This window comes from Pan troglodytes, chromosome 14 (assembly GCF_028858775.2).
Source record: "Pan troglodytes isolate AG18354 chromosome 14, NHGRI_mPanTro3-v2.0_pri, whole genome shotgun sequence".
NCBI classification, from domain to species: Eukaryota; Metazoa; Chordata; class Mammalia; order Primates; family Hominidae; genus Pan; species Pan troglodytes.
In genome coordinates, this window is record NC_072412.2 from 116,234,278 (window position 1) to 116,357,240 (window position 122,963).

The following is a 122,963-nucleotide window of genomic DNA, read 5'->3' on the forward strand; positions in this document are numbered from 1 at the left end:
GTGGCTTCAAATAGGGTGGCAGTGGAGGTAAGAGGCCATCAGCCACAGGAGGAGCGTGGGTGGGAGGGCAGGAGAGGTCAGAATGCCTTCCAGGGGTTTGGGCCTCAGCGTGGGAGTGATGGAGCTGCCCTGACCTGAGACGGTGGAAAGCGAAGGGGCCTCGCAGTGAGCTGGTTTGGGGTTCAGGGCAGAGGTTGCGCCTGGAGCAGAAAGGCACCTGACTGCTATACTGGGGGCACATAGTGGGCCTCGGCACTCCACCTGCCAGCAAAATCATTTTCTATAACGCCGCAAGCCTAAAAATGGGCCGATAAACACAAACCAGACCCTAAACCAGATCGTTGTTAACTCTTCAACCTGCCTTCCAGCCGAACCTCTTAGGCCAGAGCTGGGGCCAGGCCGGGTTGGGCGTCGCGCTTGTCAATCATCTAGAACCGGGTGTGATTGAGCGAGTTGGGATCCCACTGCCGACAGCCGCGCGGAGGCGGTCGGGAAACCGGAAAACGCTTCCAATGGCTGTGTTTCCGGCGGCGGCGCGGGGGCAGCTGGGAATCCGGAATGCTGCCCGATGGCCCTGGGTCCTCGCTGTGGGGCAATCCGGGCTTGCAGACGAGGTAAGGTCGATTCCATTTGGCCCGGGGATGGTCACACGCGCGGGGGCCGCAACTGCCGTCGCCGGCGCGGTCGTTGTCGCATTGCTCTCGGCCGCACTCGCGCTGTACGGGCCGCCACTGGACGCAGGTACCCGACCGCTGACCGCCTCTGCTGGCTCGCGAAGGGGAAGCGCCGCCGAGGGGCAGCCCGCGCGCGGGGCCAGGGCGCCGTGTGGCCTGCGGGGCGGAGTAGGGAGAGGACGGAGGCCTCCTGGAACGGCGCGGCGACGGCTGGGCGCGGCTTGGGTGATGGGAGCCTCCGTGCGGGGTGACAGAGGGGCAGAGGGTGGCGCCGGGCCGGAGCCAGTGCGCGTTCCAGGAGCGGCGGAGCCCGCGCGGTGGCCGGGGAACGGGGGGCCGAGGGCCGAGGATGGTAGGAGGGCCCTGGGGCGCCGTGGTGCGCTGGTCGGATCCGTCTGCTCTGCTCTGTCCCCGCTCCCGGTCTGGGAAAGATGCTCGCCAACTGCGGGCTTGCTGTTTGGTCGGAGCTGGAGACGGGGGCCCTCCTGGGGCCCAGGGACGCGGCGGGCGTGCAGGCGAGCTGGCCGGCTGAGCGGGCTTCGCGCACACCAGGAGCAGGGCCGTGTCTGCATCCCCAACTTGAAGCCCCAGTGCGACTGGGCAAGTACAGACCCTGCACGTCCTTGGACGAGAGGGACTGGATATTGCGACGCCTGGGCCGCAGAAAAGGACTCCACCAGCCAGGCCTCCTTCGCCCGCCCCCGGTTCGGGGGGTGTGTGTGCGTGTAGGAGGTCCCTTGGGGAGGGAGGCTCACCTGAGTCATCCCCAGAACCTGAAGTGCTGGCCAGATGTCCCCGAGGGCCCTGCCCTGGCCTTGGCTGGTCCTTGCACGCTGAGATGCCTTTTCAAATAGAACGGATAAGGTAGAAAGAATTTAAACAGGAGCTGAGCAAGTGCTTGGAGCCCCATCTCTTCATAGGGTTTTTTTGTCTTTGTGTTTGCCTTGTTGGTATTGGTGTATCTAACATATTTTATACAGGAAGTAGTTCGTGTATGTCTCATTTCTCATAAGGAGAGATTGCTGTTATCCACCTTGGTATAGAAGATAAATAGAAGCTCAGAGAAAGTGACTTAGCCAGGATTCTCCAGCCAGTGAGTGGCCGAAATGGTTAAATGCACCATTTGTTGCTGCAGTCATTAGACAGATTTTACCTTGTGTGTATGTTGGGCATCGTCAGAGAGTTTTGGCTTTTTGTTTTCATCAGCACACACTGAGAATGCATTGGGTGGCGCTGAGAGGGTACTCTACACTGCACCTCACTCACACCAGCAGGGAGGCTTCTTAACACTTTATTTAGAAATTTATTTGTAGCTCTTTACCTTAAATTCACACACCGTGATTAGTAGCAAGATTTTTCATTGCGCTTGGTTGAGGATTTATTATCAGACTGCCTAAACTTTTACGAAAAGCCAGGTAGAGTTGTATAATACTGAGGCTTTATTATCAGACTGCCTAAACTTTTACGAAAAGCCAGGTAGAGTTGTATATTACTGAGGCTTTAGGAAATATTTCAGTTAACTTAGGGATTGTTGTTAGATGCTCTAAATTAGTTATAACTCACATTAACTTAAAGTATTTTTGTTTTTTTAAGTAGAATTTTCCAGTACTAAAAGCAGTTTTAGCACAAAGCAGCAGTGATAGTCTTCCCCAGACACGCTTCCTTAAAACAAAAGCCAAACAAATTTAACCTGTTCTTCCAGACTCAGAATTGTCCTGAAGAGTTACTGAATGGGATACATCTTAAGTCACCTATTGTCAAGGCCTTTTTATCCTTCAGAACTTTGATCTTTATGTGTAAATGTTTCTGTGTTAACATTTGAAATGTTAAGTTCAAATGGTGACGTCAGTAAGCCAGCTGGAACTTGCTTCACTGCCAAGTGCTGGGAAGTTTAGTTGACCTGCTTTGGCCCTTTTGCTAACAGAAGCTGTTTATCTTAGGTGAATGCTGGTGAGCAGCCTGGATTTTACTTTGTGTTAATACAATTCTAGTTAAATGAAAATGCTATACTTCTTATTTTGCCTTAAAATGGCAGCATTTTACACCTACTGTGTGCCCACAAAAATAAAAACAAAAACATGGCAGCACTTTGGTAAAATAGTGTCTTGTGGCCTGGCTTGTCCATTACTAACCACAGCATCTGCACAGGTTTCTCTCTGGGCCCCAGTTTCCTTATCTGTAAAAGAAAGATAAAGTGTTAGTGAGGAGAGTGAATCATGATGTCTTGACTTCATCGAACATGTATCAAGTGTCTTGTTCTGTGCCAGGCTGTGTTCGAAGTGATTGAGTCCCACATGGAAGCAGTCAGTGCTGCAGCTTGCGGATGGTGCCACATTCCCTGTGGGCAGGCAGTAGTAGGGTGCTGATTCTCTGCCAGTCCAGACATAAGAACTTCCTTCTTATGTCCAGGTCAACCCCTACCATATAGGTTGTCTGTGTGCTTGAAAGGTTTCAGAACCCCACATGTAATAATAGTTACTTTTGGTATCACTTTGAATTTTTAAAATTATGTAGCAAAAAAGTTACTATTAATTATGTTATGAGTTTAAAATAATTTTAAGCTAGCTTCCATTTGAGAGCCATCGTTCTCATGTGTAAATCTTTAAATATTCAGTTTCTGGATGGTGCTTCTTGTTCTCCAGGGTTCTTAGACCCAGCCCTTACAGTAGCATCATGGCCAGGGAACTGGGAATCTGACAAAGTCTTAAGATTTCACAACGGAACAGGAGCAGGAGGAGGCGACTCCCGCTGGTGGGTTGATCAAGTTGCTATCAAGGTGATTTGCACATTTTGGGCTCCAAAACACTACCTTCTGTATAAGATAAAGGAACAGCTCAGAACAGGATTCTCCCCCGTGTTTTCTTCCTAGCTATGATAAAGATTGCCGTGTGAATGCAGTGGGTTTTACACACTCAGAATTGATATTTTTGGCTTGTGGTAAATGGGACTTTAATGCTTAACCTGCTGTAGAAAAATCCGCCTTAGAAAGTGGCCCTTATTCGTATATTGTATTCGATGTTTAAGCCCCCTGATATCTTATCATTTTAACAAAGCTTACCTTGAAGTGCAGGAAAAATTGTATGTGTTCTTGTCATTATTTGAATAACAACAAAAATCAGTATTAGCTTTAAAGCCTGTAGGTTTTAAGCGTATCCATGCCTGGACTAGCATATCTCCTCTTTCTCAACCAAAAAGATCAGAAAGGTGCTATCCCAGTACCAAAAGTACTAGGAGGACTTTCAGCAGAGTGTGATGCAGAAGGGAAGCTTTTCTGCTCTGAGGAGCAGATGCGGAGAGGACAAGCACTTGGAACAGAGCATCCCTGGGAGCTCTGGTGCTGCAGTGTGACTCCGAGGCGGCCCTGCTGTGCCCTCCTGGGAGTGCTGGGCGACACTGGTTGCAGAGGGGCATTGGTGCTCCCCTCCACCTGACAGGTGCTCCACCTGGACTCGTGGCTGCAGCTTAATTTTGTGTCAGATCCTTTCCGGTAATGTATAGGTTATTTCAACTATGAGGCAAAGTACAAATGGGTAGTTCAATGTGGGTTTATGATATTTGCCCTTTTTGATATAAACATTAAATATTTCATACCTCACCTATAGTACTTTTTTAAAGACTTAAATCTGAAATTTAAGATACAGATGTTTGTAAGATATGAATCTTGGATATTGGGAGAAAGAAGCCTCCTGGAAAATGTACAGTATTATCTGGTGGAACCATTTTATTCCTTTTCTTATTGTGAAAAATACACATTTATCAAGTATTACCATTTAGGAGTTGTTTTCATCAGGCAGGGTACATTGATATAAATGTTAATTTTTAACATCCGTAAGTTGAAGTCTGACTAAATTGTTTTTCTCTGTGATTTCATAAGTCACAATTTATATTTTATATGACCTTAAATATTTAATTTGAAGTACTGGTATATTTAAAGGTGCTAAAACTACACGCATGCATCTCTACTAGTGGTTCTTAACCCAGGCTCATTTTGCCCCATCCAGAAGACATTTGGGAGTGTTGAGATATTTCTGGTTGTCACCACTGGGTGCGTGTACATGCACTGCTGACTGGGTAGAAGCCAGGGATGCTGCTCAGCATCCTTCAGTGCATAGAACAGCTCCCCACGACAAAGACAGGATGCTGATCGATATCCATAAATGTCTTTTTTTTTTGAGACAAGAGTCTCGCTGTGTCACCCAGGCTGGAGTGCAGTGGCATAATCTTGGCTCACTGCAGCCTCCACCTTCTGGATTCAAACAGTTCTTCTGCCTCAGCCTCCCGAGTAGCTGGAATTACAGGCATGCACCACCATGCCCAACTAATTTTTGTATTTTTAGTAGAGATGGGGTTTCACTATGTTGGCCAGGCTGGTCTCGAACTCCTGACCTCAAGTGATCCACCCACCTTGGCCTCCCAAAGTGCTGAGATTACAGCGGGGAGCCACCGCGCCTGGCCCCATAAATGTCTCTTCTAGACAAGTGTATTGTTTTAAAACCATAATTTAGCCCGCCTGGAGGGATTTCAAGGATGGGTGCATCGGTCCCCTGCAGGTAGCTCAGCAAGCTTCATTGTGTCTCTCCTTGGCCCACAGTTTATAGTGATTCTGTGCCGGGTCTTGTGTGTTGGTCTGGAAGAAGGTGAAAAGGTTTGGGGTTGGGCTGAGCGCGGTGGCTCACGCCTGTAATCCTAGCACTTTGGGAGGCCGAGGTGGGCAGATCACAAGGTCGGGAGATCGAGACCACCCTGGCCAACATGGTGAAACCCCGTCTCTGCTAAAAATACAAAAATTAGCTGGGCGTGGTGGCATGCGCCTGTAGTCCCAGCTACTCAGGAGGCTGACGCAGGAGAATTGCTTGGACCAGGGAGTCGTAGGTTGCAGTGAGCCGAGATTGTGCCACTGCACTCCAGCCTGGCGACAGAGTGAGACTCTGTCTCAAAAAAAAAAAAAAGGATTTGGGTTGATGGGGATTCATAGGATCTTTTTATCTTGGGGAATCCCAGCATCTGCTCTATCAGCTAAGGCAGTTACATCTACTCATAAAGAAAATTCCTTCAAAAGTTTTGTTGAGTAAAAAGTAAAACTGTAAGAGTTAAAAGACAAAGCTCTTTTGCCGTGAAACGCTCAGTCAGCTTTGGGCTGCAGTCAGTGGAACTTGTGACACTGGTTTTTCTCTGCTGCTGAGATAATTGGAAGGATAAAAATATTGAGTGCCTTGTTTGAAAAAATACTGTTTATATTTGCAAAGATCCTTTCATTCTAGGGAGAATATATGCTTTATTCATTGAGCTCTATAGAACATACCAGCATTTCTCTCATAGCCGAGCTGTTTTAAATATTAAGGTAAAATATATAACACAGGAAGCTCTTCAAGAAAGGCCAGTTGAAGTGTAGCTGTTTAGAGACAACTCAAGATGATGAAATTACTTTAAATGCCACTTTGAACCCAATTTAAGAGGTGTGCCATATTTAGAATGCCATTTCTAGGTTATTTAATTAATACTCAGTTGAGTGTTGGAATACAGTTGGGAGTAATATGATGAATCTGTCAGACTTCTGAGCATCCCAGTGGATTACAGGTGGGAGCTTGCTTTCCAGTTTGTGAGGAGAGAAAAGACCTAATAATCCTAAAGGGAAATTGAAATGAAGTGATAGTTTATTAAGTAATAATGCATTTTTTTACTTGATAAAACTTTCTGGGAAATTAAATGGTCTTCCAAAATTTCAGATACATTTCAAAAATAAACCTGATAGAAATAGCATATGTTGTCCTGGTGGGGTGGCTCATGCCTGTAATCCCAGCACTTTGGGAGGCTGAGGCGGGCAGATCACTTGAGGTAAGGAGTTGGAGACCAGCCTGGCCAACATGGTGAAACCCTGTCTCTACTAAGAATACAAAAATTAGCAGGGCAGGGTGGCAGGTGCCTGTAATCCCAGATACTCCGGAGGCTGAGGCAGGAGAATCGCTTGAACCCAGGAGGTGGAGGTTGCAGTGAGCAGGATCGTGCCACTGCACTCCAGCTTGAGTGACAGAGCTAGACTCTGTCTCAAATAAATAAATAAATAGCATGTGTTACTATATGTGTTAATTACATGTGTTTAGGCTGGGCATGGTGGTTCACGCCTGTAATCCCAGCACTTTGAGAGGCTGCAGCTGGCAGATCACTTGAGGTCAGGAGTTCTAGACCAGCATGGCCAACATGATGAAACCCTGTCTCTACTGAAAATACAAAAATTAGCCAGGTGTGGTAGTAGACGCCTATAATCCCAGCTACTCAGGAGGCTGAGGCAGGAGAATTGCTTGAACCTGGGAGGCAGAGGTTGCAGTGAGCTGAGATCACGCCACTGCACTCCAGCCTGGGCGACAGAGTCAGAGTTCGTCTCAAAAAAGAAAAAAAAAATTGCATGTGTTAATGTAATTTTGAACATCATATTTGCTTACAGAAATCCATTGGGTAAAAATCTATAGCATTCATAATAACTTTGGAGAGGGTTTTGGCTAATGGGCTATTATGTGTACTAACAATATCTGTTTACCTTTCTGAATTATTCATTTTTCTTGTCTTTCAGTTTTAGAAAGAGCATTTTCGCTACGTAAAGCACATTCGATAAAGGATATGGAAAATACTTTGCAGCTGGTGAGAAATATTATACCTCCTCTGTCTTCCACAAAGCACAAAGGGCAAGATGGAAGAATAGGCGTAGTTGGAGGCTGTCAGGAGTAAGTAGCTGATGTGCAGTGTTGGTGTTTAAAAAGTCAGTTGCTGGCTGGCTGCTTACCTGACTGTCATTCACGCTGTCTAGTTTGACCTCAGTAATCATTTCCAAATGCAGCCTGATAGGACACTCAGTATTTTTCAGTGATCCACTTTTTGATTAACTAGGAAATAACTCTGAGGAGCCCTGACTGAATTACTCCCTCGTGTGTGTCAGTGTTAAGTTTTGTCGTAGTGGGGAAATGAGCCTGTTTTTTCCACTTTCTGCTTTTCTGTATTTAACTGGACTTCATACCACAAGCATGTTTTTTGTATTTAGGATAGAAACACTCAGCAACCTCTTGGTTTACTTTGTCAATTTAAAGATGTTACTGAAAGTCATTTATGAAATTTGACAAATCCCTAGCTTGCTTCTGTTCTGTTTTGCTGCTGTGTTTGGTACGTAGCTGTTTCTAAGTTGTCCTTGGGTGTGAAGGATACCTTCTGCCTCTGACGGAAAGCCTGCCGTGGCTCCTCTTTCTGTTTCTGCTTGCTTTCTGTTTGCATGGATGTGGTATCTCTCTTTGCCCATCCCTCCATTTGCAGCTGTTGATCGTGCCATAGGGTGTGTTAGAGTTGTTACTGGATCAGGTATGTGTGCATTTTACATGCTGGTGACGCTGCTGAATTGTCCCCCCATTGCGTTAGTGTGTGTTGCCTCCCAAGAGCACCTGTTCCCTGCAGCCCTTGGAGGACAACCTTTGCTAGTCAAGTCGACAAGCTTTCTTGTTGTTTTAATGCATTTCTCTTATTAGTGAGGCTTGTTTTCACATGATGGAAGAGTGTGTGCATGTATGTTGCCTGTTCTGTACTGTCTTTTGCATTTACAACGCTATTGACACCGCTTTGCAGGAGAAGGCCATGTAAGGTGATGTGTATCAGCATTTGCCCAGGTCTCTTTTTCTTGGGTTAGCAAAACATTTCACTGCTCGGAATGGACATAAAGGTTGCATTTGCCCATCTGACGGAGGGCAGGGCTCTTCCTTTCTGTGCCTGAAGTGCCCTTAGACCTGGAGAGCCAGGGATTCCAGAACAGCGAGGCGGAAGCAGCTGGGTGGTGGGTGCCGTTTCTTGTTTGTCCCAAGTGGCCCCCATCTGGCCTCTGCTGACTGTGACTCTTGGAGGACGGGGTCTGCCCACTCTGGGACCCTGTCCATGCCCGACTGCTCCGAACATGTGGTTGTCACTTTCTTCTCTCCAGGCAGAAGCCTGCGGTCAGCTCCTTACCTTGAACATTCACATTGCAGGGAGACTGCAGGCATTACTGCCAGAGATTCACTCTCCTGAAATGCATGAAGGTTTTATGTAAAAGATCGACATTTCTGGCTGGGTGCGGTGGCTCATGCCTGTCATCTTAGCATTTTGAGAGGCCGAGGCGGGCGGATCACCTGAGGTTGGGAGTTTGAGACCAGCCTGACCAACATGGAGAAACCCTGTCCCTACTAAAAATACAAAATTAGCCGGGTGTGGTGGCGCATGCCTGTAATCCCAGCTACTCAGGAGGCTGAGGCAGGAGAATCACTTGAACCCAGGAGGCGGAGGTTGCAATGAGCCAAGATCGTGCCATTGCACTCCAGCCTGGGCAACAAGAGTGAAACTCTGTCTCAAAAAAAAAAAAAAAATGACATTTCTAGTCAAACCTGGTTCATGTTCATTGAACATTTGCTGAGCATCTTTTAGGTGTTGGGTTTGTGCTGTGTGCTTCATGTCTCTGTTATTTATTGATAAACCATGTCTATATTGTTTATGTCTATTTTTTATTGATAACCTATTTATTGATCAAGGTATGCTTACCTTATTCTCAGAAGTTTTTGACTCTAAATACCTTCTTTTTAGGTACACTGGAGCCCCATATTTTGCAGCAATCTCAGCTCTCAAAGTGGTATGTTTACTTAAAATTCTTTATTGGGATTTTTCTGGTAGAGAGTTTGATTATTTAAATATGATTAAAGCAAATGTTTTCTGATAGAAATCTAAATAATATCTTAGGGTAATCATAGCTAATAGAAACACCTTTAAGTCTATCCTGACATCTGTGCATAAACAAGATCACTTCAGTTGAAGCTCATTTTTTTTTGAGACGGAGTTTCGCTCTTGTTGCCCAGGCTGGAGTGCAATGGCGGGATCTCGGCTCACAGCAACCTCCGCCGCCTGGGTTCAAGCGATTCTCCTGCCTCAGCCTCCCGAGTAGCTGGGATTACAGGCACCTGCCACCACGCCTGGCTAATTTTGTTTGTATTTTTAGTAGAGTCAGGTTTTCTCTCTGTTGGTCAGGCTGGTCTCGAACTCCTGACCTCACGTGATCCATGCGCCTCGGCCTCCCGAAGTGCTGGGATTACAGGCGTGAGCCACTGCACCTGGCCTCAATTGAAGCCCATTTTTAAAACCTAAAGCGTGATTTGTATTGTACTCCACCAAAGTGCACCTGGGATGCCTTTGTAGGTCCCAGCTGAAGCCGCTGATCCTGCAGTTTCCCATGAGCTGAGCAAGTGCTAATGGCCGGCCTCTTCCTGTGACCCTTCCTCCTGGAGGGTGACCAGACCGAGCTGGGCCGTGCTGGTGTGTGTGGCTCTGACCCTGCCTCTGCAGTGGCGGCAAAAGTCTTTTTTTTTAGGTATTGTGCTCTGCGCCCTGGCCCTTTGCTAAGCCACCTGGCTGGGTGTAATCCGAGCTAGTATGTTTCTCATGCACGTCACCAGGGCTGAGTAATGAGCGCTGGACGCCTGTGTCTGGTGGGTGGGCAGCGATGCCGGAGCGATCCCTGAGTCAGCCTCTTGTGCTCCTTCATCAGGGCGCAGATTTGTCCCACGTGTTCTGTGCCAGTGCGGCCGCACCTGTGATTAAGGCCTACAGCCCGGAGCTGATCGTCCACCCAGTTCTGTGAGTCGCTCTGCGCCGGCTTCTCGTAGGTTCTCTTTCCCTCCTGCATCATTTGGGGTTTTGGCACTGACACCGAAAGCGTCCTGATGGATTTTCCATCCTCAGAGTTTGTCAGCAGGTGCTGTAGAGGAAGTAGGGAAATGAGCCCATTCTTCTGGGGTCAGAATAAGACAGAGACAGAGGGGTGGAGAGGTGGGTGGGGGGAGCTTGGGCCTGTTGGAAATGGCCGGGGCCCAGCTCCAGAGGCAGGGAGGCCCTGTGGGCTGTGTGTGACAGGTTTGCAGAAGGTGGAAACGAAGGGCCTCTGAGCAATAACAAGACCCTTCCTGCACTCGGCACATATGTCTGGTGCCAGGCCCTAGCCTGCGTTCCATGGGTCAGCGTGGAACTGGGCAGGCAAAAACCTGCCCCCGTGGGGCTCCCCCAGACCGCCTATGCTATAGAGCTTGCTGTGTGGAGGTGTTCTCTCTGCCGTCCAGGATTGTGGCCACGAGGGCTTGAAATGTGGCTGGGAGGTGCGGGAGCAGAGCTTTTGCTCTTGTTTACTTTTCATTGTGTGTGTTTGCACCGACTGGATTGGGCTGTGCTGCTCTGGAGACAAGGGAGAGGAGGATGTCAGGTGGTGAAGGAACCGTAGAGAGCGGCAGCAGGGAGGGGGCTGTGACAGTGGGCAGAGGGGCGGTTGGGGCGGCAGCGCAGTGTGATGACGCCTGGGTCGAGCCCGGCCTCTCCACACCAGAGAGGAGCCGGCGCGGAGCTCCAGGTGGGGTGCTGTGATGTGTCGGGTGACCAAGAGGTGCAGGGCTGGGCCCCACAGGATGTGGGGCTGCTGTTAGGGCTGTGGCTCTGGCCCTGAGTAAGCAGGGCAGGGCCAGTGTGGGTCATAAAGGCTCCTAGGCGGCTGTGGGGCTGGGCCGGAGGCTGCGGTAAGGACCTGTGGGAGGGAAGGGTGCACTCAGATGGTGAGAGGGGCCGGATTCTGGGTATGTTTGGAAAGTTTGGGGGTGGAATTTGCCGACAGATTGGATTGGAAAAGGCAAGTGGCACAGACTCCACCAAGGGTTTTGGTCTGAGCGAGTGGTCACTCCCTGTGGTGGAAACGGGCTTGGGTGGGATGAAGATGAGGCGTTGGGTGTGGGGCGCAGTTTGGCTGCCAGTTAGACATCCAAGGGACGTGGCTAGAGGGCATTGGACAGTGGGGACACGGACTTGGGAGTCATGCACATGTGGACGGTGCTTAAAGCTGGAAGACGAGGGAGTAAGAGGCAGAGGGGGGCTGGGGTTGGGGGCAGGGGGGACTTGGCACTCAGATGCTGGGAGCACGGGCTGGGGAGGAGGCAGCAGGGGCCTCCAGGAGTCAGTGAAGCCGCTGTTTCCAGACAGCTCTAGAAGGGCCTGTGTGTGCGACTCTGGGTCAGTTGGAGATGAGGCCTGAGAACGGTTGGTGCATCTCACAGTGCGGGGTGACCCTGACAAGGGAGCTTGTCGGGGAGGAAAGGGGACAGAAGCCTTAACAGTGGGCTCTAGGAGAGGTCACACCGAACAGGAAGGAGTTCTGAAAAAGCAAACCCCTGCCTTGTTCTGAATGAGAAACTGCAGCAGGGTCAGTGCGTTGTGTGTGCGTTGTGTGGGGCCTGGTCTATAAGCACACAAAGTAGGCTTTACAGCCACACATGTATGTGATGGAAACAAACGGGCTAACTTTAGAGGGCAAAGATGATTTTGAAAATAGCCATCGCTCTTTTTCTAACTTGTCGTAACTGTTGAAAGCTAGGCATGTAAATCTGGGCATTAAAAGAGAGATCAGGGAGAGGCAATGGCCACATGCAGTGTGGGGCCTGGTTTGGGTCCTGACATGGGAAGAGGACATCAAGAGGAAATGGGAAATTTGGAAAATGCTGTGGTTTAATGAATAGTATTAACCAATGTGAACTTGGTCATGCTGATCCGGAATGTGGGTGTGTGAGGCGTTAACCTCGGGGAGGCTGGGCGAAGGGTACATGGGAGCCTTCTGTACTGATTAAATAATAAATCTAAATTACAGAAATTATTTAAAAGTCATTACTATTTATAAATTATTTTTTCAAAATAAAATGTAAACACATACATGACAGTAAGTAAATGAGGAATTGTGGGTAACCATCCTGGCCTTCCTTTCCTTGTTTAGCGACAGCCCCAATGCTGTTCGTGAGGTGGAGAAGTGGCTGCCCCGGCTGCATGCTCTCGTCGTAGGACCTGGCTTGGGTAGAGATGATGCGCTTCTCAGAAATGTCCAGGTAATGTGTATACTCACTCACTTCCCTCATGACAGGCTTAGCCCTTGGGCGTGAAGTTGGAACAGAGGCATTTCTCTTGCATTTTGTGTGGTGTTCCGTGTGCCTCTTCGTGGCATGATTGAGATAAGATTTGAGGGACGGAGGAGAAACTGAGTGCAAAGGTGGGGAGGAACTGTGCTGAGATCTGCTTCCCTCCGGGCCCGACTGTTTTCTCATGGAGCAGCTGCAGGAGGTGTGTGTGTGGAGTTGCTCAGATGTTTTATGTCTGATGTGAGGAGAGGGTGAGCAGGACTGAGGAGGTGACAGAGGTTTGGGGTCAGGCCTGGGTGTACCTCCCAGGCCACCCCCTTCTTGCTGGGGGATCCTGGGGTTCCCTCAGCCTCCCGCCCTGGCGCCATGCTCTGCTGACATCAGGCTGTGAGGTGACACGGGCCTGCTTGTCCGTGCCCACATGCATATGCGCATGGACTCTCATTTATGCTGGTATTTCTTTCTTAAAGTTCATCTTATGCCCACCTAAATCCAAAAGATGAAAGTTATTCTGATCACTTTGTGCCTGCTGTAAATAAATACCACCTGGGATCAGGGGTGATAAAAAGATGGGGATGGCTGCCAGCTCTGTGTTCCCTGCGTCCTCTGACGCTCCCTGGGCTGGTGTGTCTCTGCTGGGGGTTGTGCTCCTGTGGGGCTGCCCTCTGAGACCCTTTCTCAAGTTCCGGGGGACCCCTGTTAGAGCTCCTGGGGGAAGACACCGTGTGCCAGATGGCCTGGTGCCACAGGGTGCTCACATGTGCAAGGCGTGGTGACTGCATGGGGCTCAGAGGCCGGGCATTAGTGAGGGACTACGCTTGAAGCCCTTAGAAGGTGCCTGGCCATTTTGTGTTCCCCAGATCAGCAGTCACCCTGAAAATGCCAGCCATCTGCATGGCACTCTGTTGGGTGCTTAGTTAATGGAGGGGTCTCTGAGGCTGCGGGGCTTGAAGGCGGCGAGTGACGGAGCCAGCAGTGCAGGATGAGTCATCTGAGGGGCAGGCAGACGCAGGCTGACACTGCACAGACCAGGAAAAGCGGCGTGGAGTCAGCACGGGAGCCCGTCTTTGAGCTTTAAGGTCTTACCCGCTCACCGGGAAGGAGGAGGTGGCCATGTTTAGGAGCAGTAGAACCCTCTGTCATCCCCGGGGAGAGGCTCTCAGTGGGGAGTCCCATCTGCAGCCTGCTGGTCTGCGTGCACGGCTGCTGCTTCCTGTCCAGCTCTGCATCCTGGGGGTGCGGATGAATTAAAGATGAACAAGCCAGAGTGCTCTGCTTCAGGTTATTTTCTTTGTGAATTTAAGTTCATAATTTAAAAACTGGTATCTTAAAAAACCACTGTACTGCGTGGAAGTGTGAAAGGTGGGAAGTGAGGGTGTGCGTCGCTGCCCCTGCAGCCCAGACTCCGGACCTCGCATTCTGGTTCCTGTACACTGTTGCCGTGGTCTGGAGAGCCCCAGGTCATGTAGCGTGGGCTGCCGCCTCCTCGTCAGCTTCCAGCTCGTGTCTGGCGTGGAGCAGAGGCTTCCTACTTCGTCGACATTCCTGAATGAGGTCATCATCTGGTGTAGGCCTGAAAACAACCCGATTAGGTAGATTTCTATTCATAGCCCCATTCTTCTGATGACAGACTGAGTCCTGGCAAGGATTCAAGACGCCCGTGGGATCTTGTAGCAAAGAAACTGCAGAGATGGTTTTTTAGAAACGACTTTATTTAGATGATTTACCTACCATACCCTTCACCCATTTAAAGTGAACTATGCGGTGGCTTCAAGTATATTCACAGTTGTGCAACCATCACCATGATCAACCTTAGAATATGTTTATTGCCTCCAGAAGCAGCCCATCCCCGTTAGCATCTGCTCCCTGTTCCCCAGTCTCCCCAGTTCCTGGCAGCCACCCAGCTAGTATGCTTTCTGTCTCTCTGGATTCGCCTGTTCAGGACATTTCATATGAATGGAATTATGCAACGTGTGCTATTTAGTGACTAGTTATGTCACTCTGCATAATTTTATATTTAGAGTTACCTGTGTTGTAGCATGTATCAGTATTCCATTCCTTTTTATATCTAATATTTCACTGTATGCATACACCACCTTTGGTTTATCTGTTGATTAATTTATGGAAAATTGGTTTCCACTTTTTGTGTGGATGTGTTTTCACTCTCCTGGGTGTTAAGTGTTTCACATTTTGAGGCCCTGCCACTGTTTCCCATAGCGGCTGCACTATTTTCCATTCCCTCCAGCAGTGTGCGAGGGCTCTGATTCTCCACATCGTCCCCAGCACTTGTTACTGTTGTTGTCTACTTAGCAGCCACTCTAGTGGGCGTGGAGCGACCTCATTGTGGTTTGGTTTGCGTTTTCCTGGCAGCTGATGCTGTTGAGCATCTTTGCATGTGCTCATTGGCTGTTTGGGTATCTTTTTTTGTTTTTGTTTTTGTTTTGTTTTGTTTTTGAGACATATTCTCACTCTGTCACCCAGGCTGGAGTATAATGGCGTGATCTTGGCTCACTGCAATCTCCGCCTCCTGGGTTTAAGTGATTCCTTTGCCTTGGCCTCCAAGTAGCTTGGACTACAGGCGCCCACCATCACACCCAGCTAATTTTTGTATTTTTAGTAGAGATGGGGTTTCACCATGTTGGCCAGGCTGGTCTCGAACTCCTGACCTCAGGTGTCCGCCCGCCTCAGCCTCCCAAAGTGCTGGGGTTACAGGCGTGAGCTACCACGCCTGGCCTGTTTGGGTATCTTCTTTGGAGAAGTGTCTATTTATACCCTTTCCCCACTTTGAAAACGGTTTTTTGCCTTTTTATTATTGACTTTTAGGAGTTCTTCATATACGTTCTAGACACAGATTCCTTATCAGAGAGATGATTTGCCGATATCCTCTCATTCTGTAGGTTGTCTTTTCACCTCTTTGATGGTTTTGTTTACAGCACAGGTTTTTAATTTTGAAGTCCAATTTAGCTGTTTTTTCTTTTGTCCCTTGTGCTGTTGGTGTCTTATCTCAGAAGCTTCTGCCTAACCCAAGGTTTACTCCTACATGTTAAGAGCCTTATTGTTTTGGTTGTTACTTTAGCTCTGCGGTGCATGTCGAGCTGATGCTGGTGTGGTAGGAGGAGGCTCCAGCGTCAGTCTTTTGCTTGTGGGTGTCCAGCTGTTGCAGCACCATGTGCTGGAGAGACTCCTCTTTCCTCCCAACTTGTCATCCTCCCTGACAATCCGTTGACCCTAAATGTGAAGGCTTATTTCTGGACTCTTGTTTCTGTTTTGTTGATCTGTACAGGTGTCCTGCAACTGCCCAGTCTTGACTGCTGTGGCTGTGTAGGAAGCCTTGACGTCGGAAAGCCCGAGTCCTCCAAATTCGCTCTTTTTAAGGTTGTTTTGGCTCTCCTGGGTCCCATGCATTCCAGTTTTGGATCAGCTTGCTGATTTGTGGAATAGGCAGCTGCAACTTTGGTAGGGATGATGTTGAAACTGAAGATCAGTTGGGGGAATGTCTAACAACATTAAGTCTTCTGGTTCCTGGGCTGGCTTTGAACCCACGTTGTCTGAATCTGGAGCACAGGCTCTTGACCAGTGCACCTGTCCTCACACTGTGCTCTTTGCACACTCATTAACAGTGTGTCCTGGGGACTTTTTCATGGAAGGATATGTGGATACTCATTATTTTTAACAGCCACATCAGAATTTATGGATCTACTACAGTGTATTTAGTTCATTTACACTGTTTTCAGCTTTTTCTTCATGTTAACATCAGTGGTGTCCTGAATCTGTGTGTTTTGTGCACTCTTTTGGGTGAAGTTCCATTGCTGAATCAGAGTAAGGACGTTTAAATTTTTGAGAGATGCCCCCAGATTTCTCCCTAGTGTACCACAGTTTGCTTTCCCATGGGTGGGGACACCCTTCTGCGCTGGGTGCTCTGATGCTGCAAACCTTTCTTGGAGACCCATGTAACATTGCATTTTCCAGGGTTTGAATATTCACTTTTGAGTACTATTTGCAAATACATTAAAAGAAAACACAGAAACAGATGAAAATGTCAGATTGTTGCCAAATACTGCAACACGAAATCAGAAACTGATCTAAAATCTGAATTAGCAAAAGCCTGCCAGTTTTAACAGTAAAGCCAAACTCAGGGCAAGCAGACAAAGAATTTTTATTGTTAATAAAGGGAATAAACTTCCATGAAGTCTCAGGTACCTGCCTCCCTGGAAGGGGCTTCAGGACACACTGCTAATGCTCGGACCAGTGTCAGAGCCAAATACACACTTTCCTACGGCTGGAATGTGCATCATAAACAGGCTGAAATGAGCACTTTGTTAGGCGAGCAGCTAATGCTTTGTCAGCTTTCAAATTTCATTTAATATACACGGCTTTAGTTTTCAATACTTTAAATTATTCTTAGCATGTATTTTTGTGTCCGGAATTGGTGGGTTCTTGCTCTCACTGACTTCAAGAATGAAGCCGCGGACCCTCGCGGTGAGTGTTACAGCTCTTAAGGTGGCGCGTCTGGAGTTTGTTCCTTCTGATGTTCAGATGTGTTCGGAGTTTCTTCCTTCTGGTGGGTTTGTGGTCTCTCTGGCTCAGGAGTGAAGCTACAGACCTTCGCGGTGAGTGTTACAGCTCTTAAGGCAGCGCGTCTGGAGTTGTTCGTTCCTCCCGGTGGGCTCGTGGTCGCGCTGGCTTCAGGAGTGAAGCTGCAGATCTTCGCGGTGACTGTTACAGCTCATAAAAGCAGTGTGGACCCAAAGAGTGAGCAGTAGCAAGATTTATTGCAAAAAGCGAAAGAACAAAGCTTCCACAGCGTGGAAGGGGACCCGAGGGGGTTGCCAATGCTAGCTCGGGCAGCCTGCTTTTATTCTCTTATCTGGCCCCACCCACATCCTGCTGATTGGTAGAGCCGAGTGGCCTGTTTTGTCAGGGCGTTGATTGGTGCGTTTACAATCCCTGAGCTAGATACAAAGGTTCTCCACGTCCCCATCGGATTAGTTTCATACAGAGTTTAGACACACAGGTTCTCCAAGGCCCCACGAGAGCAGCTAGATACAGAGTGTTGACTGGTGCACTCACAAACCTTGAGCTAAAACACAGGGTGCTGATTGGTGTGTTTATAAACCTTGAGCTAGATACAGAGTGCCGATTGGTGTATTTACAATCCATGAGCTAGACATAAAGGTTCTCCAAGGCCCCACCAGAGCAGCTAGATACAGAGTGTCGATTGGTGCACTCACAAACCCTGAGCTAAACACAGGGTGCTGATTGGTGTGTTTACAATCCCTGAGCTAGATATAAAGACTCTCCATGTCCCCACCAGAGTCAGGAGCCCAGCTGGCTTCACCTAGTGGATCCCGCACCGGGGTTGCAGGTGGAGCTGCCTGCCAGTCCTGCGCTGTGCGCTCGCATTCCTCAGCCCTTGGGCGGTCGATGGGACTGGGCGCTGTGGAGCAGGGGGTGGTGCTTGTCGGGGAGGCTTGGGCCACACGGGAGCCCATGGAGTGGATGGGAGGCTCAGGCATGGCGGGCTGCAGGTCCCGAGCCCTGCCCCGCGGGAAGGCAGCTAAGGCCCAGTGAGAAATCGAGCGCAGCGCCGGTGGGCTGGCACTGCTGGGGGACCCAGTACACTCTCCGCAGCCGCTGGCCCGGGTGCTAAGTCCCTCATTGCCCCGGGCCAGCAGGGCTGGCCGGCTGCTCCGAGTGCGGGGCCCGCCAAGCCCATGCCCACCCGGAACTCCAGCTGGCCCGCAAGCGCCGCACACAGCCCCGGTTCCCGCTCGTGCCTCTCTCTCCACACCTCCCTGCAAGCTGAGGGAGTGGGCTCCAGCCTTGGCCAGCCCAGAAAGGGGCTCCCACAGTGCAGTGGTGGGCTGAAGTGCCGCCAAAGTGGGAGCCCAGGCAGAGGAGGTGCTGAGAGCAAGCGAGGGCTCTGAGGACTGCCAGCCTGCTGTCACCTCTCATTTTGTTTAATGTTTTCTATTTTAATGTTTTGTATTATCAGGTGTCTATCAAGTCAAGATCACTTTACATGCTACTGCAGTGTATAATCTTGTCACAATGTATTGGTTCATAATAATAAAAACCACCAAATATTGATTACATATATGTGTGTGTATCTATACATGTAGTTTTTTTTTTTTTTTAATAGAAAACCTTTGAAACCTTCACTGTAATCCTATCAGGGAAAAATGATTCCGTTTATTGTTGTTATTTTAAAACATGTAAGTAAAGTGATATGAAAAATACATAATGACTAATGATTTGGGGAATTCTCAGGAATTCAGATTTCCTGCCTCCGAATGCTGCGTGTTAGTATCTGTTGGAGAACTGGAAGCCGTCGCTGGGGCGGGGGCTGTCTTCATGGGTTAGCCTAGGAGCCCAGCTGTTGTTCATAGCGTTTCCAGTGGGCTTCGCCTTTCAGAGTTCCCAGTGTCCTGCCTTATTTAGGGGCTCTGCAAGTTCATTGGGTCTTTCTGCTTCTCTATTTTATTCATTTACTTGATTATTTTCCATTTATTGTTTGATGGCCTGATGTTGCATTTTATTAAGAGTCTGCTCAATTTTCTTTCACTCTTGGGAAAAGTGTCTTAGTCGGTTTTGCGCTGCTGTAGCGGTACCACAGACTGGGTAATTGATAATGAACAGGCGTTTACTGGCTCACGGTTCTGAAGGTGGATGTCCAACATCAAGGTGCCGGCATCTGGCGAGGGCAGAAGGGCAGGAGAGAGACCCTTATGCCCCTTTTAAAGGTCATTAAACCCACCCATGAGGACACTGCCACATCACCTTTTAAAGGCCCCGCCTCCCAGGACCCTCCCCTTGGCAGTTGTTTCACCATGAGTTTCGAGAAGACGCATACCCACACCATAGCAGCAGGCACGGTGCTCAGTCTGGGTTTCTCTTCTGGCAGGGCATTTTGGAAGCGTCAAAGGCCAGGGACATCCCTGTTGTCATCGACGCGGTGAGTTGACCTCTCTCCTCCTGGCTCGGACTCCCGGAAGGCCTGTGCAGTGAGCACGGCTCCTTGTTCTGTGCAGGATGGCCTGTGGCTGGTCGCTCAGCAGCCGGCCCTCATCCATGGCTACCGGAAGGCTGTGCTCACTCCCAACCACATGGAGTTCAGCAGACTGTATGACGCTGTGGTGAGTCAGTGGACCCCCTGGAGGGTAGACACAAGCCCTCTTCGTCCTGAAGAGGGTGAAGGACGAGCTCCATGCTTCTGCCCAGCCTGTCCCTGTGGACACACCTGCAAGTAATTGCTGTGCCTCTCCCAGCGGATGGCGCGTCTTCCCATTAATGTGCTTGGATTGGATGAACGATGGTGTAGTGGGCTTGGGACAGGCAGGGACTCGGGTCAGCCAGCCCCTCCTGCAGTGCACTCTGGACAGGTCACTTTGTCTGTGTCCTGAGTGCCTCATCTGTAATGTGATGATGGCATCTGCTTCACGGGGTTGTGACGATGAGATGAGGAAACCTATGTAAAGCCGTGAGTCCCCACATGGTAAGTGTTCCATCAACGTTAGTGCCCAATACGACTGGAATTTGTATTACTCCTGCAAAGCTCTCAGAACCCAGTCTTGGGTGGTCCTCCTTCAGCCTGCTCTGATGAGGTAGAGGATGGGCACTGGAGCAGGCACCGTGTCAGCACCTGCTCGGAGGACTCACTGCAGGTGATATCCTGGGCATCCTCCCACCTACACGGCCTTTAACAGGTGCCTGGGTGATCCCTTTAGACACGAGAGCATGAGTCTCATGGTGCATGGGACAGGGCTATCTGTCGTCGTGTGTCTGAGGAAGACTTTGCTTTTTCTGTGTCTTCCTGTGTTGTCATAGCTCAGAGGCCCTATGGACAGCGATGACAGCCATGGATCTGTGCTAAGACTCAGCCAAGCCCTGGGCAACGTGACGGTGGTCCAGAAAGGAGAGCGCGACATCCTCTCCAACGGCCAGCAGGGTGAGTGGCGGCTGCCCTCTGTGCATGGGCCGGTGCCAGGTCAGTCAGCATGGCCACACCGAGCATGAGCCCTGGAAGACCTCTCCCGTGCACACCCGTGTTCACACACATTCACACGGGGATTCCTGATGAGCTCGTCAACCACACTTTCTTCAGAGTCCATGTTTTGACTTTTCACTGTTTTGCCAGGGGAGGTGACAGTGGTGAGGGCAGGCTTTCGAGCCGTGGGCCTTACCCGTTGGTTAAATTCCCTTGCCTCAGTTATGAGAAGCAGTCTGGCGGGAGGGTGCCTGCAACAGCAGGGCACAGTGCAGGGTCCCGTGTCTCCAGCTGCCACCTTCATCTCACCTGTGGCATCCACCATCCATGCAGTTATTTGGGTATTTTATTGCATTTCATTCTCTTTTATCAAAATGACTGGGAAGTGCAGAAAGCCCTGAAGCTGATGCTGGTAGTGGAATCTCAGGCACTGAGTGTGGCGAGTCTCAGCTGGCCACTCCCACGGAGCCTGGGGAGGCTTCAGCAAGAGCCAAGTGAGAGCAGGGCAGAGGCTGGGCCCAGCGCCAGCGAGGCATCTGGGGAGCCGTGCCCTTGTCAGCGCTGAAAACGGAAGCCCCTCCATTCAGGCCTGAACAGATGATGGGCAGCGAATGTACTCACCTGCTGAGCTGCGGGGCTGGACTAGGTACCAAAATCAGGGTAGAACACCGAGGCGTCTGTGGGCGGGTGTGTGCACATCCACACTTGTACACTCACGTTCACATGCACAGTTGTGCTCACAGCCTCGCACACGCCCTCGCACACTCATCCACACACAGCTGTGCACAAGGAACACAGAGCAGATGTTCTCAGAGGGACTCTGACACCTTTGAGATGAGGGTTTTTTAATCACTGGAAGGCTCTCTTGGGTCTAACAGGTTCAGAGAATGTAACACCTGGTTTTCAAAACATTTTTCAAAGAAATAGAGAATTCCCATACACAGGCATACGTGACGTTATGAGGCCGGTGGAGGCCTTGCTCGGTGTTGCCCTGTATGGTTGAGCTGTGGTTTAAGGTGAACTCTGGAGTGTGGGCTGCAGGTGAGGGCTCCTTCCCTGGGAGCTGGTGGGAGGAGCTGGAGGCTGGCGCCGCCCTGCTCAGAGCTGCCTGCTTGGGCTCGTCTGAGGCGGTTCCGAGCTGCAGGTGTCTCCACTAACCTGCTGTGCTACACGGCAGGGTCTGGGGTAGCCTCACCACTGCGTGTCTTGGTTTCCTCTTCTGTAAAACAGAGGCTGCCTCCAACCCTTGGAACAAACAGGGAAGAGCCGTAGCAGGCAGGATGTGAGTGGAGCCTCAGGCTGCTCCTGGAGGGTGTGGCTCTGCCTGCCGTGCGGCCTTCCACACCCGTGGCTACTGTCACATTCACACACATGGCCATGCTGACACCTGCTCTCACTTCTGCCCTGTGCAGTGCTTGTGTGCAGCCAGGAAGGCAGCAGCCGCAGGTGTGGAGGGCAAGGGGACCTCCTGTCGGGCTCCCTGGGCGTCCTGGTACACTGGGCGCTGCTTGCTGGACCAGAGAAAACAAATGGGTAAGGCCACGTCTTCGTTTCTTCTACTTTGAAACCGTCTGATTTTTCTAAGCTGTTTCAGTAGCTCATGCGTTGAATAAGTAGCCCTGGAAACACTGACAATGAACTCTAGGCTTCACTGGAGCGATCTCGGCACAGGCGAACCCTCTTGGCAGAAGCTTCCACCCCACACTTGGGGCTGGGCCTGTCCGTCATTCACTGTGGATGGGGCCTGGGGCAGGGGTGGTCTTCAGAGCTCTCCAGAGAGTTCTGAGGCGCAACCGAGGCCCAGCAGCACGCTGTTCCGGGAAGTTGAGTGGTTTATTCTGTGTAACACAGAATACTAAGATAGAAAACAGACAGGGTCAAGGCTTAGACACTTGTTTTCAAGATGTGGATTTTCTTTAAGAGACAGCAGAATTCTAGGACCAGGGCCCTTGGCCCAGTTCTGTAGTCAGAGAGCTTTATGAATGCAAGCAGTTCCCATACCTCTAAGCATCTCCATTTCTCTTCTGTGAGCCCATCAAGGTGGTGGCTGCAGGTGCTAGGTGTGGCAGACCCGGGCTTCTGGAGGGTGGGCAGGGCTGTCATCCAGTGGCCTCATCTGTCCTCATTGCCGGGATGGCAGAGTCTGGGACCATCCCCCAAACTAGGTGTGTCCACATGAATTTGAGAGCCGAGGAGGTAGGGGTGTGGGCAGGAGTCTTACTGTTCATTCTGCTGGGTTCACTCTAGTTCCCTCCACCTCTCCCCCAGGAGATGGAGCCCTGGTAGCAGGAATCCACATTCTCAGACCTCAGATGCCCTCCGCACCCGGGCACTGAGAGCACAGTCAAACAGGGCTAAGCAGCTTGTGCCGCCTGGCTTTCCCCGGGAACACCTGGCCCACGTGTGCCCTGGCCCTGGACCTGTCTCCGAGTACACAGACGTTTCCTGTGTGCCTCCTGCCAGGGAGTAGTGGAGGGTTAATGGTGGTTTTCGCTGTGATAAACCTGCTTTCTCCTCAGAGGCATATCAGACTTGAAATTGACAATTTGGGGTCCTGAGATTGAAACAGGAGTCAAAACCAGAGCCCAGGGTAGCTGCGGCCCCCAAACCACGACGCCCACTTCCCCACACCTCCTGCTGTCCCCCTCTCCGCAGGTCCAGCCCTCTCCTGGTGGCCGCGTTTGGCGCCTGCTCTCTCACCAGGCAGTGCAACCACCAAGCCTTCCAGAAGCACGGTCGCTCCACCACCACCTCCGACATGATCGCCGAGGTGGGGGCGGCCTTCAGCAAGCTCTTCGAAACCTGAGCCCACGCAGACCAGAAGTAAACAGGCACCTTGGACGGGGGAGAGCGTGTGTGTGATGGGAAAATCCGGACCCACGCGTGTGCTGAAGGCGCACGGTGCTTGCCAGATTTTCAACTTGAGCATAAATTGGTTGCCGTTGAGAATTTAAGAATCTGGAATATTGCAACTTTCGGTTAAACTTAATGCATGGTTGGAGATGTTATGGCGACACTAAACAAAGTATTCCTGAACTTTCCTTAGCTCCTTGGTAGTAACTGGGAAGACAGAAATGAAGAAAATCACATGAGAATGAAGAATTCTTTAGCAGCTCAACAGAATTTCTTTCTCGGCCTGCTCCCAAATCGGCGAAGTTTCTACTTGTTACTCTCTCTGCCGACGCCCTTCATTTCTCCCCCGCTTCCCTTCCCTAGTCTTTCCTCCGGCAGGGAGCTGGGCAGGGGTCCCCGGGTGTCTCCCTGAGTCCCGACTGCACTGACTGGGTCCATCAGAGGGCTGCTTCGTTCTCCAGCTCATCTTCTTTTAAAGTGGTGACTAGCTTGGTGGTATCTGGCTGCTGGTATTTGGCTTATTGACATACTCCAGGGTAATCAATGATGACTTTGTTGGCAACCCTTTTGGAGGCACCATGGGAACAGAAGGAAACATGAATGATGCTGACCCTTGAGTGTGTGGGTGGGGAGCTCTGAGACGCCTCCTGTCCCACGCTCTCCGGTGTCCCTGTCTACACAGGGGTCCCCATGATACCCACCAGCCCCAGCAGGGCAGACCGGACCGGGGACGGGCACGGTGAAGGGCTGCAGCCTGGGGTCTGACGTGGCCCCTAGTGCTGTCTCAGGAGAAGGCTCTGGAGGACTTGGGGCATGCTGGGCCTGGTGCAGTGATGGCGCTAAGGAGACCCGGGGAAAGACAGTATCGTGGTCACGTACGCTTAGGAAGCAGCACAGCCATGTCCTCAGGGATGTTCGCGTCCAGTAAAGACACTGGTAACTGCAGTTTCAGCAAACACGCTTCATGGCAGTGTCGACCTCGGGTTAGCTTCTGTTGTCTTTGTGGATGGTTTTCCTGGAGCGGCCTGACATTGACGTGTTCTCTGGTCCCATGTCTTAGCGGGGCGTGGTACGGTTTCGTGCCTGACGCGTGCATTAGGGTGTTCTCTTATACTTTCAGTAGCGTCTTTCCACAGCAAGGGCAAACCCTCCTGGTTCCCTTCAGAGTCTTTTTGGCCTGATGATGACTCTTGAGTGATACCCTGTGATGCAGACATGCCCCAGATGGATTCTACTTTCTTTAAAACTAGGAACTTTCAAGATTAAAAAAAAGATTGTCACTACTAATTTGACACCTAACTTCAGAAGCTTCACTGTCTACATGTGAACTTTTCCAGAAAAACTGTGCCATGGACATTTTTCCACTGGGGAATTAACATCTAAATTCTGGTAACTATTAAAAGACAGATCTGGTTAATTTAAATTGAGTGTTGTATTTTTTTTCCTTAAACAGCTAAAGCTCACCTTTCAACTTTCTTAGGTGAGGACATTGTGAGATGCCAGGGAGATGAGTATCTAAGCCTGTCTGTGTGAGATTGGCCTCCTCGCCAGCGCCTCTCCCGTGGTGGCTGCAATAAAGCACCTTGAAGGATAAGCCCAAGGCAGCCCCTTCTTTCCTTAGGAAATACAATTCAGCAGTCACAGGAACTATTCGTCTGGTTTTTGTTCTAAGTAAAACATTCCTTTGCTTAAAGGAGAGAATGGGTTTTTTTACAAGCAGCTCATTGCTTCCATGTTCTTTCTCAAACCCACGTATTTCACGCACTCGCTCCAGCCGGACACGCTCCCAGGAGCTTCCCTGGACCAGGAGAGCAACGGGAAAGTGTGGGGGGGTGGGCGGCCCGTGAGGCAGTGGCCTGGCTGTGGGGGACAGAATGCGCCAGTACTGAGCAGCCCTGTCGAGATGCCTCATTGTAAGGAGCCCTCTGGGGACTTTTTCTATGTGGGTAGCTTTACTAGGGTGATTTTCTAGGTGAGTGACTTCTGAACTGTAGACAGGAGACCTGTACCTCAGGGTCACGGTTAAATGATGAGCAAGCCCGTATCCCCAGTCACGGGTCCCGCTGCTGCCTGTGCCCTTGGGATTCAGAGATGCCAGTGTGACAGGGAGAGGCCTGGCCCAGGGTCTGCGAGCAGGAAGAGTGGAGAGGGGTCACCCTGCTGAGTCACTGACAGCTGTGGCGCTGGGCTTACCACAGAAAGGTGAGATCCAGGAGCAAGGCGGGTGCTTCAGAAGGCCACCGGTCCTGTAGCCCAGGCAGCCTGCCGTGCGCTGGCCGCCACCTCCCGCTCAGGAATCCTGTCTGTCACAGCTCGCCAGCTGGCTTTCAGCCTGGCTGCCCTGACTCCTCCGGAACCAACCTTTCCCAGGCCCAGCTCGACCCCATCACTGCTCTGCACAGACCATGACCACCAAGACGGCCTGCAGCTGCCAGGATGTTAACTGCAGCGGGACTGCAGACGCGTTCTCAGCTGCATTTTTTCTACGCTGAATACGTTACTTTTGTAACCAGAGAAAAAACGTAAGATTGTGTTCTTGCTGGGGGAGGCGTCCCACCTCTGCTTCAGACTATGCTGCTGCGTGGCCCACCCACCTCACCCATCCCCAGCCCCTCCCTCAGGAGGAAACAGGCTGCATTCTGCCGCCTCCCGGGGTCCCTGCTCTTCTGTTGCTGTGTTGTCTGTTCCCTGGGCACAGGGCCAGCAGGTCTCACGCGCAGGCACATGTGCTGCTGGATGCTACTGAATGTCTGTCACCATTTCACTCAATCAACGGTGAGTCTGTAGCCACAGAACGCAGTGAGTGTTTAGGCTCAGTTACTAACAGACGCCATTGGGACACTGTTGGTTGCCTTACTTTAATGCTGACCTAGCAGCCCCGACAGGAAGCTTCAACATAAAGCCTTGACCGTGAGAAGCATGGGTGCGTCTTGTCGTGAGCAGGTTCATGGCTGTGCTCCATCCTCAGCCCGCTGATTTTTGGTCTTTTGTCCTTTGATCCAGCAGTTCCCACGTGGATGTTGTACTGCTTCTGTCCTGGAGAAGAAGAGTGAGGTCCAACTCTGAGCAGACACCACGTCATGTGGCACAGGGGGCTGACGGGCATAATCAGGTTCAGGGTGCCTGTTCCCTCACCGGCCTGTCCTAAAAAGCTTGCCAGGCGCTTAGAAAGGGCCCCACTACCTCCAGCAGAAGGCCAGGAGCTTCAAGGCACCTGCAGGAGGTGGCGGGGGCTGAGCAGGACCCACGTCCCCGTGCTCAGCGTCCCCTGCAGCCAACTTGGCCCCTCCCTCACGGCCCTCCCACCTCATTTTTTATGGGGGTGGGTTTCTCAGAAGCATGGGCCGGGCGCAGTGGCTCACGCCTGTAATCCTGGCACTTTGGGAGGCTGAGGTGGGAGGATCACCTGAGGTCGGGAGTTTGAGACCAGCCTGACCCACATGGAGAAAACCCGTCTCTACTAAAAATAAAAAATCAGCCGAGCATGGGAGTGCATGCCTGTAATCCTAGCTACTCAGGAGGCTGAGGCAGGAGAATCGCTTGAACCTGGGAGGCAGAGGCAGAGGTTGTGGTGAGCCGAGATCACGCCATTGCACTCCAGCCTGGGTGACAAGAGTGAAACTCCGTCTCAAAAAAAAGCATGGTTATGGGGGATGTCTGGGCCTCTGATGGCCCCACGTCTGTGTGACACCTACCTGTTGACCTACCCGGCTCCTGGGGTGATGTCCCTGACCTGGGTGCGGCACTCACCTTGATGTTGATGCCGTGGGCAGTCAGGCCCCGGCGCAGGGTGTCGCATGCTTCCAGCAGGGGCTGCCTTTCTAGGAGCTGCTGCCGCTGGGCGTCCCCCGTGGCCTCGGGCATGGCCAGCGCAAACTGCCGGACCTTCTGCCGGAACCGCACCAGCTCGTCCACCACACCATGCAAGGTAGCCTCGCTGCCGTCTCCTGAAACGTACTGAAGCCAGCAGGGCATGGTTACATCCCCTGGAGACTGTGGATGCCCCCCTCCCCACCCCGTGGTTGGGCTCTGGGCCGAGACCCACCCAGCCCTGGGCTTCCCTGATTCCCTACAGCTGGGCCTCTTTCTGAGTCTGGCAGGGATGGGTACGGCCCGCAAGCGCTGGGCTCTGGGCAAGTCTCCACTCTCAACTCTGAGCATCTGTCGTCCAAGCAAGGCTGAGTGATGCTCACTCGGGAGTTGGAAGGAAGGGCTGGGGGCTGCACGCCGCCCCGCCCTGAACACAAACGCTCCCTGGGTTCCAGACCCCACGCAATTGTGGCCGAGGTATCAGGAGCAACCTGAGGATAAGGCTGGGGGGCAGCGACTGAGCACTTGCACACGCGTGTTTCGGCAAATGGTCTGAGATTCACAGCCTCAGGTGCTGAGGACGGGATTTGCGCAGAAGGCCTCGCGCTGCCCTCCCACTGAGAATAGATCCTGGGGCGGTGTGGAAGGGGCAGCTGTACCTATTTGTTAAATCCATGTGTGTAAAATAAGAAACAGACACAACATTTGACCTTGGTGTCAAACTACTTAACCCTCATACACCCCTCAGTTATTGCTTCCACGATAAAAGACAATTTTTGTTATTACAAAAATATGAGCCCAGAGTGGGCCCAGACATTGGGCCTTGCGGCCGGAGGAAGATGAATGAGATATCTTTGACAAGGGCTAGGCAGAGCTTGGCCAGATCCCACTTTTCTTACTCAAAACAGACTCTGGAAAGCCGCCCCTAAAAATGAACATGTACATTGCAAAAACTTGGGTCATCTCACACCAGTCGACTTTTATGTGATTGGCAACAGACGCCGGACTGCTGGAAAGGGGAACTAAGTCTACCAGGTGATCAACAGGTATACAAATGAGCCAAACTTGGAAAAGACACTATAGTTCTCTGTTGAGAGCCAGCGAGACGTGTTTGGCCCAGAGCCAGGCCTTCAGCACACCTGCTCGGGCCCCAGTCCCAAGCGGCGGGACCCTCGGGGTGCCGGGCAGCTGGTCTAGAGTGGCAGCCCCCGTCCAGGCAGCAGCAGCCGAGCCACACCCCAAAAGAGCCAGAGCGCCTTGTGCTGAGAATTCTACAAGGGTGTCCAAAGAATGACAGGGATGTTCAAGGACACAGCGCCAGCCCCAAGGGGCCTCGTCAGCCACATACAAAGTGATGGTGGGGGACTTTAAGAATAAGGCAGGAAACCTCAAATCTGTATTGATACAATAAACGAGTTTTAGGTGAGCCTGGTAAGGAAGAGGACATTTTCATAGGATCCAAGTCTCTGCAAAAACGCTCTTGAGTTACAAGGGAAGAGAAGGAATGTGGAGAAGCCTGGCAGCGTCCACCTTCACTGCACAGCCAGGGTGAGCCTCACTGGGAAGGTGCAGGTGACTCGTGCCTGTCGGGGAGCCCGTCCTGTCCGTACAAAGCGTGCCAGGCAAGGGGGCTCAGGTCGCCAACTTGCCCTCAAATGGGTCAGGAAAAAATGTTCTCTTACTGTGCCTGTGACTTCTGCACATTCTGAGAGTCTTTGAACATAAACGTGTGTGCAGAGCTGGCGACACTCTGTTGCTGAGATGGACTCATCTCTGGTTCTGCGCACGAGAGTTTGCCAACTGCAGAAGTAGAATTGTGCAATTCCAATTAATAAGTATTGGCTCTGAGTGTGTTTATTTTTCCAGGAAAGTAACATCTTTTTAAACAGGTAAATACATTAGTGTGGCATCATAATGCTCTATTCCAAGTTAAAAGGGTAAAGGTTATTGTCCCAACATGGAGAAAATTCCAGAATTAAGCATTTAAAATAATAGGACCTACCTGTTGATTTGCCAGAGAAATTCCAACAGTTTCAAAAAACTGTTCAAAGTAAGAGATGATGGCACCAAACACAGCAGGACTTCTCGGCCCTCCAGGTTCCTGTAAGAGATCATGTCGCGGAAGCTCCTTAAAAGCAGTCTTGATGGCAGTGGGCAAACGGAATTCAATGTCAAAAGACAAAGGCTTCAGCAGGTCACTTCAGTCTGGCCTTTCTCCTGGCTTCTATGGAGGGAGGACACAGCTCTGGCATCGGCTACCTCACTGCAGACCATACAACTATAGCTGCATGAGGAATCTCTTGTGCCTCAGTTTACCCATCAGTCATGTGGGTGGTGACTAGCTCATCAGGCTTCGCGGGTGAAGCATGACCGTGGAGTATGGCAGGTGGCGCATGGTAGGTGGAGGCTGAGTGGGCACTGGGCTGGGTTTCTCAGAAAACGGGGAAATCCTGGTACGTGGCTCACATCAGTTACCAAGCACAGAGACCCTTGTGTGACACTAGCCTTAGTTTGCAGGTGCCCCAGAATTGCAAAGGTTGGGAAGGAAAAGCGCAGGACAAAAGCCAGCCTCTTTACTTGTCCCCGCCCCTTGCCACAAGAGGCCCCTGTTGCCCTAGAGCTGGGCCAGCCTGGTAGTGCCGGCAGCAGCTGCGGTGAAGGCAGGAGGCCGCGGACGGGCTGAGGAGGAGGAGCTCCCGTGCAGGAGCAGCCTGGCTGCTGGACCTGCCCCAGCCCGGCCTGGCTGCCTTCGGTGCGGGGCAGCCTGTTCCTGCAGCCGGCTGTGACTCAAATGCCCGCCCCCGTCAGAGGCGAGCCCTGCGCGTCTGCAGTATTTGGACCGAAGGCACCCGGCAAGGGCACATGGCACCCTGCCCCACCTGCTGGTGCTCTGAAACCCAACACTGCACGCAGCCAGGGATGGAGACCTCCACAGAGATGCTCAACTAACAGAGCATGTGGCCAGAACCCACAGGTGTTTCCAGAGGTGGGAGAGGCACAAACAGCCTCGGCTTCCCGGGTCATCAAAGGTCACAGGGCTCCTGACGCAGCGCCTCCCAGGGCCTGGCAGGGAGACCCTCAGACGTGCAGGAACCAAAGCCTGCCGCCGCCTTCACGGTCTTTGTCCCACCTGCCAAACACTTGCAGTGACCCACGAGTCCAGGCTCAGACCCCTGGGTGCTTGGTGTGGTCATCACACTGGGGTGCAGATTGCATAACAGTGCATTGGGGTAAATGGGTCTTTCCTTAAAAAGTTCCCCACAAAAGCTCTCTGGGAAAGGGCCATGAATGCAGTGGGGACATGAGATGTGTCCCCTGAGGATCAAGCACACAGAATTTCTTAACCTCAGGGGCTCCTGAGAGCTTGTTCCCCAGGTGGCCCTGAGGCCCGGGAGGGTCAAGCCCCAGGCTGGGTGCCATCCCGTGTGTCAGCAGCAGACTTGGGCTCCATGAGTTCCTCCACAGAAGCTGCGGGAGGCGAAATCAGCAGAGATGCCACCCAACCGACATGAGAAAAACCCACCAGAGGACCCGACCCATGCCCCTGGCAGCAGGACCGCGAGGCCACCTGTTCGTTGAGCTACCTTCAGGGACGCCCTGAGCTGTCCATTCCCGTGGTGTGCAAGGCCCAGGATGGCATCAACCACCCTGGGTGTGTCAAAGTCATCTGCCAAGGCCGCCTTCACGGCCCTCTTGGTGCTGGAGAGCCTGAGGGAAGAGGAGAGAACAGTCACAGCAGAGGGAGCTCCACTCTCCCCAGGCGGCCCCCACACCAGTCCTTCCCCAGGGAGAGATGCTGGGGGCTCTAAGCTGGGGACTTTCTCTAGGTCATATTCCCAAAGACTTGAGTTCCTGAGTAGCAGAAAATTATGTAACATCAACTGCAAACTGTCATGTTACCCCAAGAAAAAGTCCCAGAGCAGAGGTCACCTGTGACACTTAAAATACAAGACACACGTGGGCATTTTCATGATGGTTTTAAAAATCAATAGATATTGAGGGGAGTGGCAAGGAAGACTCGGTGGGGGAGAGACGGCACGGCTGACCACTCACAAAGAGAGGCTGGGGAGGCCCAGCCCGGGGCTCCCGGATCTCAGCCTCCCGTGGCCACTGGCTGCCTACCCTGCTGAAGCGGCAGGGGTGGGTTATCACCAAGACCATCCGGAAGACTCTGCACGCCGGGATGAATGTGCAGCGCTGCCCAGGACACCCGTGGGTGGGGAGTGGAGGCGATGCTGTGGGCCCAGGCCTGTGTGTTTTATAGATTTTGGCTCCTCACCGTCAGGACTGGGAGGGATGAGCAGCTCCGCTCCTCGCACAGGGAACCCGAGCCCAAAGCCACTCTGAGCAGGAGGCTCAGAGCCCGAGGGCCCCAGTCACACTTCCTGCCCAGCGCCGTCTCCCTGGGACGTCTCGGGAGCCCCTGACCCCACACCTCCTGTCCAGCACCCAGTGTCCTGTGGCCTCTGGGGAGCCCCTGACCCCACACCTGCACCTCCTGCCCAGCACCCTGTCTCCTGGGGCCTCTCTGGGCAGTCCCTGACCCCACACCTCCTGTCCAGCGCCCTGTCTCCTGGGGGCCCCTCTTCCCCTTCAGGAGCCCACCAGCAGCACCCAGCAGGCCACAGGAGGGGTGCCACGCCGGGTGCTAGGCGGGCCTCTTACCTCTCCCACAGCATCGCTTCCCTGACGGAGCCGCAGGCCAGCTGCCCCTTCATGTAGGCACGTGCGTCCTCCAGGAAAGAGCCCAGCCCCAGGAGCAGCTGCTGAGCTTGGAGCATGGCGCTGTCACTGTAGTCGATGGCTGAGGAGGAAGAGATGGTCACTGAGGCGGTGCCCACCATGCTGTGCCCCTGCCCTGGTCCAGCAGAATCAGTGTTTTCTGAGGGCACTGCCACCCAGGGACCACACGGAGAGCGGGACATGTGGCTCTCACTGCCCTCCAGTGACCGCGAGTCCCTAGGCCCACTGGACACAGACCACAGGGTCTGTCCCAGCTCAGTGGCACCTGCCGTGGGAGAACAAGGTGGCGGTGGAGACATGCTCCCAGTGCTTCCAGCCAAGAGGTGCATTTCCACTGACGGATGGAGGTGCGGATGAATGGCTGGCTCTGGAAAGAAGGAGCCGCGCCCTGGATGGAGGTGTGGATGAATGGCTAGCTCTGGAAAGAGGGAGCCCCGCCCTAGGGTCAGAGGCACCTCTAGGGAAGGCCCCCCCCCCAGGGAAAGTGCCTGTGTGTGATGGGACAGCCCAAAGGGGGAGGGAGGAGCAGTCCCCAGACCTGGCTTTAGAGTCTGTGGGAGTTTCTTAGGCCACCTGGATGAGGAGCCCAAAGTGGAAGGGAGGAGCAGTCCCCAAACCTGGCTTTAGAGTCTGTGGGTGTTTCTTAGGCCACCTGGATGAGGGGCCAGTGTTTCTGTTTACATCTGTTCATTTCTTGTGGTTTCTAGTCTACTGCATTCTGATGGGTAAGACAATAGGAGTGAATCGCTTTGCAATGATCACATATCCTTGGATATCAGCAGAGCCAGCCACACATTTCTAGAACCTTCTCGTGCCTACTCTGTTTCCCAGGCTGTCTGAGTCCACAGTCCATGCTTTTGAGGAGTGCTGCTTTAAACAGCTCTTTGAAAACCACAAGAATAAAAAGAGCCTATCTGGACACATATGCTGAAAATTACATCTCAAGATGCCTACAAGTCCTGACTTCAAAACGAGAATTCCAAAATCAGACATGGCTTCAAGCTGGAAGCAACACAGTGAAAACCTCCCCCAGGGCTGTCTAATATCTTACTTAACATTTTTCCTTTTTTTCTAAATTCACTTTCAGTTTTTACTTTGAATAGCTTGATAGAAAAGAGAAAAAGCCAGAAACCCACAAAGCGATCTGACAAAATTTAAAGATAATATTCGGAGACTGATAGAGTTGATGCATGGGAGGCTGTTAGAATAAGATTACCATTAATGACACAGCAAGATGAGGCATCCAGATGGGGAGGGGCAGACAGATGCCCAGGATGGAGACGCCTTCTGCCTCAAGGTCAAGGACAGCTGCATTTCTCCAAAGAGGATTCTGCTCTACAGATGGGAGACGCTTCTCCAAAGTGTCAGCGCAGCACAGACTTCAAGGGATGCCACCACCGTCCCCCTCCATCTTCCCAAAGGTGAAGAAAGCATGTCTGGGAAGATCCTGAACTCCCACACCATTCGTGGATGGAAGCTCAGACAGCAAGCGACGGCCCAGCTCCTCATGGCCACCTCCGACCTCGGCGGGGTGGGGCAGTCGTGTCCACTGTGGGGATCCACGTCCTGACTAACCTTGTGTTCCTAGAAATCCCTCACCGGCAGATAGGTGCCTCCTGAATCCCACCCAAAATTCCCACTGGGAATGTGTTCCTGAAAGAGCTGCCCAGGCTTGAGAAAGCCTCTTTTCAGACCAAACTTCGTATTCAAAGCTCAAAAAGAACTGCACACAATTAGGACAGTCATACAAGATGCTGCCCCTAATCCTGCCACAATCTGCGAGAAGGGAGGCGGGGCTTCCGAGGGCAAAGAGCCCCTGGGAAGGGATCCGCGGGGAACAGCTTTGAAAGCACCACAGCCCCCAGCCACGAGGGGAGCAAGCACGAGCCGGGGAGAGAGCTCTGCGCTCGCACACGGGATTCATCTCCGCCGCCTCTGCCCGTTTCCAGCAACACGGAGCCAGGCGGAAACAGTTTCTCCAGCCCATTCGCCTCCCCGACTCTTCCTCTCACGGCACGGCTGGGCTGCTTTCATCACGCATAAGTGCACACCACACACAGATGCTGCACGAGGCCAGGCGAGCACAAGGCTGGCGACACTTCTTTCTCAAGCTCGTGCGCCTGTGAGCGCAGGTCCCCTGGGCCGATGCACTGCAGTTCCACCCAGGGGAGAGGTTCAGACCACGTCTCAGAAAACCTGAGTTTGCAGTAGAAAGCCAACAACGTGGCGTCAGAGCCAGGATAAAGACATGGCCCAAGGTAGCCTTTCGGTGGTCAAAGGTGCAGATGTCTGTGTGCCCCACTCAAGCTGACAGAGCTGCAGGCCGGGTGGGGTCTGTGCCAGGCCGCAGCCCGGGTGAAATTCTGCAGGCACAGCACAGGGGAGGGAGATGGATGGGACCAGCCCAGGGGCTCACCCAAACCCACCAAAGCTTTGTGTGTGACATAAAGTGTGCTGGCCAGATAGATTCACCCCATGGGGGAATGAGAATAAACTATGTTTTGGCTGCATGTCCCCACTCCCATCATCTTCATTAAAAAGGTGAAATCATCAATTTGGAGCAAGAGAGCTACGTAGGAGGGACAAGAAGGGGGAGAGGGAGGTGGCATGACAACAGCAGCAACCCAGGGCCTCGGCAGTGTCAATGGAGCAGAGGGGACACCAGAGGCCAGAAGGACAGCAACCCTCGCTCACAAGGAAGGAACTGTCACCATCTCCAGAGGACACTGGCCCTGCTCCTGCAGCACTAGCCATACACTGGGACCTTATTGCCAGTTAGGTGGTCAAGCCAGGCAGGGCAGTATCACTGTCCCCAGCCCTCACTTGCCACCAGGGATGCAGCTCTGGATAACGACTTTTTTTTTTTTTTTTTTTTTTTGAGACAGGGTCTTGCTGTTACCCAGGCTGGAGTGCAGTGGTGCGATCTCGGCTCACTGCACCTCCGCCTCCTGGGTTGAAGTGATTCTCCTGCCTCAGCCTCCCGAGTAGCTGAGATTACAGGTGCATGCCACCAAGCCAATTTTTTTGTATTTTTTTCAGATGGAGTCTTGCTCAGCCACCCAGGCTAGAGAGCAGTGGCATGATCATGGCTCACTGCAGCCTCTGCCTCCCAGGTTCAAGCAATTCTCCTGCCTCACCCTCCTGAGTAGCTGGGATTATAGGCACACATCGCCATGCCTGGCTAATTTTTGTATTTTTAGGAGAGACGGGGTTTTACCACGTTGGCCAAACTGGTCTCGAACTCCTGACCTCAAGTGATCCACCTGCCTCAGCCTCCCAAAGTGTTGAGATTACAGGTGTGAGCCATCGTGCCAGGCCTTTTGTATTTTTTGTAGAGATAAGATCTCACTATGTTGCCCAGGTGGGTCTCAAACTCCTGGACTCAAAACATCTGCCAGCCTCAGCCTCCCAAAGTGCTGGGATCATACACGTGAGCCACCATGCCAGGCCAGTGCTAGACAACTCCTGGCCAAGAGCCTAGCCCAGGGCAGCAGGCAACTGTGCAGCATGGGAGGAACCGTCATCACCCATCCAGGAGACCTTGCTCTGCTACACACCGGGGAAGTGCTGCCCCTGGGCAGGACAGGCAGGGTCACGTTTGAGGGCTCCCATGTTCGGGGCCGTGCCAGGCTGGCCCCTTCCAATCTCCCAGTTCACACAGCAGGAAGCCGAGGTGCTGCGGGTTCACGACTTGTCCAGACCCAGAGAGAAGGAGTGGAGAGGACTCGAGCTTGACGAGGAAGCCCACATCCACTGCGGGCCGGGCCCAGACCAGCGCTGGGATCCCTCGTCCTCTGGGTTCACTCTCAACCCGAACCGTAAGGCACACAGCAGCCTCACTCAACAAGGTTCTGCTTATTCTCTGGCCTGCATTTTGCTGTTCTCAGTCCTGTCAGAATGACTGTCTCCGAGCTGGGGGGGAGTCCACTCCGCGTGTGCTCGGCTCACCTGAGCGGTAGCTGCTCCGCAGGCAGAAGAACCGGAAGACATCGGGGGAAAAGGTCTTCAGAAAGTCCTGGTAAAGCGAGAGACAGGCAGTCACGAGGCTTTGCTTTTACACTTCGCACTGTTCAGAGAATATGTTACTTTCTACAATTACATAAGTTATCTCTACCTATCAAGAAATCGGGAACCTTGATGAAAATGAGCCCTCCAAACTCACAATTACCACCTGTTTCCTGGTGATTTCCTCACTGAACTTTCCACGTTCGATCTCAGTATTTGTGGAAAGAGCAAGAGAAAGCCGGTTTGCCCTGAAAATCCGCACCTGCGCAGGCTCCAGGAGGAGCGTGTCCTGTGCTCAGCCTGGGCTCTCTTTCTGCACGACGGGGACGTGGGACAGACAGCATGGAGCGATGCTGTGCTCAGGAAGAGACCAGGTAGGTGGCGGGAGGCCACCAGCTCCGGCCTGCCTGCAGGCCCCCAGGAGAAGCTTGCGGTGAACGTCAGAGCCGGCTGACCTCCAGCTCAGCCCAGCCAAGGGGCGACAGCCTCACTCATCCTATTTGGTGGCACAGTTCTTGTAAACACTGGGCTAAAGCATGCGCTAAGCCTGTCTCTTGAAGACTAAACCACCCAGCTTCTGATTAAACCTAAGTAAAACTCAGAACCCAACCGGTATCCTCCTATAGATCATTTAGAAAACGTCTGTCCAGAAAGAAGTGGAGCTTTCTATATGAGGAAGCTTAGAAGAGGTCATTAGAGGCACAGCAAAAGCAGCGCAGCCCTCAGCAAAACCTCCTGTGGGGCGCTCAGGGTTCAGCTCTGGCAGCTACTTTTAAGAGATGAGATGAGTGGGGGAGAGAAGGAAGAGGGCTCTGCCCAGCTTGGGCTTCCACTGTGGCCCCAAGAAAGAAAGCCGAGCTCCGACTGCACCCCTGGCCAGGGACGCGCTCCGACGGGAGCCCGAGTGGCTCCTTGCCTGGATCTGCAGCACATGGTGCCGGCTCTGACCAAAGCCCCCTTTCCTGCCACCACCTCAGAAGACAGAACTGGCTCACCCCATGCCTGTCCTCTGCGCAGGAAGCTGTCGCTGACCTTGCTGGAGTGAGAATTGCATTTCCGTCTCCCTCGGGTAAACCCGATCCCCTCTTCTCTAGGCTGATGGGCAGCAACACAAGCCCAGAGCACAGGGGCTGACACCAACCCACAGTCTGCACCCGCTCATCAGAGCTCAGATACCCACTTCCTCTGCAGGGTGGTCGTGGGAGCACAGAGCTGCCAGGGAGAGTGAGCCGGAAACGGCGGAGTCCAGCTCAAAATACTGCGTCACAACACATGGTATTTTATAAGGCATAAAAGACCAGTCTAAGGCCGTGCTGCTCAACAACCCTACTGAGAGCAAAACAAACACAACTGAAGAGCGTCTTGGGGTAGAAGGGGCTGTCCCTGCTGCAGGCTGCAGCGGCCTCACCCACCCAGTAGGAAGGAGGGGGCTCCCTGGACTGCTGAGCTGGAAGGAGGAGGACACTGCTCCACCTGCCTCCAGGGCTCAGTCCCTTCAGAGGACGGAGCAGGTCTGGTCTGTCTTCTACCAGGAAGGAGCTCAGCCCCCACCCCATAGCCCAACTCCTGTCTGCCTGTGCCTGAGGCAGTGAGGGGCATTCTCATGTGGGGTGGCGTTAATCAGAAAGCTGCTGGGCCAATGCCCTAACACAGGGGTGCTCAACCTGGGGTCCACAGACCTCCTAGGGGCCCACAGAGAGAAGGTGGGAGGGCGGGGAGATCTGTGAACTGGGATGGTTCAACAGTTATGTGTTTATTTCTGCCAGCCTTGCACCGAAATGGGTATTTCCTTCGATGGTCAGTGTAGGCAGCAAACACATCCGGAATCACAGAGCCTGGCATGGTGGCCACAGCTGCCACAGGTGACCCCACAGGGATGACATCACACACCACAAATCACACGAGAGGATGGCAGCCATCAGACCCCACCCACGCTGAGCTAACCGCTGAGTCAAGCAGAGCCCCCGCTCCGCTACTTCAGTATCATCAACGGCCTTTGGGATCCTATGTATTTTATTTTACGTATTTAAAGCAAATTGTAAGGCTGGGTCCACAGACTTCACCAGGCTGCCACAGGGGCCTGGGGTGGGGAAGGGGGCTGGGGTGTGTGTGTGTGTGTGTGTGTGTGTGAAGAGCCCCTGTCCAATCCAACAGTAGTTCATCAGTAATCACACTGGAATTCAATTTCCGTCTGTCCATCTCCCGGGTGCTCCTTCCCAAATTGTGAAAAAAGGAATATTACTCCTGGGTCCTCTAATTCGTAACTCGCAGGCTCACTTGAGACCCTCCCTCACCCGAGGTGCTGTGGTTCCAATTAACGCACACAGCCATGTCCTGCTGGTTTCAGTTCAGGTTGCGCCCTATTTAGGTCTCCAGGTTTCGGTGTGGAAACACCACTCCACAAGCAGCCTCCACGCTCCCCACTGCATTCCAAAAACGATTTCACCTGGCTTTCTCTCAAAGGGGTTTTCCTCTCAGAATGTAAACGCATGCAGAATTAGCCTCAATGTGTTTTCACAAATCTAATAGTTCTCTGAAACCCCAACAACATTAAAGGCTTATCTTCCCTGCTCTTGCGGGGGCGGGCGCTACTGCAGCGAGCTATAGTAGTAGTTCTAACAGAAATCTGGAATCTAATCTTTCTAGAGCATTGAGTTTCTACGGACTAAAGGAGAAACATATTATAACTTCTTCATTACACAGTATTCTGACAATGTGAAAACTCTTGAATACTGTGGGTGCACACGGACATTAATTTTTTAGCGTGTGCCTGCTCTGTGCCAGCTGATATCAGCAAGTTTCTATACTACTCCGGTTCCACCGTGCAACCTGCCACGGCTACCTGAGAGGCAAAATGTGGCGACGGCAGTGTAAGCTCGTGCTGGAACTCTCCAGGAGGTAAGCAATCTCCCAGAGCCCAGGCCGGACGACCGGATCGGCCTTCAGGTGGGGACGGTAACAAGCCATGTGAGCCCCAGTGAGCTCACGAGGTAACAGGGTGCACACTCACAGGGAGCCCGCTGGGTACACATGCCAGTTGCCGAGGGACTTCCTATGATGCCAGCGCTGCACACACCCCTGGAGCCCCTGGGCAGAAGCAGGCACCAGAGCCTCTCTACTGGGCCAGGCCCTAGCTTGCTTTGAGACGTACAGTAACTAGAAAGCAGGTTTTAAACCATTATCTGAGCTCCAGGGTTGAGCTCTTTCTACATGGACCGTGGCCTCCATTACGCAGAAAGCATTGGGTTTTCACCCAGGCTGTCATAAAGGTCTATCAGTGGTGTCCAAGACAAAGAGGACTGGCGGGAAAAGGGTCTTATGCTAGAAACCAGGAATGTGGCAAGTATTTTTAAGATGTGGGGCAATAACTTAACATCTCCAAGGAACTATGGGCTAGGGTAGGTGCGAGCTACCAAAAATATAAATGAAAAATCACCAGTAAATACATATAGACAAATCAACACAGCAAATAGACAAAGGCATGGAAATTTAAAATCTAGTTGCCATTCTTCACAAATTAACAAGAAAAATGGGCCAGATGCCATGGGTCACACCTGTAATCCCAGCACTTTGTGAGGCTAAGGCAGGAGGATTGCTTGAGCCCAGGAGTTTGAGACCAGCCTGGGCAACATAGTGAGACTTCGTCTCTAGAAAAAATACAAAATCAGCAGGTGTGGTAGTGCACGCCTGTGGTCCCAGCTCCTCAGGAGGCTGAAATGGGAGGTTTGCCGGAGCCCACAAGTTCCAGGCTGCAGTGAGCTAGGACTGCACCAGGTGCCACTGCACCAGGTACCCAGGTGACAGCAAAACCCTCTCTCAAAAAAAAAAAAAAAAGAAAAAGAAAAAGAAAAAAAGGAAAAAAGGTAACCTGATTAAAATTCTAATTTGATGCTGGAGAGACCTGGGAAACAGACATTTTAATCTACTGCCAGTAGGAATGTAAATCACACTCGTTGATAAAGTCACCAGGGGCTCTGTCCAAAACATTCCGAATGTGCCCGTATCTTCTGATGTGCGATTCTACCTCAAGGCACTTTTCTCAAGTCACTAATCATTAGATGTGCACAGATATTTAGCTAAAGGATATTCATCACAGCACTGCAGCCTGCAGAGTACAGGTCTCACAAACAAGCCCAACAACAGGGAAATAAAATCACGGTGCCTCACTGTGGCTGCTAAAAATAATGCAGACATGGCAATGTCTGTGAAAATTGAAAATGCACATACCCTAGTGGAAAATACAGTAGGATTTAAATGACCATCAATAGGGGATTCTTTAATTAAGCTGCACCCACACACTGGACTACGCAGCCATTCGAGAGAATGAACCAACTCCATATGGTAGAAAACCGACTGAGGCCAAGAGATTAATCAAGCAAGCGCAAAACTACACGACTGTGTGTGAAGGGAAAGTGAGAAGCACAGCTATAGGGAGATGTGTGCACACACACACCTGCTCCGAGAAAACTAACTGCTGCTTCAGGAGGGAAGCCGGGCAACAGTGAACGTGGTCGGGCAGGAGGCCTGCTTTCCAGACTTAGTACCTTTGAGTTTTTCTACCGTGTGCTTCTCCGTCTTGTCTGCAGTTTTCAAACTTTCTGAAATTAAACCCATCATGTCTATAATCAAATTAAAACCTCACTTAAATTGTTAGGGAAGAGGCGGCATGCATACGACACTGCCTCATGAATGAGACAGAGGAGAAAGGTTTATGTGTATTGGCCTATCGTGTGTAACGGAACACAGGAAGACGAATCCAAAACAGAGAACACAACTGTGGCTGCTGGGGAAGGAATGGGTGCAGGCGGGCTCCAGGCCAGCCTTCTCCATGCTCTCTTTAGTGTTAATGCTGAACCCTGCAAATGTTTCACAGATATGACAAATAAAAGTAAATTGGGACTGGATGCAGTGGCTCACGCCTGTAATCCCAGCACTTTGGGAGGCCGAGGCAGGTGGACCTGAGGTTAGGAGTTCAAGACCAGCCTGGCCAACATGGTGAAACCCCATCTCCACTAAAAATACAAAAATTAGCTGGGTGTGGTGGTGTAGGCCTGTAATCCCAGCTACCTGGGAGGCTGAGGCATGAGAATCACTTGAACCTGGGAGGCAGAGGTTGCAGTGAGTTGAGATCACACTAATGCACTACAGCCTGGGTGACAGAGCAAGACTCTCAAAAAAGACAAAACAAAAAGTAAATTGAAAAGGGGAAGAGAGAGACCACCACACTGGAAACAAACAGAACAAATGAACCTCTTGTGTTAATGAAAGGAGATCATTACATGCTGCGAGTGTATGTGCAGACCACAGAGCTTTAGTGGGGTGCAGTCTATAAGAAAAAGAAATTTCAGTCCAGAATAGGTGAATCACAGAAACAGAAAGTAGATGAGCGGCTCTCGGGGCTGGGAGGAGGTGGGAGTGAGAAGTGATGGCCCATGGATGTGGCGTTTCTTTTTGGGGTGATAAAAACGTTCTTAGAGGCCGGGCGTGGTGGCTCACGCCTGTAAGCCCAGCACTCTGGGAGGCCGAGGCAGGTGGATCACAAGGTCAGGAGATCCAAGACCATCCTGGCTAACATGGTGAAACCCCGTCTCTACTAAAAATACAAAAAATTAGCCAGGCGTGGTGGTGGGCGCCTGTAGTCCCAGCTACTCAGGAGGCTGAGGCAGGAGAATGGCGTGAACCCGGAAGGCGGAGCTTGCAGTGAGCCAAGACTGTGCCACTGCACTCCAGCCTGGGCAACAGAGTGAGACTCTGTCTCAAAAAGAAAAAAAAAAAACGTTCTTAGATAGTGGTGGTTTCACAACTGCGAATATCTTACAAACCACTAAGCAGTACCATTTAAATAGTATACTTATATAGTATGTGCATTACATTTCAATAAAGCTATTAGTTTAAAAAGAAATAAGAGAAGCCTTAAGTTTTACTCAATAGTTTTACTGTTAATGGTAATATTGGTATTAAGTTTTTAAATTTATTTTGTGTGTATTTTAAGATAAAACAAAAAGTTGATATGCTCTTATAAGATGTTTAGTAAGAGAGGAAAATAAAGAGCTAAAACTAAAAAGCCCTGTGATATTAAATTTTATTTGGATATATCAAAATTAACCCAAATAAGGAATCTATTGTGTATGTGCAGGTTTATCTCCCTCTCCCCTAGCTCTGACCCCTGAAAAAGCGTAGACGCAGTGTCACTCTGGTAGCAATCAACATCGCAGTGCCCAAATCTTGCCTTCAAAATCCCATTTCCCTTCAAAGGCAGGGTGGCTGCTTGGAGAAACGGCAGGTCTGGGTAGGAAAGCAAAAGGCAGGCAGGTGCAGGAGGGCACAACAGAGGCCGAGGGGCCTGTCCCTGGGGGACCAGAGCCAGTCAGAAGAGCCCTCCCTGGCTAAATCCGGGATGATTTCAACACCCAAAAGATAATGACTGAATTGACAATACACTAAATAAATATAAATCACTGACTCTGTCTACTAAAAAAAGAAAGACAAAAACACTTTTCTTTAAGAAGAATGCCAACTAATAAATGTAAAAGAGGGAACAATTAGACAACCATGACTTTGCAATAACCAATGAAATACATGATCAAAGTGAAGCCTCTAAAACCATAGGGTGGAAGGTTATTAGGAAACAAATTACCATGCAGCATGCCACCTCTCAGATGCTTAATATTCATAAGAAGAAAATAAACTCTGCAGTAGAGGGATCTGGTAGTCATTCCTTAACAAATGGTAAAACTTACCATCATGAATCGTAGGACAACCTGACCTTGCAGCCCCCAGGGAATGCACTGTGAGTTCACAGCATCCACTACAAGGTATTCCTGCCAAAAAGCTTCTACCTGGATCAAACTGACCCTTTAACCCTCACTTCCCGTGAAACGAACTACAGGAGACAGAAGAACAAGCTAAATGACAACACAATGAAACAGACAAATCCAAAATGTGGGATGTTCAACAAGACAAGTGGCTCAATCTCTTCAAAAAGTCAACACCACAGGAAAAATAAAAGTAGAAAGACTGCTGTAGATTAGATTAGAAACCTAGAAAGAACAATGAAATATAATTCAGCCTAAAGGAAGGAAATTTTGACATGGAATAAAGGAGCACAGGTGAATCTTGAGGACACCATGCTAAGTGAAATAAGCCAGTCACAAAAGGACAATTACTATGTGATTCCACTTACACGAGATCTAGAGCAGCCAAAATCATAGAAACAGAAAGTAGAAGGGTTGTTGCCAAGGCCTGGGGAAAGGGGAAATGGGAAGTTGTTCAGTGAGTCCACAGTTTTGGTTTTACAAGATGAAAAAATTCTAGAGATCTGTTGCATAACAATGTGAACATATTAACACTACTGAACTGTATGGTTAAGATGATAACTTTTATGTTATGTGGTTTTTTTAACCACATTAAAAAAAACCCTAAAAAGACACAACATACAAATGCAACACATGAACCTTGATCAACTCCTCGTTTAAAAATAAAAGTATAAAACACATTTTGGGGATAACTGGAGAAAACAGGCCAGGCGCGGTGACTCATGCCTGTGATCCCAGCACTTTGGGAGGCTGAGGCAGGTGGATCACCTGAGGTCAGGAGTTCCAGACCAGCCTGGCCAACATGGTGAAACCCTGGTCTCTACTAAACAAAACAAAACAAAAATTAGCCAGGCATGGTGGTGTGCACCTATAATCCCAGCTACTCGGTAGGCTGAGGCAGGAGAATCATTTGAACCTGGGAGGTGGAGGTTGCAGTGAGCTGAGATCACGCCACTGTACTCCAGCCTGGGTGATAGTGAGACTAACAAAAAAACAAACAAACAAAAAAAGAAAAACAGACTACAGACTAGATAATATTAAGAAATTACTGCTAACTTTTTAGGTGTTTGGATTATGTAGGAAAGCATCCTTATTTTTAGGAGTTGGTTACAGAATAGAGAAGTGTGATGATGTCTTCAATGTATTTCCTAATGGTCAATAACAAGCATTATATACAGGCGTCCATGTGCACACATGCTCACACAAATGTGCACATGCACACACACGCTCACCACTCCCATAAACACAGATAAAGCCCCTGAAGGGTACCACAGCCTGCCAGCCCTGAATATGCCTCCCTGGCATACAGATTATTTTGAGCTAACGACCACTGAGAACAAGCAGATGCAGGAAATGCTCTAAAAACAGGGTGCAAGTTTTCCTTGTAAACAAAGCTCCCAGTTGTAAAAGATGTATCCTGCTGTAGCAGGGTGAGGACTCCCTAACAACTCTCAATAGAGAGGCTCAATTTGCAAAACAAATTTTACTCAACAATCCTTGTTTATCACTTTTCCTAGTCACCCTCCCAAAACTTGCCTGCCCCTCCTCAAGCCCAAATCTCCTTTTTTTTTTTGTTTGGCCTAGCATGGTTCACAGGCAGACCTCAGACATACTGAAGGGTTGGTTCCAGACCACCACAATAAAGCGAATATCACAATAAAGCAAGGCACACATATTTTCTGGTTTCCCAGTGCATATAAAAGTTATGTTTACACTATTATACTGCAGTCTATTAAGTATATAATAGCATTATGTCTGAAAGAACAATGTACGTACCTTAATGAAAAAATATTTTATTGCTAACAAAAATGATAACAATCATATGAGCCTTCAGTGAGTCATCTTTTTGCTGGTGGAAGGTTTTGATTCAATATTATGGCTGCTGACTGATCAAGGTAGTGGTTGATGAAGGCTGAGTTACTGTGGCAATTTCTTAAAACAAGACAATAATGAAGTCTGTGCCATCAATTGACTCTTCCTTTCATGAAAGATTTCTCTGTAGCATCCAATGTTTGATAGCATTTTACCCAAGGCAGAATGTCTTTCAAAATTGGAGCCAATCCTCTCAAACCCTGCCACTGCTTTATCAACTAAATTTATGCAATAGTCTAAATCCTTTGTTGTCATTTCAACAATGTCCACAGCATCTTCACCAGGAGTAGATTCCATCTCAAGAAACCACTTTCTTTGCTCATCCATAAGAAGCAACTCCTCGTTTGTTCAACTTTTATCATGAGGTTGCAGCAGTTCAGTCACATCTCCAGGATCCATTTCCAATTCCAATAGTTCTCTTGCTATTCCCACCATATATGCAGTGATTTCCTCCAATGATGTCCTGAACCCCTCAAAGTCAACCATGAGAGTTGGACTTAACTTCTTTCAAACTCCTGTTAATGTTAATATTTTGACCTATTCCCATCAATCATACATGTTCTTACTGGCATCTAGAATGGTGAATCCTTTCCAGAAGGTTTCCAATTTACTTTGCCCAGCTCCATCAGAGGAATCACTATCTATGGCAGCTATAGCCTTATGAAATATTTTTCTTAAATAATAAGACTTAAAAGTTGAAATTATTCCTTGATCAATGGGCTGCAGAATGTTCTGTTAGCAGCATAAAAATATTACTCTCATTGTATGTCTCCATCAAAGCTCCTGGATGACCAGGTGCACTGTCAATATTTGGAAAGGAATCCTTTTTTCTGAGCAGTAGGTCTCAACAGTGGGCTTAAAATATTCAGTAAACCATGCTGTAAATGGATGTGCTGTCATACAGGCTTTGATATTCCACGTATACAGCACAGGGAGAGTACACTTAGCATAATTCTTTTTTTTTTTTTTTGAGATGGAGTCTAGCTGTCGCCCAGGCTGGAGTGCAGTGGCACAATCTCGGCTCACTGCAACCTCCGCCTCCCAGGTTCAAGCGATTCTCCTGCCTCAGCCTCCCAAGTAGCTGGGATTACAGGTGTCCACCACCACGCCCAGCTAATTTTTGTATTTTTAGTAGAGACAGGGTTTCACTGTGTTGACCAGGCTGGTCTCGAACTCCTGACCTCATGATCTGCCCACCTGGGCCTCCCAAAGTGCTGGGATTACAAACGTGAGCCACTGCACCCAGCCGATTTAGCGTAATTCTCAAGGGCCCTACGATTTTTTGAATTGTCAATGAGCACTGGTTTCAACTTAAAGTCACCAGCTACATTAGCCCCTAACAATAGTCAGCCTGTCCTTTGAAGCTCTGAAGCCAGCCATTGACTTCTTTCTAGCTACAAAAGTCCTAGACAGCATCTTCTTCCAATAGAAGGCAATTTCATCTACATTCGAAAGATCTGCTGTTTAGTGTGGCCACCTTCATCACTTATTTTAGCTAGGTCTTCTTTCCTTCAACCTCACAAACCAACCCCTGCTAGCTTCCAACTTTTCTTTGCAGCTTTCTCATCTCTCTCAGCCTTCATAGAACTGAAGAAAGTTAGGGCCTTGTTCCAGATTAGGCTGTGGCTTACAGGAATGTTGTGGCTGGTTTGATCTTCTCTATCCAGACCACTCAAACTTTCTCCATTATCAGCAATAAGGTTGTTTTGCTTGCTAATCATTCGTGTGTTCGCTGGAATAGCACTTTTGATTTCCTTCAAGAACTTTTCCTTTGCATTCACAACTTAGCTAAATATTTGGTGCAAGAGGCTTAGCTTTCAGCCTGTCTCAGCTTTTGACATACCCTCCTCATTAAGCTTAAGCATTTCTAGCTTTTGATGGAAAGTGAGAGATGTGTGACTCTTCCTTTCACTTGAACACTTAGAGGCCACTGTAGGGCTAGTAACTGGCCTAATTTCAACAATGTTATGTCTCAGGGAATAGGGGAGTCCACGGAGGGGCAGATTTAAGGGAATGGACAGTTGGTGGAGCAGTCAGAACATGCACAACACATACTAAGTTCTGTCTTCCATGGATGTGGTTCATGGAGCCCCAAAACAATTACAACAGTAACATCAGAGATCACTGACCACAGATCACCATAACAGATTTAATAATGAGAAACTTTGAAATATTGCAAGAATTACCCAAACATGACACACAGAAAGGAAGTGAGAACATGCTGTTGGCAAAATTGTGCCAACAGATTTGCTTGGTGCAGGGCTGCCACAAACCTTCAATCTGTAAAGACACAGCATCTGCGAAGTGCGGTCAAGTGAAGCTCAATAAAGCAAGGTCCCTGCAGTGGCGGGGCTCCGACCCACTCTGCACCATGCAACCCCATGGTCGGGTTTGGACCCCCTCTGCGTCATGCAACCCCATGGCCGGGTTCGGACCTCTCTCTGCGTCATGCAACCCCGTGGCCGGGCTCCGACCCCCCTCTGCGTCATGCAACCCCGTGGCCAGGCTCTGACCCCCTCTGTGTCATGCAACCCCGTGGCCGGGCTCTGACCACCCACTGCGTCATGCAACCCCGTGGCCGGGCTCCGACACCGCCCCCCACATCATGCAACCCCGTGGCCGGGCTCTGGCCCCACTCTGCATCATGCAACCCCGTGGCTGGGCTCCGACCCCCCTCTGTGTCATGCAACCCCGTAGCCGGGCTCCGACCCAGCTCTGCGTTATGCAACCCTGTGGCCAACCCCCCTCTGCATCATGCAACCCCGTGGCTGGGCTCTGATCCCCCTCTGCGTCATGCAACCCCATGGCCAGCTTCGGACCCCCTTCTGCGTCATGCAACCCTGTGGCCGGGCTCCGGCCCCCCTCTGCGTCATGCAACCCCGTGGCCGGGCTCCGGCCCCCCTCTGCGTCATGCAACCCCATGGCTGGCTTCGGACCCCCTTCTGCGTCATGCAACCCCATGGCCAGGCTCCGACCCCACTGCATACCATGCAACCCCGTGGCTGGGTTTGGACCCCCTCTGCGTCATGCAACCCCGTGGCCCCGGGCTCCAACCTTCCTCTGTGTCATGCAACCCTGTGCTCCACCTCCACGTGTGCCGTGCACGCTCTAACACATTTCTCTTTGTTTTTCTCTTGCTAATCTGTCTTTGGCCAGAGTCTAATTTACTAATTTAATTGAGGCTCCCAATCTAAGCTGGGTAGGCGAAAAAGATCCTACACAGCAAATACAGCAAAATCATCACAACTATTGAATCTGGGTGGAGCCATAGTGATGTTTCTTTCAACTTTTCTATCGGTTTGAAATTTTGCCTAGGATAAAACGGAAAAATTCTACTTAAGGAAACTATATACAAATTATTTTGTGAGGAGCAGTCCCTGTTGGTGTATCCTAAATCTGATGGGTACAGCTTTCACTGGTTTGCTATTTAGGTGGTGAGATCTGGATACTATTCTTCTCCATTTATTTTGCAATTAAATTAAATCTGGCTTTAAAGACAGGCCAGAAGACAAAGGAGGAGTTCAAACTATGTCAGCCAGAGCCCTCCGTGGGTGCGCCCGTTTTCCATTCACACGGAAATTCACATTCCATGTGTCAGCACCATAGCACGATGCCATTTTTCAGGTTGGTTAAGGATCCAGCCAGCTCTGAGCCTATTAAAGGCAAACAGCAAAACCTAAACAAATCCCAAAGCCACACCAGTAGGAGGTGGTGGGTGAGGGCGGGAAGGAAGTCAGCAGATGCGCCAAGAGGGAGACAACCATTATAAAAGGAAAAGGCAAGGAAGAGGGCGCCGGCCTTGAAACGCGGAAAGAGAAAGGGAAGCTCCACCAAGAAAGGGACTGCGGAAACCTGCAGGAGGCGCACAGCTGAGGGCGCGATTAGGCGGAGAGCCACTTAAAGTGGGAGGGAGGTGAGGCAGGTCTCGTCATAAGAAAGGGGCCAGAGGGCACTGGGAATGGGATTCCGTGGTTCTCAAATGACACAGAAGCCTTTAAGATGGGTTCCACAAGCTATCGGCACCTCAGAGATACAATACAAAAAGCATGTTACCTTAATAGTAATGTAGTTCTTTAATGATTTGGACATTTTTTCTTCTTTGCCTTTGGCGTGCAAATGCCCTGAAACAAAAACAAAAGCATTCAGTCTGAGCTGGGTGAGGAGACTCTCTGGCCTCAGGGACACGTGGCTCCCCAGGAAACGAATGGGAACCTGCACATATCCAATGTATAGACCAGTGTATGTTGGTATAAATCTGCCCCCAAATCTTCACCCGTGCTGGGCCTTCCGGGAAGACACGACCTGCCCTTGTTCCACGGTGCAGGGACACCCAGCCCCACACTGAGAGCAGATGGCAGGGGTGATCCAGCTGACTCAGAAGCTAAACAAGAGCCAGCAACCGTGGTACCGACAGCAGTATTTCATCTATTTTCTCCTCTCCTGTAATTCAGAGATACTGAATTCAGATACTGGTCAGCATCTGAAGAAACGACAAAGCTCTCATTTGACAAATCAGGCACTTGGGGGTGAAGCTTGTTGACCGTTGTCCAAAAACAGAGTGGCACTTGTGGGTCTCTGAGTGGGAAGAATCAGAGGTCCTGTTGCAGTTGTTTTCACAGACTTTGATGACCTGGGTATTATTTCATCCCCTATGTATGTGAAAGACAGGAGGAAAACCAAACTCATTTAAGGAACTCCTAAATCTGACCCTGAAATTCTCCCTGGCCTGTAGCTTTTTACAAGGCTTATCTCCAAGAGAAGGGCTTTCTGTTTCTAACAGAAGACTCTTCCTCTTTTTCTGACACAACTTCAAACAGGAGTGCTCCAGGCCGGACGCAGCGGCTCACACCCGTAATACCAGCCCTTTGGGAGGCTAAGGTGGAAGGACCGCTTGAGCCCAGGAGTTTGGAGACCAGTCTGGGCAACATGGCAACACCCGGTCTCTACAAAAAAAATTAAAAATTAGCTGGGCGTGGTGGGGCACACCTGCAGTCCCAACATCCCAACAACTCAGGAGACTGAGGTGGGAGGATCACTTGAGCCCAGGAGGTTGGGCCTAGAGTGAGCTATGTTCATGTCACTGCACTCCAGCCTGGGCCACAGAGCGAGACTCTGCCTCAAAAATAAATAAATAAATAAACCAACCAACCAACCAACCAATTAGAATGTGATTTCCAAAAAACATATATAACTTTGAACATGTAATTCTATATAATGTGATTACACCAAGTGCGATTCTGATTTTTTAAAATTGATGATAGTTGGAAAACAAAACACATTTGCTAAGGCCTGAATGTTTATGTCCTCCCAAATTCCTGTCAAAATCCTCAGCCCTCAGGTGACGGTAACTGAAGGCAGGGCCTGTGGGGGGTGATGAGGTCACAGGGGCAGAGCCAGTGTGAATGGAATCAGTGCTCTTATAACAGAGGCCCCTCGAGAGCTGACGGCCGTCTACAAATGGGAAGCAGGCCCTCCTGAGACACCGAGTCTGCCAGTGCGCTGACGCAGGACTCCCAGCCAGCAGAACTGTGAGGAATTCATTGCTGTTGTTCATAACATGCCCGCTTTCAGTATTTGGCTATAGCAGCCCTAACAGGCTGGGATAGTGTCTGCCCACTTAGCTCTTCCATCCACTGGGTACAGGAGAACAGGTGTCACTTCTTCTGCGTCAGGAGACACTGATGTTTTGTTTGGGGCCAAACTAGTATGAAAAAGATCGCTGGTATCTTAACAGGTAGTAAAAAATCACTGAAAAATAGCAACAAAACTTTCCCACCACGTGCGGTGGCTCACGCCTATAATCCCAGCACTTTGGGAGGCAGAGGTGGCAGATCACTTGAGGTCAGGGGTTTGAGCCCAGCCTGGCCAACATGGTGAAACCCTGCTTCTACTAAAAATACAAAAATTAGCCGGGTATGGTGGTATGCACCTGTAGTCGCAGCTACTAGAACAGCTGAGGCAGGAGAATTGCTTGAACCCAGGAGGCAGAGGTTGCGGTGAGCTCAGATAGTGCCACTGCACTCCCAGGCTGGGGGACGGAGCGAAATTGTTTCAACAACAACAACAAATGCTTTCCCATTCCCACATCAGAAGGTGAACACGACCTCCGTTTCTAGACCCCGGCCCCTCCTCATTACCTGACAGGACGAAGCGTCGGCACAGCTAAGGCTGCCCTTCCTGCCCCCCAGCTCCACACTCGCAGAAGGGCTCACAGCAGGTCATGGTTGTCAGTAACAAACCCTGACCTACTGAACAGGATAAACCTGCAGACAGAAACGCGCCTGCGGAGGGAGCAACTCCAGCTCCTCAGACAGTTCAGGGAGCGCTGAACTGAGCCCTGAACCAAGTCAACGAGGAAGTGACTTCGGGGCAATCAGCCTCATCTATTTACTTTCATGAAGAAACCCAAGTGAACCCTGCTGCAGACCAGAAAACCGGAGCACTTCTGCATTTAATGTCACCTTGCTGTGACATCTTAATTTCCCAATTCAAGGGTTTCAAAAACGAGTACCTGTTAATTTCCTGTATTTCAGATGTCAAAGTTTGCATCTCCAAATCTATCACTACCAAACACTCTTTATCTTTCTTCATCTGGGACAAGGGACACGACTACCTCTGTGCCTGAGACACAGTGTCTCAGCCCCACTATCTGGGCTCCCAGCACGCTTCCTCTCCAAGAACACAATTCAGAAGTCCTTGGGCCACGGAAGAGAGACCTCCTTCCCCATGGTCAAAAGTGGAGTGCAGGCCCCCGGCTGTGGAAATCAGTGCTCGGCTCCCCGAGGGGTGATGCCTTAAATATTCCACCACTGGGCAGCGTGCACCCCCTTCCCACGTGAGCGCCAGCTGAAACGGAAGTGAGGGCGGTAGGCGTTTGTTCTGATTAGAAACTCCACCGACACCGGAATAAAGTGGATTTCAGCTAGTGCTGAGCCCTCCCCAGGGAAATGGTATGGGGTGCTGGACAACAGCTCCTAAGTCCTCAAACAGCCACGCAGCCAGCTTTGTTTCTGCTTCATTTTTAGACAAAAACTGGGGCACTGTGAGAGGCAGACACAGTAGGTAATGGTAGGGGCAGAGCCGCCTGCTGGGTCCCCCGACTCAACAGGGTAAGCCCGGGGTGAAGGACATGCTGCAGGAAGTGACTTCGGGGCAATCAGCCTCATGTACTTTCACGAAGAAACCCAAGTGAACTCTGCTGCGGACCAGAAAACCAGAGCACTTCTGCACTTAATGTCACTTTACTGTGACATCCTAATTTCCCAATTCAAGGACTTCAAAAAATAGTATTTGTTAATTTTCTGTATTTTAGATGTCGAAGTTTGCATCTCCAAATCCTATCACTACCAAACACTCTTTATCTTTCTTCATCTCAAATACCTTAGCTGTCCATCCCCAAAAGGTAATAAGACTAGTTAATCATGACCCTGTAAACTTGGAAATATGACTCTTCCAGTGCATCCGAGTGAATTCCAAAACTGCTGGGTTCGAGGTGTTGCTTAACTCATGGTGTTGCATCCACTTCTGAGAGCAGACAGCTGGGGTTCATCAGTTAGGTGTTTGAACAGTGGAAGAAAGGGCAATGTTATTAGAAGATGGCAGAGATGTCTAGTGACAATATTACAGCTTCAGAAAGGAGTGTTCATAATTATCGTTACATTGTACTACTTCAAGTTCCTTCTTAATAGTTTTACTTGAAAGAAACCTTATATAGAACAGCATTGCCAAACATTTTCCATATTCTAGTCAGTTCTAAAAAGGTATAATCATTGCTGCAATCCAAGGAAGCTCATGTTCAAATGATTGAAACTCAAAAATAATTTAAGAGGCAAATCCATTTCTTGACCTATTAGCTGATCTACTATGTATTTCCAAATGTAGCTGTTCCGCCGACAAAGACAGAACTGCTAGAATTGAAATAGAACAAATTAATCTGAAGTTATTACTTACCAGAATGCAGAAAATAATTTCCCCACTGCTCGCACTGATGAAAGACTTCGCACTGTGCAATTTCGTTTTCATGATGTGGAAAAGCTAAATCTATCCCACCTGAATGGATATCCAGTTGATTTCCAAATACCATACTGCAAGACACAGTGCAAAGTAGTGAATTCATTCAATCAAGCAACATATTTTCTTCTAACCTCATCTATTTATTCCTTCCAGCCTTTTTAATTCAATGAATAAATGGATCTCAATTTTACATCAATTTGCATGATAATTTAACTGATTCAAATGAAAACTGAAATCCTGTCATCACAAACCCGTAATTCATGACTTTTCATCCTAGTAAAGGCACTTAATCCTTTTTGCTCCAGGTTCTTTTTTTCTCTTTTTCTTTCTTTCTTTTTCAACTCAAAAAATTACCTTTACTTACTTTCAGTAGGTAGAGTTTAGTGGTTTTCCAATTTTAACAAGAGATGGAACTATAAAATCATGACAGTGTTTCATTTGGCTTTTGCAAGTGTAACTAACAGTCACCTACGAATAACAAGAGAGTTCAAAGCAACACAGGTTGCCATTTCTCCTACAGTGCTGTGCCATGCCTCCATAAAAACCGCGTTTCTGCAAACCCATACAAAAAAATTAATGGGGTTGATGGGGGAAATGAGGCTGGGCCAGCCCACTCGAAACTCTGTCCCTGGACCAGCTGCAAAAGCATGGCGACGCAGCAGGCCGGTGGATTTTCTTAAAATGATAGATACAGAAATTTCTAAGGTGCCAACACCTCGCAGAGGTCCTTCCTGCTCCCACTGGTCTGGTTCCCTGTGCTCGGGGAAGGACTGCACACGGAGGTCTCGAGCCTGGGGAAACAGGCATCACAGAAATACACGCTGTAGTGTGACGTTCTAAGACTTTTACATCTTAGCCGGGCGCGGTGGTTCACGCCTGTAAACACAGCACTTTGGGAGGCTGAGGCAGGCGGATCACAAGGTCAGGAGATCGAGACCATCCTGGCTAACATGGTGAAACCCCATCTCCACTAAAATACAAAAAATCAGCCGGGCGTGGTGGCGGGCGCCTGTAGTCCCAGCTGCTTGGGAGGCTGGGGCAGGAGAATGGCGTGAACCCGGGAGGCGGAGCTTGCAGTGAGCCGAGATCGTGACACTGCACTCCAGCCTGGGCGACAGAGCGAGACTCCATCTCAAAAAAAAAAAAAAAAAAAAAAAGATTTTTACATCTTAGTGACGGGTCGTCTTAGGGTAACTCTAACACTCCCTGCAGTTCAAATGCTGTGAAGGAGACTGTGGGACCAGGAGTGGGGAGGGGATGGGAGGGGCCTCATTTGTATTTGGATGGGCAATTCTCCCTTCTGAAGATCTGAAGCCAACACAACGACGTGAAAGTTTCACAAGCTGAACTATGGGGCCACAACCTTCACTATGTTAGTTTCGCTCCTGATCTCTACGTTACACCTATTTTAAAATCAGAGAAGGCTCAGAAGGAACAACAATAATGGTCTCTTCATTATTTAATCTTTCAACAAAAATAAGAATTTCACATAACATTACATTTGAAACTCACTAAATGTTTTCTACCTGCTTTAGAGAAATTATTTGAATCTAAAAAATGAATCTACAACCCAGTTTATATGCCATAGTCTGCTATTAAGTATTGATAAACACATAGAAGTAAAGTGTGACTGGTGACTGGACATTTTTACTTTTTTTTAATCAAAAGTCAGGCCCATGCTTCCTACTAACAACAGGGTTTGAGGTCTGAGGAATGACGGAAGCGTTTCCAGATGAGCCGCATAACCACAGTGCAAGTGGTGGGGGCTTAGCAGAAAAGGGAATCTCTTTCTGGGTCTTAAAGAAGACCCACCAAAATTTAGATAGGCAGGTCGTGGGGGACAAGGCCTTCCCTCCTGGTGGAATGGGGCGACCCTACTCGGGGCTGAATACTCAAGCTGTCTGGGAGTCCATGAATGGAGCAGAGTCCTCGTGTGGGAGATAATTATCTCCACCCAAACCCCCTCTACACCCAGCCAGGAAACACATCCCGGATACAAAGCCCACAGGTTTCGGGGTGACTGGATTTATCCATCTGAAAATCTCTGATGTAGCTACTAGCTTAAAATGTTTACCTTAATCATCCTTTCCTGTGTTTCTAATTTTTTAAAACTGTTTATTAAAATAAATATTTGCTATCAAGTATACTAAAATCCATGAGTTAACAGTGATTTTTTTAAAACCCATTTCTGGTGCCGTTTCCAAGATGGCAGAATAGGAACAGCTCCAGTCTACAGCTCCCAGCATGAGCGACGCAGAAGACGGGTGATTTCTGCATTTCCAACTGAGGTACCGGCTTCATCTCACTGGGGCTTGTCAGACAGTGGGTGCAGCTCACGGAGTGTGAGCCGAAGCAGGGTGGGGCATCGCCTCACCTGTGAAGTGCGAGGGGTCGGGGAATTCCCTTTCCTAGCCAAGGGAAGCTGTGACAGACGGTACCTGGAAAATCAGGACACTCCCACCCTAATACTGTGCTTTTCCAATGGTCTTAGCAAACGGCACACCAGGAGATTATATCCTGCGCCTGGCTCGGAGGGTCCCACGCCCACAGAGCCTCGCTCGCTGCTAGCACAGCAGTCTGAGATGAACTGCAAGGCGGCAGCGAGGCTGGGGGAGGGGCACCCGCCATTGCTGAGGCTTGAGTAGGTAAACAAAGTGTCCAGGAAGCTCGAACTGGGTGGAGCCCACTACAGCTCAAGGAGGCCTGCCCACCTCTGTAGACTCCACCTCTGGGGACAGGGCATAGCTGAACAAAGCAGAAACTTCTGCAGACTTAAACGTTCCTGTCTGACAGCTTTGAAGAGTAGTGGTTCTCCCAGCACGGAGTTTGAGATCTGAGAACGGAGAGACTGCCTCCTCAAGTGGGTCCCTGATCCCCGAGTAGACCAACTGGGAGACACCTCCCAGTAGGGGCTGACTGACACCTCATACAGCCAGGTGCCCTCTGAGACGAAGCTTCCAGAGGAAGGATCATGCAGCAACATTTGCCGTTCTGCAATATTTGCTGTTCTGCAGCCTCTGCTGGTGATACCCAGGCAAACAGGGTCTGGAGTGGACCTCCAGCAAACTCAACAGACCTGCAGCTGAGGGTCCTGACTGTTAGAAGGAAAACTAACAAACAGAAAGGACATCCACACCAAAACCCCATCTGTATGTCACCACCATCAAAGACCAAAGGTAGACAAAAACCACAAAGATGGGGAGAAACCAGAGCAGAAAAGCTGAAAATTCTAAAAATCAGAGCGCCTCTTCTCCTCCAAAGAAACGCAGCTCCTCACCAGCAATGGAACAAAGCTGGACAGAGAATGACTTTGATGAGTTGAGAGAAGAAGGCTTCACACGATCGGTAATAACAAACTTCTCCGAGCTAAAGGAGGATGTTTGAACCCATCATAAAGAAGCTAAAAACCTTCAAAAAAGATTAGACGAATGGCTAACTAGAATAAACAGCATAGACAAGACTTTAAATGACCTGATGGAGCTGAAAACCATGGTACAACAACTATGTGATGCATGCACAAGCTTCAGTAGCCGATTTGATCAAGTGGAAGAAAGGGTATCAGTGATTGAAGATCAAATGAATGAAATGAAGCAGGAAGAGAAGTTTAGAGAAAAAAGAGTAAAAAGAAATGAACAAAGCCTCCAAGAAATATGGGACTATGTGAAAAGACCAAATCTGCGTCTGATTGGTGTATCTGAAAGTGATGGGGAGAATGGAACCAAGTTGGAAAACACTCTTCAGGATATTATCCAGGAGAACTTCCCCAACCTGACAAGGCAGGCCAACATTCACATTCAGAAAATACAGAGAACGCCACAGAGATACTCCTCGAGAAGAGCAACTCCATGACACATAATTGTCAGATTCACCAAAGTTGAAATGAAGGAAAAAATGTTAAGGGCAGCCAGAGAGAAAGGTCGGGTTACCCACAAAGGGAAGCCCATCAGACTAATAGCAGATCTCCCGGCAGAACCTCTATAAGCCAGAAGAGAGTGGGGGCCAATATTCAACATTCTTAAAGAAAAGAATTTTTAACCCAGAATTTCATATCCAGCCAAACTAAGATTCATAGGTGAAGGAGAAATAAAATCCTTTACAGACAAGCAAATGCTGAGAGATGTTGTCACCACCAGGCCTGCCTTACAAGAGCTCCTGAAGGAAGCACTAAACATGGAAAGGAACAACCAGTACCAGCCACTGCAAAAACGTGCCGAATTGTAAAGACCATCAAGGCTAGGAAGAAACTGCATCAACTAACGAGCAAAATAACCAGCTAACATCATAATGACAGGATCAAATTCACACATAACAATATTAACCTTAAATGTAAATGGGCTAAATGCTCCACTTAAAAGATACAGACTGGCAAATTGGATGAAGAGTCAAGACCCATCAGTGTGCTATATTCAGGAGACCCATCTCACGTGCAGAGACACACACAGGCTCAAAATAAAGGGATGAAGGGAGATCTACCAAACAAAAGGAAAACAAAAAAAAGCAGGGGTTGCAAACCTAGTGTCTGATAAAACAGACTTTAAACCAACAAAGATCAAAAGAGACAAAGGAGGCCATTACATAATGGTAAAGGGATCAATTCAACAAGAAGAACTAACTATCCTAAATATATATGCACCCAATACAGGAGCACCCAGATTCATAAAGCAAGTCCTTAGAGACCTACAAAGAGACTTAGACTCCCACACAATAATAATGGGAGACTTTAACACCCCACTGTCAACATTAGACAGATCAACGAGACAGAAAGTTAACGAGGATATCCAGGAATTGAACTCAGCTCTGCACCAAGCGGACCTAATAGACATCTACAGAACTCTCCACCCCAAATCAACCAAATATACATTCTTCTCAGCACCACATCGCACTTATTCCAAAATGGACCACATATTTGGAAGTAAAGCTCTCCTCAGCAAATGTAAAAGAACAGAAATTGTAACAAACTGTCTCTCAGACCACAGTGCAATCAAACTAGAACTCAGGATTAAGAAACTCACTCAAAACCTCTCAACTACATGGAAACTGAACAACCTGCTCCTGAATGACTACTGGGTACATAATGAAATGAAGGCAGCAGTAAAGATGTTCTTTGAAACCAATAAGAACAAAGACACAACATACCAGAATCTCTGGGACACATTTAAAGCAGTGTGTAGAGGGAAATTTATAGCACTAAATGCCCACAAGAGAAAGCAGGAAAGATCTAAAACTGACACCCTAACATCACAATTAAAAGAACTAGAGAAGCAAGAGCAAACACATTCAAAAGCTAGCAGAAGGCAAGAAATAACTAAGATCAGAGCAGAACTGAAGGAGATAGAGACACAAAAAACCCTTCAAAAAATCAATGAATCCAGGAGCTGGTTTTTTGAAAAGATCAACAAAATTGATAGACCGCTAGCAAGACTAATAAAGAAGACAAGAGAGAAGAATCAAATAGACACAACAAAAAATGATAAAGGGGATATCACCACCGATCCCACAGAAATACAAACTACCATCAGAGAATACTATAAACACCTCTATGCAAATAAACTAGAAAATCTAGAATAAATGGATAAATTCCTGGACACATACACCCTCCCAAGACTAAACCAGGAAGAAGTTGAGTCCCTGAATAGACCAATAACAGGCTCTGAAATTAAGGCAATAATTAATAGCCTACCAACCAGAAAAAGTCCAGGACCAGAAGGATTCACAGCCAAATTCTACCAGAGGTACAAGGAGGAGCTGGTACCATTCCTTCTGAAACTATTACAATCAATAGAAAACAAGGGAATCCTCCCTCATTTTAAGAGGCCAGCATCATCCTGATACCAAAACCTGGCAGAGACACAACGAAAAAGGAGAATTTTAGACCAATAGCCCTGATGAACATCGATGCGAAAATCCTCAATAAAATACTGGCAAACCGAATCCAGCAGCACATCAAAAAGCTTACCCACCACGATCAAGTGGGCTTCATCCCTGGGATGCAAGGCTGGTTCAACATACGCAAATCAATAAACGTAATCCATCACATAAACAGAAGCAAAGACAAAAACCACATGATTATCTCAATAGATGCAGAAAAGGCCTTTTGACAAAATTTAACAGCCCTTCATGCTAAAAAGTCCCAATAAACTAGGTATTGATGGGGCATATCTCAAAATAATAAGAGCTATTTATGACAAACCCACAGCCAATATCATACTGAATGGGCAAAAACTGGAAGCATTCCCTTTGAAAACTGGCACAAGACAGGGATGCCCTCTCTCACCACTCTTATTTAACATAGTGTTGGAAGTTCTGGCCAGGGCAATCAGGCAAGAGAAAGAAATAAAGGGTATTCAATTAGGAAAAGAGGAAGTCAAATTGTCCCTGTTTGCAGATGACATGATTGTATATTTAGAAAACCCCATCATCTCAGCCCAAAATCTCCTTAAGCTGATAAGCAACTTCAGCAAAGTCTCAGGATACAAAATCAATGTGCAAAAATCACAAGCATTCCTATACACCAATAACAGACAGGGAGCCAAATCATGAGTGAACTCCCATTCACAATTGCTTCAAAGAGAATAAAATACCTAGGAATCCAGCTTACAAGGGATGTGAAGGACCTCTTCAAGGAGAACTACAAACCACTGCTCAATGAAATATAAGAGGACACAAACAAATGGAAGAACATTCCATGCTCATGGATAGGAAGAATCAATATCGTGAAAATGGCCATACTGCCCAAGGTAACTTATAGATTCAATGCCATCCCCATCAAGCTACCAATGACTTTTCTCACAGAATTGGAAAAAACTACTTTAAAGTTCATATGGTTTAAAGTTCAAAAAAGAGCCCGCACTGCCAAGACAATCCTAAGCCAAAAGAACAAAGCTGGAGGCATCATGCTACCTGACTTCAAACTATACTACAAGGCTACAGTAACCAAAACAGCATGGTACTGGTACCAAAACAGAGATATAGACCAATGGAACAGAACAGAGCCCTCAGAAATAATACCACACATCTACAACCATCTGATCTTTGACAAACCTGACAAAAAAAGAAATGGGGAAAGGATTCCCTATTTAATAAACAATGCTGGGAAAACTAGGTAGCCATATGTAGAAAGCTGAAACTGGATCCCTATCCTTACACAAAATTAATTCAAGATGGATTAAAGACTGAAATGTTAGACCTAAAACCATAAAAACCCTAGAAGAAAACGCAGGCAATACCATTCAGGCCATAGGCATGGGCAAGGACTTCATGACTAAAACACCAAAAGCAATGGCAACAAAAGCCAAAATTGACAAATGGGATCTAATTAAACTAAAGAGCTTCTGCATAGCAAAAGAAACAACCATCAGAGTGAACAGGCAACCTACAGAATGGGAGAAAATTTTCACAATCTACCCATCTGACAAAGGGCTAATATCCAGAATCTACAAAGAACTTAAACAAATTTACAAGAAAAAAATCAAACAACCCCATCAAAAAGTGGGCGAAGGATATGTACAGACACTTCTCAAAAGAAGACATTTATGCAGCCAACAGACACATGAAAAAATGCTCATCATCACTGGCCATCAGAGAAATGCAAATCAAAACCACAATGAGATACCGTCTCACACCAGTTTGAATGGCAATCATTAAAAAGTCAGGAAACAACAGGTGCTGGAGAGGATGTGGAGAAATAGGAACACTTTTACACTGTTGGTGGGACTGTAAACTAGTTCAACCATTGTGGAAGACAGTGTGGCGATTCCTCAAGGATCTAGAACTAAAAATACCATTTGACCCAGCCATCCCATTACTGGGTATATACCCAAAGGATTATAAATCATGCTGCTATAAAGACACATGCACACGTATGTTTATTGTGGCACTATTCACAATAGCAAAGACTTGGAACCAACCCAAATGTCCACCAATGATAGACTGGATTAAGAAAATGTGGCATATATACACCATGGAATACTATGTAGCCATAAAAAAGGATGAGTTCATGTCCTTTGTAGGGACATGGATGAAGCTGGAAACCATCATTCTGAGCAAACTATCACAAGGACAGAAAACCAAACACTGCATGTTCTCACTCATAGGTGGGAATTGAACAATGAGAACACTTGGACACAGGGTGGGGAACATCACACACCGGGGCCTGTCGTGGGGTGGGGGAGTGGGGAGGGATAGCATTAGGAGATATACCTAATGTAGATGAGGAGTTAATGGGTGCAGCACACCAACATGGCACATGTATACATATGTAACAAACCTGCACATTGTGCACATGTACCCTAGAAGTTAAAATATAATGGAAAAAAACCCATTTCTACAAATAGGAAACATACGTGTGGTTATTCACTAAGGAGATCTGTAACACTGAAACGCTAGGAACAGTCTAAACGCGCGGCCGGGTACCCTGCTGCCTGCAGAGGGTCAGGCCACACAAACCAGCACCACGGTAACAAACTAACCGTGGGCCAGGCGCAGTGGCTCACACCTGTAATCCCAGCACTTTGGGAGGCCAAGCGGGCGGATTACCTGAGGTCAGGAGATCAAGACCAGCCTAACCAGCAGGGAGAAATCCCATCTCTACTAAAAATACAAAATTAGCCGAGGTGGTGGCGCATGCCAGTAATCCCAGCTACTCAGGAGGATGAGGCAGGAGAATCGCTTGAACCTGGGAGGCGGAGGTTGCGGTGAGCCGAGATCGCACCATTGCACTCCAACCTGGGCAAGAACAGTGAACCTCCGTCTCAAAACAAAAAAACAGGAACATGAAACTAACTGTGGCGAGCCCCATTGGCAGCTGTGCAGCACGGGGCATGGGCGGTATGCTGTCTTTCACACACCCCACCCAAGGTGCCCCTGGCTGCAGGCAGAGCCACAGGGTGTGGACACCTGAGGTGCGTCCAAGGGGACCAGGGAGAAGGCGGAGAAAGCTCTACTGAGAGGCAGAAACCAGGACAGAGAGGGTGTTTCCAGAGTAGGGGATGCCACAGTGGGCCAGGAGAGCAGTGTCGTGTGACTGAGTGGGGGCAGCAGGCAGCTGCGGTCCCAGGCAGACAGTGGGAAGAGGAGCTTTGGTGACAGAGGACCCACATGAGGGTGGCTGGGGGACTCCAGGAAGATCTGGGAGGAGCTGGAGATTTCCGCCACAGAGCACCCTGGCATGTGAGTTGCCTGAGCTCGAAGAGCTGGCGGGAAGGCGGAGAGGGATTTGGGGGCTAGAGAAGTGCGAAGCGAGGAGGGATGTAGGTGCAAGCACTCTCCTCCAGGGCCCCAAGCACCAGCCACTACAGAGAAGGGTGAGGGAACAGGGCAGCTGCAAGTGTGAACCAAAAAGCAGCCTCTCCACTAAACAGAGGAAGTGCTGAGGTCAGGAAAGCTTGATGTGTCATGGGTTTCGTTCATCCCATTCCATGGCCCGTCACACTGCAGCAAAAATCTCTTCCCAAAAAATCACCCATGGGCACACGTGCCAGGCTGCACCTGCTCCCATGCACATCCTCTGCTGCCCTGAGCAGGCACCAGGGGAACTTGAGCCCCAACCCCCACGAAGCGGCAGGCACCTTACCTAGCGATGGCAGAGCACTCGATGTGCCAGCCCGGCCTCCCGGGTCCCCAGGGAGAGGCCCAGAACACCTCCTGGGGTTTGGCCGCCTTCCACAGGGCGAAGTCATTGGCATGACGCTTGTCAGAGTCCACTGCAGATGATAAATGGTATATCAGTGGGAAGAAGCTCAGTCACCCCACCATGGATGCTCAGACATTTACCCCCACTACAGAAACCCAGACAGTCACCCCCACCATGGAAACACAGAAAATCACCCCAACATGGAAACCCAGACAGTCACCCCCACCACAGAGACCCAGTCACCCCCACCACGGAAACACAGAAAATCACCCCAACATGGAAACTCAGACAGTCACCCCCACCACGGGGACCCAGACAGTCACCCCACCATGGACACGCAGACAGTCACCCCACCACGGAAACCCAGACAATCACCCCCACCATGGAAACCCAGACAGTCACCCTTACCACGGAAACCCAATCACCCCCACCATGGAAACACAATCACCCCACCACGGACATGCAGACAGTCACCCCACCACAGAAACTCAGTCACCCCCACCAGGGAGACCCAGACAATCACACCACAGAAACTCAGACAGCCACCCCGCCACGGAAACCCAGACAGCCACCCCGCCACGGAAACCCAGACAGCCACCCCGCCACGGAAACCCAGACAGCCACCCCGCCACGGAAACCCAGACAGCCACCCCGCCACGGAAACCCAGAGAGTCACCCCGCCACGGAAACACAGTCACCCCGCCACGGAAACCCAGACAGTCACCCCGCCACGGAAACCCAGACAAGTCACCCAACCATGGAAACCCAGACAGCCACCCCGCCACGGAAACCCAGACAGTCACCCCCACCATGGAAACACAATCACCCCACCACGGACACGCAGACAGTCACCCCTACCATGAAAGCCCAGACTGTCACCCCACCAGGGAAGCCCAGGCTGTCACCACCACCTCACCCCCACCACAGAAGCCCAGATAGTCACCCCCCACCACAGAAACTCAACTGGTCACCCCCACCAGGGAAATCCAGCCGGCCACCCTGATGGAAGCCCCTCCAGCCGCCAGTGGGCAGCATGCCCCAGGCTGTATCTCTTCGAAGGAGCCTTCGCTTCTCGCTCACTCCTGTTTCACCCACGTGAGGGACAGGAGCACCGGCAACACTTTCACCTCAGATGCACCAGCGCACAGGGAGAGCTGGGCGGCCGGGAACCCACAGAGGCTCATTTCTCAGGAATGTACTGTGGACCGGGTGGGGTTTTCCCATTTTTCCTTATTCTGTCTTACGAGAAATATTCTGCTTATCAGTAACTGAGTTTCAGGGTTGGTTTTTCCAAAAAGATACTAATCACACAGAGTGAAAGGTGCGTGATCGTGTCAGGTAACGCGGCTTATGGACCCGAGACTCTGAGCAAGGTGCCCATCACCGTGCGGTGAGGCTGCCAGTGGCGCATGCTCACCAAAACCTGCTGTCCCATCTGCCCAGGACAGGCACACCCCATGTGCACAACGTCCCAATATCACCCTTTCCACCCGGGAGCACCGACACAGGCGTCCATCACCTTTGATGAATTTAAAGAGTGCAGACACAGATACTTTTTCTGGGTCAGACTGGACAGGCTACGTTTTCATTACTAGTCACTTTAGTAAGAATAACATCCTCTGGGCACCCAAGCAAACAGAACAATTCCTACATAGTGCATGGCAAACGAGAGCATCAATAACACCTTATGCCGAAGGAAAATACTTAAGGACAGAAAATGCGGCCAAGGACTGTATTTCCAGCCAAACTGACTTTGAAGTAGAAGGCAGCACACTGTCATCCACAGGCACAAATTCAGAGAATACTGTTCCCGAGAAAGGGCTCTTCCTTCAGAAACTGCTGGGGAATGAGCTTCAAAAACAACAGGGAAAAAGCGGACCTGGAGATGGTGGGAGGGGGGAAGAGTGGACAGGGCTACAGAAGGCAGCGCAGGCGGAGGCTGGGCACTCCAACATATGGACACGCGGGGCGGGGAGGAGGCACGTGCATGGGAACCTTCTAACCGTGGTCAAGCCTCGGGCAGGGCTGGTCCGTGATGGACTAAAGCAGGTGGATGCCCACTGGTCATCCGGTCACGCCCGGTGTCCTTAAAGGCTAGGACTTGCCACAGGGGAAAAGGGAACCACACATGTGAACAGACAGAGGGGTTAATGAAACCCCGTGGCCCTGAATTTGAGTATCAGTGTGACCTACGGAGCAGATGCGTTCATTACCTCAGTCTATGGGAGAGGCCAAGAAACAATGACAGACGGCAATGACAGATGGCAACAATGAGTATCCATGGTGCCCACGCTGTGTTCTCAAAACACCATTTCCCATTAAAAGTAAAATGGGAGCTGGGCGCGGTGGCTCACACCTAGAATCCCAGCACTTTGGGAGGCCGAGGCGGGCGGATCACCTGAGGTCAGGAGTTCGAGACCAGCCTGACCAATACGACGAAACCTCGTCTCTACTAAAAATACAAAAATCAGCCGGGCGTGGTGGCGGGTGCCTGTAATCCCAGCTACTGTGGAGGCTGAGGCAGGAGAATCGCTTGAGCTCGGGAGGCGGAGGTTACAGTGAGCCGAGAACGCGCCATTGCACTCCAGCCTGAACAACAAGAGTGACATTCTATCTCAAAAAAACAAAAGAAAAGAAAAGAAAGAAAGAAAGAAAGAGAAAGAAAGAAAGAGAGAGAGAGAGGGAGGGAGGGACACCGGGCGTGACCGGAGGGAGGGAGGGAGGGAGGGAAAGGGAAGAAAAGGGAAGAAAGAAAAGAGAAAAATGGGGCTTCCAGGAGAAACAGCTTATTTTAAGATGAGCCAGGAATATCTTACCATATCAGATAGACAGCCACAAAACTATCAACTACAACAGGGCTGAGTGTAAGGGACTCGGGAGTAGCTCCTACCAGCAAAAGAGGGGGCACGCTGAGGCTCAATAAGGTGACGGCAGCAATGGATTAAAACGGCATGTGCACTGAAGCCCACGAGCTCTCAGCAACGAAAGAACATGAACTGGTCACTGCCAGAGGAAAATATGGAAGCCAACTCCTTTTTCTGAAAACCTGTAAGTTAAGGAAAAGGTCCTGCCTTTCTTATACAAACTGTACCACTGAGTAACCAGATGACAGTCTGCCTGTATAAAAGTATTCCAGCAAATGGGCCAGGCACGGTGGCTCACACCGATAACCCAAGTACTTTGGGAGGCCGAGGGGGGGGTGGATCACCTGAGGTCAGGAGTTCAAGACCAGCCTGGCCAACATGGCAAAACCCCATCTCTACTAAAACTACAAAAATTAGCTGGGTGTGGTGGCATGCCCCTGTAATCCCAGCTACTCTGGAGGCTGAGGCAGGGAGAACTGCTTGAACCTGGGAGGTGGAGGTTGCAGTGAACCGAGATCATGCCACTGCACTCCAGCCTGGGCAACAGAGTGAGATTCCGTCTCAAAAAACAAACAAACAAACAAAAAAGGTATTCCAGCAAATAAAGCAGAATGGGAGTTGCACCACCATGCCACCTCTTTTTGCAGTGAAGGATCCAAGCCTAGAGCGGCCAGGGCTGCTGACACACAAAGGCAGAGCCCTTACGTGTCTCCTGGTGAGGAATACACCATTTACAAAGTAGCCTTCTCCAGAAATTTAGAACTGGATTAAGCCTCTACATTCAACTACCAGTTTGCAGAAAACACACAGGACAGAGGGAAATGTTACAGACACTCCAAAACTCAGAGCAAGCGAAATCCCACTGGGGGAACCGTGAGACACATGACGTTTCTCCCTCAAATGAGCAGCAAGGGGAAAAAGCCAGGGGAGGAACATATGGACTAAAAACAAGACACAAATATAAAACAGCTAAGGCTAAGTGTCGTGTTAAGGGACACGTGTTTGAGCAATAAACCCATTCAGAAAAATGAGGAGGTGGCCGCTGTCAGAGTTAGGGCAGTAGTTGCCCCCAGGGCAGGGCAGAGAGGCTGGCAGGCAGGGCAGGGGAGGTTAGCGGCCAGGGCGTGGGACCCGGAGGACTCAGGTGCCTTCGCTCCCTTGCCATTGTTGTCTCCTTCCACTAGGGGGTGACCGCAGGGTCTCCACTGAACACAAATTCACTGAGCTGGGCATTTTTGTTTGTTTGGTAGAGACAGCAAGGGGTCTCACTACATTGCCCAGGCTGGTCTTGAACTCCTGGCCTCAAGTGATCCTCCAACCTTGGCCTCCTAAAGTGCTGGAATTACAGGTGTGAGCCACCATGCTCAGCCAAGTTGGACATTTTTTAATGGTGTTTTCTATTGTTGTGTTATTACAACAATTTAAATTGAAAATTAAAAAGACAACACCATTGCTTTGGAAATAACATACACTAAGGCATTAAAATTTTTTTTCACCATATGTAAAAATGGTGGTTTTATTATCTTTGTTTTGTGTAATTCTATTTCCTAATTTTGTACCATTATAAATTATATAAATATGTTGCTTTTGTATAAGAAAATATTTTTTATTTTAAAAAGCACTGCTGTGAAGATGTGGAAGGACAGGGACTTATTCCTCACGGGTGGGGATGTAAAATGGTGCAGCCACTCTGGCAGAAGCTGGGCAGTTTCTGACACAGATAAGCCTCTTCCCAGAGGACCCAGCATTGTGCTCCTTGGTATTTGCCCAAATGAGCTGAAAACCTGCACGCGGATGTTTACAGCAGCTTTATTCATAATTGCCAAAACTCAGAAGCAGCGAAGATGCCCTTCAGTAGGTGAGTGCTTAAGCTGCTGTAAATTCAGACACTGGGACGTGACTCAGTGTTAAAGAGAAACGAGCTCTCAGCCATGAAAAGACACGGAGGAAAATTACTGTGTATTCCTAAGTGAGAGAAGCCATTCTGAGAAGGGTGCACAGTGTATGACTCCAACTATATGACATTCTAGAAAAGGCAAAACTAGAGACTGTAGAAAGACCAGTGATTTCCAGGGATGGGAAAGAGGGAAGGATGAGCAGACAGACCACACAGGATTTTTCAGGGCAGTGCAAGTATCCTGCGTGATGCTGGAATGGTGGAAACATGTCACTATACATTCACCCAAACCCAGAGCACACAGTGCCGAGAGTGAACCCTGATGCCAACTCTGGTCTCTGGGCAAAGCTGATGCGTCAATGGTGGGGGATGCTGACAGTGTGGGGGGCGGTGTGGAGGGTAGCAGGTAGACGGGAATTCTCTGTACCTTACTCTCAAATTTGCTGTGAAGCTAAAATGGCTCTAAAAAACAAATCTATTGAATAAATAATTTAAAAAAACCTTCCTGATGCCAGAATGTACAACTCTCAGAAACTTCTCCTCCACATGTGTAAGCAAAGCCCACACGGCCTGCTGGTGGCCACGCCTCACACATGGATGATGTGGGCGTCTGTGTTCCGGCCTGTGCGGGGAGCGGGACAGGACACCACGGCGGGGGAAGGAAAGAACCTGAGGGGTCAGTGCTATGGATGGTTAGGATTCATTGGCACAGTTTATGGCGCAGAAAGACAGTGCCTAAAACCAGAAATACCTTGAACAGTCTATGGGGTCTGTCCCTGTTATTCTTGTTTGATTCCCTTAAACAGTATCCTTTTCAAATTATTTTAAATTTAGTTCCATATACTGCGCTTACTATTTCTTCTCCATAAAAATGTTTTGACCAGTCGGGCGCGGTGGCTCATGCCTGTAATCCCAGCACTTTGGGAGGCCGAGGCGGGCGGATCACGAGGTCAGGAGATCGAGACCATCCTGGCTAACACGGTGAAGCCCCGTCTCTACTAAAAAAAAAAAAAAAAAAAAAAAAAAATTAGCCGGGCGTGGGAGCGGGCGCCTGTAGTCCCAGCTACTCGGGAGGCTGAGGCAGGAGAATGGCGTGAACCCGGGAGGCGGAGCTTGCAGTGAGCCGAGATTGCGCCACTGCACTCCAGCCTGGGCGACAGAGCGAGACTCCGTCTCAAAAAAAAAAAAAAATGTTTTGACCTAATAACTCCCTGGAACAGAATAGAGCAAGGAAGAGATTCAAACAGATTGGAAGTTTAACACATAGTAAGACACGTATGGGAATTAAATGTACGGTAACAGCAAAACACTGAAGAACGCGAAAATATGATGTACGTGTATGAGGCTTTCAGGTGCGCTGAAAACCCTGGGGAAGAAAAAGGAGATGGTGACCAGCACTGTCTCCAGGGAATGGAGCCAGGCATGCTGGGGGCGGGGGTGGACGACGCCCCACTTGCCGTTTGAACTTTATGCCTCACAAGCTGGAGCCATCCACAGAAACCACACTAAATTTAAAACACAGCTGTGACCTGGGTAAGGCCAGTGTCTGAGCAAGTGGAGGGGTCTGCGCTCCAGATCTCATCTCCCCAGAGCTGAGACCCGAGGCAGAGGTCAGGGACCCACAGGGCTGAGCCCGGCCAACCCACCTGGCTCTCCGACTGGACCAGGGACCACGCCGACCAATTTGCCATACTTGTCTCCTCTAGACTTCAGATCGAAGTAGACATTGCCTGTTTATAAAGACAATTATGAATTCATCACTTCTCAGTCTGAATATCAGCATATTGACAACCTTAACATCTAACAAGTAATTAGAATTTAAATACAGAACATAGCATTTGGCCCCATATACATATATAGTATTTATATTTTTATAGACAGGGTCTTGCTGTTGCTCAGGCTGGAGTGCAGTGGTACAATCACAGCTCACGATAGCCTTGAACTCCTGGGCTCAGGCAGTCTTCCCACCTCAACCTTCCCAGTAGGTGGGGCTACAGGAGTGACACCATGCCTGGCTTAATATATTTGTTAACCAGAATTAAAAACAATACTATAAGATAAATGCATGATTTGGACATATCATGAGTACACAGACATGAAAGTGAAAACACAAATGTAAGTTCTCTGTAAACTACTGAGACAATTATTCAATCAGAAAAAAGAAAAGTGTTATCGCTGACCTTCATTTAGATCTTGTGCCTTGTGTTACACAACAGCTAACAAAGACACTCTTTCTTTACTTTATGTTACACACCAGCTAGCAAAGACACTCTTTCTTTGCCCAGTCATCTTCTAAAACTACCTTTTTACTCAGATTGAAAACATCATCTGGCTGGGCGCAGTGGCTCACGCCTCCAATCCCAGCACTTTGGGAGTCCGACGCAGGAGGACTGTTTGAGCTGAAGAGTTCGAGACCAGCCTGGGCAACATAGTGAGACCCCATCTCTACCAAAAAAAAACACACAAAAAAATCATCTGCATATTGAAGTGTCTGTGAGGCTGAGTGCCAAGGTCCGCTTTGCAGTCTGAGGTCAGAACCTTCTCCAGAGCCTCCTGCAAGCCTGGGCTGCCCTTGCCCCTTCCACCACAAAGCCTAAGAAAGCAGAGCTGGGGAGGAGGCGCTCAGAGTGGGAGCTTTGTCAAGAACAAAGCGCTACCAACCCATACTCCAAGGCTGCCCGTCTGCAGCCGCTGTGTGTTCCAGGCCATGTGTCTCCCTAGGAAGGAGGCAGTGCTCATCCGGGCTGTGACCATGGCCATTCTCAGTACCACAGATCCGCAGCCACCATCCAGCACCCTCCAACCACACAGCAGCATGTAGCTGTCCTCAGGCCCCAGGTGTGGGTGCAACTTTTAGCCTTTACAAAGTTTGAGTCTTCACATTCTTTTTTACTAATGCAGTTACTGATTTGCATCAGTACCGTCCTTACTGCGGACACTGGTGTTGGTAAGATCAAGGAAACTTTGCAACTGGCAAACACAAGCTGCACCCAGGACCTGCCTCATGTCCTCAGCCTGGATGTCCCCCTCCTGTCCTCTGGTTCATCCCCAGCACCGAGTGCCAGCTTAGTGGTCAACCCCGAATGACCAGGAAGGACGCTGAAGGGACAGGGCAGGGTTTTCTGTTGAAATGTCACCCGGCTTTGTTTGCCCAAGCCACACTGGCCTTTCCTCCCACCAGTGACCATTGTGCTCAGAAAACCCTGCCCTGTCCCTGCAGCGTCCTCTCTGGTCATTCAGGGTTGACCATTAAGCTGGCACTCGGTGCTGGGGATGAACCAGAGGACAGGAGGGGGACATCCAGGCCCTGGGAGCTGCTTTCTATGAAGTCAGAATATAAACAGTGCTTTAAAAGCACTTCACTGGAGAGAAACCACTCCCTTAAATGGTGGAAACATTCCCCCTTCACTTTGCTTTATGTTATCAATTTGCTGAAGAAATTGTTTTTCACCAAGAGTTCAAAGATCGAATTACAACCAAGCCCTTGTGGAATTGTCACAAAGTCCAAATTACTGGGGTTTGAGTGAATGTAAGTGTATTTTGAATTAATTATATTTATACTATCATTAAATTGTTTATAATAAAACACAGTAACAAAACAACAAACAGCATTCAATCCTCAAGCCTGTGAAGACGAGAATCCCTAAAGACTCGTGAACATTTATCAGTTTATTCCTAAAATGGAAGCACAGGCCCACATATCTTATTTCAAGTTACACGACAGCAAAAAATTAATTCCTGTGTTTTCTGGTGCAAACTCTAATTCAACCACCTAAGTCCTTTAAAAAAAGTTTTTCTTGGGAGGCTGAGGCAGGAGAATTGCTTGAACCCGGGAGGCGGAGGTTGCAGTGAGCCGAGATTGCGCCACTGCACTCCAGCCTAGGCGACAGAGCAAGACTCTGTCTCAAAAAAAAAAAAAAAGTTTTTCTTTGAAACAAAATCTAAATATACCACATTAGAACAAGTAAAAAGCTACTTCCATACACAGAGCCTACTGAGCAGATCCTCAGGGCCTCACGTGCTCATCTTACGCTCCAAGTAGGACCCAGGAAGGACAGGAACGTCCAGGGCAGTGCTTCATGCTTTCTGACTCATTGCAACAAACATTCAATACCTACGTATCTTCAGCCATGGGCTGGATACTTTAAGGCGTCATTCAATAAAGCAAAAGGTTTTTATGGTCTGAGAATTTATGATCTAGATGGGGACAAAATACGAATACATTAAACAGCAAACTATGGCAGTGCAGAACTGGCTGCCAAATGGTAGAGCAGAGATATCAAGGCTGAGAAAGTAAGTTCACTTTCAACTGTGCTGGGTGAAGGACTTCATGGAGAGATGAGGCTGTGGTCAGGGTTTGCGGCCAGGATGGGTGGGATTTAGTTCAGATTTATGGCGACGCTTCATCACCAAAGCAGCAAAACAGCAAGACGCCAGCCTTGCCTGGGGGCCACCAGACAAAGATTAGCATCCGCAAACCAACGAAACCACCTGCAGTAAGCAACATGCAAATCTAAACACAGACTGCTCCACAGGAAAACTGACCTGTCAGAGTCTTGAGTCTACATGTGCTTACCCAGAAAAAATGAAAAAAAAAAAAAAAAAAAAGGAGAAAAAAAGAAAAAAGAAAGAGGAGGGGAAAAAGTGAGGAGACTAAACCAACAAATGCACACACAGCACATGCCCTGGGGACAAGTGAGTGTATTTAATACAGAGAGGACACGTGAAGCTAGCCAGAAATTCTTCATCGTCTGAGGTCTGACCATGACATCTGGACTCCTTTTATGCAGAGATGCATGTTGAAGTGTCACAGCTGATGCGACAGAACATCTGCAACTCACGCTTTTTTTTTTTTTTTTTTTTGAGACAAGGTCTCGCTCTGTCTCCCAGGCTTGTGTGCAGTGGGACAATCATGGTTCACTGCAGCCTCGAATTTCCTGGGCTCAGTCTATCCTCTCACCTTGGCCTCCTGAGTAGCTGAGACTACAGGAGCACGCCACCATGCCTAGCTAATTTTTTATATTTTATTTTTGTAGAGAAGGGGTCTCTCCATGTTACCCAGGCTGGTCCTGAACTCCTGGACTCAAGTGATCCACCTGCCTCTGCCTCCCAAAGTGCTGGGATTATAGGTATCAGCCACCATGCCCAGCCCTGCAACTCACTTTTTTATTTTTATTTTTTGAGACAGTCTTGCAATGTCACCCAGGCTAGAGTACAATGGTGTGATCTCGGCTCACTGCAAACTATGCCTCCTGGGTGCAAGCAATTCTCATGCCTCAGCCTCCAGAATAGCTGGGACCACAGGCATGCGATACCAGGCCTGGCTGATTTTTTGTCATCTTAGTAGAAATAAGGTTTTAACATGTTGCCCAGGCTGGTCTCAAATTCTTGGCCTCAAGTGATCCACCCGCCTCCACCTCCCAAAGTACTGGGATTACAGGCGTCAGCCACCACGCCTCGTCCTGCAACTTTTTTTTTTTGTGCAGGGGAGGGTGGGGGGACGGAGTCTTGCTCTGTCACCAGGCTGGAGTGCAATGGTGTGATCTCGGCTCACTGCAACCTCTGACTCCCGCGACTCACTCGTAATGGCCTGTGAAAAAACGATAGCCAAACAGACGGGGGTGACCTGGGCTGACTTTTAATAAGAAGAGAGCAGGTCTCTGGAGGTACTATGTTTGTCCCCAACTTTTTGTTAGGAAAATACCTAAACAAAGATGAAATAACACCACAATGAACACCTGTACACCTACCACCTAGATTCCATGACTGTTACCAAGACTAGCTGTCCAGACGTTCCCCTCTCCCTGTGACTGGAAAAGATTTTTAGAACTAATTCAACCATTTCGCAAAGAGACACAATATTGTAGAAAACCCCACAACAGCTTTGCTGTTGGAATCCTAGCAAGACAGAAGTAAATTTTAGTATGTTCCTGCAGCTGATAAATACATCCAGTTTCTCCAAATCCCAGTAATGTTTTAGTTTTAAGAACATAAACCGGCTGGGCACAGTGGCTCACGCCTGTAATCCCAGCACTTTGGGAGGCTGAGGCAGGTGGATCACAAGGTCAGGAGTTTGAGACCAGCTTGCCCAACATGGTGAAACCTTATCTCTACTAAAAATACCAAAACAAAAAAAATGTAGCCGGGCAAGGTGCGTGCACCTTGTAGTCCCAGCTATTCAGGAGGCTGAGATGGGAGAATCGCTTGAACCAGGGAGGCAGAAGTTGCAGTGAGCTGAGATCGCACCACTGCACTCCAGCCTGGGTGACAGAGTAAAACTCTGTCTCAAAAAAAAAAAAAAAAAAAAAAAAAAAAAGAACATAAACCCTACCTTTTGCCGTTGAATAAGCGTTCCCACGAGCAATGATTCCTTCAATGAAAGAAATTATCTGAGGAATATTTTCGGTTACCCTCAGGTACACCGTGGGTGGGAGAACCTGCAAGGAAGTGGAGACGTGACCGTGTTTCCCTTGTGAGAAGCACAGGTCAGCCAGCACCAGCTGTCATTGCTCACGCCTGTCACCCTCATGGCAGGAACAACCAGCCCCACACTTTACCTTCAGGGCTGCCATGTCCTGCTTGAAGTCTTCCTCATAAAGACTGGCGAGGGAAGCGGGGGAAATATTCATCTGCAGAAGGATTAGATGTGCACGTTAATGAGTCTGGGGCATTCGCAACAGAACCACCCAGCCACAAGAAAGCCCACGTGCACAACACGACAGCAAACGTACCCCGGCCACCTCCGGTGCCTCCGCCTCAGTTTGCCCCCACCCACTCACCAAAGCGGGGGCACTCATTTTAGGTACTGAACTTTTACTAGTAGCTTAGCTAGAAAAAAAGGCTTATTGACCTTGTCTTCTGGTTAGAGAAGAAATAATGTCACAATTTCCATTATATAGTAAAAAACAAACCAGCTGGGTGCAGCGGCTCACGCCTGTAATCCCAACACTTTGGGAGGCCAAGATGAGAGGATCGTTTGAGACCATGAGGTTGAAGCTGCGAACAGCCATGATCGTGCCACTGCAATCCCATCCTTGGCAACAGGGCGAGACACCATCTCCGAAACAAAAATAAAAATAAAGTAAAATAGAAAACAAAACATACCAAGGATCCTCCACTTTTCTAAGACAAGGGCAAAATCACCCTAGTCCAGTCTGTATGATAAGAAACTAGGTTCCTATCTTATCCCTTAATCCTCAGGAGAAAAAAAAGTAGTCAAAAATATACTAAAGAGGAGGCTGGGTGTTGTGGGTCATAGCTATAAATCCCAGCACTTTGGGAGACTAAGGCAGGTGGATGACATGAGGCCGGGAGTTTGAGACCAGCCTGGCCAACACGGTGAAACCCCGTCTCTACTTAAAATACAAAAGTTAGCCAGGCATGGTGGCGCACACCTGTAATCCCAGAGACTCAGGTGGCTGAGGCAGGAGAATCACTTGAACTCAGGAGGCGGAGGTTGCAGTCAGCCAAGAAGGTGCCACTGCACTCCAGCCTAGGCGACAGAGCAAGACTCTCTTCCAAAACAACAAAAAAAGAAAGATCAAAAAGGAACCTCTAAAGAAATATTTTGAAAGTAATTTAACACACTACAACTGGGATTTAATGGAGTACTCATTCCCTCGGGTCCCATGGCTGGGTTTCTGGAGATAGACCACCAAAACAGTCCAATCAATTCCAAATGTGGGGGCCTTGGGGGCACGCATCTGCAGCCCCTGCCACATTATCCAAGGAGGCTGAGACACAAGACTAGGTTCGCTCATGTTATTTCATAATTTCAATGAAAAACTCTACATGAACAGATGCACAAGACACTGTGAAGCTCTGGAATGGAGCCGGGCATCATAACTGCTGGTCCTGCTCAAGTGGCCTTTGGGCCTCCCAAGCACAGCACCTGCCACCTGCTAGTCTCCCTGAGCTGCTCCACGCAGCCTCGGGAACCAAGTCTCCCCATTTCACAGGTGAAGGAATTACCACTCTAGAATACTGAGAAACTTTCTCAAGCGCAACGCCACACGTGGGGCCAGGTCCCAACCATGTGACCCTGAGACCCAGGGCTCTGAATGGCATAGTCAACCCAGAAAGCCCCACCAAAGAATACCCACTGAAGAAAGCAAGCTGGTGAACTATGCGTTGCTACCCAGGTGTTGTTTAAGCTTTGGGGTCTTGGGCAAATCAATAATCAAACCTCCTGGCCTTCAGTTACTTTACAGCATGGAGATACTCTACCTAGTAATCCCTTAGACTGCTAGAAGAACCACTGTGTATATACGGGCAGGACAGCTTTGTAAAAGAAAACATTACATAAATATCACATTAAAGAGAGAAAATACACAGCACCTAGCACATAGCTGGTACTCCAATACACTTCAGCCCCTCTCCTGCGGTACAGTTTTGTGGCAAAGCAGACCTTTACAACAATAAATCAGTTAATGTATGTCTATCCAGGGGACAAAAGACCAAAGGAAAAAACCCAAAAGTACTGTGTCTTCTTGCCGCTTCAGACTCCCCCAGAAGTCTCAAATTCCATGCAATTTTGGGCCTAAAGATCAGTGGGGTGGCTGGGCGCGGTGGCTCACGCCTGTAATCCTCACACTTTGGGAGGCCGAGGTGGGCAGATCATGAGGTCAGGAGATCGAGACCATCCTGGCTAACATGGTGAAACCCCCTTGCTACTGAAAATACAAAAAATCAGCTGAGCGTGGTGGCAGGCGCCTGTAATCCCAGCTACTCGGGAGGCTGAGGCAGGAGAATCGCTTGAACCCAGGAACTGGAGGTTGCAGTGAGCCAACACTGCCCCACTGCACTCTAGACTGGGCGACAGAGCGAGATCCTGTCTCAAAAAAATAAAAAATAAAATAATAAAGATCAGCAGGTTGCTTAATCTATATTTTTCTGCAGAGGTAATTTATTGCCAGGAGAAGTCAAATGGCATGAAGGGGTGCCCAGACTTGGCTTTCCTCCCAGAAGGAAAATACAGTGACAAGTTTTCCCACAAGCATGAACGTGGTTATATATATACATTTGCGTCTTTTTCTTGGAATCCCCAAATGCAGCCCATTCCACACTCTGCTCTGTGCTGCTAGCTTCTCTCCCTCGCAGCACACAGAATCCTGGGGGTCCGTCATGCTGGACACACTGAGCTGCCTCGCTCCTTTCAAGGTGGCCTCTACTCCCCCTTCCAGATGTGTCGCTACGTGCTTACCCGGTCCTGTCCCGATACACATCCCATCCTCACCACTACAAACACAACTGTGCACAGGTCACTTTGCAGCAGCCCAAGTGTGCCTGTGAGCTACACTCGTAGGCGGGAGACAGAGGGCACAGGCTCATGGACTTGGCCGCTCCTGCAAGCTGCCTTCCAGGAAAGCTGTGCCAGCTACACCCGACCAGCAACACCTGGAGGTGTCTGTCTTCCTCTGCCCTCACCTGCAGGGTCAGCCAACTTTCACATGGTGTCAGTGTGACAGCTGACAAGTGCTTTGCTCTTTAAGCTTTTACCTCTTTTGAGTAAATCTGAACATCTCGCATGTTTAGGAACTATCCGCATTAAATGACCTGTAGTTATCCACGCCTGTGTTTCTATTGAGTGGTATAGGTCTTTTTCTTATTGGATGTTAGGAATTCTTTTCTTTTTTTTCTTTTGAGACAGAGTTTTGTTCTTGTTGTCCACGCTGGAGTACAATGGCGCAATCTCAGCTCACTGCAACCTCCACCTCCCGGGCTCAAGCGATGCTGCTGTCTCAGCCTCCCAAGTAGCTGGGACTACAGGCACACGCCACCACGCATGGCTAATTTTTGTATTTTTAGTAAAGATGGGGTTTTTCCTTGTTGGCCAGGCTGGTCTCGAACTCCTGACCTCAGGTGATCCACCTTCCTCGGCCTCCTGAAGTGCTGGGATTACAGATGTGAGTCACCGTGCCAGGCCGGAAGTATTTTTATATTAAAGAAATTAACCTTTTATCGCTGATATAATTTCCATTTTTCCACAGTTTTTCAACTTTATGGTTGTTTCATGAAATGTAAAAACTGTCATTTTTATACTTAGCAATCTTTCATATTTCTGAATCTTTTCTCATAAATGGCTTCTGGATTTGGAAACAAAATTACAAAGCCTCCCCAATATGAGGCTATCAAATTTGCCTTGGGGTCTCTTTTATATTTAAATCTCTGACCTGCCTTGAATGCGGCTATGAAGGCTTTATCTACCTCTGGCTTATGTTTTTCTCCAGATGACCCCTAGCTGCCAACACTCTATGGAATAATCTACCTCCCGCCCCCACTGATTTGAAATGCCATCTTTTATCATAAAACAAACTCCCATTAATTATCAGGGCTGTTTCTGGACTTTTTGGTGTATTCCATCATCTGTTTATGCGTGCTTTGTACAGGTGTTTAATTTCTGCAGGCTTTAAAGCCACAGATAACAGATCAGCAGATGCTTGGACACCAGAGGGTTAGGGGGTGCAGGGAGGAATCCCGAGGGGCACAGACACAGGGGTGAGGGATGCATCCACAGGGGCATCCCTAGGTCAACATTTGGCAAGCTGCACCTTCCTGAATAATACATGCAATCTATTGTAGGTCAATCCTACCACATAAAGCTGTGCAGAAAAAAAAAAAAAAAATATATATATATATATATATATATACATACACACACACATATATATACATATATACATATATATACACACACATATACATATATATACACATATATACATATATATACACACACACATATATATACATATATATGAGAAAACAAAAACCTTCTATAGCTTTTAAAATGTTTTCATATTTGGTGGCCGGGCGCAGTGGCTCACACCTGTAATCCCAGCACTTTGGGAGGCCAAGGTGGGTGGATCACCTGAGGCCGGGAGTTCAAGACTAGCCTGGCCAACATGGAGAAACCCCGTCTCTACTAAAAATACAAAAAATTAGATGGGCATGGTGGCACATGTCTGTAATCCTGGCTACTCAGGAGGCTGAGGCAGGAGAATCGCCTGAACCCTGGAGGCGGAGGTTGCGGTGAGCTGAGATTGTGCCATTGCACTCCAGCCTGGACATCAAGAGCAAAACTCTGTCTCAAAAAAAAAAATTAATAAATAAAAGTTTTCATATTTGATAGGGCTAGTCCCTCTCAATATTCGTCTTTTATAGACTTTTCCTATTCTTCCTTTTTTTTTTTTTTTGCTGTTCTATATGAACTTTAGAATTAATTTATCTAGACCGGCCTGAGCAACCTGGCAAAACCCTGTCTCTACAAAAAATACAAAACAATTAGCCAGGCGTGGTGGCATATACCTGTAGTCCCAACTACTTGGGAGGCTGAGGCAGGAGGATCACTTAAGCCTGGGAGATGGAGGCTGCAATGTCCAAGATTGTGCCACCACACTCCAGCTTGGGCAACAGCGTGAAACTCTGTCTCAAAAAAGGAATTAATTGGCTGGGCGCGGTGGCTCACATCTGTAATGCCAGCACTTTGGGAGGACGAGGTGGGCAGATCATGAGGTCAGGAGTTCGAGACCAGCCTGACCAACATGGTGAAACCCCATCTCTATTAAAAATACAAAAATTAGCTGGGTGTGGTGGTGGGCACCTGTAATCCCAGCCATTTGGGAGGCTGAGGCAGGAGAATCGCTTGAACTCGGGAGGCGGAGGTTGCAGTGGGCAGAGATTGCACCATTGCACTCCAGCCTGGGCGACAGAGTGAGACTCTGTCTCCAAAAAAAAAAAAAAAAAAAAAAAAGAATTAATTTATCTAGTTCAGAAAGAGACAACATATAAACACACAAGCACACACACTTTAAAGGCTCATCAGGTAGAATACACCCCAAACACCCAATACTCCCTTCTCTGCACGTGGCTGCACCAGCACCAACGGCCCAGTCCTAGAGGACATGGCTCACAAATGCTACAACGACAAGGAGTTGTAAGTGGAATACCCACCTACTGCTGCTGGTGCTGGGGAGAGAAAACTTACATTCTTTTTTTTTGAGGCAGTCTCGCTCTGTCGCCCAGGCTGGAGTGCAGCGGCGCAATCTCGGCTCACTGTAAGCTCTGCCACCCAGGTTCACGCCATTCTCCTGCCTCAGCCTCCCGAGTAGCTGGGACTGCAGGTGCCCGCCACCACGCCCGGCTAATTTTTCGTATTTTTAGTAGAGACGGGGTTTCACCGTGTTAGCCAGAATGGTCTCGATCTCCTGACCTCGTGATCCACCTGCCTCGGCCTCCCAAAGTGCTGGGATTACAGGCGTGAGCCACCGCGCCCGGCTGGAAACTCATATTCTAAAAGTCAAACTGCTTGCTACATTTAACCTGAAACATATGATCATTCCTCATACCGGGGTAGTGCTGCTTTCTCACTGCCATAAAACAAATAGACGAGGTAGAAAGGCGCTAAAATGGGGTCCTAGTCCTATTTCGGATTCTCTCAGGTAGCTCTAACGATCGTAAATCATTTGAAGTTAGCTATCTCTCCAGGACAGGAGCCCGCTGGCTGGCCCCTGCGTCCAGCCCTTCCTCAACATTTCACCTTCTTCCAGAAAGCCAGGGTGATGCAGGCCAGTGTCCCGGCACACAAAAAGAGAAACTTTGGCTTGAATTACTTGGAGACATATATAATAATTTTTCGGTTTTTTTGTTTTGTTTTTTGTTTTTTGAGATGTAGTTTTGCTCTTGTTGCCCAGGCTGGAGTGCAATGGTGCGATCTCAGCTCACCGCAACCTCTGCCTCCCAGGTTTAAGTGATTTTCTTGCCTCAGCTCCCGAGTAGCTGGGATTACAGGCATGCACCACCATGCCCAGCTAATTCTGTATTTTTAGTAGAGACAAGGTTTCTCCACGGTGGTTAGGCTGGTCTCAAACTCCTGACCTCAGGTGATCCTCCCACCTCGGCCTCCCAAAGTGCTGGGATTACAGGCGTGAGCCACCGTGCCTGGCTTAATGATTTTTCTTAATATAAAATGTTACTGGCTGGCCGTGGTAGCTCACGCCTGTAATCCCAGCACTTGGGAGGCTGAGGCAGCTGGATCACCTGAGGTCAGGAGTTTGAGACCAGCCTGGCCAATATGGTGAAACCCCATCTCTATTAAAAATACAAAAATTAGCTGGGAATAGTGGTGTAGGCCTGTAGTCCCAGGTACTCGGGAGGCTGAGGCAGGAAAATCGCTTGAGCCTGGGAGGTGGAGGTTGCGGTGGGCTGAGATCCCACCATTGCACTCCAGCCTGGATGACAAAGTGAGACCCTGTCTCAAAACAAAAACAAAACAAAATGTTACTATGTGAATATATCCTACCTCTTTTAATTCTTACCCCAGATTTGTTGAAAACCTGTGCTTTTCATCTCTGACAACCTATAAAATGGTGCCAAAAATTAAAGTCAAGGGAGTGACTCAGAAAAGTGTATTATTATAATTTAAAATATTTTAAAAACAAGTCTTGGAGCAGATGGCATGAAAGATATTGTTATCATTTTAAAAGCTTGCATGAGAAGAAACCCAATGTCCAACGGTGGAAGAATATGGGTAAAGAAAACGCAGCACAGTCGGCTCTCTGTATCCTAGGGTTCTGCATCTGTGGGTTCAATCGATCTCATATAGAAAATATTAAGAAATAATGCCAGGCACAGTGACTCATGCCTGTAATCCCAGCACTTTGCGAGGCCAAGGCAGGAGGGTTGCTTGAGCCCAGGAATTAGAGACCAGCCTGAGCAACTTAGAAGGCCCTGTCTCTTCAAAAAATACAAAAATTAACTGGGCATGGTGGCACATGCCTGTGGTCCCCGCTACTCTGGAGGCTGAAGTGGGAGGATCCCTGAGCCTGGGAGGGTGAGGCTGTAGTGAGCCGTGATTATGCCACTGCACCCCAGCCTGGGTAACAGAGTGAGACCCTATCTTAAAGCTAAATAAATAATAAAAAATAATACAAATTTTTAAAAAATATAGTACAACTATTTATAGAGCATTTACATTGTATTAGTTATTAAAAGTAATCTAGATATGATTTAAAGTATATGGGAAGATGTGCATAGATTAAGTGCAAATATATTTTATATCAGGGACTCGAGCATCCAAGGATTTTGGTATGTGGGGAAGGGGTCCTGGAACCAAAACAAAAGCATATATATTCAGAAGATAGACAGCAAGGAGAGTGTACATGCAATGTGACATTATTCAGCCATAAAAAGGAAGGAACTTCCGGCACAGGCTGCAGGTGGATGAACCTTGAGGAATTATGCACCATTTAATGCTGTAAATGTACTTAATGCCACTGAATTGCACATTTAAAAATGTTTAAAATCGTAAATTTTATATTATAAAAAAGGTAAAGAAGAAAAATAAAAGTTTTAATTTTACCTTCAAAAAAGTTTACATTGGATAAAAAGAATTACCTTTTTTTTTTTTAATTATACTTTAAGTTCTGGGACACATGTACAGAAAGTGCAGGTTTGTTACATAGGTGTACACGTGCCATGGTGGTTTGCTGCACCCATCAACCCGTCATCTACATTAGGTATTTCTCCTAATACTATCCCTCCCCTAGCCCCCCAACCCCCGACAGGCGCCGGGTGTGTGATGTTCCCCTCCCTGTGTCCATGTGCTCTCATTGTTCAACTCCCACTTATGAGTGAACACCATGCGGTGTTCGGTTTTCTGTTCCTGTGTTAGTTTGCTGAGAATGATGGTTTCCAGCTTCACCCGTGTCCCTGCAGAAGACATGAACCCATCCTTTTCTATGGCTGCACAGTATTCCATGTGCCACATTTTCTTCATCCAGTCTATCACTGATGGGCATCTGGGTTGGTTCCAAGTCTTTGCTATTGTGGACAGTGCTGCAATAAACATACGTGTGTATGTGTCTTTATAGTAGAATGATTTATAATCCTTTGGGTATACCCAGTAATGGGATTGCTGGGTTAAATGGTATTTCTGGTTCTAGATCCTTGAGGAATCACAACACTGTCTTCCACAATGGTTGAACTAATTTACACTCCCACCAACAGTGTAAAAGCGTTCCTATTTCTCCACATCCTCGCCAGCATCTGTTGTTTCCTGACTTTTTAATGATCGCCATTCTAACTGGCATGAGATGTTATCTCACTGTGGTTTTGATTTGCATTTCTTAAAGAATTACCTTTTCACTAAATACTAAAAAACAGATGTTTTCATAACTATGGGTTTCAGATACACGTTTTATTACATTGAAGTCAGACATTATTTTGAGGAAAGAAACTATTCAATACCATCTTAGGATCTTGCTGTGTACCAAGTATGGAAATTCTCTGGTTCAAAAATTAACTACTCTCTACAGTTAGAATGTTTAACCAATTCTACCAAGTTTTTCATATTCTAATCATAACATTTTTAAAAAAGTTAACAACCAATCCCTCCTCATGGCATCTGTGAAATTAACTCTTGCTTCTTCCTCCCTTTACCACGCTGGCCACCTCCTCCTTCCTGCAGTTCTCTGCTCCCTGGATTCGGGGCTCTTGTCCCGCTTCTCTGATGGCAACGTTCCTGCCCCACCTTCCCCATCGCCCCCATGACACCCTCCGAGTACACTATGTCCTCACCTCTCCTCCCATCCCCTGTGGGGCCCCTTCTCTGTCCCACGGGGCTCCCTCCAGAACTCAGCCAGTGTCTCAGCCTCTACCAGCTCCCTGCTACCAGGACATGGGGACTGACACAATTCTTTCTGATCTTGAAGATTCATGAGAGGCACGAAGCTACCAAGTGCTTTCATTTCAGACTCTGGCTGCCCCGACGGCAGGTGAAAGCCCCGAACCACTGACCTTCCTTCTTTACCAGTGGGGCATTTCCAAACACCACCTCTGCTGAGGGTTACCTGGTGACTATGCATTCACGCACAGCCTTAGACATCACGCACCTGCCTTCTAAATCCTGCCTCTTATAGGCTGGGGGTAAGGATGTGAAGAAATACATTTAAAGTGGGAGCCGATTTCCAGCACTGCCAGTCTCTCAATGATCTGACTCTCAGTTGCAAGATATCAAATAAACTGTTCCCCCTTTGACCTAGCAATTCCGCTTTGGAAATTAATTAACTTTTTATTTAGAGACAGAGTCTCACCCTGTGGCCCAGGCTGGAGTGCAGTGGCACGATCTCAGCTCACTGCAACCTCCACCTCCCGGGTTCAAGTAATTCTCGTGTCTCAGCCTCTCGAGTAGCTGGGATTACAGGTGCACACCTCCACACCCAGCTAATTTTTTGTGTTTTAGTAGAGACAGCGTTTTGCCATGTTGGCCAGACTGGTCTCTAACTCCTGGGCTTAAGTGATCCAGCCTTCCAAAGTATAGGATTACAGGCGTGAGCCACTGCACCCAGCCACAGGAAATATATTTATAAGTAAATAAAACAAAAGCATATATGTTCATAGCAGCACTCTTTTTAACAGCCAGAAGCAATACAAACAGCAATTGGGAAAAGGCTAGAACTGCTAAACAGCCCCATGCGGTGGGAGACTACCCAGTTATGAGAAAGACAAATCAATAGAAAATAGGAAGACAGAGACCTCAGTGAAAATGTTCAAGGACCTCACACCATTCCTTTGACTCATGCCTAAGAGACAAGAGAAGAGCTCTGTTCACTCAACAAATGACAAAGTTCAGCCTCTTTTCAGATAAACGCCCCAGCCCAAAGGCGGCCTCTGACTTCCAATCCAAATCTTTAGTCACTAGTTCCACCCCATTTCACAAAAGGAAGATGCATGGGTGTGACGGGAGGTTAAAGAGGAAGGGAAGCCACAATGACAGACAAATGCTATCATTCAAATCTCACTGACTTAACAAGTATGTATATGTATACTTTTTTTTTCAAAAAAGGAAATCCAGGCCAGGCGTGGTGGCTCACACCTGTAATCCTAGCACTTTGGGAGGCCGAGGAGGGCGGATCACCTGAGATCAGGAGTTCGAGACCAGCCTGGCCAACGTGGTGAAACCCCGTCTCTACTAAAAATACAAAAATTAGCCAGGCATGGTGGTGGGTGTCTGTAATCCCAGCTACTCGGGAGGCTGAGGCAGGAGAATCGCCTGACCCCGGGATGTGGAGGTTGCAGTGAGCGGAGATAGCACCATTGCACTCCAGCCTGTGCAACAAGAGTGAAATTCTGTCTCAAAAAAAAAAAAAAATCCAGCAAGTTGTTTTTAAAAGGCACCAGAAACACTGCTATGGTTTGAATGTTTGTCCCCTCCAAAACTCATGTTGAAATTTATTTGCCCTTGTAACAGTATTAAGAGGTGAGAACTTGAAGAAGTGATTAGGCCGTGAGGGCCCCACCCTCTTGGATGGGCTTCATGCCTTCTTAAAAGGGCTTTCCGGCCAGGTGCAGTGGCTCACACCTGTAATCCTAGCACTTTGGGAGGCCGAGGCAGGAGGATTGCTTGAGCTCAGGAGTTTGAGACCAGCCTGGGCAACATAGTGAAACCGCATCTCTACTAAAAATAGAAAAAAGAAAAAAATTAGTCATGTGTGGTGGTGCACAGCTGAGTCCCAGCTACCAGGAGGGCTGAGGTGGGAGAACAGCTTGAGCCCAGGAGATCAAGGCTGCACTGAACTATGACCACACCACTGCACTCCAGCCTAGGCGACACAGTGTGACCCTGTCTCCAAAAAAAAAGAAAAAAAAAAACCAAAGGAGGGGTGGGGGCAGGGGGCTTTTGGCAGGGGTTCTTTCTCTCCCCTTGACCTCTTGCCCTCCACCATGGGATGATGCAGTAAGAGGGCCCTTGCCAGATGCTGGCACCTTGATCTTGGTTTCCAGCCTCCAGCATAGTGAGCAAATACATTTCTATTCATTGTAAATTACCCAATCTGTGATGTTCTGTTATAGCAGCACAAAACAGACTAAGACAAACACCGTCTAATTAGCCAGACTTCAGAAAAGCACCACATTAGAAAATGAAATGGAAAAATATGCTCTTGGAGTGTCAAACTGCCAAACAGCAGCCCACCACTGGACAATCCACAGGTGGTCTCCACAAAAAGCAGAGAGAACAGGGGTGGAACAGGTGCTGACCATGGACGCCGGTGACAGGTGCATGGGTTCATATGCTCTTCTCTCTACTTCATGTATGTTAGAACATTTCCACTGTAACACATGCTGGTAAAAGCAGTGGTTACTGGCAAAGTATCACAAGACTACATCTCGTCTACATCAAAATTAGGTCAGCTTTACTTAAATTCCTTCATCAGATTCAGGAAAAGGAAATAGCCAGTCATCCTAACTAACACACAAATGAATAGACTGTCTTGTATGCTAAACCACAGTGAATTGTGAAAATGGGCAAAAATGTCCAGAGAGAATGGTGATTAGAGGAAGCACCCACAATGGAGAAAGCCGACACAAGACAGCATGTGGGGCAAAGAGTGACAGCGTTTCATCAGAATGGCTTCTTTAGGAAAAGTCTTCCTCACCAGCAGTTAAAGTCAAAGGACCCACCAGAGCCCTTCCCGTAGAAGTGATGTGCGGGGCACTGGCCCCCAGCCAACAGGGAGAGCCCAAGGAGGCGCCTCCAATGTCCCACCTGCCTGTACAACCTCATCCACTGTGTCTTCCCAAAGCTTGCCAGGCACCACACTCCAGGTGTGGGCCAGACTCCAGTGGGGCCCTCAGCCTGCACGGGAAAGAGACTTCTGCTACCCGCCACAAGTGCGTAGGCCATTCCCACCTGGCAGGGGTACTTGCCCAGAGATAGCTAAATTCAGAGCCATGGGAGTGGCCCTGCCCCTGAAGGGCTGTGCAACCTCAAGATGTGATCACCTTAACCTCTTGACTCTTCTGCAAGATGGGGACACATCCAATGAACCTAAGTGGAGGGCCACCTACAAAATCAAAGTCCTACAATCCTTGACAGTGTCAAGGACATGAGACAGGGAACCACTGAAGACTGAAGGAGACTGAGGAGACAACAGGACTCTGGAAGGCGTTCTAGGACAGAAAAGAAAGAGGCGCTCGGGGACAGGGACAACACCTGGGGTTGACGTCCATGTCACCCACACCAGCGCACTGCATCAATGTCCGGTTCCTGACTGGGAGGGCTGTGCGGGCCTCGAGAGCCAGTGACCTTGCTCTGAAGGCACGTGTGGCGTGTGCAGAGAGGGGAGGCGGCCTGGTGGGAAAAGTCTAGAACAGAGAGAAGATGATGGCCCAACGCAGCGCAACAATGGCCACGAGGAAACCCAGGCTGGCTGCAGGAGATCTTTGTACTATTCTTGTCATTTTTCTGTAGATCTCAAATCGCTTCAAATATTTTTTTAATATGGAATAAAATGTGTTAAAAAAAAAGCACAATAAGGTCTGCTCTGCGCAGCACACAGGGTTGTTCTGAGACTGAAATACTAATAGATACAAAAAGTACTTTTTAAACTATCAAGACACAGACATGAAAGGCATCATTAGCACAAATATGAATATGTCCAATCAGTGGGTCTGGTTCCCTCAATAAAGAGAAAGTCAAGTCATTTCCCTTGGAGGCCGAGGGGCCAGGGGAGGGAGTAATATTGGAGCCAGGAGGTAACGACAGGAGGCCACAGAAAAGCCTTCAGCGATCACAATACGATAGATGTTAACTTCCTTTACTAGGGCACCAAAGAAACCCTGCTAACCCAGCACTGTTTCATGTCTCAGATTACACCCACTGGCCACACATGGACAATAAGATGTGAGAACTACTTGTAAAATGCAAACAAGAACCACTTTCTTTTTTCTTTTTTTTGAGACAGAGTCTCCATGACCCAGGCTGGAGTGCAGTGGTACAATCTCCGCTCATTGCAACCTTCGCCCCCCCAGGGTCAAGCGATTCTCCTGCCTGAGCCTCCTGAGGAGCTGGGATTACAGGAGCCCGCCACCACACCTGACTAATTTTTGTATTTTTAGTAGAGACAAGGTTTCACCATGTTTGTCAGGCTGGCCTCAAACTCCTGACCTCAAGTGATCCACCTGTCTTGGCCTCCCAAAGTGCTGGGATTACAGGCGTAAGCTACCACGCCCGGCCAAGAACTACTTTCAGGAAGGGCTCAGAACACTAATCAATGGCATTATCAATAGATGTAACTCTTCTCCACTTACCTCATTGGCTCTTTTGATGATTTTATCATCTACATCTGTAATACCCATCACCATGACTATGTTGCATCCAAAAACCTTGGTTAGGATCCTTCGAATGATATCAAATCTAACATATGAGCTGAAAGAAAAAAAGGTCAGGATGTCTTTATTACACAAAGTCATCAGTTATCTTTGTAAAAAATCCATTGCATTTTAACATGCTGCTCCATAACTTCCACTGTGTAGCACAATGGACAGGTCAGCGGAGCAGGTACAAGGAAACTCCCTCTCACTGATGACACCAGGGCCTGGGCCACAAGGGTTCTCAGGAGAAACTGACAAAGGTATTGCATCAATTTCAGGACACAATATTAGCATTTTTAATTTTGGAGTTGTTGCTTAAGTGAGTTGAAGTCTATTTAATTGTATAAAAATTCACTCATAATACAATCTCCCAGTTAAGATCGTGTTTTCACCATTCTTGTTCATGTTCTAGAGTAATTCTAATTTTTCACTATGACAAAACAGAAGCAAATACCAAATCAAAACAAGTACGATCCCATTAAAGCCATATAAGTATTACTCCTAAGAATGCACACACTAGTGTAGAATATTTAAAAATGCCAGCTTATTTATATACTACACTGGGGTAATTCAGACTTGTAAAACTAAAAGGGTTTAAAATCTACTTAGCATCTCAAGAATCTGTTTTCCCATAAAAGTTACCTTAAAACTCAAGGTTATCTAATGTCACACTCACCTCTGCTATCCATGTGGCCTAAATTTCAGTTCATAAAATTGTTTTCTCTTAGGGTGGTGTGGGGGAATCCTAGCCATGTTATTGTATCACTTTAACCTCCCACACACCCCCTCCCTCTCCAAACACAGCTGAGACCAAATCTTGATTCCAGGGACAAAACTATCTCCAAAACTCAACAAGATAATTAACCTCTTACAGCCCAGTCGGCTTGCTTATAAATTTGGCAAAATCCCACCACCCCACAGGACTGCTGTCCAGCCTTACCGCCTGTGCAGCATGAATTCCAAAAACACAAGCTATTATTACCATTCTCATCACCATGCTCTTCATTCACCTCAAGTTGGGAAAGAGTCTAAAAGATGTGAGATTTACAAGAAAAAAATTACAGGAACCTAAAGCAAATGAAAACAAGAGTCAAGTCCCTTGCTTGGCCCAGAGGAGCCCAGGCTGAGTCCCGGAACTGCCCTTGGAGACAGCAGAGGCTCCACAGCTTGGCAGAGCTGGCGGAATGCAGGGTCATGAGCAACTTGAGACCCTGAGACGCTGCAGGCAGGCTGTGACCACAGGGGCCACTCTATACACAAACACGCACACACACGCCTTGCAAGTGCCGGGCAGCCGAGTCTGAAGAACATGGCATCAGGAGACCTCAGCTTGCTTCTGTGACTCCACCATGAACCATGCTACCGTCAGCCCGGCTCTTTCTGCCCCATTTTCTCCATCCACTGGGTGAGTGTGCTCATCTGGGTGATCGCTGAAATGATTCATTTGCTAAGAGTCTTCCCTCAAAACGCTCCAGTGTGACTCCGTCTACCATGGCATGAAATCCAAACTCTCTGGGCCAGACCACGCAGCACCCTCCCCAGCCTGGCTGCAACTGACGCCCCATCCCTTCCCCTGCTCCTCCCCCCTAGCACCAAACTGATCTATTTGTTTTCCCCAAACAGGGTTTCCATCCCTCTGACCTCTTCTGGAAATGGTGGAGGCTATTTTTCAGGGTGTCTCTTTCCAGTGAACTGAGTGCTACCCATTGCTCAAATTCTACCTTTCTGCAGCAGGCACTGTGTGCATCCCTGTCCTGCTGGAGCTGAAATAATTACATCATGCTAACGACATCAGATGGTTGCATAAATAACCACTGAAGGAGTACAATGCTAGGAGAGCTGAGATGGGGAGAGGGAGGTGGGGCAGGCCAGCCCAGCAAAGGCCTGGAGGGGTTGGCCAGGCTGACAGGAAGGTGGTCAAGAGGAGAGTCCCAAGCTCCCACCAGCCCCTGGGAAGGCCCTGTGTGGACACAGCTTATAACATGCATTCAGCTGCACACTTAAGATGTGTATTCTTTTCTGTAGTCATAAAGGTAAATATTATACAAATTTAAACTGCAAGACTTGACTCTCCTAGTTGGAAATGAGAAGAGATTCTCTCCCCAACAACTGTTAGGATTTCTTCCTCAGTCCTCTTCAAATGCATGTCAATCTTTTAAATGGCTAAATAAACCTCTTGGCAGTTTTACAACTCAAGAAAATTTCAAAACCTGGGACCCACCTCTGAAATGTAATCAAGGAAAATAACGCCCCGTTTCCCAGTGTCCTGGGAGGAGATGGGCCTACCTTGTCATCTGACTCCACACTGTAACTCACCTGAAGCAATGGGTTATGCTATGGTCTGAATGTTTGTCTTCCCTCCAAATTTATGGTTGAAACCCTAACTCCCAAGGTGACGGTTTTAGGAGGTGGAGCCTCTGGGAGTGACAAAGTCATGGAGGCAGAGAGCTCATGACTGGGGTTAATGCCCTCATAGAAGAGACCTCAGAGAATTCCCTCTACCTTCTACCATGTGAGGACACAGCAGGCAGACCCTCACCAGACACCAAATTTGCTGGTGCCTTCATCTTGGACTTCCTAGCCTCAGAAAGAAAGAAATTTCTGTTGTTTATAAGTCATCCATTTTAGGATATTTTGTTACAGCAGACTCATAGACTGAGACAGGCTGTATCCCCAAAGCTACATAGAAGGATGAGATTTCTGTCTTTGCAGTTATTTTAGCTCATCCCCTTCTGGTTTAAGGCTTATTCAGTAACAGAACTGTTTTCTTTCTCTTCTACCTTTGTGGAAAGGTTTTCCAGGGTGGGGATTTTGTTTTTAATATTTCCCCAACATATTTTATAATTCAAGAAAGATGTCGAAATATGCTTTTGATAATTAAAAGTATGTTAGCCCAAAGTAAAGGGGAAAAATGTATATTTAAAGTATACAGAGTATGCCGGGCATGGTGGTTCATGCCTGTAATCCCAACACTTTGGGAGGCCAAGGCAGGTGGATCATTTGAGGTCAGGAGTTCGAGACCAGCCTGGCTGACATGGTGAAACTCCGTCTCTACTAAAAATACAAAAATTAGCCGGGCGTGGTGGTACATGCCTGTAATCCCAGCTACTCCGGAGGCTGAGGCAGGAGAATTGCTGCCAGGAGGCGGCAACTGGACCTGGGAGGCAGAGGTTGCAGTGAGCCGAGATTGCACCACTGCACTCCAGCCTGGGCGACAGAGCGACTCCGTCTCAAGAAAAAAAAAAAGTATACAGAGTAAATGTAACTTTTTACTTTTAGTCTAGGACTGAACAATATTAAGTTTTAAAAAATCTACAATATGTCATTTTTGTACATTATATTTTGGAAATGTACAAAATATTAGGAAAAGTGGTAATTTTGGCAAATGTAGGAGGCAGTACATCTTACGGTTAAAGAGGTCAAGAGAGCAACCACTTCGCAGTCAGAGAAACCAAGCCTCACCCCAGTTCCAATACCTCTTCAATGTGTCATCTTAGGAAAGTTACTCAATCACTATTGAGCCCCGTGACATCTCACATGTGAGGTACAGTGTTAAGCAGCATTTTATGGGCATTATTTACTAAAATTGTTATAAGATCCAAGTTATCATTCCCATCTCAAAGATGAAGAAACCAGGACTCAAAGCAATAAAGTGACCTGCTCAGTGCTGTGAAGCTAAGAAGTGGTGGGGCCCAGGAATGACTGATCAGCCGGACCCCGGGACCCCGCAAAGGCCTCTTGATGTCACCAAACCCAGCAAAAAACATCTAGTTCCAAAACGGGTCATTTTTCAGTGCTCCATTGCCTCCCTGAGTTTCCTCACCTGTAAAACGGGTGTAAGTGCTCAGAATCCCTATAAGAACCAAATGAGGTTGTAACATTTCCCACAATGCCTGGAATGTAGGAATTATTCTGCATCCCTAAGTTGCCACTTAAGAGATAAAAGAAATCAGCAAAAGGCTTTCAAAAATAAATGGTCCTTTGAAGTATGAAAATTCAAATCCAGGAAACTCACCAAGCATGGCCAAGGTGCGCATGATCATATACAGTTGGTCCACAGCTATACCTGGAAACAAAGTTAAAATCCATCGTGTGGAACATATTTGCAAGAAAGGACATTCGATTCTGAGTTATAATGATCATATAATTTTTAAAGTAATCACTTCTGGGGGATGAATAGCCGGGGTTTTCATACTTGCTCAATTCACACCCAAACCTGCAAAAGCACCGCGCACCCCCAGCTTCTAGAACGGCGCCCTCCATGCAGCTTCCTAAACGCCCTCCCCGAGCCCAGATCCCGTTCAGCCGTGGGAAGTCTCCGCCACGATCGGCCCCCGCCCGTGCCCCAGTCCCGCGCGGCCCACCAGGAGGCGGCTTCGGCGTGCGCCACGATTAGGGGTTCTTTCCTCCCGGTGAGGCTGTTGTACACCTGCACACCCGTCTCCCGGCCCGTGGGCTGCAGCCAGGCCCGCCCGCGCCCCCCGCTCGCCGACCGGCCCGCAGGCCAGTGCCACCCAGCCCGCCCAAGGCCCAGCGCGGCCTGGAGCAGCGGGGGGCCCAGGCCTGGGCCGCGCGGAGTCCTCAACATGTCAGCGGCCAGCGCCTACGACTGGGCGGAGACGGGAGCCACGCCGGGTACGCTGCCGGTCGCGCAAGAGCAGCACGGCCCCGCCCCGCCCCGCCCACGCCCTTGGGGCCACGCCCACTCCCGGAAGCAGTCCTCAGGTAGCGCCTCCCTTTGGCCTGGCTCGAGTCGCCCGCGGCAAGGGTGGAGAACCAGGGCCCGAAGAGGTTGGGGCGGGGAAGGCCCGGGGTGGAGGGAGGAGGGCGGTGCCGCGCCGGGAGGCCGTGGGAAGAGGCGGTACCGTGCCGATCTCCTCTCCTTATTAGCCCAGGTCCTGCGAGGCGTCCGTGTGCGCGCGGTACCAGCCTGGAGCTGTGTCCGCCGCGCGGGGGGAGCGTTTACAGTGCAAGCTTCTGTTGCCGGGCCCTGGCTTGTTAGCGAAGCACGTGTGCATCCCAGCACAGCCCACGTCAGCACGCTAATACACAGTGTCCACCCCAGAACACACGTCAGCACCCCAATACAGTGTGCACCCCAAACACACATCTGCGCCCCAATACAGTGTGCACTGCAGCACACCGTCAGCATCCCAACACAGTGCACCCCGATACACAATGTGCAACCCAACACAGTCTGCACCCCAATAAGTGTGCACCCCAATACACAGTATGCACCCCAGCACACACATCAGCATCCCAATAGTGTGCACCCCAATACAGTGTGCACCCCAGCACACACGTCTGCACCCCAATACAGTGTGCACTGCAGCACACCATCAGCATCCCAACACAGTGCACCCCGATACACAGTGTGCAACCCAGCATACAGTCTGCACCCCAATACACAGTATGCACCCTAGCACACACCACATCAGCATCCCAATACAGTGTGCACTCCAATACAGTGTGCACCCCAGCACACACCATGTCTGCACCCCAGTACAGTGTACACCCCAATACAGTGTGCACCCCTTATACACTGTGCACTCTAACACACACCATGTCTGCACCCCAGTACAGTGTGCACCCCAACACAGCACGTGTGCATCCCAGCAAACACTGTCTGCATTCCAATGCAATGTGCACCTCAATAGAGTGTGCGCCCCCACATATCTACACCCTAATACAGTGTGCACCCCAATACACAGTGTGCAACCCAACACACACCATGTCTGCACTCCAATACACAGCGTGCCTCCCCCACCATGATCCCGTATCTTGAGAACAAAAACATTCTGAAAGTTACTCACAATAGCTTGACAAACGTGCCTCTATTGGGCCAGGCGCAGTGGCTCACACCTGTAATCCCAGCACTTTGGGAGGCTGAGGCGGATGGATCACCTGAGGTCAGGAGTTCGAGACCAGTCTGACCAATATGGTGAAACCCCGTCTCTACTAAAAATACACAAATTAGCCGGGCGTGGTGGCGTGCATCTGTAGTCCCAGCTACTGGGGAGGCTGAGACAAGAGAATCGCTTGAACCCGGGAGGCAGAGCTCACAGGGAGCTGAGATCACGCCACTGCACTGCAGCCTGGGCAACAGAGGGAGACTCCGCCTGAAAAAAAAAAAAAAGTGCCTCTATTGGCGTCTTGCAATACGATGTCTCAAAAAAAAGAAAAAGTCCCCTTTGCTTTTCCAGTTCTCAAAACAGGAGACGTTCCTCTGGTTTTTTGTTGTTGTTTTTAGTTTGCTTTGGTGTTTTATTAAAAAGCAAAGGTTTAAGTAGAGACAAACAAGTGTGTACCTAGAGTAGTTTCTCAATATCCTGGAGTCCAACTCTGCAATTCTGTTTCAAGCTAACTGTAGTCTAATGTAATCTATTGTCTAATTTAATAAGGTTAAAATGTTAGAATTAGGAGACTGTATAGCCTACATCAATGCTAACCACTCATGTTACCTAACTACTCTAAATTCTCCTGAATATTATCACTTCTTGCCTGCCTTATGTTATTTTGTAACTTTCCAGTGCTGTGTGTATATTTATCTCCCTGAGTATCTTAAATTGTACATTATTTTGAACTTCTCACTGTGCCCTGCACTAAATTCAGAAAAGGACTTGGGTTTTGTTTGTTTGTTTTGTTTTGCTGTGGCTGGAAAAAAAATTTTTTAAAGAAATAAAAGGGCTTGTTGAATGTTGATGAATTAATCCCTTACGAAAGGGATTAATTGTGCAGGTGGGAAGAAATCTGGGTAGTAAAATACCTGATAAAGCTGATTCAGATATTAGATGTGCCAGTAAATAAAGCAAATTAACAAAAAGCTCAGTTGCAATCTGTGAGAACACACGAATTCAAGGAAATAACTGGAGCAGAGATTCTGAAAGCAGCTTTGTAACACTGAAGATCAAATCTGCACATGAATCTGGACATGCGGTATATTTGAATTGTTCATAGAACATCACAACTTTTAAATTAACAATAGTATCTTCTGTCTTCAGAAAATTCATGTAATGTTTTTAGCCCCTCACTGGCAGTGATTCTATTATGTTTTCTTTTTTTTTTTTTGAGGCAGTCTTGCTCTGTCACCCAGGCTGGAGTGCAGTGGCCCGATCTGGGTTCACTGCAGCCTCTGCCTCCTGGTTCAAGCAATCCTCCTGCTTCAGCCTCCACAGTAGCTGAGATTACAAGTGGGCACCACCGTGCCCAGCTAATTTTTGCATTTTTATTTTTATTTTTATGTATTTATTTTTGAGACAGAGTCTCGCTCTATCACCCAGGCTGGAGTGCAGTGGCACGATCTCGGCTCACTGCAACCTCCACCTCCCAGATTCAAGTGATTCTTCTGCCTCAGCCTCCCGAGTAGCTGGGATTACAGGTGCGTGCCACCACGCTCAGCTAATTTTTGTATTTTTAGTAGAGATGGGGTTTCATCATGTTGGCCAGGCTGGTCTGGGACTCTGGAACTCCTGACCTCAAGTGATCCAGCCACCTCAGCCTCCCAAAGCGGTGGGAATACCAGCCTAAGCCACCACACCTGGCCAATTCTGTTTTCTCTTTTTTCTTTCTTTTTTTTTTTTTTGAGATGGAGTTTCACTCTTGTTGCCCAGGCTGGAGTGCAATGGCGTGATCTCCTGGGTTCAAGCGATTCTCCTGCCTCTTTCTCACGTCTCCCGGGTTCAAGCAATTCTCCTGCCTGTCTCCCGAGTAGCTGGGATTACAGGCATGTGCCACCATGCCCAGCTAATTTTGTATTTTTAGTACAGATGGGGTTTCTCCATGTTGGTCAGGCTGGTCTTGAACTCCCGACCCCAGGTGATCCGCCCACCTCGGTCTCTGACAGTGCTGGGATTACAGGCATGAGCCACCGTGCCCGGCAGCTAATTCTGTTTTCTTAAGGCTTTTGCGGATCATCAAAACAAGGAGAAACATAGCTCATTACCTAATGATGGTTAGAAATGTGATCTTTTTGCATATTGAATATTTGCAGGTTGAATATTAAGGTAAAGTAGAATAGACTGCTAATGCTCTTCATTACTATACCTCCCAGCCTACATCTTCTCCCGTGCTGGGTGCTTCCTGCCCTCGAACATCGGACTCCCAAGTTCTTCAGTTTTGGGACTCAGACTGGCTCTCCTTGCTCCTCAGCTTGCGGACAGTCTATTGTGGGACCTTGTGATTATGTAAGTTAGTACTTAATAAACATATATATGTATATACATTATATATATATATCTCCATCCTATTAGTTCTGTCCCTCTAGAGAACCCTAATACACCATATATACATAAAAAGAGGATCCGTTTAATTGAAGTCACCTCCCTCTCCAATCTAGGTCAGAATGAGGAAGTGTGTTAAAGTTAATGATTCCAAAATATCACTAATGCCATTTCTCAGTCCTTAATGACAACAATAACAAAATCAAGTTCTCAGTATTACATTTTCTTTCAAGGCAAAATCTTGTAAATCAGAAGTAGAGTTGATTACGGTAGCATATGGTTTAGGGGTTTTCAAGTTTAAGATGAATGAGTTTGCATTTATTTTTTAAGCACTTTGAAACTTAAACAATTCTATGCTTGCCCAGGCGCGGTGGTTCACGCCTGTAATCTCAGCACTTTGGGAGGCCAAGACAGGCGAATCACCTGAGGTCAGGAGTTCGAGACCAGCCTGGGCCAACATGACAAAACTCCGTCTCTACTAAAAATACAAAAATTAGTTGGGCGTGGTGTCCGGCACCCGTAATCCCAGCTACTCAGGAGGCTGAGGCAGGAGAATCGCTTGAACCCGGGAGGCGGAGGTTGCAGTGAGCCGAGATCACGCCACTGCACTCCAGTCTGGGTGACAAGAGCAAGACTCCGTCTCAAAAAAAGAAAAAGAATTATATGTTCATCTCTTATATCTGACTCTCATAGGTTTGAGCATTTTCAGTTAGACTGGAAATATAATTCTAGAAAAAGTTTAATTTTAAATGCTTCTTTTTAATCCATTTGAAATTTCTGTTCTACGGAAAAGTTTTAACATCCATTTTTGCAACACGCCACAGGAAACAAAACTGAAAGAGACAAGATTCTTCGACGTATCTTCAAAATTAAGCACCTTTCTTCAATGACATTTAAAATTCGTTATCAAAGGTAATTATGTTTTATTGCTTGGTCTTCTAAGTTTGTTCCAAAAAAGATAAAATCTTTTTTGACTTTTTATCCCAAGGGGTGGGCTAAAAGTTTTATGGAATGTAAAGCTCCAAAAAACTTTTCACTACTGTATCCCCAGCGCACGGACCAGTAGTCGGCACATGGTAGACACTCGTCAATATTCCTTGTTGAATGCATAAGATGCCTTTTTGGTTTATGTGTATGTGAAGAGAGTACATAACGAGAGGAACAAAATCATTACTCAGATTGTACTGTGTTGTGATTTTTTTTTTTTTAAAGAAAACCTAGGTTAAACTCCATCTTATCTTTGTAAAGGGTAAATTACTTCCAACTTTATTCTTGAGTTCAGATAAACACTATTCATTCTAGAGCCAATGAATGCTAGGAATAGAAGAACCGGTCTATTTCTTACTATTGTACTTTTAAATTACTTATATGCTTTTTGAGGGAAAGGCGTAATTTTCCTTATTCAACTTTGTACTCCCTCTATACTCTGTATTCGACATAATGTTTGTTTCCACATAATGTTATCTTGTCGTAGTCTTTTTTTTCTCTTTTTTCCCGGAGATAGTCTTGCTCTGTCGCCCAGGCTGGAGTGCAGTGGCACAATCTCGGCTCACTGCAACCTCCCCTCCTAGGTTCAGGTGATTCTGTCTCAGCCTCCCCAATAGCTGGGACTACAGGCACGTGCCACCATGCCCTGCTAATTTTTTGTATTTTTAGTAGAGACAGGGTTTCACCATGTTGCCCAAGCTGGTCCCGAACTCCTGATCTCAGGCAATTCGCCCGCCTCGGCCTCCCAAAGTGGTAGGATTACAGGCGTGAGCCACCGCGTCCGGCCAAGTGTTATAGTCTTTTGTGCAGACCAAGTAGTGGCCAATAAATCTTGTAGAAACTAAAGTACTCATTTGCTTTTAACTAGGCCAAGACTAGAATAGCGTGATCTGTAAGTAAAATAACAGCCATTTCCCCAAATATCAAAGCCAAAGCTCTCCTGCTGTGTAGGTGAGATGAAGGGGCTTAAAAGTGAAGATTAAATCCACTTCAAAGTGTAAAGAGTATCCATCCATTTATCATTGCAGCAACGTTGCAACGTGAACAATCCGATTCCAAATACAAAACAGCTCAATTCAGTCTCTTTAGCGTACTCACATCCATAGCACAAAACACCCGGCAGGGCCCTGGAATGAGCACCACTGCGGTTAATAATCTACTCTATAAATACTGGACGAATCCAAATTTTTACTGGATTACACAGAATACGTTTTTTAAAAATCCAAAGAGTTTTAGATGTTACAACAGGGTTCCATCAAATACCACGTTTCCAAATCTTACCACCAGAATGTGTATCCATTTCAACTGCAATTATTTTGTGTCTAAAGCTGTGTACTCTGCTTTGCAACAGGATAAACCCGGTGGATAAAAGCTGAAATCCGACCCTGTCCTAATTAAGAGGCTAAGAAAAATGGAGAACCGCGCTGGCGTGGAGTTGATACAGAAACACTGCAAGGGCTGGGGACAGGGCTTAGTTCGTGGAATACACAGGCAGCACCACCAACCCGGCTCTCCGGAAAAGAGAAAGTCCGGTGAGAAAGGTGAAAACTGACAAGGCACCGTTCTCCGACTTGCTGAAAAAAAGACAATGCAAATAGAGCAGGGTCCAAAGCGAAAGAAAATCAGAGAAAAGCAGGCAGCCAAGCGTGGCAAACGCAGCTTTCGGGGCCACCCCGGAGGGGACCCGCGGCGGCCGCAGCGGGGCGGAGGCCGAAGCCGAGGCCGCCCCGGAACCGGAGAGCCAGGCGGGAAGTGCACAAAGGCACGAGGCCACGCCCAGGAGGGGCGGGCCCTTTGGCCGGAAGGGGGCGGGCCGGCGCGCGGGGCCGGTCGCCTAGGCAACAGGCTCGCGTGGCGTCCAGGCTTCTCAGAAAGCCCAAAATCCGGGAGCTTTGGGAGGGTAGAGAGGCGACGCGGGGGAGGGCGGTCCGGGGAGCTGAATGGCCCCAGGATGCCGGCCGACCGGGTGTCTGCATACTGTGGGCGGCCTTTCCACGTGTGGGGAGCGGCCTCCGAGAACGGTGTCCATGGCACAGGGCGGGAAGAGATAAGGCCTAGGGAAGGCGCCCCTCGGGCCTATCCACCTCTTCTGGGGCTCGGCACTAGGAAGCAGCTTCCCTCTCAGGCCCCTTTGTCTCCAAGCCGTTCCAAACTGAGTACCGGGAGACGACACAAAGGGAGGGCGGTGACGGATAGCGCAGGCGCGGGAGCCGCCTAGGCTGCTGGGAGTGGTGGTCCGGCCGCGGAATGGGTAGGTCTCCCGCGCACTCTGCGGCCGCAGCTCAAAGGACACCGAGAGGGTGCCAGTGCGCATGCGCCGCCACTTCCGCCCGTGCCCGGCCCTCCCCTTCCTTCCGCCTCCCGGAGGACTTGGGTTGATAGTAGTAAGAGTCCGGGGGGCATTACTCACGGTCTCCCCGCCTCCTCTTCATCGTGATTGGGCTGTCAAAGTGATGTTGGCAAGTAGATTGGCTACTGCCGTTGCCAGTTCTGTTTCGGGCCCTACTTATACTGCGCTGTGGGGCGGGGACGAAGAGTCAGGGGCTGAGGAGCGAGTTGTGGTAGTTGCTGTGTACCATGGTCTCGGAGGTTTCTGTCCCGCGGCCCGTTAGGTCCTGGTCGGGTTTTCAGCGAAGCAGGCCGCTCCCCTGCGTTTCCCAGCGGGCGTGCTGTGCCGCCCAACAGGATCTGCCTCCAAGTGCCAAAAACTCCTAGTAAAGTTTGCGCCTCGCCCGCCGTCCCCACCCCAGCGGCCCTGACGCTGTCCCCTCCGCGACCCTCGCCCCTGGAAAAAGTGACAGGCAAGGCCACGCCCCCGCGAGGGCCGGCCTCGAGCCCGCAGCCCCCAGGGCCCGGGACGGTGAGGGGCGTGAATGCGGCGGGGGGCGGGGCCGTTGCCGGGGGATGGGGCCGGGGCGCATGCGCGCTGCGCAGCGGGGCTGAATGTTTCCCAAGTGTTTGAAACTGGTATTTGGGTTTTCCACGTTGGACAAGTGCGGCTCGGCGGCCAGCGGAGCGCGCCCCTTCCCGCTGCCCGCTCCGCTCCTCTCTTCTACCCAGCCCAGTGGGCGAGTGGGCAGCGGCGGCCGCGGCGCTGGGCCCTCTCCCGCCGGTGTGTGCGCGCTCGTACGCGCGGCCCCCGGCGCCAGCCCCGCCGCCTGAGAGGGGGCCTGCGCCGCCGGCCGGGGCGTGCGCCCGGGAGCCACCGCCACCGCGGCCCGCGCCCTCAGGCGCTGGGGTCCCCGCGGACCCGGAGGCGGCGGACGGGCTCGGCAGATGTAGCCGCCGGGCCGAAGCAGGAGCCGGCGGGGGGGCGCCGGGAGAGCGAGGGCTTTGCATTTTGCAGTGCTATTTTTTGAGGGGGGCGGGGGGTGGAGGAAGCGGAAAGCCGCGCCGAGTCGCCGGGGACCTCCGGGGTGAACCATGTTGAGTCCTGCCAACGGGGAGCAGCTCCACCTGGTGAACTATGTGGAGGACTACCTGGACTCCATCGAGTCCCTGCCTTTCGACTTGCAGAGAAATGTCTCGCTGATGCGGGAGATCGACGCGAAATACCAAGGTACGGCCGGGTGATGGATGGGCGGGGGCGGCCGCCTCCTTCCCGGCGGGTCCGGGCGCGCCGCGGAGCCGGGCCGGTCCTGCCGTGGACCGGAGGAAGCGGCCGGCTCCGCAGCGGCGGCCCTCGGCAGGGGCAGGAACAAAAGGTCTGGAGCGCCTTTGATTCGCCAAGGTCCTTGTGTGCAAAGCCCGGGACACGGAGGAGGAAGGAGGCGCGAGAGGTCTCGCTGCAAGGCTGCGCGACCAAAGCGCTCTTTGTAGTGAAGTGATGAGGCGGGTGCTGCGGGGGAGGGGGCGGCGGGTCCAAGCCGCGTCCTCTAGGAGGGGGTGCAGATTACGGCGCGAGATGGAGGGATGTGCCGGCGCCTGGGGCTACAGGGCGCCGAGACGGGGCTGCAGGAGGAGGGCGGCTGTGGGCCGGGGTTCCCGCGGACCCGGTGCCTCGGTCCCGGGCAACGCCGCTCCTCTGGCCCTTCGTCGCCCCCCACTCAGTCCCGAATCTGAGTGTTACATAAAGTACCGGGTAGTACTCCGCTCGGGGTAGGTCGGCCGCCCCCGCCCAGCCCCCTCCGGCCCTCACTTGGAGCTGGACACCGAGTAGGGGCCGACTGCGAGGGGCGACGCCGCCGGTTGTAGTTTGCGGAGGACGAGGGCTTTTCTCTGTGTGCCGTAGGAAAGGGAAGGGAAGGGGAGGAGCGGAGGCGGGGAAGGCGCCCATCTGCGCTGCGCTCGGGGGGGCGCGGGCAGATCGCTGGCTTGGAGAGGACCGTGGCAGGTGAGAGGACCTGTGGGTCGTTCTCTGCAGACCTGGCCGCCCAGGGTGTCAGAGAGAGGTGGCGAGTTCGTGTCCGCCGGGAATTGTTGGCTGTTGGGGAAACTTTCTTGCGAGGTCAGTCAAGGCTTTGGGGGCTCTTGTTTTGAATGTGGATCACCACTCGGAGTTTACTAATGTTTACAAGGCTGCGCAGTAGGGAAACGGAAGAGTTGGGTGGGGGCAAAAAAAAAAAAAATTGACTGCTGTCCCCGAAAGTACTAGACGCCTCTGCCGGGAAGGCGCCCCTGCGCGTTCTATCCGAGACGTAGCTTCGCAGCGACTTTTATAGGAACTTCATTAGCATATTATGGAACGTCCCGCCTCAGCCCCCCAGTAGTTGGCTGTGATGTCCTTCGTGGAATGTCCTTATCATTCCCCTGCGGAACGATTGGTCGCTGAGGCGGATGAAGGCGGGCCTAGCGCAATAACTGGTATGGGTCTGTGTTTCCGCTGTCTTCTTTTTTCTTTTTCGGGGAGGAGCGGGTTGGAGGGTGGACGAGTTGATTTGAACGTCTTCGGGTCGCTCGGCCTCCAGCCTTGGATTGGTTCTTCTCGCTGCTGGGGCGGGCCGTGCTCTTCCGCCCTGCGGTGTGGTTGGTTTTCCTCCTGGCCTCCGCCCTCCAAATCGGCGATTCCCATAGGCGGCGGCTCTCGGGGTGCGGGGTGAGTCTCCCGCTGGCCTCCTCCCCATTGGCTGGAGGCCTGGCTGGTGTCGCCCCGGCCCCTCTTCCCGCTCAGCCCGGCCACTTTCGGGTACGGATTTATAGCAGTAGCAGTGATCCCGGGCCTGTGGGCTCGGGGCCGGGGCTGCAGTTCGGACCGCCTCCCGCGACCCGCGGGACCGGCTCGGAGACAGTTTCAGGCCGCATCTCTGCTGACCCGAGGGTGGGGCCGCGCGTGGCCGTGGAAACGTGAGTGATTGGGGCTGCGTCCACGAGCGGGACCCTCGGCGCAGAAACTTTTCTGGAAGGTGCTGTCCTCGGGCCGGACGGGCCCCGTGGGGTGACCCTGGGGCTCCGGACGGAAGGAAGGCAGGGGCTGAGACCACTTTGATCGTTCGACGATAGAAAAAAGTAGCGCGGGGCGGGGTGCAGGGTTCCAGCTGTCCAGACAGCAAAGTTCATGGAGCCACTTTGTCCTCCTGTCGTTGCTGGGGAGAGCGTGGCTTGCTGCTTGCTTCATGTTCACCTAGGGTGATGAACTTTTTGGCTTCAGGAAAGATCACAGTCCTGCCCCCCCGGGAGTACTGGAGCGGCGCAGCTGGGAGCGCCGAGAAGCGAGCCAATCTGTCGCAAGGGTCACAGCTCCTTGGACTTCGGTGTAAATGCTGAGCTCTGCCGCGTAGTTCTGAAAGACTTCCACAGACCTACTCTGTAGGAAGTCAAACGTCTTTTGCTTAGTAGGCATCAGTTGTATGTTAATTCATAAACTTGGATTATAATTAGTTTATCGATTTAAAATGGTGTTTGAGGTTGCTTGAATTATTTTTCAAACATTATCATAAAAATACCCACCCACCCCCTGGGAAGTTCGCTTCATAAAGAACTTCAGTGCAACCCGTAGGTAAAATTAAAATACATTTAAAATAATTGGACAAACCAATTTAAATGTTGCTACAACCCCATTTAATCTGTAAATTGCATGTGCTGCTGCTTTCCATGGTAATGTTGGTGTGGAATATGTTTGGAAGAAAGGCAGTAGTGTCTGAAGCTGAGTTGCTGGCATTGAAGGAGCAGAGTGTCTGGAAGTTTGGCTTCCTGTTTAGCAGTGGTGTTGTTCCTGTTTATAAATATTTGTACTTAGTGGCTTTGTTGATAAAATACTTTGCTTGGAGTATCAAAGAAATATTAGGTAACAGAAATACTTCTTGGTAGTTTTGCGATGGGATATCTGTTTCTCTTGCCCACAAATTAGGCTTCACCTGGATGGAAGCTTGCTTGTGATGTAAAATAACTTCTGTGTTATTAAATTTTAAATTTATATGATACAGTTTTCTGTGAAATGACAATATTGTCTTTAGAACTTTGATTACTGATGAAAAGAAGTGGTACCATTTTGTAACCCTAAATCCATTTAGAAATAAATGGTACACATATTTTAACATGATGATAAATAAGTTGAATAAATTGGTATTACTTGGATACGTTGAACACAGCTATTTATTTTTATAATTAATTACTATATGAGACTAGGGCATTCCTCCTGGTGGCAGGCAGCCTGCATTGTTCCTCTAGGAGTCTTCAAAGCTGTCTTTAGTTTGAGAATATACTCTGGAAAATATTACCATTTAGAGAAGCTTCAGCGTTGGCCTGAGTTCTTATGTTTACTCTAGTGTTAGGTATATGTCTTATAACTATTTGGAGATAAGATCTGGAAAGGAAGGGGGTAACATTTTAGACAATCCCTCCCACTCTCCGCCCCTCCCCTAGTTTACAAGTAGTATTGTTGGCCAGGCACGGTGGCTCACTCCTGTAATCCCAGCACTGTGGGAGACCGAGGCGGGCGGATCACCTGAGGTCGAGAGTTGGGAGACCAGCCTGTCCAACATGGAGAAACCCTGTCTCTACTGAAAATACAGAATTAGCCGGGCGTGGTATTACATGCCTGTAATCCCAGCTACTCGGGAGGCTGAGGCAGGAGAATCGCTTGAACCTGGGAGGCAGGTTGCAGTGAGCTGAGATCGCGCCATTGCACTCCAGCCTGGGCAACAAGAGTGAAACTCCGTTTCAACAAAAAAAAGTAGTATTGTTGCCTTGTTTAAAGAGACTGCAAAAAGGTTTTAGGAGAATAATCTGGTACTGTTTAATTTAATGGTTACTGTTTGAGGAAAAAGAACTCTGGAATTTCTGTGTGTTTAAGTAGCCTGTTAGCAAGGCTGTTTACTTCAACTAGATTTTTTGAATAGCTTTTGTTTCTTGAGAAATTGCCTAATTACACTTGCCAAATTACACTTTAAAATCATATACACTGTCCTCTAACATGCCCCGGAAGGTTTACATTTAAATACTGAAGAGGTTTTCTTTTGTTTTTGATAACATTTTAAAGTCCATTGACTTTAACAGATGTGAAGATGTTTTTGTTTAAGCAGTAGATGCAAAAGTAAAACCTACCAGCTTCGCTTTAAAGCAAGGCTAGTGCATTCACTGCAGTTAAAAAATAATAATAATAGCCCATCACAGTGGTGCTTCTGTAGTCCCAGCTACTCAGGAGGCTGAGGTGGGAGGGTCTCTTGAGCCTGGGAGGTCGAGGCTGCAGTGAGCCGAGATTGCACCACTGCACTCCAGCCTGGGCGACAGAGACAGACCTTGTCTCCAAAATAATAACAAGTCATAATAATAATAAAGCAAAGCTAGGTTTTCTGGATTATTGTGGCAGAACTGTTCTTGCTGTCACTAATACAGAGGGATAACATGCTAGAATAAATGTGGGGACTGAAACTGAGGACCTAAGTCACAAAGTAGCCTGGACCTTTACTGTTAACCCGGTTCTTTAAATCATAGAGAGCTATTATATAAATTTATACACATTCTCTCATTTAACAGGGTATTGTAGATGTTGGTATATTAAAATAAAGAAAATAAAGACCTTTTTTATTTGAAATATTCAAATAATTTATAATATATTTTATTAATGTTTGTATATTGTGTATAAATGTAATAAATACCATGTTTATATAATGTTATATGTATATTAATAATTGTATTCAAATAGAAACATTTGAGTAAAAATGATGGCAGTATAGACATAGTCATTAATAGAAAGTATTAATAAATGTTGGGTCCCGAGCACTGCACCTCATTTAAACGTTTCCTGTTAATGGCTTCAGGCGTTGTCACCCGTGCGTGCCTGGGAACTGTTCTCAGGTTCCCTGGGGTGGCTGGAGCGGCTCCTGCCGCTGTGGAAGCTGGGCCGGCATTTGTGTTGTGTTGTGTTGTGTTGTGTTGTGTTGTGTTGTGTTGAGGTTAGCACAGGAACAGATAGGCCCGGGAGGGCCTGTGGCTGGTGGGCTTTGTTCTGGGCAAGCTGTGCGCTGGCCCCTAGGCTCCCTGCCAGCCCTCTCCGTAGACCCGTCCGGGGCCGTGTGGGTTGTCCCGGTGTCCTGCTCGCGAGTGACGCCTGTCCTTCTTGCCCCCAGAGATCCTGAAGGAGCTGGACGAGTGCTACGAGCGCTTCAGTCGCGAGACAGACGGGGCGCAGAAGCGGCGGATGCTGCACTGTGTGCAGCGCGCGCTGATCCGCAGCCAGGAGCTGGGCGACGAGAAGATCCAGATCGTGAGCCAGATGGTGGAGCTGGTGGAGAACCGCACGCGGCAGGTGGACAGCCACGTGGAGCTGTTCGAGGCGCAGCAGGAGCTGGGCGACACAGCGGGCAACAGCGGCAAGGCTGGCGCGGACAGGCCCAAAGGCGAGGCGGCAGCGCAGGCTGACAAGCCCAACAGCAAGCGCTCACGGCGGCAGCGCAACAACGAGAACCGCGAGAACGCGTCCAGCAACCACGACCACGACGACGGCGCCTCGGGCACACCCAAGGAGAAGAAGGCCAAGACCTCCAAGAAGAAGAAGCGCTCCAAGGCCAAGGCGGAGCGAGAGGCGTCCCCTGCCGACCTCCCCATCGACCCCAACGAACCCACGTACTGCCTGTGCAACCAGGTCTCCTATGGGGAGATGATCGGCTGCGACAACGACGAGTGCCCCATCGAGTGGTTCCACTTCTCGTGCGTGGGGCTCAATCATAAACCCAAGGGCAAGTGGTACTGTCCCAAGTGCCGGGGGGAGAACGAGAAGACCATGGACAAAGCCCTGGAGAAATCCAAAAAAGAGAGGGCTTACAACAGGTAGTTTGTGGACAGGCGCCTGGTAGTGAGGACAAAATAAACCGTGTATTTATTACATTGCTGCCTTTGTGGAGGTGCAAGGAGTGTAAAATGTATATTTTTAAAGAATGTTAGAAAAGGAACCATTCCTTTCATAGGGATGGCAGTGATTCTGTTTGCCTTTTGTTTTCATTGGTACACGTGTAACAAGAAAGTGGTCTGTGGATCAGCATTTTAGAAACTACAAATATAGGTTTGATTCAACACTTAAGTCTCAGACTGATTTCTTGCGGGAGGAGGGGGACTAAACCTAACACATTAAATGTGGAAGGAAAATATTTCATTTAGCTTTTTTATTTTAATAAAAGTAATATTATTACTTTATGAACAATTTTTTTTAATTGGCCATGTCGCCAAAAATACAGCCTATAGTAAATGTGTTTCTTGCTGCCATGATGTATATCCATATAACAATTCAGTAACAAAGGTTTAAAGTTTGAAGATTATTTTTTAAAAAGGTAAATGGTTAAATTTTACATGACAGATATTTTATATATTGGCCTGTTCCCCAAATGGCCATTTTAAAATGCTTGGGTACACTTCTCTTAAGTGGTCTAGTCAAGGAACCTCAAGTCATGCTTTTGCTATCACCAATCATAGTGTAGCCATCTTTAATTTATATGAGGTGTATAAATGTACATTTCCAAATGAACTTGCACTTGTTATATTATAATTGGAAGTGCAGTCAGCAGATGCTGTTGTGAAGCTCATGTCACAATTATGTGCAAAGGTGTGCTTCCTGCTGTATGTGAGCTGTAAAAATGTTATGTGAAGAAATAAATGAAACTTGGCCAGTTTGTTCCTCTAGTAGTATATTTAATTTTGACATAAGTAACTTTTAAAATTTGTCTTAAAAATTTATACACCAGCAATTTAGACAAAGCCTTAAGCAAATTTTGTATTATTGTTCTCACTTATTATTAATAATGAAGTAGAAGTTACTTAATTGCCAGCAAATAAATACGTGTCAAAAAAGAATCTGTATTCAGACCCTGGGTCAGGAAATTACTGCCCACTTGTCAAGTCCAGCCCACCATCTGTTTGAACATTATATGAAGTTTAAATTCTAGTGTCCATAAATAAAGTTTCAGTGGAACACAGCCGTGCTTATGTGCGTATGTATTGTCTGACTGCTTTTGCAAAACGGCAGAGTTCAATAGTTGCACCTGAAACCATTTGACTTGACAAGCCAAAACTATTTTCTGGCCCTCTGCAGAAAGAGTTTGCTGACCTCTGATTTAGACTAGCATCTAACATTGATTTGCCCACATATTGAAAGGGTCAGTGGAGTTTTCATTTATTATTTTTTATTTTTTTGAGATTGAGTTCCAGGCTGGAATGCAATAGCGCAATCTTGGCTCACCGCAACCTCCGCCTCCCAGGTTCAAGCGATTGTCCTGCCTCAGCCTCCCCAGTAGCTAGGATTACAGGCATGCACCACCACGCCTGGCTAATTTTGTATTTTCAGTAGAGACGCGGTTTCTCCATGTTGGTCATGGCTGGTCTCGCACTCCCGACCTCAGGTGATCCACCTGCCTCAGCCTTCCAAAGTGCTGGGATTACAGGTGTGAGCCACCATGCCCGGCTGGAGTTTTCATTTTTTTTTTTTTTTTTTTTTGTGAGATGGAGTCTCACTCTGTCTCCAGGCTAGAGTGCAGTGGCCCAGTCTTGGCTCACTGCAACCTCTGCCTCTCGGGTTCAAGCGATTCTCTTGCCTCAGCCTCCCGAGTAGCTGGGACTACAGGTGCGTGCCACCATGCCCAGCTAATTTTTGTATTTTTAGTAGAGATGGGTTTTCACCATGTTGGCCAGTATGGTCTCGAGCTCTTGACCATGATCCGCCCACCTCGGCCTCCCACAGTGCTGGGATTACAGGTGTGAGCCACCGTGCGCTGAGTGATACGTGGTTCACTTTAACTTCGCACATGGTAAAATCAGTTTCTTTCCATGATCTGTTTCAGAGTCTCTGTGAAGCTACCTACCACAAAGAAGTAGTGAGTGATGACTTTCTAGAATCTAAGTATATGGCATGTATTTATTATAAGTAAAACATTAAGTTTGCTGATTGTTTACTTGTGATAAACAATTATTGTGAACTTTATTTGTGCTGGACATAAGTGTCTGTTTTACAGTGAAATTCCATTATAGAGGGTTACTTGGTAGAGAAATGCAAATTGTAGTTGGTCATATACTAAAATTTGAACTTTTTACATATCAATACTTACAAATAGGTGTTTACTTTCCCACAAAACTCCAGAACATTTAAGAGTCTCGGGTGTTTAAATTTGATGAGATTTACCCAAACAAATAGTGAACAAAAGGTTTATGAAAATAAGTTATGAAACTAAAATACTTAATAAACATCCAGTGACAATAAAAATAGCTTGAGTCTTTGCTTATATAAAATTTTATGCTAATTTTTCACTTCTATATTAATTGGAGGTAATAATGCAAATTAAGTTATAGAAATGAAGAGTCAATGAAATGCAGTTGCTCATCCTGGATTTCTTCATATTCAGTTTCGGTGTAGACAACTGGTGAAGAGAGATGGCTCAGAGGCCAAGCCTTGCAATCTAGGAACCCAGCCCTGTCCTTAAGGGCTTGATCTTGAATAAATTGCTTAACAGTTGGTCTATAGTTCTACACTTTTAAAGTATGTTTCACAGAGGGTGGTTCCAATAAATAAATGCACTGGCATATTCAAATGTTGGATAATTTTTCTCTAGCTTTCTTCAAGTTTCTCATAAGGACAGGTGGGTAGCCACTTATTCTTTAAAAAAAATAGATACAATACAGAGTCGTGTTGGATTGGCAGTCTTAAATCACTCGTTATTTCCAGTGGACATTAAAAAATCACAGATAAGTACTTAAAACACTCAAGATTTGGGATTTAGATCATGATTAGATACAATAGAAAGATCCTGGAATCCCGACATGAGGACAAAAATGGTACTGAATTCTTTTTGAAAAATAGATTACTGAAAAGCGATCTAATGTAGAACAGTTGCTTTTACTTAGATGTTCCATGCATATTTGTTGTATAATAACCAAGTTATTACAGTTCAGATAAAGGGTCCAAAGTGTTTTCGTTATGATATAATACTTTCTATTGTAAACTGGACTAAAGAAACGTTGTATGTTCAAGGAAGTGTTGAGCAGCCATGGTGTTCCTGGGACAGGCTCCCCAGGTGCTGAGAGAGGTGCTGCAGGAGTCACAGACCTGCAGGCACGCACTTGCCAGTGACTGGGACGTTGGCTGGTGGTTCTCTTTTGGTGTGATTAGAGCTATGTGAGTTGTCTCAATACTTGAGACTGTCGGTGGTTGCCAATGCTGAATAAAGCATTTATCAAAGTAAAAGCCATTTCCTCTTATTATATATTATTTTAGAAAGAGTACACATTTAGTTGTGATATCCTTTTGTAGTTCACATTTATGTAGTGTTCCAGGTAATAAGTTACCTGGAACTTACCTGAACACTTCAATATTTCATTAAAGTATTAAATCTTTTTCTTAGGCAAAATGACTAAGAGCTTCATCTGTGCACTTCTAAAGACATGATGTGCTCTCGAGGACATCTAGCTTTTTTCCTTCTATCTAAAGTAATTTATGGCTCTAGAATCCTTGGCATATATGGAGAGAGGTTTTATTGATACTATCTGCCTCCCTCTCCATTTTAGCATGTAGAATGTGCCTCTTTCATCGCAGAGTCCAGGCAGTTCTCATCACCTTGGGGGCTAGATTTCCGGGGTTTTTTTAATCTGGAAAAATTGCTAGTCCATGACTGCATTTCTTGAGGCACTCGTGTTCTCTGCACAGGCTCTCATTGTGAACTCGTGGAGGGCTTAGGAAGACACCGCTAATGGGAAGGAGGTGGGAGAGCTAATGTGTGTTGTGTTGCTAAGTCAAAATTGCCTCCTGAGGCTTTTTATGAGGGGCTTTGTTTCAGAGTATTTATTTTAACTATTCCGTCTTTGTTTTTTAAGCAGCTCATCAGTGAGAATCCAACTATTACATTTTTTTCTAACAAACCAAACATTAGTGAGCTGTGCCCCCTGCGCCACCAAAAGAATGAGAGGAATTCTATAACTGGAACGAAGAAAATCATTAGGCCAGTTCTCTTTCCTTACCTCAAATACTCTATTACCTGACTGTTCATAAAGATGGGGTTGGTATTTTTCCAATTAAAAACCCCAATCTGAAAAGAAGCTACTACAAACTGAGTAACAGGTTAAATCTTTTTTTTTTTTTTTTTTTTTTTTCCTGAGACGGTGTCTTGCTCTGTCACCCAGGCTGGGGTGTAGTGGCCTGATCTTAACTCACTGCAACCTCTGCCTCCCGGGTTCAGCGATTCTCCTGCTGCAGCCTCCCGAGTAGCTGGGATTACAGGCGTGTGCCACCAAGCCCGGCTAATTTTTGTATTTTTAGTAGAGACAGGGTTTTACCATGTTGGCCAGGCTGGTCTCGAACTCCTGACCTCTGGTGATCCACCTGCCTCAGCTTCCCAAAGTGCTGGGACTACAGGTGTGAGCCACCGTGCCTGGCTAAAGTAGAAATTTTCTTTTTTTCTTTTCTTTTTTTTTTTTTTTGAAGTGGTTAGAAAAGTTTATTTTGTGCTTAGGACTTTTTTCTTTTTCTTTTTTCCTTTTTTTTTTTTTGAGACGGAGTTTTGCTCTTGTTGCCCAGGCTGGAGTGTAATGGCGCAATCTTGGCTCACTGCAGCCTCCGTCTCCTGGGTTCAAGAGATTTTCCTGCCTCAGCCTCCCAAGTAGCTGGGATTACAGGCAGGCGCCACCACGCCACACCCAGCTAATTTTGTATTTTTAGTAGAGACGGGGTTTCTCCATGTTGGTGAGGCTGGTCTCGAACTCCTGACCTCAGGTGATCCACCCGCCTCAGCCTCCCAAAGTGCTGGGATTACAGGCATAAGCTACCGCACCTAGCACCTTAGGATATTTTTCTAAGGCATCACAAGTTACACATCCAAAGTCTTCAATGGTATAATATTTTATATTAAAGTAGAATTTTCTACGAAACAAGAAAATGCTTGTTTCAGCAGGCAACTTTAAATAAAGGTACTCAGTGTCGTGGTGTATGTATATCAATATAGCCACCATTTATTGCCTCCTATATGCTAGACACTGCTAGCACTGCATACTTCATATTTTATGACAACCCTGCCAAAAAATGGCTGCTTTTCCTGATGAAGGTGCTGAGACTCCAGCCAGGGACCTGACTTGCACAAGGCCAACGCCCTGCATCTGGCTCCAAAACCAGCATCCTTGACCACCGCCTGGCACCCGGAGGCCTCCTCATGGTCAGGGCCTGGCGTTGCTGCTGGTGTTCCCTGAACGCCTAACATGCCAGGAGCGTGCTGTCCTCCCAGCTCTGTGGGGGTCTTACGACTGAGAAAGCCATAGAAGGTGAAAGAAACGCTCATGGTCTCACGGGAGGAGAGAGCGAAAAAGTCTTAATTGCTGGGCTTCTTTGCCTGAATGAAGGGATCTGCAGGAGCCACGGGTATTTGCACTACCAAGTTCTCATGCTTCTGATTTTCCTCCAGGTAAACCAGGATGCTTACTTCAAGTTTCTTGTTTTGCCCTACAATGAATTTTAGGATTGTAATTTACCTGTAAGGTTTTTGTTTGTTTGTTTGTTTTGTTTTGTTTTTTCGAGATGGAGTTTCGCCCAAGCTGGAGTGCAATGGCGCAATCTCTGCTCACTGCAACCTTCGCCTCCCGGGTTCAAGCAATTCTCCTGCGTTAGCCACCCGAGTAGCTGGGATTACAGGCACGCGCCACCACACCTGGCTAATTTTGTATTTTTAGTAGAGACGGGGTTTCTCCATGTTGGTGAGGCTGGTCTTGAACTCCTGACCTCAGGTGATCCACCCGCCTCGGCCTCCCAAAGTGCTGGGATTACAGGCATGAGCCACCGTGCCCAGCCTACCTGCAAGGTTTTAAGCAATTCACCAGGAGCCATGCACGGTGCTAGAATCAGCATGAGAGTCAAAGTCAGATTTGAATCAGGACTAGTTTATCACAGGTTAACCTCAAGGAAGTCACTCTTCTCTGCCCAATGTTCTCAGAAGCGAAATAAGGACAGTGATAATGCCCATCCCAGGAGTGGAGGCCCAGACTTGTTAATGTCTGAAAATACTGCAGAAATGCTAGAGCACTGTACAGATAACAATTTGAGTAATATTTTTGGTCAAATTATTCTAGTTTAACACATGTATTCTTAAAAAATGGACTTGTGATTCCTTACAGCTAAAGAGAATCAAGTCCACCCTTAGCATGTTAGCGGTCGCTGCCAGGTTCCTGCTGCATGAGGAGGAAGTTCTCCATGGCTGCTTTTCTATAAACAATTCCATTTCTCGTTGTAGAACACAGAAGTAAATACATCGAATTTTTATTTGTAGTAGCAATCAGAGCCTACTAAACTTCCTTTTGACTCACCTCTTGATTGAATTCAGAGTAGGCAGAAAATCTCATTCAATCTCTTCACTGTGTGGGTGAGGAAACCGAGGCCCAAGGGTGATGAAGCCACTTCCTCAAAGGCACTCCGTGAGTTGGTGGTGGGGCTGCCAGCAGGATGAAGTGCTGTTACTCCAGGCCAGAGCCGCTCCCCCGCTTCATCAGCCATGCTGTTTCATGGGTGCACCTGTTCTCATTTATGTGGACGTTAGGAACCGTGGGTCTCTCGTGTTAAGCCATAGGCCTTTAATAAAGACGTGTAGAGTAAAGCCTGAATCCAAGAATTGACATTTAAACATGAAACATTTTCTTTTCTAACTTGGAAACCAGTTCTAAAAACACACCTAAAAGGGAATTTCAGTTTGATTTGTGTGAAGGGAATATTTTTGGATAAATCTGTATGCCATTGGAAATGCAATATTTCTAAATGATTAATATTTGAGACATTAATGTAATATTTGAGACATTAATGTAATGAGACATGTAATGTCATGTAATGTAATGAGACATGTAATGACATGTAATGTCATTACATATTTGAGACATGTAATATAATATTTGAGACATTAATGTAATATTTTTATTACATTTAATAAATTTTATTTTTATTATAAAATTTTATAAAAACAAATGTAAATGATCAATCACAGAGTTTAACAATGTATCCATTTACAAAGATGCCTGGAAACAGTTTGCTGTCTCCCAAAGAGTTTATTTAACATAAGAAATTGTTAGATAAATACTTATTTTCTCTATTATTTGAGCATCTTTTGGTTGCAAGTAACAATAATTGACTATGTCTCAAGCAAAGACAGGAAAGATAAGAGAAGTGTCAGAAAATTCAGGAATCGGAAGAGCAATGAGGACACCGCAGCAAGGATTTTTCTCTGCAGCACAGATGTGTTCAGACACAGTGCGGACCAGGTGGAGACCCATCCACGAGGCTCACCGTGGCCAAGGGGTAGATGGTGTGGTGGACACTGAGCTGCTGGAGTCTGTTGTGGACAGTCAGGTGCTATGTTAGAGCAAATCTTTCCATTTTAAAAACACTTCCCCGGCCAGGTATGGTGGCTCAAGCCTGTAATCCCAGCATTTAGGGAGGCTGAGCCGGGTGGATCACAAGGTCAGAAGGTTGAGACCATCCTGGCCGACATGGTGAAACCCCGTTTCTACTAAAAATACAAAAAATTAGCCAGGCGTGGTGGCACTTGCCTGTAGTCCCAGCTACTCGGGAGGCTGAGGCAGGAGAATCACTTGAACCTGGGAGTCAGAGGTTGCAGTGAGCCGAGATCGTGCCACTGCACTCCAACCTGGGCGACAGAGTGAGTCTCCGTCTCAAAAACAAAACGAAAACCAAAAACAAACACTTGCCCTGATAGATGCTGTGTTTGAATAGACGCTTGTGCCACCTTGACAGCTACTGGCTCTGGCTTAATTCTTTTCCCTTTAATTGGGATGTGCTCAGGGAATGGAAATTAATTTTTGTATTTTAAAGTAAGTAAAAGTTAGATGGAAGAGGGGAAATTATAGTTTTCCATGGCCAATATACACAATTTTCAAAATATTTATGACTCTTTGCACCATCAATCTGTTCCATAAACATGAGAAATTAGAAGTCAACTAACAATGAAATACTTTTATGACACAAAGATCTTCAATAATATGAGGTAGTTGAAAGTCAAGATATACAAGGATGACCTTCCTTGGCATCTTGGAAGGCTGGTAAGAACCATTTCACTTTGCAAATTTTGAAAACTACACTCGACCAAGAAGTTTAATTCTTTTTTTTTTTTTTTTTTTTTGAGATGGAGTCTTGCTCTGTCGCCCAGCCTGGAGTGCAATGGCACGATCTCAGCTCACTGCAACCTCCGCCTCCTGGGTTCAAACTATTCTTATGTCTCAGCCTCCTGAGTAGCTGGGTTACAGGCACCCGCCACGTGTAATTACAGCCACCCGCCTGGCTAATTTTTGTATTTTTAGTAGAGATGGCGTTTTGCCATGTTGGTCAAGTTGGCCTCGAACTCCTGACCTCAGGTGATCCACCCACCTCAGCTTCCCAAAGTGCTGGGATTACAGGTGTGAGCCACTGCGCCCAGTCAAGACGTTAACTCTTTAGAAAGTGCCAGGTCGGATGTGGAGAATAAAAAGATGAGCAGCTAAGAACCCAGTCTACAGAAGTAACAGCTAGATTGCACTGCAGGGGAGGAATGGGAATAGAATGTGTGAGGACAATTAGGAAACAGCTTGTGAGGCTTACTGCATGTGGCTCCATACTTCAGGAATGATCTAGAAAGGTCAAAGGAAAGCAGCACGGGAGGACTGTGATAAGCTCTCACAGGACACTGGTGTGAGGCAGATCTTACATGAGGTTACAACTCCTGCCACTGAGGTTGCAGTGCAACCTAAATTTTGAAAAATATAAGACATAAATAGACCATAGAAGAACAAATTTAATAATACCAGGAATACTGTTTCTTGAGAAACCAAAATACATGGACAGATTTACTAATTTTATTTCCTCTTATATTTCTATAATGTTATTTTGTAGAATGACTCTTATGACAGTTTTATTTATATTCTTAATATCCAGCATAGGGAAGAAGCTAATGAATGACATTTCTGGCTTTACTGTGAAATTATGTCACTGCAGTGTGTTCATGGGATAAAATATTGTTCTATTACCAAAGGCGTTGTGTTCCTCTCTTCAATGATGGGGCGACTTGAAATCTTTTTATAGGGTGCCAGGCCAACATTCCTCTAGTGCAGAGAAAGCAGAGGGTCAAACCTAGAAACAAAGATCTGGAAACTAATGGCTATCAACCAGACAGCAGGAAGTCAGTTGGTACTATCAATCTTTTTTTTCTTTTTTGGAGACGGGGTCTCGCTCTGTCGCCCAAGCTACGGAACAGTGGCAAGATTTCGGCTCACTGCAGCTTCCACTTCTCAGGCTCAGGTGATCCTCTCACCTCAGCTTCCCTGGTAGCTGGGACCACAGGCGTGCGCCACCCTGCCAAGCTAATTCGTTTTTTGTATTTTCTGGAGAGACAGTGTTTTACCATGTTGCCCAGGCTGGTCTGCTCAATCTTATAGAAGCCATGAAGAGCATCTTTTCAATATGGTGGACTAGGCTAGTCCCTAAACACATACAAATTTTGTATGAAATATGGGGGAAGGGAAAGGTTTTAAATACATACCCAAGAGGAAACACAAGAGAATTCTCCGTGTGTCAACACAAAAGAAATCAGAGCAAAAATGGCAAGCAGTTGCTGATGAGGTAGGCATGTGACCAAGGTCTGTCCATTAAGGTGCCCCACCCTGCTGGCCACAGTGACCAGGGTATGAATGGGCAGGTACCCCACATCCATCACTACCTATCTTTCCTGGGACTTTTCTTCTGGAGCCACCAGCAAAAATACCTTTTGTCTTTTCATTGTTGCTGCTAAACCATGAGGATGTATGCCTGGACACCTGGTGGTATCTTACCCAGCACACAGAGAGTCAGCCTGGAAAATGGAGAGAAATACAGTGTCCTGATGGCATTGTTGAAACCCCTGAAGCCACATGAGCCCTGGAACTGTCAGTTATGGAGGTCAATAAATCCTTTTGTTCTTAAGCTAGTTCAAGCTGGGTTTGCATAATAACCAATTCACCCACCACCTCTATTTCCCAATCCTCCCAACTTCCCCAAGTCAACAGTCATCAGCGGTTGGTGGGCATCTATCTCTCCAGCTCTTTTTCTTTTTTCTTTCTTTCTTTCTTTCTTTCTTTCTTTTTTTTTTTTGAGGCAGAGTCTCGCTCTGTTGCCCAGGCTGGATCTCGGCTTGCTGCAACCTCCACCTCCCAGGTTCAAGCACTTCTACTCCCTCAGTCTCCTTAGTAGCTGGGATTATGGGTGTGCACCACCATGCCTGGCTAATTTTTGTATTTTTAGTAGAAACAGGGTTTCACCATATTGGCCAGTCTGGTCTCGAACTCCTGACCTCAGGCGATCTGCCCGCCTTGGCCTCCCAAAATGCTGGGATTGCAGGCTTGAGCCACCATGCCCAGCCCACAGCTCTTTTTCTATGAAATGATACACACACTTTTAGGGTGGTTTTGAAATGTGCACAAACCTCACACTCCTCCCATCCGAGTGGAGCCTGGTTTCCCTCCCTTAACTGCAGGGGAGCCTGTATGCTTGGGTTAACATGGAGAATGCATGGGACGTGACACCGTGAGACTTCCAAGGCAGCGCAACAATCACAGTTTCTGACTGATCCTTTCCTCTCTGTGGATGCTCACACTTGGGAGTCTGCCTCCTGGAAGGGCTGCACACAGGTGTTCCAGCCATTTCTTCAGCTGAGGTCCCAACTGGTAGCTAGTGCCAACCATCATATACATGGGCAAGATCGCTTGAAGGCACTACCAGCCCCAGCTTCCAGCTGACACCCAGTGGAGCAGAAACAAACTGTCCCTTCCCAGCCCTGCCCAAATGGCAGATTCATGAGCAAATTAAATGTCACTGTGTTAAGCCATTACACTGTGGGGTGAATTGTTATATTGCAGTAGATAACCAGAACAATACCTATGTAAAGATACAGTTTTGCTTTACTTTTGCTTTTACAGAAATGCAATCATACCCTTGCAAATTGTATTGATTTGCAATAAGCAATTTTTTCCCCCTGTGTAATACTTTGCCCTGTTGGTCATTCCATATCAATACATAAAAATTAATTGACATGTTATTAACTACCACAAACAATTATGTCCTATGGATATGCTATAATTGAAACATTCCTTTATTGATCAATGATTAGAGTGTTTCAAATTTTTCTTTATGGCAAACCATTCCGAGATAAATATCTGTGTATTGTTTTCATCCTGCATATGAATATTTCTCTATGATTGATACACAGAAATAAAATTTTAGCAAAAAAGGTTTTCACACCATCTGTAGAGGCTAAGGCAACTCCATTCTTACATGCTAATCCACCATGCTGACATCTGATTAAGCCCAGTTCCAGGAAGGTCTCTAAGATTTCTATGTTATCTACTTTAAGATATATCCCACCAGCATCTGTGAGTACTTACTTCTCCTTACCTTTGCTGTCATTGGATATTAACCAAATAGAATTTTTCCTGTCTTGAGAAAAAACATTTATACATAGTTATGTAATACATTATATTTATAATTAAAATATTACATATGTAGTACATACATATATAATATATCCATATTGTATATTTTATTATTATTATTTGAGACAGAGTCTCGCTCTGTCACCCAGGCTGGAGTGCAGTGGCACAACCTTGGCTCACTGCAACCTCCACCTCCCAGGTTCAAGCAATTCCCTTGCCTCAGCCTCCCAAGTAGCTGGGACTATGGTTGCCTGCCACCATGCCCTGCTAAATTTAGTATTTTTTTTTTTTTAGTAGAAACAGGGTTTCGCCATGTTGGCCAGGCTGGTCTCAAACTCCTGACCTCAGGTGATCCACCCGCCTCAGCCTCCCAAAGTGCTGGATTGCAGGCGTGAGCCACCACACCTGGCTCATATTGTATATTTTAGGTATATAAACATATGTATTAAGAATATATAATTTGCACTTCCCTTGTTTCTGTTGCCTTTGTACAACTTTTCAGATGGTATTGGCCATTTGTATTTATTCTAAAATGATTAATTTTTCTATTTATTACAGACAAAAGTTTTCCCCAAGTCTGTTATTTTATATTTGTTTATGGCATCTTTGTCATAACAAAGCTTTAAATTTTTGAGATCATCATGTCTGAGCTCTCTTCTTTACAGAATTTATATTATATTTTGCTTAAGAAAGTTGTTCCCACCCCCAAAATTATAAAATATTATCTTACAGTCTTTACATGTTTTTCAAATATCTCTTTTATCCATCTGGAATTTATTTTGGTTTTTAGGGTGGGGAGTCACTGAAATTCTTTGACAAAATGGAAGAATGTGAGGGATGCCATGTGGTATAGGGAAAGAGTGCTGGCCCTGAAGCCAGAGGACCTGGTTTCAGTCTCTGGCACGTACCAGCTGTGTGATCTGGGTGGAATTTCTTCATTTTCTTGACCCTTCGTTCCTCATTTATAAAATGAGTAATGATGCCTACCCCTCAGAGTGTTAATTCATACGACATTCAAATGAGATAATGTATTAGTCCATTTTCACACTGCTATAAAGAACTGCCTGAGACTGGGTAATTCATGAAGAAAAGACATTTAGTTGACTCACAGTTCGGCATGGCTGGGGAGGCCTCAGGAAACTTACAATCATGGCGGAAGGTGAAGGGGAAGCAAGGCACGTCTTAATGGTGGAAGAAGAGAGAGAGAGAGAGCAAAGGGTAAGTGCCGCACTTTTAAACCATCAGAGCTTGTCAGAACGAACTCACTGTAACAAGAACAGCATGGGGAAAATCCACCCCCATGACTCACCCAGGTCCCTCCCTTGACATGTGGGGATTACAATTCGAGATGAGATTTGGGTGGGGACACAGAGCCAAACCATATCAGATAATATATGTAAAAGTGGCCATAACTTAATGATGTGTATTAACCCCTCTAAGTATTTCCTCAAATAGATGGTCATTGTCTCAAGCCAGTATTGAATACTCCATTACCTTCTCATTCATGAAATGTCAGCTCTATGATATATTAAATTTTCATAGACACGTGGGTGTCTCAGTTAGTTTCCACTGATTTATTCATTTATGTCTGTGAAAAATCTTCACTGTTTTCATTTCACTAGCTTTATAGTACTTTTTAATATTTAATAAGGCAAGCGCTCTGTTTGCTTCCTGTATAGTTCATTTTTGCATTGCTATAAAGAACTGCACGAGACTGGGTAATTTGTGAAAAGAGGTTTAATTGGCCTATGGTTCTGCGGGCTGTACAGGAAGCATGGCTGGGGAGGCCTCGGGAAACTTACAATCATGGTGAAAGGCAAAGGGGAAGCAGGTATGTCCTTCATGGCCAGAGAAGGAGAAAGAGAGTGAAGGGGGAGGTGCTACACACTTTTAAACAACCAGATCTTGTGAGAACTCACTATCACAAGAACAGCAAGGGGGGAAATCCACCCCCATGACATAGTCACTTCCCACCAGGCCCCTCCTCCAACAAGGGAGATTACAATTTGACCTGCGATTTGGGCAGGGACACAGATCCTAACCATATCACTTCCGTTAATGATTATAGATTAACTTGGAGAACACCTATACGTTTGGAACATGAATCTTCTCATGCAGGATATGAAGTATTTCCATTTATTCATGCTATCTATAATAGCCTTCAGTTATATTTTACAGTTTTCTTCACATTTCTTTCTGGTGTGTTGTGTTTTAGTTGCTACCACACATGGATCTTTTTTCCATGACTTTGATCCATTGGTTCCTATTTACATGTAATAACAAGTTAATGTTTGTAGGTTGATCTCAGATCTGGCCACCTTGCTGATATTTCTCATTTGTTCTAGAAGTTTGTCAGTTGACTCTCGTAGACTTTCTAGGTAGAGGACTGTCAGTACAACATTGCCGGTGCCACGCCCGTGACTGATAGTGGGCATCTGTGCTTCCTTTCCTTTTGTCCTTTAATTCCCTCTTACTGAATGAGCTGGGACTTCAATGAAAGGTTAAGTACAGTTGGCAATAGCAGGCATCAGAGTCTTGTTCTGATTCAAATGGAAATGCTTTGAATATGTCACCATTATTCTGATGTGCCAGGTATTTCCAAAAAATATTGTTTTGTCAGGTACAGGCAAGTTTCTTTTATGATTTTTGGTATTTTTAGAGTATTGCCAGAAGTTAATGCTGAATTCTGTCAAATACTTTTTTGGGGTTGAGGCTGAGGATAGCTATGTGAGCTACGTGTGGATCTTCTCCATTTATTTATTTATTTTAGAGACAGGGTCTCATTGTGTCACCCAGGCTGGAGTGCAGTGCTACGATCAAAGCTCACGGCAGCCTTGAACTGCTGGACTTAAGCAATCCTCCTGCCTCAGCCTCCTGAGCAGTTGGGATTATAGACGTGAGACACCATACTGGCCTTTTTTTTTTCAATTCAGTAAATTTTGATCCCATTCCAGCATATGTAGCTTAAAAAACAATAATAATAATAAATGAATTTCGAAAAATCTTGGCATTATTGGGATGGACTCTTCCTGGCTGTGATGGATTATTCTTTTAGTCACCACTGTATTTGATTTGATAATTTTTTGAGACAGAGTCTTGCTCTGTCACCCAGACTGGAGTGTAGTGACACAATCTTGACTCACTGCAACCTCCACCTGCCGGGTTCAAGTGATTCTCCTGCCTCAGCCTCCCGAGTAACTGGGATTATAGTCACCCGCCACCACACCTGGCTAATTTTTGTATTTTTAGTAGAGACAAGGTTTCGCCATGTTGGCCAGGCTGGTCTCGAGCTCCTGACCTCAAGTGATCCGGCTCCCTGGGCCTCCCAAAGTGCTGGTATGACAGGCCTGATTTGATAATATTCTATTAGTAAGTTTGTGTCTCTGAGATGGGGCTTTTAAAAAAGCTATTCTTGTAGTGTGTGTGTGTGTGTGTGTGTGTGTGTGTGTGTGTGGAGTATATTAACCTTATGGAATGAATTTAGGAGGTTTACCTTTTTTTTTTTTTAATGCCCTGGAAGCATTTATTTATCCTTCGAGGGCAAATTCCTCTTCAAGGAATTATTTGTCCCTTGAATATTTGTTAGAAATAATAGGCAAACAATAATCTTTGCAGTAAGTCTTTGACTACCTTTTCAATTTCTTCTCTTCAGGGTCTCTATCTCTTTTTTGTTGTTGTTGAGACAGAGTCTTGCTCTGTCGCCCAGGCTGGTGTGCAGTGGCACGATCTCAGCTCACTGCAACCTCCACCACCTGGGTTCAAACGATTCTCCTGCCTCAGCCTCCCCTGTAGGTGGGATTACAGGGGTATGCCACTGCGCCTGGCTAATGTTTGTATTTTTAGTAGAGACACAGTTTCACCATGTTGACCAGGCTGGTCTTGAACTCCTGGCCTCAGATGATCTGCCCGCCTCAGCCTCCCAAAGTGCTGGGATTACAGGCATGAGCCACTGTGCCTGGCCTCTATCTCTTCTTGACTCAGTGTTATCACTTTCTATTTTCTTTATTCCTTATTATATTTTCCATGAAAATGTTCTATTTCATCTAGGTCTTAAAATGCATTGGCATACTGTTGAACATAGCACTTACTTTTTCATCACCTTGATGACTCTGGTTGTATCACCTTTCTCATTTCTAATATTATCGATTATATCTTCTCTCTTATTTCTTAAATTGGCTTGTCACATACTAGTCCATTTAATTGATCTTTACAATAAACCAGTATTTGGTTTTATTGATTAAATCCATTCTTTTTTTAAATTTTTTTTATTTGAGATGGAATCTTGCTCTGTTGCCCAGGCTGGAGTGTGATGGTGATATCTTGGCTCACTGCAGCCTCTTCCTCCCAGGCTTAAGCAATTCTCCTGCCTCAGCCTCCGAAGTAGCTGAGATTACAGGCACACGCCACCACCCCTGGCTAATTTTTGTGTTTTTAGTAGAGATGGGGTTTCACCACGTTGGCCAGGCTGGTCTCGAACTCCTGACCTGAGGTAATCCACCTGCCTTGGCCTCCACAGTGCTGGGATTACAGGCATGAGCCACTATGCCCGGACTGTTATTATTTTTCTTTTATTGATTTATTATATTATCAGCCTGATTTTTACCTTTCTTTCAGTTTTTTTTCTCATAGTTTCTTGAGTTAAAAGCCTCTTGTATTTTCAGTCTTTCTGGTTTTCCAATACATGAATTTAACACCGTAAAATTTCATCCAAATACTCCTTTGTTTGCATCCTGCATATTTATAATGTCATTCATTTCTAATAGACTGTATTTTTAATTTTATATTTTCTGTGAGTAGTTACTTAGAAGCACATTTTAAATTTTTCATAGGTATAATACTCTCCTTCAGCTATCCTATTAATTTTATCACTGATTTTATGATGCTGTGGCCAGACATTCTCTGGTCCTCATGATTTCTGCTTTTTTTTTTTTTGAGATGGAGTCTCACTCTGTCACCAGGCTGGAGTGCAGTGGCACAATCTCAGCTCACTGCAACCTCTGCCTCCCGGGTTCAAATGATTCTTCTACCTCAGCCTCCAGTGTAGCTGGGACTACAGGCGCGTGCCACCACGCCCAGCTAATTTTTGTATTTTTAGTAGAGACGGGGTTTCACCATGTTGGCCAGGATGGTCTCGAGCTCTTGACCATGATCTGCCCACCTCAGCCTCCCACAGTGCCGGGATTACAGGCATAAGTCACCACACCTGGCCTGATTTCTGCTTTTTAGAAATCTTTTTGTCCCTCTGATATTCTTGCATGTGGTCAATCTCCTATTATTTAGACATTGTGTAGCCACAATTATTTAATCTGTCAATTTCTAAGAAAAGTGTATTCATGTAATTTATATGGTTGTGGATTTGTTAGTTTCTTTTATTTCTACAAGTTTTCACTTTTGTGTGTGTCCTATATATATACGTGTACATATATATTACTCTATGTGTATATATGTGCTATATGCATATGCATATATGTATATGTACATATATACCCACATTTTATACATGTATGTACGTATATGCATCTGTGTATATTTATGGTATATGGTGTGTATATATGTGTATATATGCATACACTATATGTATATGGTGGATATACTTTGGCTCTGTGTCCCCACCCAAATCTCTTCTCCAATTGTAATCCCCATGTGTTTGGGAAGGGGCCTGGTG

General features: G+C 48.0%; 3 protein-coding genes across 28 annotated transcripts; 2 read left to right on the plus strand and 1 right to left on the minus strand.

Annotated features, from left to right (window-relative positions):
- Nucleotides 1-448: 448 nt before the first annotated feature.
- NAXD (NAD(P)HX dehydratase) lies at nt 449-24,876 on the plus strand. Of its 11 annotated transcripts, none has more exons than XM_054665560.2 (11): nt 755-921; nt 3,317-3,450; nt 7,243-7,393; nt 9,264-9,309; nt 10,219-10,307; nt 12,475-12,583; nt 19,518-19,568; nt 19,645-19,749; nt 20,441-20,561; nt 22,013-22,133; nt 23,256-24,876. In XM_054665560.2, exons 3-11 carry the CDS (start codon nt 7,290-7,292, stop codon nt 23,404-23,406), a joined length of 897 nt encoding a protein of 298 aa, XP_054521535.1. In that variant the 5' UTR covers nt 755-921; nt 3,317-3,450; nt 7,243-7,289; the 3' UTR covers nt 23,407-24,876. The 11 variants fall into 11 exon arrangements, 10 of the variants coding, with proteins under 10 accessions (XP_509734.2, XP_063648398.1, XP_063648394.1 ...); XM_063792325.1 differs by having other exon boundaries at nt 768-899; XM_009427233.5 differs by having other exon boundaries at nt 769-921; nt 3,317-3,425.
- A 1,416-nt stretch (nt 24,877-26,292) lies between these two features.
- Nucleotides 26,293-99,347, minus strand: CARS2 (cysteinyl-tRNA synthetase 2, mitochondrial). 11 transcript variants are annotated; one of them, XR_010150563.1, is made up of 16 exons: nt 91,619-91,888; nt 91,270-91,320; nt 87,192-87,309; nt 73,661-73,732; nt 73,435-73,540; nt 68,750-68,833; nt 62,283-62,412; nt 52,649-52,782; nt 48,752-48,819; nt 35,955-36,021; nt 31,929-32,067; nt 30,848-30,971; nt 29,266-29,364; nt 28,946-29,063; nt 27,204-27,410; nt 26,293-26,489 (listed from the first exon to the last, which is right to left on the minus strand). XR_010150563.1 is itself a non-coding variant. In XM_016925531.4 (15 exons), the coding sequence occupies exons 3-15, from the start codon at nt 87,243-87,245 to the stop codon at nt 26,418-26,420; spliced, it is 1,356 nt and encodes a 451-aa protein (XP_016781020.3). In that variant the 5' UTR covers nt 87,246-87,309; nt 91,270-91,320; nt 98,871-99,347; the 3' UTR covers nt 26,293-26,417. The 11 variants fall into 11 exon arrangements, 10 of the variants coding, with proteins under 10 accessions (XP_016781020.3, XP_016781022.3, XP_016781021.3 ...); XM_016925531.4 differs by lacking the exons at nt 28,946-29,063; nt 91,619-91,888 and adding an exon at nt 98,871-99,347; XM_016925533.4 differs by lacking the exons at nt 28,946-29,063; nt 91,619-91,888 and adding an exon at nt 97,742-98,665.
- ING1 (inhibitor of growth family member 1) lies at nt 98,265-106,806 on the plus strand. Of its 6 annotated transcripts, none has more exons than XM_016925537.4 (2): nt 98,265-98,711; nt 104,968-106,806. In XM_016925537.4, exons 1-2 carry the CDS (start codon nt 98,708-98,710, stop codon nt 105,669-105,671), a joined length of 708 nt encoding a protein of 235 aa, XP_016781026.1. In that variant the 5' UTR covers nt 98,265-98,707; the 3' UTR covers nt 105,672-106,806. The 6 variants fall into 6 exon arrangements, with proteins under 6 accessions (XP_016781026.1, XP_001139907.1, XP_016781025.1 ...); XM_001139907.8 differs by lacking the exon at nt 98,265-98,711 and adding an exon at nt 99,434-100,019; XM_016925536.4 differs by lacking the exon at nt 98,265-98,711 and adding an exon at nt 101,128-101,263.
- Nucleotides 106,807-122,963: the final 16,157 nt, after the last annotated feature.

Coding starts and splice junctions, on each gene's coding strand:
- NAXD (XM_063792328.1), top strand. CDS start 513: ATGGCTGTGTTTCCGGCGGCGGCGCGGGGGCAGCTGGGAATCCGGAAT. Junction 19,750..20,440: donor GCAGACTGTATGACGCTGTG/GTGAGTCAGTGG, acceptor GTGTTGTCATAG/CTCAGAGGCCCTATGGACAG. Junction 20,562..22,012: donor CCTCTCCAACGGCCAGCAGG/GTGAGTGGCGGC, acceptor TGCCCTGTGCAG/TGCTTGTGTGCAGCCAGGAA.
- ING1 (XM_001139907.8), top strand. CDS start 99,884: ATGTTGAGTCCTGCCAACGGGGAGCAGCTCCACCTGGTGAACTATGTG. Junction 100,020..104,967: donor GATCGACGCGAAATACCAAG/GTACGGCCGGGT, acceptor TCTTGCCCCCAG/AGATCCTGAAGGAGCTGGAC.
- CARS2 (XM_016925530.4), bottom strand. CDS start 91,842: ATGTTGAGGACTCCGCGCGGCCCAGGCCTGGGCCCCCCGCTGCTCCAG. Junction 91,321..91,618: donor CACGCCGAAGCCGCCTCCTG/GTGGGCCGCGCG, acceptor CTTTGTTTCCAG/GTATAGCTGTGGACCAACTG. Junction 52,783..62,282: donor GAGTGCTCTGCCATCGCTAG/GTAAGGTGCCTG, acceptor TGTGTCTTGCAG/TATGGTATTTGGAAATCAAC.